Source organism: Rhinolophus sinicus, chromosome 4 (genome assembly GCF_057876585.1).
Source record: "Rhinolophus sinicus isolate RSI-liver-muscle chromosome 4, RSI-T2T, whole genome shotgun sequence".
In the NCBI taxonomy this organism is placed as follows: Eukaryota; Metazoa; Chordata; class Mammalia; order Chiroptera; family Rhinolophidae; genus Rhinolophus; species Rhinolophus sinicus.
In genome coordinates, this window is record NC_142504.1 from 20,324,193 (window position 1) to 20,446,088 (window position 121,896).

Sequence of the window (121,896 nt, forward strand, 5' to 3'; positions counted from 1 at the left end):
TCTCCTCTGGCAAGAAAAACAAAAGGAAAAAATACCCAAGTGGGACTACATCAAACTAAAAAGTTTTTGCATAGCAAAACAAACCATCAACAAAATGAAAAGACAGCCTACTGAATGAATAGAAGATATTCACCAATGATACATCTGATAAGGGGTTAATATTCAATCTTTATTTAAAAAAAAACAACTTATACAACTCAACACCAAAATACAAACAGGCTAATTAATAAATGGGCGGAGCACCTGGAAGACATTTCTCCAAAGAGGACATACACATGACCAATAGTCATATGAAAAGATGCTCAATGTCACTAATCATCAGAGAAATGCAAATTAAAACCACAATGAAGCTGAAGCTGAATAATACTGAATGTCCACTATAATTTAATATATATATATATATACATATATATATATATATATATATGTATATATATATATATATATATATATATATATATATATATCCACAGGACGTGGAGTACAGCAGAGGGAATAGAGTCAATGGAATTGTAACAGTTATATAGATGTCAGAGGTAGTAAATTAGGGGAGGAGGGTATCATTTTGCAAGGGGTATAAATGTCTAACTATTACACTGTTTTGTACACCTGAAACTAATAAATAAAAAAGAAGAAGACGAAAATACCCACAATGAGATATCAGGAAGGCCATCATCAGTAAATCAAGAAACAAGTGTTGGCAAGGATGGAACCCTCATACACAGTGGGATTGCAAATTGGTGCAGCCACTGTGGAAAACAGTATGGAGTTTTCTCAAAAGATTAAACATAGACCTCATGATCCAGAAATTCCACTTCTGGGTATTTATCCAAATAAATCCGAAGCACTAATTTGAAAAGATATATGCATCCTATGTTCAGTGCAGCACTATTTACAGTAGCCAAAATATGGAAGCAACCTTAGTGTCAATCGATAAATGAATGGATAAAGAAGAGGTGGTACATATATACAATAGAATATTACTCAGTCATTAAAAAAAGTACAAAATCTTACCATTTGGATGGACATATAGGGTGTTATGACAATATGGATGGACAGACATATAGGGTATTATGCTAAGTGAAATCAGTCAGACTGAGAAAGACAAATACCATATGATCTCACTTATATGTGAAATCTAAAGAATGAAGTAAACAAACAAAACAAAAAGACTCATAGATACAGAAAACAAACTGATGGTTGCCAGAGGGGAGAGGTGTCGAGGAACTGGGTATAAAAAGTGAAGGGACTAAGATAATACAAATTGGTAGTTACAAAATACTCACAGGGATGTTAAGTACAGTATATGGAAAATAGTCAATAATACTGTAAGAACTATGTATAGTGCCAGATGGGTACTAGACTAATTGGGGGTAATCACTGCATAAGTTTTATAAATGTCTAACCACTATACTGTACACCTGAAACTAATATAAATAATATGGAATGTCAACTATAACTGAAAAGATCAATAATTTTTAAAAAATTATGAAGTGCTATAAAAGCTGATAGAGTTAACATCTTGAAATAAAGATGCCACTCCCATCCCGAGTACCCTGCCCCACTAGTATATTAATGACTCTAACATTAGTAACATAATGAATTCTCAGTTATCCCTCAGTGTCTTGTCTTCTTTTGGATGTTACTTTTTAAGTCTATAAATGAAGATAACAATACCTACTTGTTCTTATATAAGGTAAACATCGTTGATGTGAGATGACATTGAACACCTACTAGGGCTTGGCCCAGAGAAGGCACGTAAGAAATGTAAATTATGAGCCCACTTTTCTTCTGATACCCTACCTGTTCCCCCATCTGTAAAATACACATGGTATAAATGTGCGGGCCTGGGGAGAGGTAGGTAGCTGATGTCCATGAATCCCTCCCACCTTGCAGTTTGGAGTTTCCCTTGAAAGCCATATCTCTGTCACAGGGCAGGCTAGTGAGTTGTTCAGTGCAAATAGGCAAACCAGTAGCTTCACAGATACAACACTATCTCTACATGGGACGTGCTGGGCACACAGGGCTGCTCCAACTGTGTGCTCAGAAGACAGTTATTCTTATGTTAAGGACCACTGCGATTTTGAGGCCTCCAACATACCTCTGCCCAGCTGCTCCCAAAGAAATCAGGAACCTTAAACACACATGGATTTCATATGCAGTCATAGTGAGGGTATAGGCTTTTGCTGCACTCCCACCAGTTGCCCAATATCAAAGTTTAACCCCATAAAGAGTGGGTCAAGGAATGATAAAAGAGACTACTTCAGAAAGGCATAGGACCTTCTAAATGTAAGGACTGACTTTCCTCTTCTTTCAGAAAATTCAGACTACCACTACCACCCAGTTCCACTCCTCACCACCTGAACTCTGCCCCTCCTTTCCCTGCAGCCGCGTGTGCAGAATGCAAGTTCACCAGTACCTACACTTCCCTTGCTCTGGCCTTGACCCTGTGGCAATTCTTCAAGACTCAAGACAAGAGCCTGTTTCTTTACCCAAATTACTAGAGCCTGCTTAAAATCTTGGGCAGCTGAGAATGTAGCCTGTCCCCACAGGGTAGGAATGTATTAACCACCCTATAAAAGTTATTTTTAAAGTTTTATTTAAGGAACAGCAGCTGGAGAATAAAGAAAAGAAAGGCAAAACACAATTCCTTCATACCCAGGCTACAATCCCTTTCACACCAATCTCCTAAGGCTCTCTGTGGGAATTGCATCCATGTCCATGTTTTAATTCTGACCTCTAAAACTGGAAACTGGAGAATCCAGAAATAAAACAAACAGGAAATACAAAACAACCTTGTTTGATCAGACCCTTGAAGTTGCAATGCTTAATTACATTAGGGGAGTTTGACAACAGGCTTGGAATTCTTTCATTGGATTTGGAGGGAATTACAAAAGAAAAAAAATATTACAGACATTAAAATACCATCACATATAATGAGCTCACTACCATTTGGAAATTGTTTCCAATCAACACGCTGTAAATGTTAGCAATGGAACATTTTCTAGCAGTTCCTATCCTACAAATGATAGAGGAATAATTTGAGTAATGAGGAAAATAAATTTAGCAAACTACAAAGCTATGAAATAAATATTAATGCAGTCTACATTTCATCAATCTCTAAGTTATGATGTAAATTAATTCTGCTTTTCATTGCTATTTAGGTTTACTGCATTTGAAACATATGATTGCAATATTTGCTTGTTTGTTTGTTTGTTGAAAAAACACACACTGCCACTTTGAAATTCACCTTAATTTAACAAGATGTGTTGAGAGCACCTAAGTGTGTGAAAGACAGTTCCTATCTCTGAAGAGATAGTTCCTACTCCAGGAAGAAAATATATATGAAAACTGAGTACATGAGATTCTAGTAGTCTGGGAAAGGAGAAAACATCACATCAATCAAGGGGTCTCAGAGGGTCTACTGGACACTACCTTGAGGAACGGGCACTATTCTGATAGAATAGAAGAGAACCACATAAGCAAAGGCAACAGGTGAGAGAGCTTGTGCATGTTCAGAAAACAGTATGTGATCCCTCAGCAGCATGAAAGAGTGAGCAAAGATTTCAGAGGAAAGTGGGCACCAAGCCTGGCTCTACCCTTGCTAGCTGTTTACCTTTGGCAAGTTGCATAACGTCTCTAAGCCTCTGTTTCCTCCTGTTTCATACTGAGCTCCTAAGAAATGTGCTATGAGAGTAGCACCGAGCGTGTGAAGTACCTAACACCATGACTAGCATATGGCAAATGTTCAATAAATGTTTCAAACAAAAGAGAAAAGGAGAGGGAAAGAAGAAGAGTGACAGGAAAGAAGGCAGGGAGTGAAGAACAGAAGGAAAGATGGAGAGGAAAAAAAGGATATAAGGTAAATTGGGTGTTTTGAGAGGTTTGGGCTTAAGATGCACATTTTGGAGCTATCTGCATATGAGTCCAAGACATGAAGGCAAACTAAAGTAAAGAAAGCAGAAGGCAGAATTTCAGGGGATACCTCTGTTTAGAGGGTGGAAAGAGGAAAAGGCATCTGAGGTCACATGATACAATGGAATAAAGATAAGACATGGGTTAGGATTTGGGTTCCACCACAGTCTTTGTGCCTGAAAAATTTTTTAGAACTTCTTGAGTGTAAAAATATCTTCCTCACAGAATTATTCTGAAGAATAAGAGAGATACAATATATAAAATCACATAATACCATGCCTTGTACGTAGCTAACCATCAGGCATCTCCTCATTTTCTTGCTTGCCTCCCTTAGAGAATGAAGGAGCCACGAATTTAAAGAAGAGAAAACTGACATGAGGGAATGACAGTGGATACAACAGAATAGAAGACAGGGAATTTTTTTTTTTAATGCTATGAGGGGTTTTGTATGTGGTTATCATTCTTTCTTTAAGATTTCAGTTTCATTAGCAGGTTTGGGGGGGAAAGCCAGATTATACATTGAAAATATTAAATGAGTGGTGAGGTCTTAGAGTAACTATTTAATGTGTTCCATCTCATGGTAGGGCATGAAGCAAAGAATTAAGAAAAATTAGTAACATGCATGGGTTTAGAGAGTAAGTGAGTTTTGTTTAATTTATTTACATAGTGATTTATGTATTTACTTTTAGGGAATGGATTTACGTGATACCAAAAAGAAAGAAAAAGGAAAAAAGAGGTTGAGGATGAAGGCAAAAAAAAGATCATTTCTTAGTGGAGGTAAATTGACTCTAGACTTGGGTAAAAAGTTATTCTTGACAAAGGGATACATCTTCTTTTGAGTTAAAGGTATTTGTGGTTGGTGGAGATACACGAAATTTTTGAGAGGAGGATAATGCAGAAAGCAGCTGTCTTCTGAGCAGGGTTTCCATGAGTGATTCCTGTTAAAGCTTGACACCAGAAGTGAGAGCATTGCCAGTAGCTAAGAATTCCCAAGTCCTAGTAAGAGCCCTGTGAACATGGCTGACCATGTGGATTCAACAAAGCACATGGAGACAGAACAAGGGTGACAGGCCAGAAATATTTTGAATCCATGGAATGAAGCCTTGAAAGATCCATGCTCACAGTACACAAACATAAAAGGCAGGACATTGAGATCACAGAGGGTGATTTAGAGTTCACAGAGTGGGTCTAAAAGTTTGAAATTTTGGTTGGGTGCTCCCTTGCTGGAGGAGTCAGACAGCTAACACAATTGGAAGGGTTCTCTTAGGTTAGAGTTGATGACCAGATTCTTCTCATCTGAGGCCTCAGGAAGACATTAATATCAAGGCATTGGAGAGAAGGACAATTAACTGGGGGTAGGGAGAAAGGGATGGCCCAAACTGAGGCTATGGAAAGCAAATATTTAATGCAGAGGAATGAGCCAGCCTTCAGAGAGCCAATGAAATAAGAATCTAATAGGTAAGAAGCATTCCCGGCCACCTGCTTGGAGGAAAAGTCAGCTGCAGCACGGCACATCATGAAGCCTACCAAAGGGGCAAAATAGACTGGACAAAGACTTTTCTATGCTCTCCAGTGGCAGAAGTAAAATGAAGATCAAGGGTTTGGGTAAGCTAAGAGAAAAGCTGTAAGGTCAGAATGCTAGAAAGCTCACTGATAAGCTTTATGAGTCTCCAAAGATGATAACTGAGACACAGTGGAGAGACTGTTTAGCAGACTTAACAAAAATGGATACAAGAGCTAGCTTCCAGAATTAAAAAAAAAAAAAGAAGAAGAAGAATGATCACAGAATGAAAATTATGTAGGTATCTCTAATATAACAGCATATCATATCATTATGCACTACACAAAATACTATACTTTGTATAACAACATTTCTCTATAGTTTCTGGCATACATATATGAAAATAATTAAGAAATAATTTTACCCTAAAATTGGGTAAATGAATGTAATCCTATTTGAGGGTGCTGAGAGAAAATTAAATGCTGTAATTTTAGAGAAATCATTAAGTTCACATACAATTTGTTAAGTTTAAATTATTTTGATAAAAATTCATAAAATAATTATTTACAATTTATCTGGGAACTAAAGAATGATTACCTTTATTTATTTTAAGAAAGTGATTTGTTTTTCTAAATATATAGTTAGTCTATATAACATGGGTAGAACTATTTTCAAAAATTGGACAATTTTACATTTGATAAATTGTATAGGTAAAATTTGGGTTATGTAAATTATATAGCACATGTATATTCAAAAATTAAACTGTAATAATAAAAAATGTTTTACGGTAGTGATATTGAAACATTTGCACATAATAAATTCATCTCCGTTGTGGTCAAAATTGAAATGCTTACATTATTTTGTAGATGTTTCTCTTCACTAGAAAAAGCAGCCACATAACTGCAAATGGAACCCTATGGTTGTTGCACTATTGTTTAACACTTTATAAAGTCTTGTCATAATTCTTGAATAGAATACATATCTCTACATATTTACTTTTTATATCTAAGTGCTAATGTTTATATAGTATAAGTAACTTGTATGCCTTTATTGGAAACAGGCTGAATTTAATTTTTAAATTATTTTAAATTCTGATGTTTAGATATTATCAATGGAAAAAAAATGTTACAAAATGTCACAACAGGATGTGAGCATTGGAATTAGCAGAATAGAACTAATAACAGTAAAAACTGTTTAAAGAGTAGCGGCTAGAGATAATACACATATTGATAAGCCCCAATAATTATGAAACACCAAATATACACAGTATAGGTAGACTGGCAATTCGATGGGTTTAGAAAGTAAGTGATTCCACAAGAATATTACTAAAAAAAAGGTCAATGAGTTCTAATCCAGTGACAGAAATTATTTCCTTCTTAATCTGTTTTAGCTGGTCATTATAATAAGGTGGTGAAATAGCCACAAAGATACTGGTGTACATGGGCAAAACTTCCGGTAGATTTGGACATATTTCCAAGTTATAAGATTTTCTCAGTCACCAACAGAATTCTAATATTCAAATCACTAAGATGTGGTTTTTTTTCAATTTATAGTCTTTGCAAATTAAGAAAGACATAGCTATGCTATCGGATAGAAGGCATTTTCCATTCTCTTCACAATCATCTACTATGATGAATTACAACTCAAGTATATTAACTATAATATAAAAACAACATAATTCTAGTCAGTGTAAATTATATTGGATTCATTGATCAATGAGTTTATGAAAACTCTTAGAAAAATGCCAATCCAAAGACTATTTATAAGAAACTTCTTTGTCATATACATGGAATTGTTTTCAAACGGGGGGAAAATGATAAGAATAAATAGACATTTGTCTAGATAGATACAAATAATAATTTTTCAGACAACTGCTAAGTCCAATTTTGAGGAAACCGCAGACACTTTCAGAGCTGGGTGGGATCTTAGGCATTAATTAGACAACCAAACTGTTTTATCAAGGATATACTGAGGTGAGAAGAATTAAACTACTTATAAATGTTTATAATTATATTGAGAGAGAGCAAGAATAAACAGTAAAATCTCCAAGTTTGGAGATCGAACTGTATAGTAAGAAACAAAACAGAGCAGCAGGAAGATGAGGAATAAACTGAAGGAAGGATTTGGTGATGCTGTGTGGGTAGAGAAAATAGTAACACTTGCATTTCCATGGAAATTAATGGCTTGAAGATAAGTAACCCAAATTATCACTATAATGTGTTTGATTCCAACTGGTTGTGGTTTGAAATAAGATCGAGAAGACATTGTAGTCTCTTCTTTAAGTTAACGATATACTATTGCAGAAGAAAGGCCTGCTAAAAGCCAATGGACAAGATCTGTGAAAAATAAAAACTTATTACTCTTACATAATCTTTTATCAACCCCTGGAACATCTTCACCTCTTTCATTTCATGCAATTCTGAGTGAAATTCAAGACAACTCAAAGAAAAGATTTGAATTATTACAGGAATTATGGTTGCCATGTGGAAAATAGGAGAAAAATCATACTTCTGAGAGGCAAGAAAGGAAAAAAACCAAGAGCAAATATCATCTAAGCGTATTTTTTTCATTTATATAATGGATTAAGTATGCATTGACCTGTTTTAACAATGAAATGATGAAAGCAGAGAAACCCTTGGCAACTCAATCAATATAATTATAAGGTAAGTAAAAGAAAGTTTTTTGTCCAGAAAACAGCAATACATGAGGTCCATTATTATAAGGTGTAACAAAGTATGATGATGCTCAGACCTAACTCAGTAGATCATTTAGGGGAAAAGAGAATTGAAACATGATGTTTCATGACATGGCTATTAAAAATGTGGATACCTACACACTTACCATTATGTCATGTCACTTAGTGCTTTTACCACAAAGATATGGTCTGTGAATAAGACACATTAAGAAAAATCTCATGTTCTCTTATGAGGTTCCAAAAATTCTATCATACATAATCCAGAGGTCTAGAATACATGAACCTTTGAAAACAGCATAAAAGGACAAAATTTTCCGAACACCTTGTCTTTTCCCCCATATGTACTAAATGAATGGGCCACTGCCTATTATGGCCAAGCAATTAAGACCACTACGGGATCATTTGAAAGTAACCGCTGCTATCATCACAAAAGGAGAAATGACTTACAGTCTGTGCCATTGGGAACATATCTAGATGTGGAAAGAATAACAATCATTACTTCCAAGAGCAACGATTTTTAAAGTTGCACCGTAGTTCTGGTAAATTCATGGCATGGTGAGATCTGTGGGCCCCATTTCTTTGTAATTGGTCGAAAAAGAGTGAGAAATTTTAGTTTTAAAAAATCATCTCCTTAGCCAAAGTGAAATGAAAATTACACTGGTGACATGGATAATTTGGCCACAACCTACACACCGTTGTTTTTTAACTGAATGGGAGAAAATGAATATTTGAAAAAGAGATATTATCACCACACAATCTCGCCATTGTCTCTGAAGCCACCAGCGTAGTCAAAGAATTTGAGACTTCTTCTTTTAGTTCAAGTGCTCTATTTTGTATCTTAGGACTCCTACAATTAAACTTTACTCTCAATGTCGTATGTTATTTTAAAAACTGCTGAAATTAAAAATAATGTAAAGCTGATGGAAACTCCATGGATAAAAACATGTATTTTTATTAAGCTACTTTACTCCTGGAAACTCTTTTTGTGGTATGGTGATGGTAGCATTCTTTGAAAGCCAACATTCCACTGGTACTGAATGTGGGCACTTTTCGCAAATAACTAAGAATGCTGAAGGCTAATCGTGTGAATTTCCTACTTCATGACTGCATAATATTAGGGTAGACTGAAGAAAATTACAGAACCCCATAATGAACACTCAGATTTAGAGGTAGGTTATCACTACATATCCCCACTCATGCCTAATAAAAATGTAGTGGAGACATTTGTTTAAACTTTCAATCAACGGTGTCTTAGTCTCTCAGTATCTTCTGGTTCAGTTAGCTAGCTAGTTAGTTAGCTATTTAAATCAGTGTCTTTCATGTTACTGTCCTGTTTTTCCTGATTTCTCTCCTTTCCTACTTTTCTTCATGATGCCACCTGGGTATCTAGGAGGTGCATGTAACTCTCTATAATCAGGTTCCTCAACAGCTTCCCCATTCTTCCCCACAAGCACCCAGAAATTTTTCGATTTTCTGCATGGCATGAATAGACTATGGAGAGCCAGGAGGGTCGTTTTTTGGTTCATCCATCTAGTCAACTTTTTCTTCCAATTGTGGCCAAGTCTTGGACAGAAAGCTCTGTTTCTGCTAGAGTATGAAATTTCTCTGGATTATACCTAAATGAGCAGATTTCTAATGCCAATGCTTATTCTTGGGTATCTCCAAACATACCTGTATGTTTTCACACCCCCTTTAAGGTTTAACCCCAATACAAAAACTTTTGCATCTGACTTTCTCTCTCAAGTCCCTATCTGTTCTGTTCTATGACATTTATAAACCTGGATGTGTTGATGTAAGTGTAAAGGATTTTGAAAACTCTTTAACTTTCTTAATACTATTTTAGGCTATAGACTCAAAAAAAAAAAAAAAAGGCATCAATTTCATTCCTTCACCAAACCTTCAGTCAAGGTAACATTTGTTTTCCTTCTGAAGAGAAGAAAATCGTTCAGTGAGAAGGAAGTCACAAGAAAATAGGGTTTCACAACATTAACATGTATTTGAAAACATATTTAATTACATCCCCAGTAAAGAGCAGTAATGTATACTATCTACTTTGTCAGTGTTGGTAAATTTCCCAAACTCAAAGAGAAGAAAAGCCTTCAAAATGCTCTTCCAGTGATGATCCTTGTATCACCACTGAGGGTGGAAGTGTGATGAGTGTCTCCAAAATGTCACAACACATCCCTTCAAGCTCTTCAAAGGAAAACACTACATAATTAATGATGACCAAGAGTTAATGATGATCATAGAAAATGATGACACTAAGCATGAAAGAAAGTGCACAGCCCCTATAGACTTCAATGTTCTCAAGACTAGGATGTGGACATACCCTAAGGCAGTTCCTCAAAATGCAGTCCAAGAACTGCTTTCATTAGTAACATATGTGGAGACTGTTAATGAGGCTGATTACATGACCACAGCCTCAATCTACTGAATCAGAATATTTTAGGTTAGAAGCTGGTATTATTCATTTTTAACAAGTTCCAGGAGTAATTTCTTATATACGTTTGTGACTGAAACACTCTAAGATTTGGTGTCCCAAAAAGGGCTAAGGACATTGTCCCTTCTCTGGAAAATTTGCAGAAGCTGGAACTCCACCCCTCTATGAGGTATGATCAAAATGTACAGTGAATGTTGAAGTTTAAAAAAAAAAAAAAAAAATATATATATATATATATATGTGTGTGTGTGTGTGTGTGTGTGTGTATACACATATATATATACAAATATATATATTATATATATATATATATTATATATATATAAAACAGTAAAAGACACATTGCCATTAATCCCACTCAAAATACTCCCCCTTGCTTCAAACACATTTATCCCATAATTCTTGCCACTTTCTGAAGCAGTTCCGTAAGTCCTCTTTCATGAGTGTCTTTAGTTGCGCTGTCGTGGCTGCCTCAATGTCCTGAATCATTTTGACTTTGGGGAAGACAAAGTGACTTTAGTGAAACGTAATATGGAATTATGCGTCACTAATTATGAAGACTCTCCTTGAAATTAGTGATAATTTAAGACTTCATGGGTGTACAATTTGTCATATTCTTATACTGATTGCTTGGCAAATAAAAATATTTGCTTTCATATTCGCAGGTAATAGAAGGCTTCAGCAACTTTACCTTAATTTTTGACATAACTACCCGCACTAACACACACCACTAACTTTACACATTTCTTACCTTTATTCTTCATGCTTCCTCTAACATCATTTTTCAGTATCCTAAGAACCCTAGTTTGATTATTTACTTTTGCTCCTGAAAATTAACATACCAAAATGTCTCCCCGGAATTTAATTTTAAGTTATGTACTGTTCAGAAGAAATACTTATTCCTTGCTTTTCAGATATTTCTAAGGTGAGACTTCCCCTGAACACTTCTGGTGTCTCTCCCTCCTCTGGGAGAGGAGAGAATGCAGAGGTGTATGTGATTGACAAGATGTGGAACAAGAAATTGACCCTACATAGCTCAGCCCCGTCACCCTTCCTGCTTTTGAGAACCTCCCTGCCTATAGTGAGTATGCATTGTGGTTTGCTCTTCCAAACCACATATCTTACAAGACAAGAACTCCCATGTGGGAAAGTCCATGGCTGTTTGAAGCTGTCTGTAACTTGGTGGGTAAGCTTAATTCTGAGGTTCAGTATTAAGTTTCTCATTGTTGCCACATCCTGTAATATATCATTTATTTGCATTAAGCTTATATTTTGATATTGATCAGCTTGAATGTTTTTTTGTCTATCTCTAAACTGATTTGAAACTCAGAAGGAATAAAAAAGTAACATTTACTATATTCCTTCAACCCCCAAAGCTATTATATAACTTAAGAAAATATATGTCTAATTTGTAACATATGGCCACTCTCCTTGAGTTTTCTTCATATTCCTCTTTATAAACATTCAAAGGAGAATCTGTATTTATATTTAAGAAAAGCTATGAGGGGTCTGCAAATAATAGCCAATGTATTCCATAATAAAAGGCAAGATAACAAATTAGAAGATTAAATTAGAGACAGCAACATGACATGATTTTTTTTTTTAATTTAGTCTAGTATCATTGGAAATAATCGTTAGGGGAGAATTGCCATTCTCCAGTTCTCCTATTTCTCTGCGAAGGAGTTTCAATTAGAGTAAATTCCTTTCCTCTGTCTAGAGGATGGAGTTGTGAGGGAGAACCTGAGAATCTGCCTTTGGAACGTGCCAACTTCAGAGAACATGTGTACTGGTTGTCCCCTGATAAGGAGCATTTTGGACTGGTGGCCTGTGCCTTTCTACACATCTTGTGCCCATGGAAATAATTCTGCTTCAGATTGGGTGCAGTAATATGAAGCCCATTATTTCCACCAACCTGAGCCGCATTTTCCGAAAGGTTTTTGTCAGTAATTTAGGACATATCTGAATCTCCCGTTTTCTCAACTCCTATACCTATCAGTTGTTTTTAAATCAATTGAGATAGGAGGGGGTGTTACTTTTAGGTGCCTTCAAACCTCAACAGTAACATACTTCCCATTTGAGCAGCAACTTTACTTTTTTCATTCTTATAGCATCAGTACCTGGAATAGTGCTTACTACATGTTAGATTCTCAATAAATATTGGCTAAATTTGTGCAAAGAATTGGAATTTCATCATTGTCATATGTTACTTAAGACAGTAACAGTGATAAGATACAGAAAATATGGGGAATTTAAGTTCTGCTTTAGATATTTATATAACCCCTAAAACTCAAAGCCTTTTAAAGTTTCTTCAATCGCTGAAATCCTACAAAAAAAAATTGAATTTGATTAATACAATCTCAGAATAAAGAATACTCAAAGCAAAATTTTAAATGTTTTGTTTCCTTGCAAAATCTTAAAACACAATAAATTAAACAATAGTGACCATACCAAATGCTAATGAGGATTCAGAGAAACAAGACTACTCCAGACCCCTGGTAAGAATATAAAAAATGCAACCTGTCTGGAAAAAAAATCTGGTGGCTTTTAAAAACTAAACTCCCAACTAACATAACAACCCAGCAATTGCCTGGGCATTTATCACAGAGAAATAAAAACTGTTCACACAAAAACTTGTACAGGAATGTTGTTAGCTGCTTTACTTATAATAGGCAAAAAATGGAAGCAACCCAGAACTCTTTCAGTGGGTGAATGGTGAAACAAACGGATATGTCCCCACCATGGAATACTACTCAGCAATAAAAAGGAATTGCTGATACAATCAATAACTTTGAGTTCTGAGTAAATAAGGCCAACCCTAAAAGGTTGCATAATGTATTTTTCCACGTATACTACAGTCTTGAAATGACAAGGCTATAGAAATAAAGAATAGAATAGTAATGGCCATGGGTTAGGAACAAAGCAGAGAAAGATAGATGTATATGTACAGTAACCATAAGAAAGATCCTGTAGTGTTGCAACTATTCTACGTCTTGACTGCTGTGGTGGGCGCAAAACTACATGAGTGATAAAATCACATAAAGGCAAATACACACACATGCAAGAACATGTAAAGCTGGGGAACTAAATAAGATTTGTGATCTTAATGTCCTGGTGTAATATTGTAGCACAGTTTTTATAGATGATATCATTAGGGGAAACTGAGCAAAGAGTTCACAGGAGCTCTGAATTATTTCTCACAATTTCATTTGTAAAAAACTGAATCTGCATTTATCTGAAAATAAAAATTTAATTTAAAAAATCTAATTCTTGGTGGGGGGAGTAGTTAATAGCAACTATCCGATAAGTATCATTTACTTTTTCCTAAATTAAGTGGTTTATGTTAACTCCTTTATTTCCTTCTTTTTTTCCTTTCTTTAAATTTTTTCAAAGTCCTTTTCTAATTCTAAAAACAATCATCTAAATCTAATGAGGAAGTCAATAAAGCAGTGTGTACACAGTGTTTATAATCTCTTCCTCCCTTTCTCCCATCCCACTGTCCCCCAAATAGCAGTGGTTAACACATTTAGCTATGTCCTTCAACATACGGGCACAAATGCACATATGTCCTTATGTGTAGATTTTTATGTACAGATTTGGCTACAGCGTATTTCATAGTACAGATGTACTATAATTGAATCAATCAATAATAGCACTTCATATTTTGCCCATTTTCGTGTGGATACATGGTACCAAAAATATGCTGTAATAAATATCTTTTTATTTTTATCCTCACATACTGGTGTTTTTATTTTTATAAAATAGATTATCCCAAGTAGGTTATTCAGTCAATATAAACATTTCATTTTGATGCATACTGGCCCATATTTTGAAAAGCTATTTACTCAACGCTAAATATTACTTAAGGGGATATACCTCTTCTTTGATTTCTTTATAATTATCTAAGGATATCTTTATAATTATCTGGTAATAATAAGTGTAATTTTTTTCTACTCAAAGAAAAAAGACAAGAATTTCAGCATTTTTAACTCGGTATTTCATTAAAAAACACCCTTAATTCTTATTCTTTGTAAGATTCCATTTTTAAAAATTATTAGTTTCCTTTAAGTACCATATTTGAAGCTTCAATTCTTCTTAGTAAAACTTACAAATTTAATATTTTAATAAAGTTTAATTTTAAGTTATCAGCACTCTTAAAAGCTACGAAATTTGCATATGATACACTATTTCCACTATTACTATGTTTTCAAATATATTTATTACTAACTTGAAATGTCAATTTAAAATATTTTTACTGATAATACCCAATACTGGTAAAATTGCAAAGAAACTCACTGCTTTATAGATCCTTCTGGAAATAATTAGTATATATTGACAAATAGCTGTGCACTTATACTCTTGAACTGAGTACCTACATTTCTGAAAATTTTGATAAGCAAATAATCACACTGTAAAAAATATTTTTAGAAAAAAATATTTAATAAGATGGGAAAATGTCCATAATATATTGCGAAATAAAATAGCAGTTTGTAAAAATATTATATTTTTGCATGGCACTGTAGCTAGATTTGTGCATTTTTAGTTAATCTCCATTAAAGTTTGAACTACATGTTCTATAACTGAGTATTACCACACAAAATTGAGGCCAGAAGTCAGCTAAAATAAGAAGACTGGTTCCTAGAATTGGAAACTAGTCAGGATCTCTGGCAATAGATTATTTTAATTGTCTAACATTTTCGTAATCTTTACTCATTGATTTCAAAAATAGAAAATGTTATTTCACATATTCATACCAACATATTACAAGAAATATGAACGTAAATTGATTTCTTGATTGATAGAATCATAATTGAATTACACTCAGTGAATTTTCTAAACATGCACAAATTTTCCAAATAAAATGCTATGTAGATATATTGTCTATTTACTGGCTTTTAATACCCTTCCAATGATTTTAAAGGGAATATTATGTTTTGTTTAAAAAATGTAAACAAAAATAAGCCTAGTGAGTGTCACATTAATATTCTAGGCATAACTATCATAATCCTAGAAAAAGATTTAGCACTTATATCTGTAAAATGTTTTTTAAACTATTTTCCACATGCTACACCATTGGGGGATCTGAATTTTCAGAGCCTGCTTTCCTTCCTCCTACCACTAACTCCTGTCCTAGGGAGAGATTTTATTTGGTTTACCTGAGTCAAAACAACCCAAGTGCTTTTCTGAGACAATTTCAGTGCTTAGATGATCTCAATACTTCAAGCATTTGTATGACTCCTGCTAACTGCAAGACCTAGCTAGGTATGCAGTTCTCTCCTCATGGACGCAGGTTATACCTGGCCAAATGTAATCTATCCTTTTATAGGGGAGCCTTATGAAACCTGCTTTGCGCAGGCATTCTGGAGGCAATCCCAGGCTCTAGGGGGCAAATTAATGTTCTAATTACAAGGACAACCAAGAGGCAGAATCTCCACCATTATAACTATGAGTACCCAAATAGCATAATGCACACATTTTCATAAAATGTGTTAAAAAAATATTAGCAAAATTTGTGCAAGATTGTGAAAATAATGTTACACAATTGAAATGATCTACAGCCAGAGATCCTCATTTGTTTCCCATTCTAGGAATCAGCCTTCTTATTTTAGCTGACTGTTGGGGAAATTCCCCGTTCCATCCTCCAATCCCTGTCCCAGTGTATACCCATTCTAGGGTTCTAATATAACACACCAAAGAAATGTGATAGAGCCTGGAGATAAAATCATCTATGTATACTCCAAAATAGATGTGTTGTTCTATTGTTATGCGTGTGCTATGTAGCTAGTTTTCTTCAAATTAAAAACCAAAAATGAGGAACTCTATCTCATGGAAAGATATGCAATTACCATATTCAATTGTGTTTGCCAAACTCTACTACAAATAATTTTTTTATGCTATATTCTGTCTCTTCTCCAGAAGACTTTTTTTTTACCCCCTGTGAATTGAACTGTGGTAGAGAGCCGAGGCAAGGTAAGAGGTATGTAATGGTCCTTCTGTTTTAACACCTTATTAGTTGAGGGACTTCTACCTAGAAGTGGCAAAAGCTGTCACTTTGATATCTGAAAGACAAGAGAAACTAAAAAGTTATATAGGGACACAGGAAGCTAGAGGAAGGGATTACATAGATATTGAATTCAGATTTGTATTCCCTACTCCAAAAGACAGACTGATGGCAGAGGCCCAGGAATCACTGGCCTCAAGCCCAGAGCTTGAGTCAAGGGGTCCAACGGTGACCTTGAACACAGATCTAAAATCATGTGGGCTTGGGAATGGGAAAACAAGAAATCTCCTCACCAAGGCCTTGTTTTTTCACACACTGCTAGTAGCACAGTTTGAGCTTCTCTTCTCTTCCTGTTATCTGCACAATACCGCTAGGCAGATGTGATCACTAGATCATTTCTTTCAAAGAATCTATCAGGCAAATAGCATTATTTTATACCTCAGTGTTAGAAAGAAAGAGAAGATATGCTACTGTCCAATATCAGCTGTAAAAATTAAAAATAACTCAAGAAGGTGGAAATGCTAGAAATATAAAACCCGTCTATGAAGTTTTATGCCTGCCGTGCTTAAAATTACACATTAATCCAATTTGCAGAGTTGGTAATCTGATAAAAATAAACAAGGCTCATATTTAGATATGAACTAAATTCCTCCATCTGTCAGAAAGCAAAAACTACCTAAGCTGTTTTTACATTGAATGTCTATTTCAGGTCTTGTAACCACTAATGTGCTTGAATCATAAAATGAAAAAAAGCCTAAAATTTCATGTAAGATAACCTTTCCTCATCATTCAAAATACTTTGCAATGTGATCCACTTTTTAGTTTAAAAATCAAACTTTGGTTTACATCAAAAGTAGTATGAATAATGAAATTGCTGTATGGTAAGCTTGGAAATAGATCAGAAGTGAGGGAAGTGGATGGAATGGTGCCCGAACTAGACGGCTTCAATCTCGTTTCCCAAACTGAGCTTCATTAATCTTTTTTTAATTTGTTTTGTATTTCAGTGTAGCTGGCATACAATCTTATATTGATTATATTGTTTCAGGTGTACAATATAGTGATTCGACATTTTTATACCTGACGATGTGATCGCCACACTAAGTTTCTCAATCATCTGTCACCGTGCAAACTGTATTATTGACTATATTCCCCTTCTCCTTTTCAACCTTCTAGTTCAGCGCACCACGATCGCATAAGGCCTCCTTTTCCCACCCTGCCCACTGCTAATTTTTACTTTTTCTTAGTTAGATGCAGTAAAAATCATTAAAATTCATTAGGTGATTGTTTTATGTAAATCATTATGTTAAATACTAATGCTACTGTTGTCTGGACTACAAAGATAAGCAAACTGTTAACATCCAGGGTCCTAGCAGCATTAGTCACAACAGACAAAAGGTAGACGCAAGCTGGGTCCACTAACAGATGAGTAAAGAAACAAAACGTGGTATTCAGTTTTAAAGGGAAGGAAATTCTGAGTCCTGCTACCATATGAATGAACCATGAGAATATTATGCTGAGGTAAGTCAGTCACAGAAAAATAAATACTGTATGATTCTACTTATATGAGGTAACTAGAATAGTCAAGTCATAGAGACAGAAAGTAGAACAGTGGTTGCCAGGGGTTGGGGAGGGGAAGAGTTGTTTAAGAGTATAAAGCTTTAGTTCTGCAAGAGGAAGAGTTTTGGAGATGGGTTGTAGTGCACTGTAAAGGTACTTAACGTTTCTGAACTGTACACGCAAAGTGCTTAAGATGGTCAATTTTATGTGATGTGTATTTTACAACAATTTTAAAACATTTTGAAAAAAGATAAACAACTGAGACACAGACAGGTTAAATAACTTACCAACTTCACTCACAAGTTTTGAGAGTTTTTTTGTTTTGTTTTTTAAACCTAAATTTAAAAGGCCACAATGACAGGGATTAAAGTGTTTATTTGGGATCAAAGAATTGAAACCAGGGAGCATAGATTCAGGCAGAAACTCAGTGTCCCGATTACAGGGTGAAGGCAAGAGGTTTTTATGAGCAAAGGAAAGGAATGATTACATGAAAAGATGAAAGAATTCCTATTGGTGCTGACGTATAGAATAAGTGAGTTATTCTCTAGCTATACACGGTTAGTTACTGATTCTACCCTCAGATGAAGATTCCACAATCATTGGTCCTGCTTAGGATGTCTGTTTTTCTGCTGGCTTTACAAACAACTATTTGTAAGACAATATTGGTTTGGCCCAGTCAAAAGCTCTGACCCACATCAAACAGTCCAAAGGTCCAAAGACCAAGAGTACAAAGCAGTTCCTCCAAAATGGCTGCTGGGGCTCCGTTTTAAAAAAGGCTCTACTTACATCAACTTTGACAGTTTCTACAAGTGCCATATTGAAATGCTTTTAATATTTAAAAAATAATAATAATAATTAAAAAAAATTAAAGTGGTGAACACAGAATGCAATATATAGATGATGTATTACAGAATTGTACATCTGAAATCTATGTAACTTTACTAACAATTGTCACCCCAATAAACTTAAAAAAAAACTTTAAGGAAATATGTTTAGACAAAGAACTTCTCCTATATTCTCCACTCAGATATCCAAGTCATAACTGGGCATTCCCCTAAAGACAAACATCATTCCCTCTGCTTTGTGGCCAACATCCAGGCAGTCACTAATGCTTACTGATTCAACCCATAAAATATACCTTATATCTATTTCTTCCTTCCTTATCACCCCGGCCACTGCTTTATTCAAGGCTGTTATCACAGGGACCTTTGCAGTCACTTCCTGCCTTATCTCCCTATGTCCACAAGACTCCTTTCTGCACTGATCATCATTCCCTAGAGTGAAATCCTTCAAAACCAACCCCTTTAAGAAGCTTCAAGTCCTCCACCTGGCATACACAGTCCTACCAAGCTCTCGCTTGAATCTTTTATCTCATCTCACACCACTATCTCTGTTCTAAGCTCCAGACCTAACTAACTAACACTTTGGAGGTTCCAAATATGCCAGGGCACCATTGAATTCCTCCGCCTTTGAATATGCTATTCCCTCTACCTGCAATTCTTCCTTTCCCTTCTCACTGAAAAATATTTCCCCTCATCCTTTCATAAGTACCTAGTCTGGGAATCCATTCTTGATACCCAGGGCTAAAAAAGACTCCCTAAATTGATTTGATAGTATTTATAAATTGTTTCTATAAGTTTTGTATCTGTCCCATGATATCATAGCATCATCAGAGTGGTCAAAATATATTTTTCTTTCACTATTGCTACTACCATCTAGCACAGTATCTGCCTTATAGAAATGTTCAATGAATGCCTCAATACATGAGTGAATAAATTAGGAATGAATGAATAAATTAATGCATATTAATTTATTAATATGGCGGCACTACAGCTGCCAAGAAAACCAAATCTTACTGCTTAAAGATGGATCCCTAATCACAGGCCGGTCTCCAGATTGCAGAAGAAAGTGGATAAATTTAAATAATGCTTCTATATTGTCCATCTCATTAAGGAGACTGAAGAGTTGCTAGACAGCATGGAAGAATTATTTTGACAAAAAAGACCAAAAATATTAAAGAAACAGATTCAGGGAAGAAGATAATTCAAAACCATTCTCAAGGGCTGGTCAATCAAAAAATGTATAATAATTTTCCATAGACTAGAAAAAGAGGGAAATTGCACTATTGCAGAAGTATAACATATTTGAGACTCTTTCCACGGAGGCTATACTTAAGATTCTTTACAAGAAAACAAACAACACTCATTACTTCAAAAAATTAAAAGAATGTTGAGCCCTTGAAAATTCTGAGGTCCAATATCCATCCCAAAAAGAAGAATCCATCCTTAGCGATTGACAGCTTCTTGCGGAAAAACACAAGGACAGCAGCATAAAGAAGAACTACTGTGGCTATTCGGAAGGTGAGATGTTTCTAGACCACATATATGAGAAGTGATTAAAAGCCTATCATTAGTTAACCAAACCAACAACTGCTATCAATCGCCACTGACACCTGAGTCACATGGGAGGATTTTAACACAAAAGAAATGGAGGATGTATTTCTAATGACTTTAAAGTCCTTGCTGGAAAAACTGGAGGACCTGAGACCATAAGTGGCATTTTCTTTTCTTCCAGTTGAAGGTCATGAATTTAGAAAAAAGTAATAATGAGGTTGAGAAGTAGCTTGGGTCATATCATGGAGCACAGAATTCCGACAGATTTGGAATTTACCCAATAAGCAATTAGGAGCCAGTGAAGTGCTTTGCAGAGGGAAATAAATTTGCATTCTAACTTATAAATTAGACTCATGTAAATTGGACTTATGGAATCAATTAAGTGTGACATAAATACCTCTGGAATCTACTAAAACTAAATCATTTTATAAGACTTGAAAGACAAAGTACAAAATCTTGGTGGCAATAACCCTACTAAGCTTTATTGGACCTTGAAATCATTGGCCAAATATTCTTCAGTCCTCTATACATCACTTTTTCATTTTTTAAATCTGAAATGCCTATGTGTACTTATGAATAGTGAATGAACATCAAATCACTTGTGTCTTATGCGAGTGAGAGAATGGCTCCCCAGCACATTTATAAAGTTACACCCGAGCCTCCAGTCCATTGTTCCTACTAATAAAAGTAATAAAATAGCAGCAATAATAATAATGATATAATGACACATGCTCACACACCTCTATCTTTCTTGAATTATACCACAAAGATGGATAGATATAATTTCTCAGGTTTGGAGGGTGTCGTGGGGGTAATGTCAATTAAAATATAGGTTTATACCAGACATAAATTTTTCTTGTTGTGGGGGGTGTCCTCAGGGAGGTATCAAGGTGTAATAAAATCTTTGTGTGTCTGCCAAATAGACACACATGGACACATACACTTTTTGTGTATGCTATATTTTAAAAGTACTCTGGACATAAATAAATATGAGTTCATATTTAAAGCTGAAAGTCTCACCAGTGACCACTCTCAAGTGCCTGCATGATAGTTAATCGAACTACTTCTTATTTGCCCCACTCTACATAGTCTGCTCCAAGATTATGAGGGCAGGATTATTTTTAACAGTACCTAATGATTCTCCAAAGCAACACTAGTGAGACTAGAATGTACATGTGCTCAACACACTGTTTCCAAAAGGGTTGCTCATTATGAAACCCCTGGATTTTTGTATGACTCAGACCATTGAAATCAAGGAACAAGAAGGCCCAGGACTGCGGTACTAAACTGTGTGACAGCAGAAGTATTACTGGTCCAATTTTCATCACAATAACAGCTTAAATATATATAGCGCTTGCTGTATGCCAGATACTATTTTAATATAATATAATATAATATAATATAATATAATATAATATAATATAAATATAATATAATATAATATCACATAATATAGATAGTAGATAGAGAGAGATGATAGATATAAACAGATATATGTTTATTTCCTCTCCATTTATTGCAAACACAATCTGCAGAACACCCTGTAAACTAGGTACGCAATCACAGTTTACAAAAGATGAAACAGAGATATTAATTAACATAGTCAATATTGCACAAGGACGAAGGACAAGGTCAAGATTTAAACCTAGTTAGCCTGGCTCTATAGTCCATTCTTAACCACCAAGTTTCAACACTACCTCTGTAAAATGCTGAGTCCATTTTGCCCTCCTCTGAGCTCATGTAGCACACTAGACTTACCTTGGTAGTGGTGTTTCTCAAATTATGGTAAAATAACATTATATATATATATATATATATAGTAATAGTTTATCTATCTATATTATGTATTAATATTAATATACAGCTTAGTAACATAATGTTCTAATATTGTTACTATATAATTTATAGTAATATAATCCACAATTCTCTGTGCCCATTTTAGGCAGGAAGGAAAATTATCCTACAGCTCCATGTACGCATATTCCTAACACAGTGATTCAATACATGGTAAACATTCAGATATGTAGTAATGAAAACCCACCTGAACTTCATGGCTGCTCACAACGAAGTGGCATTTCTGCCAGCTCCACTGGCATTTGTACTGTCTTTATGACAGCTGACTTTCACATTCAACTTCTGAACCCTAATCACCAAACTCCTTTAAGAGTGCTACCCCTGGAACAAAAGTAATAATATCCACTACTACAAATAATAATAATAATAACCACAACAAAGACAGGAGTTAATATTTACTGAGCATCAACTAAGATTTCAGCCTCTGTTATCCTGGGCTGCCATAGAGTTGGGGCTCCATTCAATACAGAAAGGATTTTGCTCTGAGGTTGGTCTGCATGGGCCATACAACTGTCCAAAGAAACTCTAAAATGGAATACTTAATATTCAGTAATAATAATTTTTAAAAAAAGTAATCAGGAAACATCTGAGAGAAAACTGTTAATTCTTAGCTCTGTGAGAAAAATCTACAACTTTGTTTTTTATCAAGCCAGAGTTTTTTTCTTCTGCATCATAGAATATCAGCTCTAGCCAGAGAATTCATTAAATCAAATGCAAAATCCTACTGCTTAAAATTTTAGTTAGCGTTTCAATCTTTTGGAATGCAATTAGAGGCAGTAACATTGAGTCACAATTTATCTCAGTATAATGACTCCTGGCTCTTATATATATGTTAAAAAAAAAACTATTAAAGAATGAGAGCAGGAGCTTTCTTCTTCACAATTAATATTTACTAAGTCTCCAGGGCTGAAATTACCTCAGTCTTTTTCTTCAAGTCTACAATCGCAGCTGCAGTTTTTTTCCCCATTACTATAGCAACCACAGGAATGCAAGCATTGTGTTTCCTTCTCTGTCCAAAACATATAAAAGGGGCCAAGTAGCAACAACCACCAGGAGACAGATAAATATCCTAAAAATGGTCATAATTAAGAATTTACATTTATGGGAGTATTTTGAAAGCACATCTGACTTCAGAGTACTTAGATCATTCAACTATGACAAAATACATATTCATTCAAGTTTATTGAATCAAGATTCATTAGTTTCATTTACAGAAAGAAATCCTAAATTTACCAGTTTTGTCTTTTTTATCTAAACAAGTGATATAAAAAAAAAAAATCTCCCCCATTAAGGTTATGAAGAACTTTCCAAATTACACAAGAGCTATGTCTTATTTATACCCAAAAGGGAGCTAGAAAAGGACCAAACTATAAAAAGTTAATGGTTTGATCCCCAATTTTGTTGTTTATACTTCAAAATCATAGTAATAGTAAGGACATTCCTTCATGCCTACAGCTGTATCTTTCATCTAAGTTCATTATAAAGTAACACAAGCACAGTATTTAAAAAAGAATTCAGTGGAACTTTCAAACATCTGACTCCCATTCTGTATATCTATGGTTAGGTGACTTTAGAAGTCCTGAGCCAAATTTTGCTATAATAGAATGAGTTTTAAGGTGAAAGACTTGTGACATAAATAACAGAATTCATTGTAAACACAGTGACTTCAGGCTTTGGACATCGTAGACACATCTGTAGAGTTGGTTGGTACACATATTTGGGGAAAGGATTTGAAATATCTTCTTCCATCATCTCTTCTGATCTCTTTTTTCAGAAGAACTGATACAGAAATACAATCATGATGATAGATACATATCCCAGTTCTCCCAAGGGTTTCTAACACTTAGTAATTTTTTGCGATTAAAATTTCCAAGGAAGATGGCTACCCTAATTATTTCCTAAAGAAACTCTTATTAAATATTTGCACTAGCCCTGCCAGAGTATGTAGGGCTCTTCCTTGAGAGACAGACTCCTATGCCAATATGTATAATTTCCTGTGCTATAACAGATACATTTGCAAAGCAAAATGGAAACACATAAGATTGGCTCCACTTTTCCTGGAGCAGCTTCACAGAGGGAAGCTAGTTTTCTGCTTGGTGTTAATCACATTATGACCACCAGAAGGCACAATTTTAGGCACAGGGAGAAATGTAGAGGAAGTGTCCTGGAATATCAAAGCAGAAAGTGAGCGTAAGGCCATTTTGCAAAGGGTCCTGGATGCCAACCCAAAGAGTCTTACACTTGATCCTGGGGGGAAGGGGAGAACTAACTTTAAGCAAGTCAGTGACAATTTTGAAAAGATAACTGGGCAGATGGATTGTAGTGAGGAGAGACTAACGAGAAAGCTGTTACAGTAAACTAAGGAAGAAGTTAAATAGAGAAGTTATGGTGAAATTGATAAAATTGATTAGAAAGATATTTAGGAGGGAAACTTCACAGGACTTAATAACCTTGGATACATCCAGGAGTCAGTAAAATAGACTAGTTGAAGACAACCATGAAAACTCCTTCTTATTGAGATATAATTGACATATAACTTTATATTTGTTTCAGATGTATAACATAATGATTTGCTATTTGTATATATTGCAAAATAATCACCAAAATAAGTCTAGTTAGTATCTATCACAATACATAGTTACAATTTTTTTCTTGTGATGAAAATTTTAAAATCTACTCTCTTAGCAGCTTTCAAATACAAAATACAGTATTATTAACAATAATCGCCATGCTATACACTACATCTCTATGAGTTATTTACTTTATAACTGGAAGTTTGTACCTTTTGACCATCTTCACCCATGATAACTTCCAATTGGAGAAACATAAAGGGCAGAAACAGAGAGTCATGTATAAACTTCAAGATTTTTCCATAAAATTATGTATCAACTTCTGTACTTTGATGTGTCCTCCACTCTCTATGCTCAATCTTGGCCACCAAGTTTACCATTGAGATAGTTAAAAATGGAGCCAGTTTAACACCTGACAGAGAGCAGGAAACATTTACCAAAGTAGTCCATGTAAACAATACCACGAAAAAGAAAAGAATTGATCTCTTGAGTTCTTAAATAAACCAAGAATTTTAAATATTTTACAATTATTCTTCTTTAATCTTTTAGACTTCCATTCCTTCTCAGAGAAAACAAAAATGCTTTAAAAATGTAGCAATCCAATAAACATAGTCTTAAATATTAAGGAAAGAATAGTTTCTCACAGTCATATGTTATAGGGAAAAAAATCTACCTTAGGTTTTTTTTTTCTGTTTTTTGTTTTTAATAAATTTTATTATCTAGCTCCTTAAGAAATAAGAGTAGCTGTGTAACATAAATATAGAAGCGTCCACCTCACTAGCAGGACAAGATTTTAAAAAACTGTAATTATATTATCTCATTGCCATTAAAGCATGAGAAAGAAAATGGCATATTAGAAAATATAAGTATATATTGCATTCTATCTCTTACTTCTTCTATTGAATATTATGTTTTTATGACTTATTTATGTTGTATATCATTCAGTTCCTTTGCTTCTAACTGCTGCATTTTAATAGTTTGCATCCATCACATTTGCTTCCATTAGATATCTAAGCTACTTTCATTTCCCTACTACCACAAATAATACTGTAAGAATTAATTTGTGGTAGTAGGGAGATGAAAATAGCTTAGATGTCTAACGACTTAATTTTGCTAAGTACTATAAGATCGCTTTCCAGAACGACTGTTTTAGCCTATACTTTCAGTAGCAGTGCAATTAAAAAAAAAAAAAAAAAAAAAGTCTTCCAAAACCTTTGCCAACACTTGGTAATAACCTTAATTTTTGCTATCCTGATTAGAGTGAAGTGAATGGTGATTAATGATACATACATTTGCATCTCTTGCATTACTAGTGAGTTTGAACATCTCTTCCTACAGTTGAAAGCCATTCAGAGTTCCTCGTCTTTGAATTGCCTGCTAATGTTAGTTACCCATTTTGTTACTGAACTTCCTGTTTTAAATACTCACTATATAAATTAAAGTCGTATATACACGTAAATCCCACATGTTTTACATGGATAACTTATAGGATTTTAAGTTTGACTATGTATACAAAGTGGCATGCAAATTGGCTTACAAAAATACTTTTTTTTTTCCTTTCTAATTTAACCTAACAATTGTAAAGTATTACTCAGAAACTTTGTTTTAAAATATTTCATTGCCTGAGAATTTTCACCAAGTGAAAAATTCCTTTGTAATGAGAGTCTACTTGCTGAATGACTGGAAATTTCCAAAAATTTCCACAAAAGGACTAAATTCTAGGAGAGGAATATGGAAGATTATACTGTTGCCAATGAAATTACAGTTATGAAGTTTGTATAATAATTCATTCCAGCAATATTTACTGAGTATTTATGGAGTACCAAACACCATGTTAGGTGCAAGGAATAGAGACATCATTACATTGTAGGCTCCACAGAAAGAGCTCATCGACGAATTAGGAAAAAAACACATGTAAACAATTATTACAGATTACTTGTATACTGTATAATATGCTTGCATGCAATGTGCTGTGAGAGTTTAAATGACGAGAAACTTCTGCCAGGTGAAAGGGAAATGCTTTGAAGAGGAGTCTAATGTTAAGCTGAGTTGTAAAGGATAAATATTTGTCAAATGCCCCAGTTGGGGGGGGGGGGGGAGACTGCCTTCGAAGAAGAAAAGGAAAGAAGAAAAGGAAAGCATATGCAAAGGCACTGAGGTGGGAAAGAACATAGTCCATTTGGGGAATTCCCCATTGTTATTTGTTATTACAATCCTGCATAGGTGTCCAAGCCTTGCTGGAGTGAGACTGGAGGCTGGGGAGATACACAAAAGATATGTGATGAAAAATTCCTATGCCTTTCTTTGGAAGCCTCCAGAAACTGGATATACAACTACCCAAGGCTTATAAGCATGAGTATCAAGCACTGGCCTGGGAGTTGGGGATGTGGTGGTGATCAGACAGACAAGCCACTGTTGAAGGGTACGAAGTGAAGAACTGACAATCCTATCTTATGTTTTCAGTGGTTAGTCTAGGTACAGTACGGAATAAAGAGCAGGAATTGAAGCACAGAGGCTAATTATGTTGCTATTACAATAATCCAGACCTGAGATAAAGCAAAAAAGGATGGTATATTCATGGGAAGTTCTGATAATTAGCATAACCATCTTTTGAAGAGTACTTCACAGTATAAAAACACTCAAGTGCATGGTCTAATTAACTCTTATAATAATCTCTGAGAATAATATTATCATTGCCTCCCTTTTATACATGGAAACTGTGCATAATACCCAAGGAAAACAACCAGGGAATGGAAGAACCAAGATACTATCTCAATTCCTTTGATTCAATATCCATTCATTTATTCACCAAACACTTAATGAATAACTTGTAATGCCATACACCATTCTATGAGCAGGGGATAAAAATTCCAACAAAATTAAGCCTCTTTTCAACAAGAGTCTCCAGCCGAGAGAGAGAGAGAGAGAGAGAGAGAGAGAGAGAGAGAGAGAGAGAGAGAGAGAGAGAGAGAGAGAGAGAGAGAGAGAGAGAGAGAGAGAGAGAGAGAGACCAGTAAATGAGTAGCCAATTACAATGCAGTGTGGTTGGTATTCTGATAAGGACTGAAGCCAAACTGCCTGTCCACTCAGAAGTGCATGAAGTAAGATAAAGGCATAAAGCCAAACCAGGAAGGAAAATCCATTGTATGAAGAGTGGCAGGGCTGGATTTCATGTGTTCTCTTAGCAGTCACTTAATGCTGTTATGATGGCACTTTTATGGTTTAAAAGGCTAAAGTCAGACAAAAAGAATAAGCATCAAAAACAGAGCAAACACGACTTCATGGCAGCCATTTCATTTCTTTCTATTAACAGAGCTCATAGAAACAATATATGTGGTGATTTCACAGGCAAATGTTTGAAATGAATGAGACAGCTATGTAGAATTTCCCTCAATTTAAAGAGCTAAGTGTTTAATAATCAATGCCAGCAAATAGACTAAAGAGGTAAAGCATAGTAAAATATCAAGAACTAAGGGAACTGGATCAGATAACATTGTTTGAACTAAATGATAAACATGTCAAATTGGATTTAATTACCAATGATGCCTACAGGTTTGCCAGCTGCATTATAATTCAAATCACTCCTCCACTTCTTTGCCAAAATACGTTTGAGAATTAGTTTTGTGATATATGAGAACATCATATAAAAAGTACCAATTCTACATTAAGTTTAAAAAAACACCACAAATTCATTTTTCATATTGCATGAGGACATACTATCCAAAAAAATGCTCAAGTACATGAAGAAGGGTCTTTGCCTATTAAAGATAAATAGAAGATTTGGGTTTTGGCGATTTGGTGGTGGGGTGGTTGGGAGAATTGTCTGGAAGATTAAACCATTATTTTATCATTAATGTCACAGTGCAGGTTTTGTTCTTGGTATTGCACATATTGATCATAATTTTCCATCAGATAAAAGTCTGAGGGATAACGTCTTTTTGTCTTTGATGAGGTTGTGGTGGAATTTGGAGAAAACTCTGAATTTAAAGCTGGAAGGTCTATGTTTTGGTCTATTCTTGCCCATCGTGTATCCTGGGCAAGCCACTTAATGGCTTTGAAATCCAAATTCCTGTGGCAATTTCACATAAAATTGTTGTGATGTTTAAGTGAGATAACATGTGCCAGCATTTGCAAAACAATAAAACGCCACATAAATATCAGTTATTTATTACTCTCTGTATAATTTTAAAGGACATTATTAAACTCTAATCAATACCAAAACAGTTAAGTTTAAAAAAAAAAATTCTTTACTAGAAACAGGCTTTATCTGCTTTCATTACCTTGTCACCTCATAATATTCATTTTGAGGCAATTTTTTTTTTCAAGATGTATGGTCGTAATTGATGAGCTCCAACAGAACACAATCCAGAACTTTGGAGAACAAAGAAAAAAAATGAACATTTTTCAAATACTATGGGGCAAATGTAGTAACTAAAAAATAGGTTTTTAGAGAATCTTGATACTCAAAATCCCTACATAATTAACCATTCCTCTGTCCCTTCTTGGTTTGTGTTAAAAATGTTATGCTCTTCTTAAGGGAGAGAAAACAAAGGTTAAGTGACTGACACAAAGCTCAAGATAGTAGCAATCCTTAGATCCCCAGCTTTCAATCCAGGCCTGTATTAACTATGTCATCAATAAACCTTTCAAAGTTGCCACTGACTCAAATAAAAGCTTCACATCAGCCCACTGGTGCCATTGTTCCTTTATCTGTTGTACCTACTTGAAATATTACCTTCTTTTATAACAGCTAGAGATAGTGACCTAAAGCAGGCACATTTTCCTTCCTCTACCACTTCTGTCCTCGAGAGACTCAAGCCATATTTTAAAAGACTCAATGGGAAAACTTTCTGTGAAGGAAAATGACAAATAAAGTACTTCTATGCATTAGAGGTGGAATTTTAGGTGGAAGATTTTTCTTGTTATATGGAGCCTTATCATTGGCAAATTGAAGTTTAGGCGGGGGTAACACTAACTGCTTCCTTGAGTTCTTCTACGACAAGCCAATTTAGGGGAAAATACATTTTCTCTGATGACTACATCTGTAGTCCCATTATAGTCTCAAACAGACTAAAAAATAGCGATAACAGTAATAATACCTGACAATTATTTAGCACTTGCTGTGTGCATACATTGTGTTATCTGTTTTACATATTACCTCATTTCCCCTACATGTCACCAACACTATCTCCAGGGTACAAAAAAAAAAAAAAAATGTAGCCAACATTTATCTCACCGTTACCCTTCAGGTAACAATAATAATGCTTAAGAAACTCTGAAGCAGTTTTTAATGACCAGCTTCCTGACAGAAATACTGACAAGTCCCACTCTCCTAGCAAAACCACCATCTAGAAAGCAAGTGACAATTTTAATTCCCTCTATAATCAACGGGGAGTGTGTGATCGGGGTGGGGGTGGGGGATTTGATAGCAAGAGGAAGGAGACATCCTGAGAAACAAAATTTTGTGAGGAATATAAGAAAGAAATTTTCTTCCAGATAATATGTAAATGAGAACCTATCTTTTCCCTGCCTAAATTGAGGGAGGTCAACAAAATCCTGCTAATTGTTAGCAGAATCATTCACACTGAGAAAAACCATCTGTTTCCCAAAAATTGCACTTATTTGTGCCATAGAAAATAGGAAAAGAAATAACTGGAACCAGTAGAAATACAGGCACAATAGCTCAATGTTTCACAGATGACATTTGAACAACTGCAGACCCAAACAAAGCATTCTGCAATGGGTATATGGGCTCAGGTTCAAGGAAGTGATCGGTAGGATATGGGTCTGAGAGACGTTTGGGCCTTTACAGATCATGAAAGTAAAGACTCAAAATTTGGGTGGTGACTGGAAAAAGATTTGTATGACCATGTGCTCCACCGATATTCAGGTGGTTCCGCAGGTAAACACCAGAATGTTTGCTGTTTTGTTTTGTTTTTGTCTCGATTTGTAGTAACTTAAAAGCTGTGTTTGGTTGTTTAGAAAACCATCTAGTATGAATCCAATTCATCTTTCACCCGGTCTTTGTTGATTTTATAAATCCACTATCATATGTTGCCTTCACTTCTTGTTAGGGAGAACAATTTCCCAGCCTGTTGTGACCAATCAAAATTGTGACCACCATTTTGAGAGGTCCATGTGGGACAGAGCAGGCAGCAGCCCTTTGGAAAAAAATGCTTTCCTTGAATCAGCACACCCTTCTTGTTTATACCCTGAGCACAGAGCATGAAGAGAGAGAGCAAGAGGGATTACTTGTACTAACCCTATAACCCTTCACCGAGTAAGCAGCAGAAATTACTGCACAAAAGCATATAAACAATAGCTTGACCCAATTCTGAAACAGTTTTAATTTACTTATAAACTAAATTTGACATAACACCAACCTCAATAGAATTATAATTCAATGCTCTTTCATTCTGCAACACTGTGTTGAATCTAGAAATAAAGGAATAAAGGCACAGCTTGTCTTTTGGATTGGCCAAATACTGCCAGTAAGAAAGTAAAATAATTCCAAAATAGTAGTCACAAAGCTTTTCATAATTATTAAAGGCCATATCAGACATAAAGCCCCAGTGACTTAACTCCATTAAATATCTACTTCATAATGCTAAATGCAGATGAAGCACATTATTGTTGCTGGATAAAATAAGATGAAATGTTAAGCTCTTTAGAGAATAAAGAACAGTGGAGCCAGATTTTCATACTTACTACTCAGTATGACTATTTCTATAGAATAAGAACCTGGCTTACGTTGTGTAATCATTTAAAAGGTCCCAAAGTCTCCTTCCTGGCTCTCTTCTCACCTCTCAAATGTCAAAAACACATTTCCTGACAGAGCTGATATGCATGCCAGCTCGCTGTCAATGAAAAGTAAGAAAGAGAACTTTGACACGACGGCCATCAACAACTCTCTGTGGACTGCCACTGTTTGGAACCTGTTTCTCTCTCTCTCTCTCTCCTGATGAAACATCTTTCTTGGTCCAGTGCCTCTTCTTAGTTCTACATCATTTTCAAGCAATAGTCTCTTTGTGAGACTTTTGAGATTCCAAATAAGCCATGCAGTTTGTCTCTACTCTTGGTCAACCTTGATTTGGGAACATAAGATCATTTCTCAAGAGGAACAGGCACCAAAATAATCAAATTCTTTAACTGTCTAGTATTCCTGTAATTCTGCAGTGACTGAACCCTTAGAAGAAAATACATACCTGGGGAAATAATCCAATGTGTAAATGTCAAGACTTAATGGAAGTTTAGGAATAAAATGATAAATAATGGAAAATTGAATAAGCACAAAAGTAATGTCAGAGATAAATAGGGTTGTGCCATTTTGCCTCGTCATTTTTTTTTTCATGAGCTCAACATACATTTATTTACAAAAGCTAGCATGTGGATATTCAATAAATACTTGCTGTTATCCTTGATAGTAGTGATGGGGGATCTGTGTATCTATAATCAGGAATGAAAACAGAAGCACAGGAAGGGAGAAATATCTAGTATAATATATATAATATTAATTTTAAAATATTTAGGGCAGAGTAGTAGTTATTCCAAGGAGATACTCCTTGGGAAAAAATACTGTGTTGGTGGAGAACTCCATGGAGAAGAGACCTTGCCTTTTTAGTCTTTGCTTAAGTCTGAATAAATGAGAACACTGCCTGCCACACTGAAGACACTAAAAATATATTTACTGAGTGAGTGAATAAATGAATGCAATCACTCATGCTATACCTCCCCTGTGGGTTTCATAATACATATGAGTTAATTAAGGGCCTTGAGAAGTCCTGCTGTAAAATAAAAGTACTTTGTTTTGGAACCTAGGATTTTTACAACTTATTTGACACAGAACACTTTTCCCTTTGCAGGTGGAATTATTAATAGTTTGCGGAGCTAAAGAATGTACTTAAGGAATAGAATTTTAGGGAACATCTACTAAGTGTAGAATATCAACCCAGAACATACAGACAATTTGTATCCTCAAAGAGCTCAGAGTCATATGGTAAAAATCGATATTTATATGATAAAAGAAAGATAAGGATGAAAATTGTTATGTTTATTATCATAAATATTTAAAACACATTAAAATATGCCTACATGTTTTATATATTATGCTACTATAAATGCTATATTAGTATAATATATTAATAACTATTGTACTTTACTATTATAGTCGATCATAAAACATTAATTAATATCGTGATTATATAATTATATATTATAGCAAATGTTACTGAGGGCTAGAGGCTCTTGCAGCAAAACCAAAATCTTCTCTTTTCCACTATTTACAAAATCACCTTAAAATCAGATCATTCCAATAAATCTTTTATCATGTAAGTCACAGCATCTTATTTTTCAGTTTGTACGGTTAGTCATCTGTTAGTATAAATCCCCATTCACCAGATGACAAAAAAACCTGGTTAATTATTTTTTCTTTCTTTGCTGGTGTTAGTCACAATATTATTCCCAAAAAATTATTCAAGAAAGCTTACAAAACCACATATACTCTGACACACATAGCTGCTCAGGGGAAGCTGAGATTAAAATTCTGAGGCATTCTAACTGCCAAGGTGTCCTCTGATGTTTATAAGAAGACATAGCATGTCCCAGTCACATGCAATTTCTAAAAGTGTTACTCTATCTTTTTAAAAAATATATCGGTGTCCCTAATGGAACAACATCTCTGTAAAAAGGAATCAGGGCTTGGACTTGGTCAGAAGTGAGAAGCAAAATTCTGGGCCTTACAGAAGTAGACACAAGTATGGCTAATACTGACAATTGTCAACTATGAAGTCCATAAAGCTTACAAAACATGTCTCGTGTATTACCTTAGTTGGTTCTCAAGAAGTTCCCCACAAGATAGAAGAAAACTAATATCTGTTCATCTAATGGGTATATTCTTGATGGGTGAAACTTTACATCCATGATCTCATGTAGTCCCCCAACAATATTTACAAGTTATTTTGTCTTCTTTATTACAAATACAAATGTGGGGGTTTGAAGAAAAATGGTAACCATTTCCAAATCTTCTCCTCACCTTCCCAAAATAGTGAAATCAAAAAGGTAAGAATTAATCCACACTAGACCCATGGTGTCAGCATTAAACAGACCACATTCCAAATTCAAATTATCCATAAGTAGAAGAAAGAAAAAAACACATTCCAACTGAGCTCCCACCACCTGTCCACCCTTACAACCAGCCTGTGGATATAGAGAGCAATGCAGGGAAGACTGAAGAGGCTCCATGAAAGAGCAGAGGATATACTTAGAGGAAACACAGGCAAAAATCCCCCAGAAAAAGAAAGTAAAACAATAAATGCAAAAATGATTTAAACAGGTCTGGACTTGGTAGTTCACAGGCCTGGCTTTGGGGACGGAGATTGGAAAGGTGGGGGACTGGAAAACGGTGAAGCTGTTACCTAGTAACGATTCTGAAATTCTTTAGGTGTGTGTTTGGGGGAGGGGGTGGCGAGGATGTGGGAGGATGGAGCATTCCAGACTGTTTAGGTGAATTATAAAGCCTGTGCCATGAGGCCGTCCAAAGGAGGATGCATTTTCATTTCTGGCCCAATCAGGAGAATCTGACCCCTGATCAATCACTGCAGAGGTAGATGACCTGAGGACACAGACTCTCTGGGTAGAAAGTAGACCCATAATACTGAACAACTGAGGTAAATTAATACTGTAATAATGAAGTAGTAAATGACTTGGGATATTCTGCAGGGTATATTGAGGGGGGAAAACAAAAAACCTTCCACAGTAATGGTATTAATAATATTTAGAGATCTTAGAGCAGTTGCAATACAAGAGACAAAGAAATTCCTACAAATAGAAACAGTCACTGAAACAAAGAAAAAACAACGAGGCACACAAGAATCTGAGATAAGCAAAGTTGGGAACACACAGTATGAGATATGAATACCTGTGCAAATCCAGAACAATTCTCTTATCCGTGCTCTCCCTTACTCATATTCATTTTCACCAGTTCTGAATAAAATGACCTGAGGTCAGCAGTATTTCCTCTTTAAATTGTTATACAATAATATGTAGGTTACCTGACTAGAAATCTATATTATTTATACTATAATTTGGTCATTCTCGATGATTACGCATATCACCTTCATAAAGCTCTGGATTAAAGATACCTTCCAAGTACTTATATCGAGATGTCTGCAGCTGTCTGAATTCTACCTAATTACTATAATCATATTTTGGGACCTAAGGTCAGCAAAATCATTAAGTTACTCCCTTTAGAAAATATACCTTAGCCACATTTATTTGTTTCCATGTGTTACATGATACCTTGACTTGTTCAGAATTTTAACTGAAACGGAGAGCAGCTAGTTTGGCAGAAAACAGGTAATGATGTGAACTGATTCACTTCCATATACTTGTTATGTATCCAATTACAGACACTTATTTTCAGTTCATAAGATAAAGATATTCCTTTGTTTTCATCCAGTAAAGTTTCATGCGAGGGACTGAATGAAGGGTCTATTTCCAGGAGGCTGTTTTTGCCATTGAGAACTGTCTTCTTCAGGCATTTGCCAAATGATGCATTAGCAGGAGCTACAAGGATCACATTGTTTCACACCAAATAGCCTCTACACTTTGATTCATATATCACACATGTTCTGTTTCTTACATTTCTGTTTTCACACCCACTACCTAAGTGCAAAGGGATTTGAAGACAAGTACCACAGTTTTCTAACTTTCAGCTGCTTTGGTTGTATTGATGGAGGAAGTTATGGAACATGTAGAAAATAGAATCAAGATTAAGGAGATCATATTTCTGTTTTATGCCCTGTGATACAGTGAAATGTACTGAGTAACAATTACTCAGAACATCTATTTTAGATCATTTAGCTTCACTGAAAATTCCTTAAATTGGCACATACAATTTTTAAAAAGATTATTTATTAGGGAGAAGAGAGAACTAAGGTGTGACTTCAGAGAATGTGAAGGAGGCTATTAATAAATGGTTGTTGTATGAAAGAAACTGACATATAATTCTTCTATATTTTGAGAAATTCAAAACAAGGAAGTGAGTGTAAATGACTCCAGATTCCTGTTATATCTGTTTTATTTCTCATATAGACAGATATAATAATGAGAATGGTTATATACTTTTCTTAACGGTGTTTAAAAATATATGTGCATTCTACTAATGAGTCCTAAAATTTTCAGTAGTCATATTGCCTGGTGATTTCAGGATTCTTAAAAATGAATTAAATAGATAATTTTCGGGAGTCCTGTACGACGCTATTAATTCACATTTTATAAATTAATTTAAATAAGGTCCTGGGCCAGCCCGGTGGCTCAGGCGTTTGGAGCTCCATGTTCCTAATGCCGCAGGCTGCCGGTTCGATTCCCACATGAGCCAGTGGGCTCTCAACCACAAGGTTGCTGGTTTGATTCCTCGACTCCCACAAGGGATGGTGGGTTACACCCCCTGCAACCAACAACGGCAACTGGACCTGGAGCTGAGCTGCGCCCTCCACAACTAAGATTGAAAGGACAACAACTTGACTTGCAAAAAAGTCCTGGAAGTACACATTGTTCCCCAATAAAGTCCTGGTCCCCTTCCCCCAATAAAATCTTAATAAAAAATAATAAAGTCCTGATCCACCAAATAAATAATGAACAAATGTTCAACTCCATGACTAAGGTAGTACTCTCGAAATAACAGAATTAATTTTATAATGGAAAGGGCCCTAGTGACCATAAACTAAATCTTTTCATTCTGTAGAGGCTAAAAGTGAAGCTAGAAAATATTACGGACTTTTTCAATACCACAATGATAACATCCTCTTCTATGTAGCACTGGAATCCTGATTTCTAAGTCAATGTTTACACCATTATATCTCATTTGCCACTGTATCTGAAATGGTACAAATTTATTATATGGACATACTTCTATCCTTCTGATCTACCTTTGAGGCAACCTTCCTAACCTCCAGAGTACCTAGAAAGAGACTAAGAATTTGTTCTCCCACCACTGCCCCAAATTTTTGCATAATTTCTAAATGATCACCATGGAGCATGCGGGATGAAACAGTACTTCGTCGACATTAACAAAATGAAAACAATGGGCTCTGCCCAGTGGCCCAGGTGGTTGGAGGAGGTTGCCGGTTCGATTCCCACATGGGCTAGTGAGCTGCACCCTCTACAGCTAAGATTGTGAATAACGGCTCTTCCTGGAGCTGGGCTGCCATGAGCAGCCAGAGGTTGGTGTGGGCTGCTGTGGACAGCCATGGGCTACCATGGGCTGCCATGAGTGGGCGGTGGCCAGCATGAGTGGCCAGCAGCCATCGTGAGCTGCTGTGAGCTGCCAACTGATGACCCGCAACCGACTGCCTCAGCTGGGGAGAGCATAAGGCTCATAATACCAGCATGGGCCAGGGAGCTGTGTCCTACACAACTAGGCTGAGAAACAATGGCTTTAACAAGAGTGGGCGGGGGGGACAGAAGAAAGGGGAAAAAAAACAAAAAACTATTTTGAAATAAATTAAGAGAGGGATACAGTGTGACTGGTATCCATAAAGGATAAATGTGGATTCTTGTCCACCTCCTTTTATCCTCCTATACTAATTCACAATTCTTCCTCAGCATGTTTACCACTCACTGAACATCTACCTACCATATTATTCTGCTCTAAAAGGTTCTACTTTCATTTCTGCTCCCGAGCAGAAATATTCATGGAACAGAGCTTGGCACTTTATCAGAAGGATATAGAATTTATTAGGAGCACTGTCTAGATCCTAAAACAGGCTGTCCAATAAATTTTTTTTTCAAGATATATATCCTATATCTTGAAAATACGTTTACAACACTATAGAAAAAATTTCCATATATTTATTATGTACATTATACATGTACATATAATATATGTACATTATATGTACATAATAAATATATGGAAAATTTTAATACGTACATTATATGTACATATTATATGTACATTATATGTATATTATATGTACATATAATATATGTATACATATATTATATGTGTATATGTTTGTATGTACACACACACAAATTTGGCCAAGCAGAGTAGATGAATAATAAAATACTAAATTTATTATTATTTAGCACACAATGCCACTTAACATATCTAAACATATATTGACGTAAAACAAAAATTATAACTTTTCTAAGGAAGGACTTCATTAAGATATAAATTTGGTTTTCAAACATCATTGGCAGTAGATACCAGGGATTTTCATGCCTAGAACACATTGCCTTTGAAGAAATATAAATTCTACATAAAAACTGTTCAATTTATCAAAGAATAAAGTCAAAACAACAATGTTATGATTCATGAAGTTGTTCAAGTATTTTCTAGACTCGACAGGTGCACTCTTCACATAATGACTGACCACTAAGCCATTTGGAACGGAAGTAAGACAACCACTCTCAAAAAGTAAAAAACCTGATTGCAAAGGGAGATCAACTGAGAGCTCTAAAAGAGGGGGAAAGACTATTGACATCAGCAAGGCTATGTCTAGAAGGCAACTCCATCAGTGTGGACCTGCCTAAAATAATCTGATTCAAATGAGCTACATTGTTGGCACTTTTCTTAGGTCGCTTGTATTATTAAAAGAAAATATGGAATCAAATTTTAATGCTGTTCAGAAAAACAGAGCACACAGTACAGTATAATTTGGCACCTCCCTCTAAACAAGCACAGGGTCCAGACCAGCCTCTGCAGTTGCCCAACACAAGAAATGACCCTAGACATCAGTGACTGACTACAAAGGAAGGGATTTCATGTTAGGTCATCTTGACTAGCACATGTGTTCAGAGGGAATTAATATACTAATATCTATATTTTCTCTTGTGAATAGTGACTGGGGGAGGGGGGGATCCAAGCATACCTGAAGTCATCTAGCCTCTTTAGCCTTATTTATTTTAATTAAAGACAGATATATTAGCTTCTGAGTCATTTATATTAATGCATACATAGCTCTCCATGTTTATGTTTAACACAAAAGGCACACAGGTACAAAGAAAATTCACTGTCACTTGAAAATGCTAAAACCAATTTGGTTAAAGATACAAATTTACGTTATAGGAGGCTCTATTTAAAATTAGTACTTGATATAGAATTATAGAGATATATCTAATCTAAAAGGTAATTCTTTGTTATGATTTTTCCACATTTCATATGTCACCATCATTTTTGTGCATAAAATAGTTTTCATTTATTTGAAAAAACATGGTTCCATTGTCATTAGAAAAAAGTAGTCTAACTTAAAACAATATAGAAATCCCCTACATTAGAGACGGTGTGATTCCTTGGGTCCAAGTGATTTCCAACAAATAAACAAACATACCAGCCGAATAACTGACAATACTACCAAGGTCCTTTATCAAGGATCCCCTACTTGATTATTAAAATGTATGTCCCCAAACAATCTCACATGTAATATGGCTACAGCCATCTTCTGCACACAGCAAATCTTGCTATATCCCAACTTTAAATCAAATGTTTCCATTTAGCACACATGTTCTTATCAATGAATATTCAGTTCTGAAAAACATAATCCAAATTGAATTCAGACACCTGATGACATATGCCATAGGGGAACCTGTGTTAGTTCAGAGGACTTATAGTACTACTTTCAAAACCACTTTAATGTAATCACTGGGATTAATATACTTTTACTTAAATAATATATGAGATTTTTTTTTAAATCAGACAGTGGAAAATAGAATGGTCCAACAGTGGGAGATAGAATGGAAGATTAGAATATTTTAATGTCCCTCAGGTGGGCACGAGAGCCAATCCTAAAGAGAAAGAACTGACAAAATGAGAAGAACTGAAAGAATCAAGAACATACAATACCTTAATTCTTCCTCTAGATATCCAGGATCTCATATGGTTCCATAGCCTCCATAGTTACTCTGATTTTCAAAGAAAGGAATGCATATCTTACTATGTACTCTCTATACCCAGGCACAGAATTATGATGTTTCTATGTGATTTAGTTTCTCTTGATTTGAAGATATCTGGAATAAATTACATAATACTAAAATTTTACATTTGTTTTTGACCTTTTCTACTATACTTTTTTAATATTAGGGAAACAAATTTTTGTTTCTATATTGATGGGGCTAGAAGTTAGCTACAGCTACAAAGCCTTCATATTGCCTCACAGCAAGTGAATAGAGTTGAGGTACCAGCTGTACCTTTTAGGAAGAACACGTGCTTTCCAAATCCAAGATTTCCAAAATCTTGGCTAAAAATATATAACTCTAAATAGAACACAATTATCCTTTTCTGTTGGTCCCTGTTAAGCATTTGTGTGTGAACTCAACAGTGAGAAAATTTAATTTTTTTAAGTAAAATAATCTAGATTCTGTCAGACACAAGAAACTGGGGGGAGGATTGTCAATCTAAAGGCAAAGGGTTATATTTTATCATTGATGAACATCAGTTATCACTGATGAACTCCATGAAGCCATGAAGCCCAATTTTATATGCACTATTCTTATCCACCATTATTCTATTATCATAATTTTTTAAGGGGGGTGCAGCTCACAGTGGCCCATGCGGGGACCAAACCGGCAACCTTGATGTTATATGCACCACGCTCTCACCAACTGAGCTAACCGGCCACCCCAATTTTAATGTTTTTAGGCAAAGCTCATGGCATAGCTCCAACCACAGCTCAGCTACCTCTCTTTTATTGAGCCTTTTAACCCTATTTTCATATTTTTTGTCTCTCTAGTCCACTTTCTAATCTTGTTTGTGCTTTCCTCCTTTACCTACCACCTCTTTACCAGCTTTCATTTATCTTTAAAATGAGGATAGACAAAGAAATATTGTGGCAAGAATGTGAAAAGTGATGCTGATGTAGTGGTCGTGCCTATTGCCATTTTCACTGTGTGGTTACGGTTTCCTTTATTTTAGACATTTCACACACAAAGAAATTCTAACTACATGAGGGGATCCAGGGGAGAAAACGAACCCAAAAGTGTGACACAGAGCAATTTCTGGAAGACTGTACGCTAAAGCAAATAGTTATGTTCTCAACCCTTTAAAAACAATACAGATAGCCACATTCTGATGGAATAGGTACCTAAATTTAAAATGTGAAGTGCAAATAAAATGGGAGGATCAACACATGTTAGGAACAGTATAAAGTGCAGCTTAAACTAATAAGGGTTTAGTTCTGCCACATTGAAATGTACGTACAAAGTGAACTCTGGTTTCCTAAGACTATGGTTTAGAAGCATTGAATGTTTAAGCAGACCTCACACTCTCATCATTTTAAATCATGCTCTTGTGGCTTCAAGGTACTGATGCTCTTGTACACGTGCACAAAACGTTGAAGTTAAGAATAATAGGTACATATTTAAATTTTTAAATCAAATTTTAAATTGTGAAAAGTAATTCTTCTGTAAATTTTTCTGGAATTTCTACCTTCTGTTGTTGTTGTTGTTGATCTCTGTACATCATAAAAATGTCAATGCATTTTGTTTCTACAATGTGTTGCAAACCAAACGCATAGAAGCACCTGATTATCAGACCAACAGTATAGCCTGAGGTCACCAAAGTCTTGTTTAAAAAGCACGTGTTATCCTACAAGTGATCGATTTTGCTTTTATGCACATCACAACCTGTAACACGCTCACCTTCTGGTGGCATGTGTGTGTTTGGGGTGAAAAGTCCTTTGTAACAGGTCATTTCCTGTAACAATCACTTATATTTTGTTTTAGTCAGAGCACTAACATTTGTTTCACAGACATTTTCTTTTACCAGCTCAACTTCAAGCTAAATGTGGTTCCTTCAGAAAATGCTCAATTCCCTCAGAGGGACCGGTGGTTACATACAGTATTGTTCCTGCAGACAGAATGATGTGTGGTGTGATTCTCCCGTGCCACGTCCCGGCACTGCACGAGCAGCCAGCACTCATTGTTGCCCCTAGAAAACCACAATGAGTGGAAGCATTGCCTTTGTGGCTGTGCCAGAATGAGTTCCTGTTATCAGTTGCTGCCTCAGACATTCATTCATGAGCCATGAATCTAAGCTTCACTGTAATGTGAAGACTACAAAGAAGAAAGGAAGTGTCTCCAAATGAATGTCACCCTGAGCTTACACACAAACATTTCTCTGGCTATCAGAGCTTGGTAGCCACACTGGGATAATGTCTCATACCTCTAATATTTCACAAGCATTCACTGAAAGGTTGATAAATTGAAAAGATGGCATCACAATCTCTTAGTCCTTTGCCAGCGTCCCCAAAATTGCCATGCTTTATTATATAATACTTCCTTAGCCAGATTCCAGGAATTCTATAGGCTGTAATTTAATCCTAGGAAAACCAAAGGATATTAAATGATCTAAACTGTCTTAGCCAGAAATCTCTGATTTGGCTGCCCTTTGAAGTTTGTATCTGAAACTTTCTGATGTCTTAATATTGTTTTAGAAATTAGGGGGAGAGTTGACTTTGTAAATCATTTTAGGATTGCAAAAATGACATTATGATGATGAATGGCACAAGGCTTTAAAAAAAGTTTCTCTGAATATTAAATTAATCACAAACCAGGGCTGTCTAACATTAGCTCCTGATAACTTCGAGATCCTGTGGCATTCCAGATGCTCTATGAAACAGAAATATTCTGTCTTTCTTACGAGCACCTTTCCACATCTGCAATTCTGTTATACAATAAAGTCTTGTTCTTTTGTTGCAAGATTGCCCTGGTTCATTTTTTTATTATTAATTTAAACCATGTGGGTAAAGGGTAATCCAGTAAGCCAAAGGATTTCAGATCAGAGCTTTCATACAATCACATGTAACATCAAACATCTGGATATTTAGATGGATAGGGATAGGGGGAAATTAACAAGACCTAAAGCATTGTCTGAATGGATTTTAAGTGTATATAACTTTATTCACTTTGAATATAATATCTTCTTAACATACCTTCTTTACAAAATGGCCAGGTTATAATAGAAATAAAAATTAATAACCCAACTACATGAGTCACATACACATGCACACTAACCAAACAGCTTCAGTAAAAAAGACCTTAGAGTTACTATTATAAATTGCTTGAGTAGCCTAGTATCACTTGTATTATATCTAAATGCAAGTTTAACAATCCACTTAAAGAGAACATGTTCTATAAGTCTTCTTGAAGCACTACGTCACGTAGTTGTCTATTTAACATAAAATCTCATTTTGCCTCTAAGGCATATTACCCAATCATACACAATAATAAATAGTTGGCTTCCTCTGTTTTTTGCCAATCCTTGTACTTTTCCTAACCCCACTTCAATATACGTTTTGGGGAAAAAAGAAATGATGGTATATAATTGAAAAAAAATATGATGGCTTGTTTCAAATTTTTACATTTTTCTAAGGTACCTGAAACTTGCAGACAGTAAATAGCATAAGGGAAATGTTTAAGTATCTTGCTAATAAATACTTCTCTTTTGAGTTTTAGAAATCTGTTTAAAGCAGAAAGGTACATAGAAACATAAGAAGCAAAACTCATCATTCTTAGTAAACATGCTAGATTAATGTTTACTAGAATTAAAATGATATTGAGCATAGTAAAAATCCTATTCAGTACCAAAAAGGGAGGCAACAATAGGTCCATTGGAAAAAAAAAAAGGTAGAGTCGAAATCATATAAAGTTTCTACTGCAGTCCAAATCAATTTATTCCTAATGCATGATGCAGATACCAAAGCTGCTATTCCTGAAGGTTTTCCTGAATGGATGTTATTTGCATTCTGTAATCCAGATGCTGTGTATTTTACTGCAGATGCCAGGTGTGGACATTCAAAAGTAAAAACCTAAAGATCAAAGAAACAAAGGTTGATCCTGTTGAAATATTCAGCCACAAGTCATTCATATGACTAGAGACTTTTTGTTTCATGAGGTGTTTACATCCTTTGTTGTTAAAGCTATTTATTACCTTTGAAAACAGTTCACCTTCCTTTTTGGAATACTATAGAGTGTGATACAGTCTTCATGTGTGTTAAGGGAACATCCACATTCGCAATGGAAATCATCACCACTATTACTACAAAAATAAATTCAGTCTTTTGGGTTAAAAAATAAAAACAGGTCAGCATTTTATTTAACAAAGGTAGCCCAGGCCGATAAATAATATGTGATATAAACTAGATAGATATGGAAACTCAAAAGCTAAAGTAAATGGGAAAACAAAAATAAAATGTTGTAAAATTCAACTATCTCCAAAAGCTAGTTGGACAAGGAAAAGCTGAAACCACAGGTCATAATTCCCATGGCAGTGTGCTCTTTTTCTTCTGAACAGGCCTCAAAGGAGTTGACCCTCAGACTTCAGCATCTCTTTATTCATGAATTCAATATTTATTTAGTACCTTCTGTATGCCAAGCAAGGTACGCACCAATGAAAACAAAGCAGTCTCTTCTTTCGAGGAGCTTACAATCTATACTGGAAGAGACAGACAGATACAACTAAACTTTTCAGAATAGTGGAATGGAATAGGTGTCAGATGAAGTAAAAGTTAGCCACACAAACATTAAGGAAGGAGATACCTAAATGCTTTGGTACATGTGAGTGGACTCCTCAGAGTGATTTCTACTCTGAGATTAAAAACAAACAAACACACATTAGGCATCAGTTAGAGAAGCGGGAAGGAGTGTGTGATCCTGGCAGAAAGAAAAGATGTACGACTTCCCAGAGATGAGAAAGTACAGCGAGTTTATGTAACCACACACAGAAAATGAGCATGCCAAGGCAAGCAATGGTGAGAATTAATGTACAAGAGGTAGATAAAAAAAAAAAAAGAAGAATCTCCAGATCATGAAGAATTCTATATTTCTTCTCATCTCCATGACCCCAGGAAGGGAATGTCATCCCCCCTCAACCTGCACTGTTCATTACTCAGTTCAGACTTAGGCAAGAAATTCTTTAAGTATCATCTGATGCTCCTGGGAATCTGTGGAGCTCTGCACTCCCTGGCCCTGGCTGCAAGGCATTCGTTATCTCAAAATGTAGACTTAATCTATTTAAAACGAAAGACACTGGGAACATTTCACACTGGTGTCCAAATATTTACTACTTACTCAAGAAAATGCTTTTTAAAAATGTTTAGGACAATTGCAAATAGTGATGGGGAAGGACTGGAATTTCACTAGGACTCTACTTGAAAATGGAGAAACTGGATTTCATCTCTTTCTAAACAATCTCTTGCTGCAACCTTTTATTTCTATTGTTATTATTCATATGGCGATTATAATAATATTAATAATAATAAACTTCATTGAGCATCTAATATCTGCCAGGTACCTCCTGAGTTTTCCATGAATTCTTCCATCTATTCTTCCCGATAAAGATTTACAAACTGGTTACAGTCATCCTAATTTTAAAGAGTAAGATACCGAGGGTCAGGGACCTAGTTAGAGCACACATCTGATAAGTACAGATGCAGAACTCAAAGATAGGGCATTTGAAAGTATACAAATAGGCGATGGAAATTTTTCATATATTCTGATAACATACAGACAGTCCCAAACAGAGAAATAAAGATTCATCTCACAAAATAAAAACTTCCCAAATCTATATAGTCCCACAGAAAAATGTTGAATATTCCCTGGGGTAAGGGGTCGATGAAATAATTCCTGAGAAATCTATTTTTTAATATGACAAGAACTGAGTAATTTTCAGGCTCATTACATTTATCTGCAACTGCAAACACATTTGTGTCCATTTTTAACTGGTGTTCGTTGATCAATAGATCACTACAATAAGTGTCAAATTCAGTCCAACTTATAAACATTCAGAAACTACTCATTGTCTCCTGCCTCTTGTCTTAATTACCGTAGATAGAATTAAAGTATTTTAATAAAAAGAGAGTATACATGACCCCATGACACATTTAATTTTAGCACAGTTACCATAATATCCCACAAGCCTGAGCATCAATTTGGAGATCTTCCTGCTATAATGCTGCATATTTATCACCTCCAAAATGTAATGGCTTAAAACAATTTTTTATTTTACATCGTTCTGTGAATTCAGACTGAGCTCAGCTGATGCGGTTCATGTTTGGGGTCTCTCACTCAGTGATGGTCAGAGAGTGGCTTGGCCTAGGATCATCTAAAAGCTTCTTCACCTACATGTCTGATGCTTGTGCTGACGTGATTGGAACAGCTAAATATATATCCGTCTGGCTCTCCATGGGGCCAGCCCAGGTTTTTTCATAGCATGGTTCTCCTGGCATAATCATTCTTCTTCCATGCGAGTTGGCTGCTTTCAGAAGGAGCATTCCAAGAGGTTATATTGGGAAAGTGCCTTTTTCTTAAAAGCTGGACTTGGAAACAGATACAAGGTCACACTGTCATATTCTATTGATCCAAGAAGTCACAGAGCTCACTTAGATTCTAGAGGTGGGGAAGAGACCCTACCTCTCATGGGAGAAAGGTCAAATAATCTGTGACCACGTTTAACATAGCCTACTGAGCTCTTGCTCAGTAGGAAAAAGCCTTAATCTCAAGTTTTATTTAAAAAATTTTTTTCACTTACCAAAATTTCCAAAAGAAGAGAAGTAAAACAATAGAGAAATTTAATATGCTTAATCATTATTCACAGGATAAAAGTAATTTATATTCTATTAGAATCTTAAGTCTTAATTAGCCTATAACTAGTATATAAAATTGACTAGCGGTTCAAGTGTACTTATTTATGTTAGCCGCTAGTCTGAAAATTTGATGGATGGTGTTATTTATGGATTATAACTTCAACTCAGCCCAGATGAATTGGCAAAGATGCCAACATTCATGATTATAGGGAAGGAAATGGCAATTCTTTCACGGTACTTAAAATATTTTTTAAAGTAAGAAGTTATGATAGACTGCATAGCAAATAATATGCTCTTTCAAATGACTTTATAATGATAGCAACAATTTTCATATGCTTCCACGGGAGAATTTTTCTTTCCAGAAGTATTTTTTAATGACAATTTAAATAATACTCAATATTTACACAGAATTTAGACCATACCATAATGGCTTGATTCACTTCATTAGTAAATCTGTGGGAAAATCAGTGGCCCCTTAATTTGGGATTAAAAGGTTTCTTCCTATGGCTTTAATTTAAATTCCCAGGGAGAAACATAGGGTATGAGTCTTAAATTACATATATGAATGTAGGCTATCTCAAATGCAGCATTAACAGCACTGTTTTATGCTGAATAAAATTTATGATGCAGTCCACAAGGGAAGTTGTACAAGGATTGTTTGTGATGATAAGAAATAGGAGATCTCTGAGTGCACCATTGGGAAAGAAGACAATGTATGCATATGCATACTATAAACTACTGTGTGGTAACAGGGAAAATATTAAATAGATATAAAAAGAGTAACACAGATCTTAAAAACAATGCTAAATAGAAAAACAAGAAACAAAATTAGTTCTATGTAACAACATAATTTATGTAAACTAAAAATCCACACAACAATATATATAGTTTTCACAAGGTTAAATCAACATGCCATAAGATTGCTCAGAGAGTGAGAATACAGAAAGGAAATTGCTGATAAAAATGAAACAATTTTTTTAAATAAACAAACAACTAAATAGATAAGCTTTGCACAGGACAATGATAATGATTTGTCATAAACCAGATAGTTACGCTTGACTCAGCCACCTTCACCAAATAAAACAAAGTATGATCCAATTACTGTCATCAATGATAAATTTAAACATGACTCGATATTATAGATTCCATTCTAGAATCAGATATATACAACCAGTTATTGATTAAATGTCATATTGGAAAATAAAACTATTAGAACATCATTGTACATAAAAATTAGTCATATTAAAATAATATTTAATAGGAATTAAAGTGGCCTGCTAGTCTTCACACCTTTAGCTCACATTAATTTAACTAAGGCTCTTTTAAGCATGTTTTAAATGTTGGCCTATGTCCAAACAACCACTTCAAGAGATTGATCAAAAAGACATATTGACTCAGAGAGGATTCTGAGAAGACGTTAGAATAGGAACCATCAGGAATCTGTCTTTCCACCTAGACAGTCGCAGTGGCAGAATATGTCTGATGTAACTATTTTGGAACTCTGGAGTCTATTGAAGGTTTGCAACTTCTAGGCGAAGGCTTGGGGGATAAATTGTAACTAATTTTGGTCAATTTCTGCTCTTACTACAGTAGCAGCTACCCATCCTTATTCCCCAGCCCCATAGCAGGCAGCCATGAAAGCTTTCCAGGAGCTGCTTACACAGTTTGCAGGAGCTACTATGGGTACAAAGGACCTTGTCCTCTTAAATATCAGGTATCTGTGCTCTGATCACTGATTGCTGCTTCTAATCACAGAGATGCAGACAAACAGGTGGGTGGCCATTCTTTATGTACCTCCCCTCGTGCCCCCCCCCCCGCCACATTATTGCAAGTTGCTGTCCTACAAAACTTTTAGAAGAAGACATAGAGGAAAAAATTCATGGTATTGGATTTAGCAATGATTTCTTGGATATGACATCAAAGGCACAGACAACAAAAGAAAAAGAAAAATTAAATGTCATGAAAATTTTAAAAACTGTGTACAGCAAAAGACACTGTCAGCAGACTAGAAAGTAAATCCTCAGAATGGGATAAAATATTTGCAAATCATATAGCTGATAATTGATTAACACTCAGAATTTACAGAGAACTCCTAAAACACAACAACAACAAATCTGATTCAAAAATAGGCAAAGGACTCAAACAGACACTTCTCCAAAGAAGATATACAAATGGCCAATAACTATAATAAAAGATGCTCAACATGACTAATCATTAGGGAAATATAAATCAAGGCAACAATGAGTAAGTAACTCATATACCTTAGGATGACTACTGTATAAAACAAAAAACAAACAAAACAAAACAAAACAAAAACCCAGAAAACAACAAGGGTTAGCAAGGATGTAGAAAAATTGGAACACTTGTGCACGGTTGGTGGAAATGTGAAATAGTATAGCTGCTATGGAAAACACTATGGTTGTTCCTCAAAAAACATATGATCCAGTAATTCCACTTCTGGATATATAGCCAAAAGAATTGAAAGCAAGGTCTTGAGAAGATATTTATAGACCCATATTCATAGAAGCACTATTAACAATAGCTTAAACATGGAAACAACCCAACTATACATCGATTAATGAATGAATAAATAAAATGTGCTATATACATACAATGGAATATATTATTCAGCCCTAAACAGGAAGGAAATTCTGACACATGCTACAACATGTGTGAACCTTGAGAACATTAAATTAAGTGAAATAAACCAGTCATAAAGGACAAATACTCTATGATTCCACTTATATGAAGTACTTAAGAGTACTCAAAATCATAGAGACACAAAGTAGAATGGTAGTTGCCATGGGGTAGTGCCTGGAACGTTACTGTTTAATGGGTATAGATGAAAAAAGTTCTGGAGATGGATGGTGGTGATGGTTGCACAATAGTATGAATGCATTTAATACCATTGAACTATACACTTTAAAATGGTTACGATGGTAAATTGTATGCTATGTATATTTTACCACCACAATAAACAAAATTGGGAATAAAAGGGAGGAAGGAGAAAGGGAGGTTCATAACAATCACAGATCTATTACAATTTTGAAATACAGCTAAACACACATCTCCAATTCTTTGATTAAAGCCAGACCAGTTGCCTGAGAGTGATTTACCATGACTATTGGCCTGTGTTTAGAACTGAATAACTTTCTCAGTCTGCTTCATGTCTGTAGAAGCTTGATGACCCAGAGACCCCTTTTCATTATAAAATAACTCTGTTTCTTAAGTTCAAGTTAGTATATGTTTTTTAAAAGCCTGATGAATTTCTTGCTTATCAAATTATAATCTATCTTACACTGCATATGAATGAGTTAAAGATGATCACCAAGGAAAGAGAAAGCTTATGTATAACATAGCTAAATAGGTATGAGAATGTATGTTAAAACTGAAACTTCATAATACAATCAATAATGTTTTGATACATTTTTCTAACATGTACACGCAAAGATTTTAGTTGTTTTTGACAGCATTACATAAACTGGCTGCAAATCTGTAAGAAATTTTGAAGAACATTTTGTTGATAAATTCACAGTTAATTTTCAAGTTTGCCCTTTTGAGTTCAATATTAATAATACTGTGTTATCACAAGAGTTAGTGAATTTAATTAACTTAGATATAAATTGGAAACTTATACATTTTTGTTTTAAGTTCATATCAATTCCTGTAAAAGAGATGTATCAGTTTAATCGACGTGAATGTGAATGTTAAAGAAAATGATTTGGGGTTCTCAGTTAAACTTTTTGAAAACTTTTATTTGGAACAATTTAAGTATAAGAGTCTTCTTTCATAACAGTAAATTTTACGAAATTTAAATGCAGATCAAGTGCAATCCAATAAAAATTTAGTGACCAAATTTTGATACACTGTAAGGACAAAGTATATACTGGATTTTGAATACTTAGTACTAAAAGAATGTAAAATATCTCATTAATAAATTGTATATTGATTAAGTGTTGAAATGATATTTTGATATATCGCATTCAATACAATATATTAATATTAATTTTACCTGTTTATTTTCATATGTGGCTGTGTGTCAGTTATCAGCGTATTGCCTCTGAGCTCCAAATTCACTTTTCAATACCTGCTCCGTGAGAACAAACTAGATTCTTAAAGCATTGCATCTTTATAGTCTAATGCTTTCACGCTGTGTCAGTTAAGGGCATTAGAAAGGGTTATTGGGGACTCCTTTTCTTAATCCTGATTGCTGAGCTTTGGGTTTTTATCCTACTTGTTCTGCACCATCATCAGGTGTGCTCAGCCCTCACCAGACCTGAGTGTACAGTCCCTCAGCTACCTCACAGCTCCATTCCAGCCCAGCGATGACCTTCCCGTAGCCCTGGCGATAGAGACAAGTGTATGTTTCAGGTCTCACACCCACAGGAGTGCCGCAGCTCGTTCTGATTACCTACCTACCAGCCATGGCTGGATCATACTCCCAAGGATTGTTTCTTGGTGCTCAGTGACTACAGGCCATCTCTAGCCCAGAAAACTTCTCAGCCATCCAGTGGGGTGAAACTGTTACCAGGTAGGAAGAATAAGGCTGCGAAGGAGGAGGGAGAAAAGGAAAGAGGACGCAAGTCCAGCCATACAGGAGAAGGCAAGGTCAGCAGTTAAGGAGAATGTGCACCACAATCCTGCCAGAACTGGACTTCAGTGGCCGAGAGAGGACCCAGGACGCCATCCATCTTACCACCTCATGGGAACATTAGCTGGTTATCATAGATGATAATGCGATCAGCATGGCAGCCAAGAAAAATCTCCACCCCCAGTCGCCATGACAGTTGGGAAGGCACCAAATAAGGACAAAAACACCCCTCCCGACAGGAAGGAATGGTCAGCAAGGACCGGCTTAGGAATGCCTAGGACACCACCCTTAAGTCCTGAATATTCCACCCTTTCATTTTTAGTGTAATAAATTCCCAAGCGCCACTTGTCTTTGGGGCAGTTCTCCTCTCCAAGCCTGCCCACTCTCACCATCTTGAGAACATACTATCTTTTTCTAATAAATCTTCTGCTTCTTTGGCTTGCTCAGTGCATCCTCGAATTCTTTTCTGCAACAAACACTAAGAACCAATTTTTCAGCAACAAAACCAAACTTTCTCCAAGGTCATCTGGATCTCAGCCTTGGAGCAGTGCCTCCCTCCCAAGATCCTTCTTTTGTTTTTTTGGTTTTATTTGTTCTGTTTTGGTTTGGTTTGGTTTTTTCAGGTTTTTAAAATAGTATTTATTTTTTAAAAGTTAACATGTGCATATAATAGGAAACTGAAAAACACAAGAACAAAGTCATAATCACAAACGTATCCTTCTAGGTCCTCTGTGTGTCATAGCCTTCTTTGAGTACTCTCTCGCAGCTCCAGGGTACCTTTTAGAGCTCCCTTTATGTCTTCGTAGTTACTCTCCTTTCTTAGCATCATAATTCTTTATATTAAAGTTCCCCTGTGTAAATTACTATGTGATTTCTGTTTCCTGATTAGATTCAAACTGCTATAGGGTACCAGTACAGACATTTTTTAATTACATATGTCTTACATTGTCTTGATTTTAGGTAGTATTGTTCTAGAGCACAGGTCTAAAGAAGGCAGGAAAAGAGCAAGTAGTAGAAAATCTTAAAAACGCTAATTAATATATTTTAATTATATTTAAATAAAATTAAGAATTGAAAATCATTTCACGTTTCAAGAGACAGATGAAGTGCTGAAATTGGAACTTCAAAATGGTATCGCAATACAAATCTACCTACTAAGATTTAAGGATTTGTTGGATGAACTTTGACCTGAGAGGTTAGAGTATTTATCTCACTGAAAGGTAGTTTAAGTCCCAACCTCAACTGAAAAGAAGAATGAAGAGGAAGAGGAAGATGTGACCAAAACAAAAAAAAGGGGGGGAGGGAGTGAAATTGGCAAGCCAGTTTTTATACAAAATAGATATGTTTGGAAAAGGCCAATGTGATATTAAAAATGATACCAATTTGTATAATTAAACCATGGTCAAAATATGAATATCTAAAGAAAAACACCTTATTAGTTTACTTCTTACAAACTGCTAGTCCAGGTCTCAAGTAGCATAAATGAGCACAAGTTAAACCATAAAATAAAACCATATTTAACTTTATAATGTGAATTTAGGTAAGCAACAAATATTCAGATATAAACAATCTACCATTCAGAAATTTATTATAATCCCTAGAAAAAGGACTAATCATTACAGCCTACTAAGGACTGTCCACCAAATTGTTAAAAGTCAGACAGAATCTCATTATTGATTGTTAAGAAGACAATATCTAATACTGTCTATTTGAGCAATGTCATAATAACAAGATTTCATGTTTGATGGGAAACATCTAATACCACTTCTTGATCAAAAAATCCTAATTAATTTTGTTGTGTGGAGTCTAAAAATGCAATTATTTGGATATTCTTCAACATAATAACTGAATAATCTTTCTTATATGAGGTACATTAAAGACCATCATATTAATCAAAAGCAATACTCACTGCACAGCAAAGGAAGGGAATTTTATAGTAATGTAAATTTCAAAGCACTCCAACTACAATTTCAGTCATGGAAGGACCAGAATATTAAGCCATCAAAAAATCAATCCTTGAGAAAACTGCTGATTCCATGTTTCTTAAACTGAATATAGCTCTAAAAATATATTTCAGAAAGTTTGTTTAGTATTATATAACTACTTGGGTTATGTGGTTTTCATATTTTTTATCTATTTACTAAAACCATTGGTCCTATATTTCATTGCTCACCACATAGAAAGGTTTTCCAAGCTTCCAAAATAATAGAATCACATTAAATTTCATCAAAGTTTAGGACAATTGCATTAGGTTATAAACTGATGAGAAAAGTAATCAAAAGAAAGTTTCAAAAGTATGCTCAGTATACGTGAGCCACTAAAAAACTAATTTAAAATTATGATATGAAGGCCTTTTCCAGAATTACCAAAATCAATGAAGGCAATTATAAATCGGATTCCACAGCACTCGACTGTATTAAGCATTATATACATAATCTAAATAACAGGATACAAAGCCATCTCAGTCAATTGCCAGTGGCATAAACCTGAGAGACTGAATTCAAGAAATACATAATTGGACCATGGACCAGAATTCTAAACTGATAACAACTTTTGAGGATTGGGGAATTCTCAGGTCTATACCTCAGTTCCCAGATCTATTCTCAAATTACTAGAAGCCACATTCTTCAAATCCCTTGGTTTGTGATTCTTGTTCCTGGCTGTGAACCACATTCTACTGAGTAATTGCACCTCTCATCAACTCAGGGAAAGCTAGAGAAATAGCTAAGTAGCTCAAGGGAAGCTTTGTCTATTAGACATATTCCTTTTCCTTCTCCTTCCTCAGTAAAGCAGCTTTATTTAATGGTGTAATTGACATATAATTAGCTGCACCTATTTCAGTGCAACTTCAGAAGTTTTGACATAGGTATACATCTGTAAAACTATCACTACAATCAAAAGAATTAGCATATATATCACCACCAAGTTTCCTCATGTACTTTTGTAATTCCTCCCTTCCAACCACATACCCTCATTCACTGCAACCATTGGTTGGCTTCTAATTATTATAGATTAGTTTGCATTTTCTAGAACTTTATATAAATGGAATCATAAAATATGAACACTCTTTTGCTGTCTTCTTTAACTCAGCATAATTATTTTAAGGTTCATCCATGATGTAGCATGTATCAATAGTCCATTCCTTTTTAATGCCGAGTAGATTACAATGTTTAGCTACACCTCTGTTTATTTATCTATTCATCTGTTGATGGACATTTGAATTGTTTCTAGTTTGGGGCTATTAAAGTAAAGTTGCTATGCATATTCATGTATAACATGTATGCGTTCATTTCTCTTGGGTAAATGGCTAAGAATGAATGGCCGGATCATATGGTAAGTGTATGTTTAACTTTCTAAGAAATTGCTGAATTATTTTCCAATGCAGTCATACCATTTTACATTCCAACTAACAGACTATAAGAGTTCCAGTTTCTCCACATACTTACCAAAACTCAGTATGCTCGGTCTTTTTAATTTATCCATTCTGATATGTATGTAGTAATATCTTATTGTGGTTTTAATTTGTATTTCCCTATTGACCAATGATATTGAGCCACTTTTCATGTGCTTATTGTCATGAATGTATTTTCTTTGATAGAGAGTTTGTTCAAAAATTTGCTCAGCTTTTTATTGGGTGGTTTGTTTTCTCATAATTGAGTTTTGAAAGTATTCTTTTGGAATCACAAAAGACCCTGAATAGCCAACACCATCCTAAGAAAAAAGAACAAGGCTTGAGGTATTATACTCCTTGACTTCAATTTGTACTGCAAAGTGACAGTAATCAAAACAGCATGGTATTGGCAGAAAAACAGACACACAGTGGAAGAGAACTGAAAACCCAGAAATAAACCCATCTATAGAATGGCAGATAATTTTTGACAAAGAAGCCAAAAGCATACAAGGGAGAAAAGAAAGCCTCTTCAATAATTGGTGCTGAGAAAATTGTATAGTCGCATGCAAAAGAATGAAACTAGACTGCTATTTGTCAAGTTTAACTCAAAATAGATCAAAGACCTAAACATAAGACCTGAAACAATAAATTGCATAGAAGAAAGCATAGGACTAAACTTATGGACCTTGGGTTCGGAGGGGATTTTATGAATTGACCTCCAAGGCAAAGGAAGCAAAAATAAATGAATGGGACTATAACAAACTAAAAAACTTCTTCACAGCAAAAGAAACCATCAATAAAACAAAGAGGCAACCAACCAAATGGGAGACAATATTTACAAACAATGCCTCCCATAAGGGGCTAATACCCAAAATATATAAAGAACTCATACAGCTCAACAACAAAAAACAAACAATCCAACTAAAAAATGGGCAGAGGACCTGAACAGACACTTCTCCCAAGAAGACATATAAACGGCCAACAGATATATGAAAAAAAGCAGCTCAACTTCACTAGCTATTAAGGAAATGCAAAACAAAACCACAATGAGATACCACCTCACACCTGTCGGAATGGCTATTATCAACAAGACAAGTCATAACAAGTGCTGGAGAGGCTGTGGAGAAAATGGAACCTTCATAGATTGCTGGTGGGAAAGTAAATTCATGCAGCCACTATGGAAAACAGTATGGAGGTTCCTCAAAAAAATAAGAATAGAATTACTATATGACCCAGGAAATTCTTCTTCTGGGTATCTACCCAGAAAAATCTGAAAATATTTATCTGTAAAGATATATGAGTAAAACAAACAACTGTAATGTACAGCATAGGGAATATAGTCAACAATATTGTGACAGTGTGGTACAGTGTTAGATGGTTGCTGGACTTATGGTGATTACTTCTTTAGGTATATAAATGTTGGATAACTATGGTGTACATCTGAAACTAATACAATATTGTATATTAGATATATTTTAGTAAATATCTTTAAAAAGATATGAAGATGAGTTTCTAGGACATTTAGAGATAATTGCAGATATTGAATCAAAGCAATACAGAATTGTGGTGGATTTGTGAAAATGGGAATTGAAATCAGAACAGAAATCTCTATCTAGTTTTAAAGGCTGACAATTTATTCAGTCACTCAAAAAAACCTGATTTCTCAATTCTGCCTTATTGGTAGATAATTGTCTCTTATAAACCTAAAATATTGTTTAGTCCTCAAAACGTTTTATATATTTTTAATATCCTTATTATAGCATTTTAAAATATTTCCTGCATTATGCAAATAATTTCTGACTATATTTAGCATTATTTCAACCCATATAATTTTGTTTAAACTTAGCATCTTAACTACAAAAATCCTATTCATCTATTAATTTATATCCTAATCTGCTTAAGCATTTAGTAGATTAATGGCAATAAAATGATTAATAGTCAAATAAAAACAATTAACGTCTTCATGATTATCATTATTTATCAATAGAGTCAAAATAATAACACAGTAATGCGTGTACACTTCTCCTTCCCTTTATGGAAGATATTCTTAGGAAACTGAGCTCTGTGATGAAGGAAATATATTCTGTGTCCTACAGTGTGAGATTGGTTTTGACATTTGATTCAAAAATTGCGTTTTAGAAACTACTACTGATTTTTCTCCCTCAGTCTAAATTGTCATTACTGTTTTCAAAATAAAAAAGCTACATCACATCAATGAAATGAATGCTTAGCTTTAATGAAATTATCATTACCATAGACTTAAAATTCATAAATGACAATTCCATAACTGTGTGTGTGTGGTGGGGGGGGATGTTAAGATGATGATGGTGAGGCTAGAACCCATTAAGAAATGGTGCACCGTATCTATGTAAGAATCCCTGAAAGTCATTTAGGAGATCACCTGATACAAAAACATACAACATTAATCTGTGCACTAATTATGTTTTGGCAATATAAAGGAGATAAGAAAACACTCAGTATCAATTGTGGAAACCAGGCTTTTATGCATCAGACTTCTATCACTTGCGAGATGGATAAAATGGATGGAAAGGATTTTCTTTTCAATTTATGTGATGCTTTAATTATTATCTTTGAAAGCTCAGAGGGGAATTAAAAGTACACACCCCAGGTTTCAGAAGAAAAAGAGCTCAGAGAGTCAAAAAAAAAAGTGACATCCGGGGGCAGGTTGACATGGGAGGGTTCCTGCACTCTCATAAATTACATACAGTGCACGGAAGAGAAGAGAATTCCCAGGTGAGCAGAAGTTCCACCTGAGCAAGCTCTACCCACTAGGACTGTGAGCCAATAAAATGTCCTAGAATCTGCACCAGAACTTACTTCTCCTCCTTGGGAATGAAATAAGAAGAGGACTTGAGAGAGGCCTTGTGTTCTTCCTAAAGGCCAATGTTTTCTTTGTAATTACTGTTATTACAAAAACAAACACACAAACAAACAAAACAAAAACCGCAGTTGATTTTTTCAGAACCGTAGTAGCACACTACGAACTTTACAGTTTGTCATAACTTTAAGTAAATTAAGATCCTAAAGATGGCATATTTTCGGATGTAAATGCGAAACTTCGCCCCACAGTGACGCCAACATTCATCAAAATTAACCTGCTCTCCTTAGAGAACCCTGAACTGGAACATTCCAAGGCAATATTTTACTGAGGTAATATAACTAATCCACTGCTTGACTCAAGTATTAACCATAGCCATATCCTATCAGAAAAGAATTGCTCCCTCTGGGTAGTCATGATGAAAAGTAAAACTGAGCATTTAAATGCAAGAAAATATCTTGGTCTGGACTCAGGCATAAGAGAAATACTTGGTATGGAATGGATGCTTATCATGGATGAGGAGAAGGGACAGATAAGAGGTAAACATGGACAGTGCCTAATACACACTAAGTGCTTAATAGCATTGTATCCTGCAGTGAGCACGCCCTAGGTGCCGATGAGGTGGGCTCCCCACACTCCACCGAGGTGTTAGTCCCTGTAACCTCTCCTCCAAAACGTGCTGCCACCACTGACCATCACCCCCAAAATGGGCCTGGGCCTCCCCCTGCGCTCTTCCCTGAAGTTGCTCTCTGCCACGGGTGTGGTGCTTGGCGAGGGCGAGCAACATAGACCTGTGTCTAGTGTTGCCTTGCGAGTTTGAACACCGCAAGGCCCTGCCCATGGCACCAGTACCTGTGTCCGCAGCGGCCCAAAGACAGCAGTGCTCGGTCCCAGGAACAGGCAGGAGACGCAGGCCACGTAGGTCAGTGAGTCCCTGCCCCTCTGTCTGCCTCAGACACCCTGGTGCTGCCGCCCACTGTCCTGTGAACTCAGCCAAAGATGCAGAAGACTTAGGGTCCCTCACGGAGACCCCCTTGCTGCCCACCCAACCCAGCATCTGCATGGTGGACCCCAGATGCTGCCCCCTCACCTCCAGAGCTGGCCTGGTTAATAAGGCCTCAGCCATACCAGGAAGTCCCTGGCCTGCCTCAACCCTGGCACCACAACCCCCAAAGGCACTCTGGTGACCGCTGCCAAAACCAAGGGCAGGCCTGTGGGGACTAGGCCATTCAGCCACTCAGCACCCCAGAGCAAACCCAGTGACAAGGGAAGTAGGGCTCCTCCGTCCTCAGTCCTCAAGATGGCCACTGGGGGCCTATCCAAGTCAGCTGACTGTCAGCCCGGTGGGTCTGCGGCCTGCAAGACGCGCCCGACTCCCTAGACCTGGCCTACCTGTCCGGCGGTAGCAGCGCTCTCCTGGTGGACGAGGAGCTCTTCCTGTGGGTACAGGGTGCACTAAGTTATCAGCGGTCAAAAGGGCATGCACGGGTCTGCTGAGCTGCTGGAGGGTGAACAGCCGTGGGGCAGCTACCTCCAGGTGACCCTTCTTAATTTTAATATTATAGCACCAGTCATGAAGAGCCCACAGCCCAGTGGTAAGGGAGATTATTATGAGATCTGAGAGTCAATGAATAAAAGTATAGCAAGAAGAGGAGAGCGAAATAAGAAAGGAGAAAGGTACAATATGGACCCCTGGAAAAGTCTAAGGCCCCAGAGGACTACTCCATTATAACATTGTATAGGTTAGGGGTGTTTCTCCTCAGATGAGAGTAAGCAAATAGATAATGCTAATATTACATTATTATATAATAATATTGCTTTCAATGTTGTTTACTTTATTAATTCCAAAGGCAGCACTGGACCAGCTCACACTTTCCCTATGCATTTTTTGATTGCCATAGGATGCTGAGTTCAAACCTGATCTCTACACAAGCTCAAAGTTACCAGCCTGTGAGCTGGAATTAGAACAAAAGAAATCTTGCAAGTTTTCTTTTACCTATAAAATACAGATAAATTGTCAGGAACTTTAAAAACCATTTCACTTTTTTATTTTCTCTAGAATCTTAAAAATTGAAGTATACTATCTACTCTTCTCTGCTATCTTCATTGTGTTTACCGTTTTATCACTCTACCTTGTAATGAACTGAAAGAAACTTATCATACACTTCCTAGTGGATTCTGCCTCAAGATAACCAGTCTGGAGATAATGGTCCCAAGAGCCACTTCAAAGTCAACTGACCATGGAGAAGAACAACAGATCCAATCCATGGTATATAATCATAAATCCAGGTAGGAGTAACACAGACTAAGCTTTGAAGCCTGGAGAAATAGTGAGATAAACTAAGACTGCATACATTCATAGGATAAAATGTAAGGAGACTTGAGAACCATTCTATTAATCTGGCCACTGGTGAGTGTGGCAAGTTACTCTTAAAGGTGCTTTCAGTTAATGTTGTGTGGATGAGCCACTGGGGCTCTAAAAGACAGAGCAGGATGGGCTCAAGTTTGGATTTGAGAACTATGTGAAATCCCAAGGGAATGTATTGAAAGAGGTCTAGGAAGAAGATTTTAAAAGTGTATAACAAACTATCTCGCCAAACAAGATGATGGATATGCCATTAATGCCATTTGGATGGGATGAGAGGAAACTTGTTTTAAAAATTAGAATTTTCTGTTGGAGTACAGCAACACTGGAGGCAGTGCTTTGGAGGGTCATCATCGTTTAGGACCCACAGAGATAATGACAGTAATGGCTTCCACCATGATGATGGTTTTCACCATCCATGATACTAACCAATATGAAGATTCTGTAATCCTCAAATGATAGCTGTAAGAAGCCACAAAGAGGTTAAAGACCATGGCTGGATAACCAGGAAACCCTGCCCAAGGAAGGCTGGTGAGTCAAGAAACAGGAAAATGGTTAGGGAGCCTTTCACTTCAAAGTCGTTAGTTCTGATACAGCCAGCATTTTTAAGCTTAAGTAAATCACTTAAATTTAGAAGAGATAATATAGGACAGAAATAAATCTAAATGATACCCTTGGTTGCCTTACTTAAAGAAACGTATTTAATGAAAATACCTAGTGAACCCACTACAATATTCTTCATTGAAGAAAAAAGTAATAAAAAGCTTCCAAACAAAATGCAAATAACAGTGAAGGTGTAAATTTCATAGAGAGACTTTGAAAACTATTGAGAAAATGTTGTGTTAGACTCTCTGCTAAGGGCTGATATCAAAAAGATTAAGACCTGAGTTAGCAGGAAGCCTTATAACTTGGTAATCAAACCCCTGGGCTCTAACCTATGTTTGAATCCTGATGCGAGCACTAATACTTTGTGAAGTCGACCATTTTGAGACTCATTTGGAAAAGAGGAAAATGAGAGAATCTTCTGCATAATGTTGTGATATTAAATGAAATAATGCATGCATAGCACTTAACACATATAAGTGTTCAATAACATTTTTGTTATTGTTATTACTATTATTATTCCAGTCCTGAAGGAGTTCACAGTTTAATATGAAGGGAGATAATTATCATGCATAATTCAATTTACAGCTGTAAAAATCTACTTATTTCATGACTACAATTTGGAAGATACTGTTCAAGGCACTGAGGATTCAGGTGAGAATCAAAAAGACAAAATCCTGCCCTCATGGAGTAGGTCCATTTGGTTCCTCCAGGAAGCAGATGCTGAGTCCCAGTTAGGGATGAAAGAAGTTAATGTCTGTGTGTGGGGTGGAGGAGTGTGGTGTGATGCCTCTGAAAGATACAGAGGGTGGAAGCAGAACTGGGCTAGAAAGCGTTCCAACTGCAATACAGATATGAGACCTGTGAAGGGAAAGAGATGAGGAAGCAAAACAGGGCAAAGAGAGAGAGCATTAGACTGTGATGTGGAGGCAACAGTGTTTCAGCCAACACAATGGGGAGTTGCAGTGCAAAGGGAGACAGCTAACTGCACTCCTCAAGGGGAGTAAGTTCTTTCTAGAAGGGAGATCTGAGTGCTGCAACCCCGTGATGCCTCAGTTCACTCTTTATACCACTTGGATTCACCTCTCCATACACGTGTTGAGTGGAGGGTCCTCTAGGGTGCCACTTGGTCTCTTCTTGAGCAGAAATTTGGGAGAGAGAGATTAGCGGAACCAACTATATAGCCTTATCACTGTAGTTCTTCTGTGGTTGCAACTGGTGCTCCTTGTCTTCCTTTTCCACTCCCCATTCTAACTCCCTCCCTCCCTCAGTCATCAGCTCTGCTGGTCTTGGAGGTTTATCTGATGATGTAACTCAAACCCCCGTTCCAGGAGTTGTAGTCTGGTAGCCACATCCTCCTCACTCATGATTAGACGAGGAAGTGCCAAGAGGCGCCAAAGTGGATCACTTGAGCCCACACATTTTCCTCCTATCTGCCCATCCCTGAGGACTCCAAAGTGACCGCGTGGCACCAAACCTTGTAATACAACAAGATCTTTGCTGTCTTTGAAGCTCAATAACTCCAACTATTGAGTCCTAAATGTGGTTTCCACTGTTTTCTGCTCTCCCACTGATGGAGTTAAGAACTTCTTCCCTTCACACTTCATTTTAAATCATTTGTAAACTGCTTGATATTTTTTAAATAATCTTTCTTCACTACAACATCATGGCAACTTATTAACAGCCAGTCAATTTCATTGTCTTTACATGCACTGCATCATCCATACTTTTCAAAAGCCTACATCACTACACCATTGAGCATAATACCAACTGGAGCATCCTCCCTAATCACCAGCAGTGAAAATTTCTAGCAAATGGACCACCAGTTTGTGAAAAGAACTATCTGTGTCCCACATATCACCCAGGATGGCAAGTGACCCACTCCCCAAATTCCAATCGAACTTACTACTTGTTCAGAACACTCTTAATACCAACTAAATCAGTTCAGATCCTCCATAACGGAGATGCTGATATCAGGTTAGAAGTGGGAGAGGGTAGTTTGTTTTTTTTCTTTCATGTTGTTGTTTTTGCTTTTGGGGGAGGGGGAATGGTAACTCCCGTGAAAGATAAAGGGGAAAAACATAATACTAATCTGACATCTTGAGAGAAGAGAGAGAGACAGAGAAAGAGAGAGAGAATAAGGACTGCACAGGAAGATCCTTGAACTGTGATACAGAGCTGAAAAACAGCTCAGCAAAAACAATAGGGAGCTATGAAGCAAATATTATCTATTGATAAGTCCCATATTGGGTAGAAGTGGTCAAGCCCTACTATTTCATTTGTGCTGAGGCTGACTGACCAAAAAGAGTATGGTTCTGGGCTTGAATGCTGCAGTGGGTCCCTAAGGCACTGCAGTGGGAGCTTTGTAATCCTTGCAGTTGAAAGAGAAATCCAAGCACTGTTTGGATTTCCATGTCCATGGTTACCACTTGGAGTTCATATTCTAATGAAGGAAACTGAAAGTAAACAAGTGAAGAAGTAAATATATACTATGTAAGATGCTTTGTACTGTGGAGTGATAAAGCAAGGTCAGAGGGTTAGGGAGTGCAAGACAGGGCAGATGGAGTACTAGTTTACACAGGGCACTCAGGGAGTGTTTCTCTGATAAGCTGGCTTATGGAGACCTAAGGGAAAAGATGGAGTGAGCTATGTGGATATCTAACAGAAGCGTATTGCAGTCAGAAGCAACAGAAATGCAAAGGCCCCGAAGCAGGTAATGTAGCTGCATGTTTGAGGAGCAGCAAAGAGACCAGCATATCTAAAGTAAAGGAGGAGGAAAATAGTAAGAGATGAGCTCTCATAGGTACTGGGGTAGGAAAATAATGTATCATGGAAAACAGTGCCGTGTAAGACACGGAGATGACTTCAAACCTGAGATAGAAACTTAGTCATTGTCTCCTTGTGACTGTCTAATAAATATATTAAACTTAAGATATGCAAAGCTTATCTCCTGCTATTCACACTCCCCCAGATCTGCTCTTCTTAGGGTCCTTCTCATTTCAGTTGATCACAAAACTTTCTTTCCAGTTGGTTAAGAACAAGTGGGATCACACTTGACTCATTTCTTCCCCCACCCTATACAATCAGCAAATCTTGCTGAATTCTCTTCAGAATATATCCCCAATATAACCACTGTATATCACAGCAACTGCTGCTAACCTAGGTGGCTGTAACAGTGTCTGGTCAGTTCTCCTCATCTCCTTTTCATTCCCTGTAGAATTTACTCTCAACACATTAGCCACAGGGAATCTTATTTTAATCAGTAAGTAAATCTTTAAAAGGCTCCAGTGGCTCTCCGTCTTACTCAACATAAAAGCCAATGACCCTAAATGGTTGCAAAGGCCCTACCTGATACAACCATGTCCCCCACTGCCACACTGACCTCATCTCCTAGTATTCTTCCTCGCTTCAATGCTGTCTGTCTAGCGGCCTCTGTAATGTCCCCAATATCCCAAGCTTCCTTTCACCTTATCTTCTCTGAAGTGTCAGTTCTCTCCGTCTGGAACACTGTCACTTGATATGCATTTCACTGCCTCCCTACTACCTTCACGTATTTATTCAAATATCACCTTGCAATCAGACTTTTACATGTAACCCTATTAAAAACAGCAAGCTTCACCCAATTTCAGTGCTCATGATCCCACTTATACTAAGCAATTTTTTTCCATAGTATTTACCACCCTCAACACAATAAAGAATTTCTTTGTTTCCCATCTTGTTCACTGATGTATATACCAAACTCCTAAATCAATGCCACAAGGATCAGGCATGTCATAAGCATTCAATAAAAACTTGCTGAAAAAAATGTTTTGTGTTTTTTTTTTAATTTAGTGTAAAATAAATTTAGTGTACAACAGAATAACATTATAATTTGTACAGCTGCAAGTAGTACACGCATGTATAATATTAATTTTAATATACTTAATTCCATTTTCTTATTAAGTAGTAGTGTCTTTGCATATATTCAGTTGAAAAATTAAATGCTCACTTTTTTTAGGTTAAAAATATTTTGATTTTTGGCAGTTACTAGGCTTCAACTTAATATTAATATTTTCCCCGTATCACAAATGAAGAGTGTAATGGCAAAAACTTTTGAAAAAATTATTAAATTGTAAAATCACACATATAGTGTTTAACCTCCAAATATACAAAGAACTTACGGACTTAGGGATGACTGTTAAAGCTATAACATTTATTTCAAAGGAAAGTCACTATTAAAAATAATGTGCAAAAATATAGTAGAGGAAATGAGGAAAAAAAGGAAATTATTTGGGGGTAGTAGTTTATAACATCCTGAGGGATATTTTCTGCTTCACACCTCTCTAATTTTCCGTATGTTTGTTTCTCTTTTTTCAAAAAGAAGTGAAGAATTTGGAGAGGGTTCAAAGAACAACTAATGTAAGGATATATATAATCAAAAATTTGGAAAATAGATTTATCTCAAGGCTAACTCTCATATTAAGAGGAAAAACATTTCATGTGAAAAGGAAAAACCTGAGGCAAAAAATTTAATAACTAATTTTAAGCAGTATTTACAAGTGATACTTTAAAATAGATATAAAGTAGCGTATCTATCCATTTAATCTTTCAAATCATCATCTAGTTTTTTTGGTGCCAGCAGAAAACACACCGCTGTAATAAAGAGATCCGACATAACCTTTCTCCCATATTAACCTGTATTTGAGGCACAGCTCTACTCCATTAGATCACTTCAAGTCGTTTCCTGTTGTTCCATCATCCACTAGGTCAGGAGTCAGCAAACTACAGCCTGAGAGCCACATTCAGCCTGCCACCTACTTTTGTAAATAAAATTCTATTGGAACTCAGCTACATGCATTATTTATGTATTATTCATGGCTGTATTCACATCACAGTGGTAGAGTTGAGTAGTTGTGACAGAGATCATATAGCCTGCAAATCCTAAAGTACCTACTATCTGGTCCTTTTTACAAAAAAAGTTTTCCCACCCATGCCATAAGGTGATGTTCTTGTTTACATGGTCATTGCTAGCAGACCACCAAGTACCCACATTCCAGGCTGTGGGAAGAGGGGTGAAGACCAAGTGAAAGACAAATGATTTCATTTTCAAATGACTGACTTGAACTTACACATTTCACATCTCATTTATCCCATTGGCGTGAATGTAGTGGGGCAGAAATGTGTCCAGCTAAAGTATGTGTGGGTGGGTCTATTACTAAAAGGAAAAAGAATCAGTGCATACTGGAGAGCAATGAGCAGTTTCTGCCATAACTCTCTACTGCAGAAGGAAGGTGGTGTAGGTGGAAAAGAATAAGCCTTTTGAAGCAGATGCCTTCTTTACTGAATGAATGGATTTTGACAATGAGAAGCACCGTACAAAGCAGAAGCCCGCTCTGTCCAGGAATCTTGCTTCTTCCTTACTTATTCCTCACTACATGTAATTCACCTAGAGCCTGCTAACACTAATATTTTAAAGAGCAGATCATTTGTCATCAGGGAAATGCAAATCAAAACCACAATGCATATCTTCAGAGTGGCTTGAAAATGCCAACTCTTGACAAGTATATGAAGAAACTAGAATTCTAATACAACTCTGGCGACAGTATAAATTGTTACAACCATTTTGGAAAATCATTTATCAGTAACTACTAAACCTGAACACATACATAGCCTCTTCCATTTCTAGGTGTATACTGAATAAGAATGCAGAAATGTTCCCACCAAAGATATGCACAATATCCACAGAACTGCAATTTGTAGAAGCTAAAAATCGAAAACTACTCAAATGCCCATCAACAGTAGAAGGTATATTCACACAGGGAAATGCTATTCAGCAATGAGAATAATATGCATGCACAGCATAAAATGTGTTGAGTGAAAGACACAAAAAAGTACACAGAATATAGTTTATTTTTTATATATGCTCAAAAAATGGCTAAGTTAATCTTACAAGTCAGGACTAATACCTCAGAGAGTGGTACTTTGGAGAGTGGCTAGTGACCGGATATGGATACGAGGTTGTAGGGGAGGGTGAAATACACTCAAGCTATACACTTAAGATTTACCTATTTTTAAATTATCTTCAACTTCAATAAAGCACTCTATTTCTTGATTTGGGCAATATGTTTGGAGTATGTTTATTTTATGAAAATTCATTAAGTTGCACAGATACAATTTATTAATTTTTAAATATATGTATTCAACTTCAAAAAAAGTTTACCTATAACAGAAAAATAAAGTAGATGCATATAGATTCTTGTAATTCTAAAATCAGCCACGTCCATAAACCATATATAATTTAAAATTGAGTACGAGCAAGCCCTTGTCTTTATGTTAGCTAAGGGAGTATTTCTTAGACCTTTCTCCCTACAAACATGACAAACATCTACTTCTGTCCTATTTATCATTTCCCTAAAATTGATTAATGATTCTGGAAGAATAAAGATAGGGGCATGAAAAACTGAGGGGAAGAAGGGTTTAACAAATCTGGGTGAATTGGATATTTGCTTTACTCCCTGGATACTTTTTAAATCTACTTATCTCTCCTTACCACTCTTAACCCCACCTGGTAGCCCCCTTAAGAATTATTGCTCAAGTTATTCATGGTCAGTTGAATTTTCTGTTTTGAATCTGAATAAAAGAAAACAGTACACACAAAATGTTTAATGTTTAATTAGAATGAACAATAGAGTTAAAGAAGGTAAAAAACTAAGCAAAGCTGTCATTTCATGACCATTCCTAAAACATCTTGAGCAAAATTTGTGGAGTTTATCAAACTCTCTACAAAAGCCTCCAAAAGTGAATAATTAAAAATTATAGGCCTAGAACTGAAAGGAGACAAGTAGGAATCTACCTCCTTTAATCTTCAGTTGCTTTTTTTTTAAAATGTTTCTCTTTCAACTTTCAAATCTAGAAATGAAAATAATAGCTCCTTCCAATGGGATGCACTGTGTTAAATCACTTAATACTTTAGACATTTACTACATTTACTTATCTTTACTGTGGAACCAAGTATCCACAAAAACATTTTCCAAATAAAGTGAATGTTTTAAAATAAGCAGAGGAAAACAACTTCACTTATTTATGTTCTATAATTAATTATAAACAAAAAATAGAGTCAAACATTATAACCTAGATTTTAACATTTTTGCTCTAATTATGTCACCATGATTAAAACCTTGTAAGATAAACTGAAATTATTGTGGTATAAACAGAAGTGTTTATCTTGGGATTTTATGATAAATTGAAGAGAAAGTATTTTAAAATTATTGCTACAAGCATACCTATTTAGACACTTTTTATAAACCTCCCAATATTTTAATATTAATATTTGAACCCAATCATGTGTGTTGGTTTCATTAATTTTGCTACAGTTTCGTTTGTGGTATGTTTGTTGAAATATTCATTACCTTGGGTAAAATCATAAAGAATTTTAGTCCAAGAAGTGTTTCTTTAGAGTCTCATGATACCTTCTGACACCTATTTATTAAAATCTTAAATTTAGTTTTTATCATGTTTTCCTTGTGTCCTAATATAATTTGTGTGAAACAGATGAGGTATTTAATCCATTTATGTATGCATTTAAAGGCAAAAAGTAAGACATGAGAAATATCTAACAACTAAAAATCAACAATAAAATTTGTCCAAATATGCAAAGACACATTAAGTTATACGAGAGTTAGAAAGCACATTACTGCTTGTCAAAACAAAAATTCTCTCATTTACTTATTCCTTAGTCACTGTTGGAATCCCAGTTCATTAGTATTTTTCAGTCTCTCGTTGAAAGAAGATTAGTAAAAACCAAATAGATCATCATAATCAAAGACCTCATTCTCATTAACATGTTTCAGGAAGTAAATTTGAATTCTTCTCTACCTTAGTGATCACAACGCAAGTTAGAGAGTGCAGAGTAAACACAAGCAAGAAAAAAGAAAATCAGTTGAAGGACAAAAGAGCAAGGGAGCTCAGCCACAACTGGGTTAAAAAGAAAGAAAGGAAGAAAAAGAAGAATTCTAGGTGGTACTGCTTTAATGGCACCTGGATGTACACACTGGGAATCTAGGAAGAAGAAAGGGCGCTGTGCTTACCTGTTAGAAGCAGGCGGTTTCTGGGAGCTGTCCAATGTACCAGATGAACCGTCCTAGTCACAATTTACCTCTTTAAGAGGGATTGACGTATAATATAATTCTCCCTAGAATCAAGATGTCTCTGCTCATTTTTCTTTTTTGGCTATTTCTTCTAATACATCTTTAAAGTTATTTTCTAACAAATTGTTCTTCCTGACCGTGTCTTCTTAAAATTCCCTACACTGAATAATTAAATAAAGATTGCTTCTGGCAATCCAAGAAGGAAAAATGAAGACTTCTTTGTTAAAATCTCAGAGATAATGTGAAATCGGTAAAATATCATTTTAATTTTACCAAATTTAAATTTTCTTTTTCATCTTAAAAAAAGATCAAAGGATAACCAAAAATCTCCCTTCGATAGAATACAGTAAAGTATAGTTTCTGCTCTTAGGTCCTGTAGGGCGGTACAGATCAATGAGGAAAATCAGCCAGGTGGAAGTGTGAAGGATTTTTCGTTGTTCACAAATACTGATCAGCAATTTAAAATTCGAAAGATTTCTCAATGGAGGGTGGGCTGACCCATTGATTTACCAAAAGGTAAATCTCATTTTTGAAAGGAGAGTGAAGTTGTTTTGTTTGTGGGTGGAGAGGGTTTGCTTTGCCCTCCACTCCCAATTCTGGGATTATACACTAAAGCAAGCTCGGAGAAAATATGCTGAGCCTTCCCGTTTCATTTTATTGCCATCATATCTTTTGCCCTCGAAGTAAAATCCTCTACTTTACATGAGTTGGAGATGAGAGTAGGGAAAAGAAAGTCAAGTGTCTGAATTGTTAGGCCGGTTATAACAAAACACACTTTAGAAGTCAGGGTTTGTAATTTGGCAGGAGAGATGTTTACGATGCCCTGGAAGGAGAAAGCCGGTTCCAAGAGCGACTCTGGGGAATGCGCTCTCGGCCCCCCCTACCGTGCTTACTTAAGCTAATGGAAGATCTTGCCTTTCAGTAGCCGCTGCACTGGGATACCAGACAAACAGCTCCCCGCGACCCCTGGCAGACTGGGCCCCTCTTCAGGACATCATTAAAAGCACATGCACTTGTTCCGTACTCATTGGCAGTGTCGGGTGGCAAGACTCAGGACTCCTACCCCGAAGCCAAGGAGAAGCCAGAGTGGTGGAAAACATCCTCGCTTTGCAAAGCCAAAGAAAGCTAAATCAAAGAACTACATGCGATAAGAAGCCTGAAGAATATTAGTTGGCCGCGGGGATAAGGAGAGACAAAAAGCACAGCAGGTAAGAGCTGGGGGTTGTTGCCAAGAAGGAACTGTCCCAGGTGGCGCAGCGAAATGGATCTCAAAATTGGAGGCCTGTCCCTGTGAGTCTTCCATGCGTGCTCGAGCTTGTCTCCTTCCATCAGTTTCAAGAGGAGGGACGTCTTCATTCACAGCCTTCCCTAATGGTGCGACTAATCCTGTTATCAGTTTGGTTGTAAATATTAATGTCCCCTGGCCCTTCGGTGATGGTGTCGCATCAGATTCAGAGCTGTTAGGAAGCTTTCTTCAGTCTCACCCCTCCCTGCGAGAAACCGATGAGACGCAGGGCCAAGAGGACGCGATGGCAGCCTATCCGGAGAGCTGCGTGGACGCCACCGTGCTGGACTTTGTCGCAGACCTGTCCTTCGCCTCCCCGGGGCACCCTCTCCTCTGCGACTTCGCGCCCCGGGTCCCCTTTGGAGACGGAGGCCTTGTGCTCCAAGAGGGAAGACCCAGGAGGCTGGCGCGCTTTGAGGAGGAGGATCCAGAACAGGAGGGCGAAGTAGACGAAGGGGGGGACGAGGAAGAGGGGCATGAGAGAGGCGCCTCCCTGCTGGGCCGCCCCAAGAGGAAAAGGGTGATCACCTATGCCCAGCGCCAGGCCGCCAACATCCGCGAGAGGAAGCGGATGTTCAACCTCAACGAGGCCTTCGACCAGCTGCGGAGGAAGGTGCCCACTTTTGCGTACGAGAAGAGGCTGTCCAGGATTGAGACCCTACGCCTGGCCATCGTCTACATTTCCTTCATGACCGAGCTCTTAGAGAGTTGCAAGAAAAAGGAAACCGTCTGAACCCGGCTAGGACAGACGTGTCAGCCCCCGCATGCCTGGGCTCCGTGCGGGCTCGGGGTGGTTCCGGATCCACAGTGGGTGTGGCTGAAAGGCCAGGAGGGATGCTCCAAGACCTAACGTCTGGCTTTGTGCAGCTTGTTGCGGGGTTGTAAAAATCCCCATAGCCCTCGGAGAGTTAATTTATATGCGATCGCCCTAAATAGAGCGTGGGGATGGGGCAGACGCGCGGGGCAAGTTAGAACCTGTTAGAATGAGTTGACTTCATCCAGGTGTGCTCAGACGCAAGTTCTTCCCACCGGGAGAGTGGGAAGTCAATCCTCTCTGCAAACGGCAGACTTCGGGGGCTAATATAGAGTCTACTCTCTGCTTCACTTTTTTTTTTTTCTTTAATATAAATTGTTTTTGAGCCTCTGGAGTCTGTGCTGAGCCTTCCCTGGCAGGCACGCCGCTCAGGTTGGAGGGGTGCTGGGAGCGGGTCCCTGGAGAGGCCACGATGCTTCTTCTCTCGTCCTGTTATTTTAGGCTTGTCGAGAGATGGAAGGAAAAAAAAAAAATGCGAAAGGAAGGGGAATCGAGGGGACTCGGACCTCTGCGAACAGACATCATTCTCTCTTCCCCGCCCCTCCCCTCCGCTCTTAAGCGCAGAACTAGCAACCCTGTTCGGGTCCCTCCAGGAGCCCTACGAACGTGGAGGTGGATGGGGGGCAGCTCCGGCCAAAGCACCAGGGGCGCTCCCAGGGTCTGGGGCGCACGCGAGCCTTTGCTGCCACTGGGTGCTTTCCCCTGTCTCCTTCCCGGGGAAAGGGCGGGGTTTTCCTAGGCTCAGTGCCTCCTGAGCGCGCACTTTTAAATTTTTAGCTGAAGGTAGGAAAGATACCTTTCATTCTAGTCGCATCTAGGGAAAGTCAAGGCAAAACTTCGAAGGAGGAGATGCATTCCTCCGCTTTGCAGAAATGTGTGCAGGGGAGACGAGGTTAAAGCGGGACCGTATGGAGGGGGTGCCTCTAGTTTGGACCCTCTGCCATCCCACCGTTCTTCCTTCTGAGGGACCTGCTAACCCCTGAACTGGGGTACTCAGATAGGAGTAGGAAGTGAGGGGAGGAAGAGGAGTGAAGAATGCCCACCTAACTGTAAATTATCTTAAAGGATAAATCTCATTTTTCCAATACCTTATTTTCGAGCGCGCGCACACACACACACACACACACACACACACACACACACACACTCATTCTCCCTATCATGCTTTCAGAAATATAATTCATTATAGTAATGTTATACTCATCCTAGAAAACTTGGAAAACAAAACTTAAAAATACAAAATTTAAATCACTCCCCGTTACCCCACAGCATTTTTATCTATTTCCTTTCTACTCTTTTTTATATATACAGATATAAATTCAATATGTTAACAAATTTGGGACACTTTTGGATACTGGTCATTTTCCACTCAGCCTTATAGAATGAGCACTTTGACTTTGAAGATTATTCAAACGTAGTTTTTATTGCTGTATTTTATTGTCATATTGATGTTTCACGAGTTAATTCCAATCCTTTAAAAGTGCATAGCTAAGATAGTTCCTTTTTTAAAAAAAAATAAATGATGATGCAAAGACCATTCTTATAAATGTCTTCTCTGCCTATGATAATTTCCTAATATTAGGTTAATAGAAATAAAATTTCTGCATTAAATAAACATTTAAGTTTGTGGCAACAGAGAGCCAGGTTGCCTCCCAGGTAGGTTCTGCCAGTTCACTCTCCCTCTCATCAGCATTGCAAGGAGGTGTCTATCTCTCAAGTGCCTTAATTTAACATTTTTCCTAATTCTCCTATCTATAGGAACTGAATTAGTTCTGAAATAACCATCTTCCCAAAGATGATTTCTTATTTTGACTGTACCTTTTCACTAGGATTTTTTCTACCTCACCATGAGAACATTGGGATAAACAGGTAAAAACAAACAAACAAACAAAAATGCAACCAGCTAAAACCAAACAAGAAAATCAGGGAATGTATTTTTTTTTTAATTCTCTAGCACTTCTATTAAATAAACTGAAATTTGGACAATGACCTGTATACTAGTTTTATCAAGTAAAATTACTCATTTTATTTTCTAGACAACTTTTTAGATACTAAGATTAGCATATTTGTATTTTTAAAGACAAATTTAGCATTACTCATGTCAATATGTTAAAGGAAAATAACTGTTTCTCATCTTATCATCAAAGAGTATTCTGCTCCCCAACTTATGGAATGCCAATGGTTCCATTAATCCCTCACGTTTATCCAGTTATTCATTTACTCAATTAAAAAATATGTTGACATTTTACATATAGCGTAAGTGGGTTCAAAACTGAAAGATCTTACAGAAATGTCCTTACTCCTCCCACTTAAAAGTCCTCCTGAGAAAAAACATCATTTTTTTAAAATTCTGCAAGTGTTAAATAAGTTTTAAAAAATGGTTCAGCTCTAGAAATCATTAATATATTGTTCAAAGAACCAATTTTGAAAACCAAAAATTAAAAAAAAAAAAAAGCTATGTAGACAGAAGACCTCAAAATCATTGGGTTCTGAAGAGTAAATACAACCATCCATCATCCTTAACCCTCTCCCTTATATTCTGAACCATTCTATTAGATTCTTAGGAAGCACATAATATCCTACAGTGAATACCTCTTCCGCATAGTAAATACCTAAAAAATCCTCCAAGTACAAAGCTATTTTCCTATTAGTAGAATTATGTTCTAACAATTCTTAAAACTATTACAGCTTATAAATGGTTTGTTCCCTGTATATTTATTATGTTTAGAAGCTGCTCTAAAATGTAAAGTTTCTTAAGGCATTTTTAAAATCATTATGTTAATAGAATAATTTAAAGCCAAATAAGGATCAGAAACAGGGAAAAACTGATTGACTTTTTCCTTACACCAAATTATTCCTAGAGACAAAATGATCTGCATTTTGAACATAAATCCACTGTGTCTCCGTATCTTGGCATTCAACTTTTCTAAGCAACATGATAGTTTTAATTTTTCCCATGTTCAATCCATAAATTCAGTGTAGTTTTTAATACAAATGTTTTTAGTATATAATACACCTGATGTTGAAATTGTTTTCTTTATTGGTTTCTAAACCAACACTGATAGAAATATAAGTACACATTGATTTTTCAATATCTTCCACTAGTTTAAAAAAATCTTAATGGTGTCAATTACTTCTGGAAAATTTTAATAATTAGTTTTTGAAATCTTAAAGTTATTTGGACATTTGGAATCTACCATTTTAGTCGTTGCTCAGAGTCAATTTATTTATACACTCTTTACTGACTGAAAACTGCCTTTTTGTCTCAAACTAAGTTCTCCATAACTATCAGGTTACTATTAGTATTCAGACATGTAAACCAAAAAAAAAATCTAAATGAAATCATGTTTGAAAGACACAATCAGGCTTTCCAAGGAAAGTAAAAATAATCAGAAGCCTTTGACATCAACAGGCAGCCATTCAGGCTGACCATCTTTTACAGTTGCCTAATGTGAAAGCAGATTTTGGAAAAATTAGCACTGGAAACTGAAACAAATATTATGCTAGTATGCATAATTCTTGCTTGAACATAAAATTAAGCCCCTTGGATTGGTGTTTATTATTGCATGTGTCAGCATTTCCATTATAAAAACACTATTGTGGAAGATTTATAACATGGTTATAAAAATTGTGAGTTGAAACTTGATAAGCACAGTTTAGCATGACTTTGTTTTTTATAATTACAAACCTTCCAAAAAAATTTCTAAGGTAATGAAGACACTTAAGTTCATTTACACATGAGATTCCAAAATGTACCTGCAACTTTAAAAACCAAGAGATTCTATTTAATACAAAATATAAATTTGATTATTATTTATTTTTATCAATATTAGCTGGCAGATTAATATTGAACTTGAAGTACAAAATCTACTTTTTATAGGGTGATATATCATTACATTATATTTAAATGTATTCCAAAAGCGTTGAAGTTTTGGTATGTATCTGTATCTTGGCCCAAGTTCATGCCAAGGTTCCTGAACTTTGCCAACATTTTGGGTGAAGTTAGGCCCAATTTCTGGTCAGTGCCCTCTCTTCCTGTGAGTGCTGGACTAAAAATGGTTACAAAACAAGAGTCAGCAGTTCTGACCATTTTGTTTTGACTTTGGGGTTTCTTTGAATCCAAAGCTCAAAACCAAACCTGGCGGAGAAGGAGAAGCAAAGGAAAGAAGCAATGCAAACTGACAGGAATAAAATACCAGAAAGATGGAAAAACTTCTTCAAGTTTCTAGAAACCAAAGCTTATAAATTACCAAAACTTTCTTTGTGACACCAAATTTTTAGTTCTGTGCTTAAAACACATTCTGTAAAGAAGTATAAGGAATATAAGGACATGCAAAGAATAGTATGAATGTATTTTAAAACACTCTTTATGGCTAAGATTTGGTAGAATTCTACCTTTAATTTTGCACAAGTCAAAGAACTTTCAATATTTAGTGAACTCAAGAGTAGGTATGATGAATATTATAGAAATTATCATAATAAAATATCTTATGGTTACTTAGTTCTTTGTTGTTTTCAAAGCACCATTCACATACTTTCTCTCATTTGACCCTCCCAACTGGATTTCAGGAGGATCTAGAGTCTCTCATCAGCGTACCATCTTAAAAATTCATTCATTCATTGAAATCAGCATGATACAGAGATTCCTAAAAAGGACAAATGGTCACATATAAGCAACACATTACTTTGAAAGACATTGCCTTCAAAGATCAAAAGCACCTTAACATGCTCTGTGGATGATAAGTTATACAAAAGCCTGGTATGGTCTGGCTTCCTCAAAGGCCAAATTTTACAATCTTCTTCTTAGGGCTCTGTGAAGGAGATTTTCACCTGCAACCCGCAAACATAGATAACCTCAAAGCAGCTATTATAAATAGATTTTTATGATATCTAGTCTTCAAAAGGGAGAAAAATATCTATGAGAATATTGAAATAAATCAAACAGTTGGTGAACAATAAAAGGCAACAACATCATATAAATGTGTTTGGATGGATGGATGGATGGATGGATGGATGGATGGATGGATGGATGGATGGATGGACGGATGGACGGATGGACGGACGGACAGATGGACGGATGGATGGACTGACGGATAGACGTGATTACACAATTATTTTACTGCAGATAATTTTGTGACTTCTTCAAAACCTAGTAAAACTACAAGCTATATCTGTTACCAGTAAGATCTTGAACTGATTGATTATGTTTAGTCCCATAGTTTAGTAAAATGTTGACTATATTTAATCCAATAATTTAGTGAAATTTTGGAGAAACTAGAAATGGTGTCAAGGAGAACAATGAAGTAACTAGATTATTAGTTCTGGATAAAGAGTAACTATAATAACTAGTAGTAATATTTATAATATGTATACTGTATTGCTTACTTGTACATGAAAAAATATGTTCAAAACCTTGTGTTGATTTCTTTACATAACTACTAATCTTCTTGTAATAATTTTAGGATGTATTAATATCCTCATAGTATTTCCTTCACAGTGATGAGGACACTAGAGAATAGAGAAGTTAAATAACTTCCCAAGCTCAATCAGCTCATAAATAGTGAAGCTGATTTACACCTAGTGAAGGATTTCAGACAAAATTCTTAGGGGCTGAGGTAATTTGTAAATGATTATATGATTATTATATTCAAGTAGAAATGATGTGGCAAAATGAGTATTCTTTATCTTTGCTGAGATTCTCAGAAACGTAGGCATGGATTTATCATGTGCCAGAGAGATACAGACTCTGCAAAAAAAAAAAAAAAATACTTGGAAAGATGTACTACTGATGAAAGTTTTTGAACAAGTTTTGAAATAATATTCTATGGATATTTTAAGGCCACAACATTCTTTTGATGAACACAATGCACATAAGCACAAGCTTTGAAATTTGACAGAAGTGGGTTTGAATCAAAAGTATATCACATAATGCTATGAAAGCTGGTACAACTTACTTAACCTTGTTTACCCTCAGTTTCTTTATTTTTGCAATAGGGATAATAATATTCATCTCACAGGGCACTTACGAGGACTGACTAAAATATGCATGCAGAGGAAATGGTGTACAGTGAGCATTCAGTAAATGCTAACTACTATTAGAATATACACCATCATCATTATCACTATTACTATATCCCTTCCAATTCTATAGCAATGAAAAACTCTATGAACAAGGCATCAGCTTCACCACCAATGGTGATGTGTAAAAGCATAAAATATATAAAGAACAGGACTCATTATATAATGCTTTTAAATAAACTGAAAAAAATCAGATTTATTTTATCCCCCAATATTTTTTATGCCTGGAATACTTGATTGCCCGCATTTAGTCCTGGTATATGCATCTTTCTAAGTGGAATAATACACCCCCAACAGATGAACACAGAGATCAAAACTCCCTCATTCAACCTGCTACTGTAATAGCATATATATTAAAAACAAATGTTAGGTAAGTAACTAAATCTGAAAAAAAAAATGATCTGAATTCATTCAGAGGAGTTCTATTTTGTTAGCAGCCCAGGAATTATATTTAAGTATATGTTTTCCAGATTAGTGTACATTTATTCAAATCAGATAATTCCTGATGAAATAGTTCCGTATCTTAATTGCAATGGTGGTTGCATTAATCTACATATGTCATAGCATGACATAGAATTACGCCTTTTTACACCAATGTCAATTTCCTGGTTTTGACATTGTACTGCAATATGTAAGTAACCTACGGAGAAAACTGATTGAAGGGAACAAAGAACCTCTCTGTACCATCTTTGCAATGTCCCGTGAACCTATAATGATTTTAAAATTCAAAAATGAAAATAATCCGATAATTACTATGACATTCCTTTGAACCTATAAAGCACCTTACACATGTAAAATCAGGAATTTTATGGAGACACTCACTTAAACTCGATTCATGCCACGTTCTACAATTTTTCTCCAAGTGTTTCATGAATGTGAAACCAAGTTTAGTGCATGGCATTATGTGGGTCCTCAAATAAAAATCAGGACTCAACCCCTAAAGGGCATAACCAAGAACTGAGAATCTGATCTGGGTTCCTGGGTTCATGCTGATATTCTTGGCCTGAGACATTCTCATGTATGGATTTGTAGTGTTGGAGAAGCTTCACATCTTAATTCTCCTACTTCCTAAATTAGATAACTCACTTAAAACATCTGGGCTTCTGCACCTACCCTGGTCTGTGAAGTAGAAATAATTAGCATAGGGTTATTTAAACTATCAGAAGATATCCTATAGGGTATTTTGTACAGTGCCTCACACAAAGTAAATACTTAACCAATGTTGTTGTTTGTGCTAGTTCAATGTTGCACGTTTATAATTAGCAAAATGACAATTCAGCCCTTTAGAACGGCTCATAAGAACACATACAAAAGCAGTATTAGTCTGTCCTGCTTCTCCTAAACAAAATCAGAGTCTTAAATAGCATGGCATTTGTGCTCAACTTAAGCTACTAACCTAATCATGTATTTTTGTTTAATTTTGTTTTTAAAATATAGAAATTTAAAGGTAAGGCTTCTGGTCTATGACATATGTAATCACAATCTTTGGTCAGCCAGAAAGATCACTGTAAACCCCACATTCCTAAAACAATCTCTAAAATTTGCATATAAAGCATTTTATACAAAAAAAGGATAGCTCACTTGGTAAATCCTCTGGGGACTTATTTTTGAGCAAATTCATTTGAAAGCTACAGTGTCAGTGATAGTGACAAGTAGGACTGTCTCAGTTACTAAGCATTTATGCATATCTGATCTAGGCTCACATGAAATCTGAAAACCCGGGACTCATTCAGTCCTGTCAACTGGGCACTGGGTCACAGGGTTTTAGGTTCCCAAGGGACATAGGAGTCCCTGTGCATACAAGGAAGTTGAGTGGGGGCTACCTCCCCTTCACAGAAAGGCATCAGGGAGGCCAAGAGAAAAGGCCTCTCTTTGGAGCAGCAGAGATGGAAGGTGGATCCCATAGTACATACTGGAACATCCTATGTTATTTCTGCCATTTATCGTCTTTGAAAATTTAACACCTGGCCTTATCCTTTATTCACACAGATTTTTATTTTTCATTGTGATACTAGTGGATTTATAGAAAATCTCTAAAAAGCTGTGTACTCTTTGGCCTAGATTTATTTGCAATTTAAATATCAGTTTTTAGAAAGATAAAATTGGTCTTAACTTATACATAATTTCTTAACTTTTAAAACTAGGTAACTCTTTTTTACATATTTATTATTTTATATGACAATCTTTCCTCCTTGCATAGAAAGTTAAAAGGATAATTCTTAAATTGCTTCTTCCTTTTAAACACTTTGATTCAACTTCAAGCAGCTTATTTGAGGGTTGATGGTAAAGGGCCTTCTGAAATTTATTAAAATTTTTCTGACTTGGGAAACATACCCACTTTCAAATATTCTTACCATGGGTCCATATTTTTGACCAAAAATATGTGGTGACTATAGTTAAGAAGCATTTGACAAGTAGTGGTTTTGTTAATTGTAGATCTTGGCATGTAGAACATGCCACACCATTTCTTTCATCACTATTCATTTGCCTAATCTCACCAAAGCCTATTAAAATTAGAGCAGATGAGCTCATTTAATATATATATATATATATGTATATATTGGGTACCACTTTGTTTCAAGATGACACAACCACAAATTAAACTTCATACCCTTCTTAGAGTACTACATTTCATCAAATTCAACCAATTGCCTCTAAAATTAATATGAAACAGACTGAAAAGTGCCCAGAACTCAAAGCATTGCACAATGAAACACAATGAACATCTTCCCAAATTACATCCACATGAAAATATGCACATACCTCAATCCATACCTCAGGGTCCTTACCTTGGACACCTCAGAGCTTCCACTTCTACAGTTATAATCCCTATCTCCATTGTATGTTTCACATGCATGCAAACATGCATATACATAGAAGTATTTCCATCAGAATATCTTCATATGTATTTTATAATGGATAGTACATATGTAATTTTTTTGTTCCCAGCTCCAACTTTAAAAAAGGTTTTATTTTCTTCCTTTCCCACCATACTTTGACTGTTTCACTCTTTTTTACTAAGAGGTATCTGTTTCTTGAACACTTCATATATCATAATATTAATTATTGTTGAACGTTTCCCTCTTTTGTCACCAAAATTTAAGTTAAGAATCACTGTTTTTTCATACATTGAAAATAAGCCCAGGAATTGCTCCAGTTCTTGACTTAGTATTAGCCCCATATAAGTATATCATGCCTGAATATTATTACTAGGATCAGCAGTCAGTCAACTGTAGAAAAGAAAGTGTCTGGAATTGCCATTTGGGAAACCTACAGAACACTCATTGATTAGACGAGTCACTGACTCAATGAGAAAAACAGAATTTTCCCTGGGAACAGAGCTACCTCCCATATCGAAAAGGAGTTACAAAGGCCTCAAGAATTCTCTTTGAATATTGGCTCCATTTGAGATCTAAGCCATATTTTACAACATCAGGATATTTTTGGATACTTAGAGCTTGCTTACAGAAATTTCACTGGTAGGAATTTAGCCTAATGAAGTAATCAAGACTCTGTACAAAGATTAGACTACAAAATATGTATCTCATTCTTGTTTATAATATAAAAATGCAGAAAACAGCCAAGATGTCTAAAAATGTGAGTCATTATTTAAATTATTGCAGTCGTTAAAAGGGTGATACACAAAATAGTTTGTGCTGTAGAAAGATGATTCCAATAAACGATAAGTAAAAAAGTATTTTATAAAGCAATATGTACAGCATGATTTCATTTCTGTTTCACAGGAAATGTGTGTAAATATGTATGTGTGTATGTATGCATATCTTTGTATCTATAAATATAAATGTTCATTTTATATTATGCTACAGGAACTGGTTATTTTTGTACTTGTTTGTATTTTTCCAGTTTTCTACCATCTCTTTCAGGTTAGAAAAATAGTAAAATTATTTTGAAGCAAGTGGGGCTACATGAAACTAAAAAGCTGTACTGCACAGCAAAAGAAACCATCAACAAATGAAAAGGCAACCTATTGAATGGGAGAAAATATTTGCAAACCACATATCTGATAAGTGGTTAATATTCAAAATATATCAGGAACTCATACAATTCAATAGCAAAAAAAAAAAAAAACCCACAAATAATCCAATTAAAAAGTGTGAAGGACCTAAATAGACATTTTTCCAAAGAAGACATACAAATGGCCAATAGGTACATGAAAAGATGCTCAATATCACTAATCATCAGAGAACTGCAAATCAAAACCACAATGAGGTATCACCTGACACCTGCTAAAATGGCTATCATCAAGAAGAGGTAAGTGCTGAGGCGGCCGGTTAGCTCAGTGGGTTAGAGCGCAGTGCTCTTAACAACATGATTGCTGGTTCGATCCCCGCATGGGCCACTGTGAGCTGCGCCCTCCACAACTAGATTGAAACAACTACTAGACTTGGAGCTGATGATTCCTGGAAAAAAATCACTTAAATAAAAACGTTTAAAAAATAAAGGAGGTAAGTGCTGATGAGGATGTGAAGAAAAGGGAAGCCTTGTGCACTGTGAGTAGGAATGTAAATTGGTGCAGCCAATCCATGGTAAACACTATAGAGATTCCTCAAAAATTAAAATAAAACTACAGTATGATCCAACAATCCCACTTCTGAGTGAAAATGAGTATCTAAAGGAAATGAAATCAGTATCTGGAAGAGGTATTTGTATACTACCATGTTCACTGCAGCATTATTCACAACAGCCAAAACATGGAAACCACCTACTGTTCATTGATGAATGGATAAAGAAAATGTGGAATATACATACAATGGAATATTATTCAGCCATAAAAGGGGGAAATCCTGCCTTTTGTGACAACATGGATGAACTTTGAGGGCATTAAGCTAAGTGAAAGAAGTCAGATGGAGAAAGGCAAATATTATATGTTCTCATTTATATCTGGAATCTAAAAATGCAGAACTCAAGAAATAAAAATAGAATGGTGGTTGCCAAGGGTTGTGTAGTAGAGAAAATGGGGAGATATTGGTCAAACATCCAGTTATTAGATGAATAAGTTCTGAGATCTATTGTACAGCATGGTGACTATTGTTAACAATACTGAATTATACACTTGAACGTTATTAAGAGGGTAGCTCTTAAATGTTATCGCCACACACAAAAAAGAAAAAATTATCTTAAATTAAAAATCGCAACACAACAATACAAATTGTGATTTCTGTTAGTTGCATGGCAGGATGCTATGACTTAGGTTAGAATTCTTGCCTTCTTAACTTTAAAACATTTACACTAGATATTTAACAAGCTTAGAAATGATAGTAAAAGAAAAACAAAAGAAATGATAGTCTGTAATTTTGTTTTCTTGATACTAGAGAGAAGAACACGACCAGCATCTTAGAGGCCCCTCTTGTGATTCCTTCCAATATTGCTCTTCTCTCCCTGTGAGACTACCTAGTGACTTGATTTCTAACATCCTGTTAGCTTCCCAGTTTTGCTATTGTTTTATATGAATGAAATAATTGAGTTTTGGGGGAAAACTGGTTTTTATTTATAAATGTATCTTCAAGAAAACAAGTATTATCACAGCCCCAACCCCCCCCCAAAAAAAAAGAGAAGTGGAAATTAATTAGGATGATAAGGATTAAATTGACCATTAAATACACAGAGTTAAAAATTAAAAGGAAAATTAGTTAGCAAATATGCACTTTAATTTCATTGACACTGAAATAGAAAAAGGAAATGAAAATTTTAACAATGTAAGGTGTTCCTTCTGAAACACGCTGAATTCACCTATATCTTACACACACACACACACACACATACCTGATAAAAATAACTATAGCCAACTACAGTAATGCTACCATGTTTCCCCGAAAATAAGACTGGGTCTTATATTAATTTTTGCTCCAAAAGATGTTTTAGGGCTTATGTTCAGGGGATGTCATTCTGAAAAAATTATGCTAGGGCTTATTTTCCAGTTAGGTCTTATTTTCAGGGAAATATGGTAAGACATTTACTGACTGGTCAGGAATACACTGCAAATTTCTAATGAAATTCATGTTTTTTAAATAATGAATACTAGTTTTGCTTCCGATTTAGCTCCATGGAAATTACAATGTGTGTAGCGTACTTGTGTGCTTGCATATGAATGTGTCTGTGCCTCTGTGTGTGTGTGTGTGTGTGTGTGTGTGTGTGTGTAAGTACATAGAGATTGTGTAATATTTAACATTTACTTTATTTTTTAAAGGATACATTAGAATCTGATAAATGTGATCTGAAAAAGCTTTACATATTCATAATCACATATTCATATGCATAATTAATTTATGCATAGTTTTTATATTCATGGTTTGAATACTCTGCTATAGACCAAGAGAAAATAAAAGAATTAGATTTTCAACATAATTTCAAAATATTTAAAACCTGCACTGCTTTTAATAACTTTTATTGTTTTTAACATGTGACACTTTATCCCCATTAGCAATAACAGATGTCTAATGCATTAAAAAGGAAAATCCTGCGCACGTGTTGAAATAGAGGATTTTACTGAAAGGAAAGCATGTGCTTTGATTTATATTAGTCAAAATTTAGATACTGTACTTGGTGCTATTTCAGGAAATGAAAAGGTGAGGAAACAGTTATATACCAATAAACCAGAGCAAAAGTCTCCATAGAAACCAAAACAGTTTCAGTGGGAGCCAGTTAAGCTAAATTAATACCTAGAATATGCTTATATTAGCCCCTAGAGAGCTAATTCGAACAAAACAAAACTCTTTCCATTGATTCATGCATGTTACATAGTATTTACAATTCTTCTTTGTTCACATTTAATTGTCAAAAAATAACCAGATTTCCAGTCAAGATGTCAGGGTAGGTAAACTGAGTGCTCACCTCCTCTCAGGACCACATCAATTACAATTAAACCACAGAGCACCCATTAATGAGAATTGCCTTAAGTCTTGCTGAACTGAAGCCCTACAACTACAGACACACAGAAGAAGCCACCTCGACACTGGTAGGAGGGGCAGAAACACAGAACGGGCAGATCCCACAACCATGTGTGACCATTAAAAATCAGGAGGTATATCTCCATTGTGACGGTCTCCCTGGAGGAGAGGGTTCCCAACCACCCCCACCCCCAACCCAGCCAGGGTTCCAGTGCCAGAGAGAAGTCCCCATGACTTCTGGCTGTGAAAACCAGCAGACATCGTCAGTGAGGAGGAGAAGAGCAGCTAGAGTTCTAGATGCTCCTCTTAAAGGGCCTGTGCACAGACTTATTCTCTCTGAGCTCCAGCACTACGGCAGCAGCTGGAAAGGTGCCAGGGACATACGGGAAAGAACTGAGTTGCCTAGCTTTAGGTTGAGGGCTGGAGAGGCAGCTCCCAGATGGAGGAGCTGGGGGAAGCCATTGTTTCTTTGTTGAACCCTCGCCCTCCCTGCTTGCAGACATCTTATCAGAGTCTCCATCAAATGGCTATCACTTTTCCTCTGCCCCACCCTAGTGATGCCTAGAGTCCAAACCCTACCTAACTTACAGGCACACCCAAACCACTTCCAGTGGTTTTTCCATACAAACAGCCTGCGTTGGCTCATGCTATGGACATTCCTAAATCTCTCACAGGTTCACAAAACTCAAACAAGCAGCATCTGGCTTTGGCACATCCTGTACCTCTGCCTGAGCAGTCCTAAGCTCAGCACTAGTGACAGCTGGCCTTGGTTCATGGCTTACCCTCTCAAGGCACCTCCAACCACCGCGACAGTGGCAGCCATCTATGGATTGCTATATGGCTCAGGCCAGGTGGCTCGTCAGGGCACATACTGTGCTGAACTTGGCCTGCAGTGAGTCCCCTCCCAGGAGTCCCCTGGTCTGGTAGGCCCAGTGGCCAGCTTCAGACTGGGCCAGAGCATCACCCAGCCACCTCCAAGGATGACACACCCACAGGGCAGACCAGGCAGAACCCTGCTAAAGGGAACCTGCTTTGTAGGGTCAGCCCCTGAACAACAGCTCCTCCACTGTAGTCACAGCCAGTCCTCACAACAAATCAGCCAATTCCTCCCACTGACATGCAAACTGCAACAGGAGGGCACACAAAACCTACACAAGGGACACACCTGGAGCACCTGATCTGGTGACCAGGGATACTATACCACTGGTCTCCACAGGACACCTACCACATAAGGCCACTCTATTAAGACCAGGAGGCATAACAGACCTACATAGAAACAAACACAGGGAGGCAGCCAAAATGGGGAGAAGAGAAACATGTCCCAAATAAAAGAAGAGACCAAAGCTCCAAAAAAAGAACTAAACAAAATGGAGACAAGCAATCTACGAGATGCAGAGTCCCAAACAATGGTTATAAGAGTACTCAATGATCTCAGGGAGAACTTCAACAAAGAGATACGAAACATAAAAATGGAGATAGAAAATATAAAAAAGAACCAGTCAGAAATAAAGAATACAATAACTGAAATGAAGAATACATTAAAGGGAATCAACAGTTTAGATGAAACAGAGGATCAAACAGTGATTTAGAAGGAAGCAGAAAATACTCCATCAGAACAGCAAAAACAAAAAAAAGAATCCAAAAAAATGAGGAGAGTTTAAGGGGCTTGTGGGACAACATCAAGCATACCAACATTAGTGTCATAGGGGTACCAGAAGGAGAAGAGAGAGAACAAGGAAATGAAAACATATTTGAAGAAATAATAACTGAAAACATCCCTAACCTGGCAAAGGAAATAGATATACAAGCCCAGGAAGTACAGAGAGTCCCAAACAAGATGAACCCAAAGAGGCCCACACCAAGACACATCATAATTAAAATGCCAAAGTCTACAAAGACAAAGAGAGAATCTTAAGAGAAAAGCAGTTAGTTACCTACAAGGGAGCTCCCATAAGACTGTCAGCTGATTTTTGAACAGAAACTTTGCAGACCAGAGGTATTTGTAGGAAATATTCAAAGCGAAGAAAAGTAAGGACCTACAAACAAGATTACTGCACCTAGCAAAGCTATTATTTAGAATCAAAAGACAGATAAAGAGCTTCCCAGACAAGAAAAAGCTAAAGGTGTTACTCACTACCAAACCAGTATAATGAGAAATGTTAAAGGGACTTTTTAAGATTAAAAAAAAAAAGATTTAAAAAAATGAATAAAATGGCAATAACTGTATCTCTATCAACAAATAATTACTTTATATGCAATTGGATTAAATACTCCTGTCAAAAGATAGGGTGGATGAATGGATAAGAAAACAAGACCCTTACATATGCTGGCTACAAGAGATTCACTTCAGATCAAAAGACACACATAGAAAGTAAAGGGATGAGAAAAAGATATTTCATGAAAATGGAAATAGAAACAGAAAGTTGTGGTAGCAATACTGATACCAGACAAAATAGACTTTAAAACAAAGGTTATAACAAGTGACAAGGAAGGACCCAACAATCCCACTTCTAGGTAAATATCTGAAGAAACCCAAAACGCTACTTCAAGAGGACATGTGCCCTATATATGATATGTATCATATCTATGATGTTTGCCAACAGCAAAGGTGGGGAGAATAAATAACTGTTAGGTAAATCTATACTGTTTAGGCCAGAGCCACCCCCTGCAGTCAAACTGGATATCACTGCCTTTGTGTTACTGGACAGAGTTACCGTTAGGTTTTTTCTCTTTGTTCACTTTCATTTTCTTGCTTTTTAACAAAGTTAAAATTAAACTGAGATGAACTTCTAAGTGCCAAAATTTAACATTAAAAGGGAGACAATTTATACAGGTGTTTGTTTCATCATTTTAACGAAAGGAAAACACAATTTCTGGGCTGAAAACTAAGGCTGGTTTGTGCCCATATGAAATGCTAATATTAGAAATAATTTGCCAAGTTAATGTCACAGCCAAGGAACCCAAAACAATGTCAAGAGCAACATCAAGGTCAGAGACACTGAAAGTCCTAGCATTGAGAGAACAGTGTGGACAAACCCCAAGGAAACATCCTTTAAGAGGAAAGGGCAGTAGTCAAACTCACCTTAACTATGGGGCTGGAAACTTTTCATGGAGGCTTACCATAAATTTATTACAAAATGGATCGAGTGACAAAAGAGAATACAGTTCTCAGATTTATGGCATTTAATTCAGAAATAGAAGTTCTCTTGAAATAAAACTCCAACCATTGGGAGAATTTCCAAGTCAGAAGATATGATTTATAGCATTTTCTTCATCAGCTTAAAGTATAATGCCATTATTACAGCTCTGATTTTGTGGATGTTCTTTAAAGTAATTCACTCTTTCATAAATCTAATGGTTTTTCCTTCATCCTCTGACTGATTTGTTACAATTTAGTTGTAGTTGCTTTTTAATGTTCCTATATCATTAATAATTGGTTTTCAATGTATTATACTGTATTACGGTCCTACTAGTTGTTCGTTTATCATTTGTGTCACAAGGATAAGTAGTTATGCAGAAAAAAAACATAAAATAATTATAGATCTCTCCTGCTTCCCTCTCCTATCCGTCTTTCTCTCCCCACACACGTTTTTTTTTTTTCCTTTCATGCTGTCACTGTCGGTTGGATTCATTGACTATATTTTATATGCTGCATGTAAAATTAAAAGTTTCTTCTCCTTTCAAGATTCTTTCCTTCTATAAAAATGCAAGCAAATTATATGTTTTCAACAGAAATTACAGAGAAAGAAAACATGAAGATATATTTTATTGCAATTTAGTGAAGTTATTGGGCTACATAAATGTCTCCTTTAGGAGAGAGGGGTTGACAAAATGATCAAGAAGGTGAACAATTTCCTGATTCCCCTTTCCCAAGTCAAATGTTCATAATGGTTCTTACATGTAGCCCCAAACTAAACAAGCACATAAATGTCATAGTGAGGAGAGAGTGAAAAGTAGCAATAATGTAGCCTTGGTTTATGTTAAAATTGGGCTGGATCAGATTGAGTGTTCTAGCTCTGGTCAGCATCCAGTTCTTGTTCTAACTTTCATTACCAATTTTACAAAAAGCTATCAAATATTTATTGAATGCTTACTATGGACTTGACTGTTCTCAACACAATTTTCTATTTTGGTTAAGATATCTTGCCTAAAAGGAGCTCATAGTAGAATGAGGGAAATACACTTAACCCACTTGTGCTGATACTGGATGGGATATGTGGGAGCACCAGAAATAGTAGCTATTGGGATGAAATAGACAAATATAGTTAATGTATTGTGAGTTCTGCACTATTTTAGACTTAAATGCCCTTAACTTGAGGCTGCTGGAAAGAGAGGCATAGGCAGGCTAAATAAAATGGCCATTTACATAGCATGCAGATTATGACTAGGTCTAAAGGATTAAATTCTAATTATCTAACAATATCCATTATGTAACAATATCCATTTTCCCAACAATATCCATTTTTCCCTTCATCCTTTAGCAATAGAACTTGTGAAAGTTACACTAGACCTTGCCATCCAGCTAATGACAACATTTCACAGCCTCACTTGTATTAGGTTGGTGCAAAAGTAATTGCAGTTTAAAAGGTTAAAAATTGCAAAAACTGCAATTACTTTTGCAGCTACCTAATAGTTGTGGCTTTCTGACTAAAATCTAGTAATGGGATATGAGTAGAAGCCACATGAAATTTCTAGATAGGGCGCTTAAAAGAGGGGTCTATCTTCCCCTTGCTTTTCTCCTTTCCCACTGGCTAGAATGCAAAATTGAAATGAGACCTGGAGAGGCCATTTGATCCACGAAATGGAAGTCACATTTTGAGGAAAGTAGAGTAAGAAGTTAAAGCGCCAACATCCAACATGTCTGAGCCACTGAACCACGCCTGTAATACTTACCCAAATTTTTCATAAGATAAACAAACTGCCTTGTTTAATCCGCTGTATTTTTAGATCCCTTTATTATAGTGCCATACCCTACCTCATATATCTCTTCCTCTCAGGAGCCTTGGGACAGTGTCTAGCACATAATGGGGTCCCATCAATACTGTGGACCACCAAGGATGATCTCAGACTAGACAGAAGATTTGTAAGGCTAAACCCAGAACACAAATAGGCAAGGGCCAAGTTCAAATTGTTCTGAGAATGTTAGGCTGAGGTGAGAGTGCTACATATCTTTTCCCCAAGCCAGTTTATAACACATCTCAAACTCTTCCTACCCTAGCCTCATCTCACATGGTACCATTCTGATGTTTCAGAGGGGAAAAACAGTCTAATCATACAAAATGAAAATGAACATGAGATGTGACAGAACAAAAATCAGCTGTATACCTTGTTTTCATTTATGACAGAAAGCAGTACAAATTTGAATACAATAAAAATTTTCAAAAACATAGTTAAAATCTATCTTATCTAAATTGAAATTTAATTATAAAAAATGTAGTAAACTTTCAGTTCATCTGCCTGCTGTGGCTTTCTCTTTGACAAGACAGATTTGGGCTAATACTATTAAATTCTAGAAGATGATAACTGCTGTTATACCATTGCTTTCAACTTGGGGCAACAAAGCTTTCAAGTTAAGGATTAGTCTTCTATTTAAGATTTTGTTGGGCTCAATGGTTTTCTCAAGAAAGTATCACTTCACTGGTAACCTAGATCACTGCACTTTACTATCAAATTTCAGGGAGCAAAATTACAAAATCACTTCTCAACAACTTTCAATATCTCAGCTAAGGAAGATAACATTTACTGAAGATAGCCAGAAGTATACATATTATTCATGATACTCAAAAATATATAACAGGATTAAACCACACAGCCAGAAAAAAATTAGCCTTTGGTAAAATTACTTTCAGAAAATCATTTTGCCACCATAATATCATAAACCTATCTTAAATGACATTATTTTAAAAAAAGAAGAACCCTATGAAATTAGTTATGCATTTAACGAACAGATATGGTCAAGGACATTGTCCTTTGTAATACTCAATGCTCCCTTCTCCAGTGAACTTAAGTGAAAAGAACTTTCAGGTCACAGTACCAGGAATAGTTGGACTTCTGGTCTGTCTCCTCTCTCTCCTGCTTCCCTCTTCCCTCTTCCTCCTCTCTCTCTCTCTCTCTCTCTCTCTCTCTCTCTCTCTCTCTCTCTCTCTCTCTCTCTGTCTCTTTTCATGGACGCTATGGATCTTACAATCATTTGTGATACTTGTCCACACTGTATATTAGACTTCTTAGAGCCAAGTGTCTGATCTACCATTAAGAAAATAAATAGGATCAAAAGACGACTATTATAGCTTCCTAGAATCCCAGGTCTCTTAAATATAAGCTATAAATCATCAAAAACAACACACACAACATTAAATATACATTCTGCTGCTAACTTAGCTAACTTTATATCCATTTTCTTTTTGATTCATTTATCTTATTTTTAATATATGTGTGCCTGCTGATTTTCTTCTATTTATGTCATCTACCTCAAATGTTTTTCTGGAATTAAGTATAGATCTATAAATACATCAATATTTTTATAAGATATTCTCCTTTAAGAACTGTTTGTTTTGTTTTAAAATTACTCATTATTTTTATAACAATGATTAAACTCTGTATTTCCTTGTATTATTGCTCATCACAGTTCTTGTGTCTTTCTCAGTAGGCTAAGCATATACTTTACTTTTTGTTGTCGTTAAAAAGACAAAACGGTGTTTTCTCAGTCCTTCCACACTTGTTCTTATGTGTAAATGTGACTTTGGCTGGGTAGATGAACTTCTTGGACTACGACATTCTTTTGGTATGTGTTCTTATGAATAAGACCTAAATAGCCTGATTTTCATTCCTTTATAAGCAATCTATGTTCTCTATCTGGATGCCAATAGGATGGTTTCTTTATCTTTAATAGTCAACTTTTTTCTGAGAAAAGTTATGGGTATAGATCTGTTTTCATTCACTTTGCCTGGAAAGCAGTGCACCATTCTAGTCTGTGAACTCTGTTAATTTTTTTCTACTCTAGAGAATTATTTTATGCCTTTTATTATTGATTATTGCTTCTCATTGATATGTCCTAGTTTCTTCTTAGGAAAATAAATTATCTCTAATGTCATACTATCACTTTACATAAAATAGTACCTTCCCCGTTCATTCCTACACCCCTTCTCTGATTTACTTTTTCTCCTTAGCAGTGATCACCACCTGTTTTTGGTTCAGTCCTCATCCCTTCCTCACACACACTCACTGCCATAGTGATGTACAGTTACAGAGCGTAAAAGGTTACCCTATATGCTGATATATTTCGAACTTTATCTTCAGCCCAGACCTTCTCACAAATTCCAGACTCACATGTCCAACTCTCTGCCCAAATTCCACTTTTCTAACAGACAAATTCAACATATCTGAAATTAAACTCTATCTCCCCTGAGAAAATGTTCCATCACAAACTTCATCTCTGTAGTTGCCAATTCCCCAGTTCTTTTGCTCAAATAAAAAGCCTTACAGTCATTTTTGATTCCTCTTCCACACACCTTATACCTTATATTTAGTAAATCCTGTTGGCTCTACCTTCAAAATGTATCTAGAATCAGACCACTTCTTTCCAACTCCAACTCCACTGCTACAACCCCAGTTTAGGTCACAATCACCCCTTCCTAGATTACTGCAGTGGCCTCCTAACTAGTATCTCTTCCCCTGAAGAAAAGCCCATACAAGCTGTAGACCTTGGCATTTTACTGAATCGGCATTATTCCCACTGCACAGGGATGTTATCAAGTAAGTACGCTTGAATTCTCACACTTGTGGTAAAGTGTTATCTTCATGTCATGACCAGAATGGACCACTCCTTAATTGGTTATGCCATCCTGAGGAATCAGAAAAGGACAGACTTGACATTTCGGTAGTCTAAGAACTAACTATCCTTCCTACTCTAATTGCCACAACCTCGGATTTGGCACTTAGTACGTTCCTTAGTACTTGCTCAGTATTTTATTACACTAACCTCTGACTCTTTGAAACTACACTGGTGAAAGGGCTTCCTTCTCATCCAGCTAGGGTCAACTGCTTCAGCTTCTTCTTTGTAAAGAAAATAAAACACACAAAAAATTTACAGTTACAATGCTTAATTGTAATTATTTTTTTTAAATCCTAACCAATATTTGTGCTGTGCTATCTTCCTCTGGTGCTGCCATACAAAATAAAACAATGTCCTAATTGTTAGATACAGCATTTGGGTAAGCAAGACCAGATATGTATACTGAATAATTTTAGAATCCAGTTGGTGGTAATATTTGGTTGAATATTTGTGGGAGGTAGTCACCAAGTTAATATTTTGTGAGGGTTTTTAATCTCTGATTTTTAAGTAACAGATATGACTCCATTTCATTATCATTCAAGTATTATTGGCTAAAATGTAGGTTTAGGGTAACACTGAGGTAAACTGAGGAATATTTGACCCAAGATAGTACTTGCACTTTTTTATAATTCTAAAGAGAATAATCAAGTATTTGTGGAGTACACATTTTGCACATTATGGAGCCCATGAAGAATGTGAGAAAAGTCTGGTTTCCTATGGCAATTAGTCTATTTGGGAAGAAAATACTAACACAAATGAAGCAGACTCCAATATGAGTCTCTCAACACCAAATTGTGCTACAAAGAGTCTCAAGGCTATGGACTTCGGAAATGCCATTTCTGTTGGATTTCTGAATGTCCCACATCCAAACCAACTTCCAACTATTGGGGGAACCCATAGTCTGTCAGTCTTGGTGGAAAAAGCACTCCTCATTATCACTTCGATGGGGGAAACAGTGGGAAAACAGAGCAATTAATGATGGCTCCTCGATATCAGGCTAAACAATTAGATAAATAATTTACTTAAACTTACTGATTTTCAAAAGTGGAGGAAACAAATTATTTGAGAGTGACAATAAGTTCTAGATGTCTGTGAGAAAAGCTAGGTTGTGGTATCAAGTGGACAGCTAAATATGAGAATCTTTTGCTCAGACAAGATGCCACCTGATATAGAAATTGGAGAAGTCATACGCCTCCCATTACCATTTCTTGGCAGCTAGGGCATAGACAAATTATTGAAGCTTCTCCAATTTGTGTTCCCACCCTGAACTTTGAGTCTTTAAGGAGTTAGACAAGGGTATAGGAACAGTTCTCTTCAAAAAGAACAGGGTCACCAATTAATTTCTTCCTTTACCCTTTAAACTCTGCCTTTTTCATTTAGAATTGAGTGTAAATGCTCCATCTCATTCTAAAAGGTACTGCACAACTTAGTTTTCATTTAAAATAATGTCAAGAGAAAAAAATGTAAAAACAGGAGATCCAAGGCAGCACAGTAGATAAATACTGTGTCTTTGTCTTTCTGTGAACACATTAAAATTACAAGTAAATTATAAACAACCAACCTGGAGAACCATCTGAACTCTAGACAAACAGACGTCCTATAACTAAAAATTTAAAGAAGCAGCCACGTGGAGACTGGTAGAAGGCGTGGAGATGTGGAACGAGCCCCACACCTGTGTGTGGCAGTTGAGAATCAAGAGGGATATGTTGGTTCCCGCTGGAGGAGTGAGGGACCCCCACCCCCCCACACTGGGGTCCCCAGGCTGGAATACTGGTGCCGAGAAAAGAAGCCCACACAACATCTGGCTATGAAAAACAGTGAAATTCCAACCGTTTGGTTGGGATGGAAAGCTGCAGGAAACCCAGACATCCTCTTAAATGAACTGCGCACACACCACTCACTCACAGGTACCCACCTTGGGCTCCAGCAGAGGGATAGTGACTTGGGGTGCCTCGGAGACAGATAGTGACCCGGGGGGCAGACTGAAGTGTGTAGGACAGTCAGCATTTTCCATTTTCCCCGTGAGGGGTCTTTCTCCCATGCAGCTGGCAGGCAGGGGCCATCTTATCTGTGTTGAGCCCGCCCCCACAGGCCAAATCTGAATCTCATTGGCTTGGTGAGCTCCACTGCTCCACCCTGCTGACTCAGCTGAGACCCTCTCCACCAAATTCAAGCACCACCTGAGGCACTTTCTCCATGAGCAGCCAGCCCCTCCCACATTGCGCTCTTTCTTTGAAAACTATTGGAGTCCACGGACCCCAGGCAGGAGACGGCTGGACTCAGTGTGCTCGGAGACTTTTCCTGAGTCACTCACTCCAGGCTCAGCACTGGCACCAAACCAGAGTCTACATTAACCTGGTGATCACAACTCTTGCCACTCTAGTGACTCCCTGAGACCCTGCCTCACCCAAGTCACGTACTGCATGAGGCTTTATCAGTGGTTGAAACTTAAGGGAGCTGAAAGGTGGTTGCAAGCCTCTGGGTGTCCTGGCTTTTTGGAATTTGTGGAGTTACCCCAGGCCTGGTACTGGTGGCAGCTGTCCTCGGGTCGCAGCAGAGCCCCTCCCATGTGCCTCCAGGTTTAGCACAGGCAGCAAACAACTGTGGCTCACTTTGTAGCTCCTACCATGTAGCCCCCAGCCAGTTACAAGCAATGACTGACCTGGGCCTGCATGGGAGCCCCTCCCAAGAGGGCCCAGAGCCAACATACTTGGAGGTTGGCTTCAGACAATAGCAGAGCACTGCATTAGATCCACAAGCAGCACGCACAAAGGGTGGTCTCAATAGGCACCAGAGCCCACTGGGGTGAATCCCACTCTGACACGCCAATAGCAATCAAGACACAACTATAATAGGAGGGCACATACAACCTACACAAGAGACACGCCTAGAACACCCAGCTCAGGTGACCAGAAAGACTGGTCCCCACAGGACACCTACTACATAAGGCCACTTGGCTAAAACTGGAAGACATAGCATATTTACCTAATACATAAAAACAAATACAGAGAGGCAGCCAAAATAAGGAAACAAAGAAACGTGTCCCAAATGAAAGAGCAGGAGGAAAATCCAGAAAAACAACTAAATGAAATGGAGGTAAGCAACCTACCAGAGATAAAGTTGAAATCAATGGTTACAAGGATGCTCAAGGAACTTAGTGAGAACTTCAATAAAGAGATAGCAAGCATAAAAATGGACATAGAAACCATAAAAAAGAACCAGTCAGAAGTGAAGAATACAATAACTGAAATGAAGACTGCACTAGAAGGAATCACCAACAGACTAGATGAAGCAGAGAATCGAATCGGCTATTTGGAAGATAAGGTAGCATAAAACACCCAACTGGAATAGCAAAAAGAAAAAAAGAATTTGAAAAAAACAACAAAAACTGAGGATAGTTTAAGAGATCTCTGGGACAACAAGCAGAACAGCATTTGCATCATAAGTGTTCCAGAAGGAGAAGAGAGAAAGCAAGAGACTGAGAACCTGTATAAAAAAATAATGAGTGAAAAATTTCCTAACCAGGTGAAGCAAATAGAGATACAATTCCAGGAAGCACAGAGAGTCCCAAACAGAATGATACCAAACAGGCCCACACCTAGACACATTATAATTAAAATGGCAAAAGTTAAAGACAAAGAGAAATTAAAAACAGCAAGAGAAAAGCAGTTATTTACCTACAAGAAAGTTCCCATAAGACCATCAGCTGATTTCTCAACAGAAGCTTTGCAGGCAAGAAGGGATTGGCAGGAAATATTGAAAGTGATGAAAAACAAGGACCTACAACAAGATTACTCTATCCAGCAAAGCTATCATTTAGAACAGAAAAACAGATAAAGAGCTTCCCAGATAAGAAAAAGTTAAAGGAGTTCATCACCACCAAACCATACAGGTTAGGTGTCTTAGAGGGACATCTTTAACATGAAAAGAAAAAAATCAAAAACATGAACAATAAAATGGCAATAACTATGTATCTATCCACAATTACTTAAAATGTAAATAAATTAAATCTTCCAATCAAAACATAGTGTGGCTGAATGGATTAGAAAATAAGACCTTTACTTATGCTGCCTACAAGAAACTCACTTCTGTTCTAAACAGACACAGAAAGTAAAGGGATAGAAATAGATATTCCATGAAAATGGAAATGAAAATAACTAAACAAAGTTGGGGGTAGCAATACTTATACCAGATAAAATAGCCTTTAAAACAAAGGCTATAAGAGACAATGAAGGACGCAGTAATCCCACTTCAGGGTATTTGTCCTAAGAAACCTAAAACACTATTTCGAGGGGACATGTCATCATATGTTCATCACAGTATTATCTACAATGGCCAAGATGTGGAGGCAACCTGGCTGTCAGTCCATGGAAGAATGGATAAAGAAGAGGTGGTACACACATACAATGGAATATTGCTCAGCCAGGGAAAGGAATGGGTTCTCGCCATCTGTAGCAGCATGGATGGACCTGGAGGGTATTGTGCTGAGTGGAGCATGTCAGAAAGACAGATGCAATGTGATTTCACTTTTATGTGGAAGCTAAAGAACAAAATAAACAAAACAGAAACAAACTCATAGATACAGACAACATTTTGATGGTTGCCAGATGAGAGGAGGGATGGAATGGTGAAAAGGGAGAAGGGATTAAGAAGTACAAATCGGTTGTTACACAGTAGTCAAGGTGATATAGGGTATAGCATAAGGAATATAGTCAAAAATATTGGAATAGTATGTATGGTGTCAGATTGGTACTAGATTTATTGGGGTAGGAGATGGGAGGGGTTGGGGGTAGAGTGAGAAAGGTGAAGGCATTAAGAAATACAAATTGGTAGTCACAAAATAGTCATGGGGATGTAAAGTAAAGCATAGGAAACATGGTCAACGATATGGTAATAACTATGTATAGTGCCAGGTGGGTACTAGACTAGTCGGGGGATCACTTCTTAAATTATATAAATGTCTAACAACTATGCTACACACCTGAAATTAATATAAAATAATATTGAATGTCAACTGTAATTGAAAATTTTAAAAAGGGGAGAAAAGGTGAAGCAGAATAAGATGTCCAAATTTTCAGGTGTAAGACAAATAAGTCACAGGGATGTAATGTACAGCACAGGGAATATAGTCAATAATATTGTGACTGCATGGTACAGTGTCAGATGGTTGCTGGACTTACGGTGATCAATTTTTAGGTATATACATGTTGAATAACTATTGTGTACACCTGAAACTAATATAATATTGCATATTAATAAAAATATTTTAAGAATCAAATAAAAAAGTCAAAATTGCAAAAAATAAAAAATAACAATATCCTCACATATCAAGTGCCAGACACCATTTTAAGTGGTTAGCACTTACGCCTTTATTTCATCATCTGAGGTACATTATTCTCTCCCTTTCACAGGAAGCATGGAGGGGTAAGTAATATATCTAAGGTCACACAGGTAGTAAGAAGGTAAGCCATATTTGAACATCCACTAACTGGTTCCAGGATCTCGGCTATCATCCACTACACCATTCCCTATGGCCACTCTGTCTCATCAGAAGAAGAAGTGCTCTGGACTTCTGAAATTTATTGTAGCTCTAATGGTTGACATTATTGAAGTGACTTTTTATAAACAGTTTCTCCAGTCCTGCAAATGTAATGTTTTAAAAAGTGTATCATAAATTAAAGTACAATGATCATTTAATTTAACCTAGGGAAATTACCTGGATTCCTATTTTTATTCTGCTTTCATTCTATGGAATTACTCCAATAATATGATTCTGCCATACCTATTAACTCATAGAAATGACAGTAACTAAAGCACACTTATGATTGTCACTTCTATTGATGATGTATTCACCTATAAAATCTGATCGTCATTCTGCCTTACCAAAGTTTGCCATGAAATTATCTCTCTCCAATTTAAGATGTGTGTCAAACAAAACACTGTGAAATATTTTAGTGAATTTGTAAAATATCTGGGTGCCCAATTTTGATATAAGAATCAATATAATGAAATTAATAAATCAATGTAACATATCTAGAGGCAGAGTTTATTTTTCCTAATAATTATATCAGACTATTTTAGAGAATGGCCCAGTTAAAAAATAAATTAAACGTAATTCACTTGTAATACCTGCTCTTCAGATATTCTAAGCCCATTAATTCTGATATGCTTCAGAATTAACATCTTGCCTTTCTCTTTACGGTATTTTCTACGATTTCTCCCCAGGCCAAAAACTTGTCTGTGAAATTAAAATTGCACTAAGGTTGCTTATGACCATTAATGGATATTTTTGTTTTCTTAGTCATTATATAATGTCATAGTCCTCTGAAATACGTCTACTCTTGAACACAACTACATCTAAAGAGGCCCACTGTAGTTAAAAAAAGAGATCATGAATTATTGTTTGCTTTAACTCACATCTGATAGTGAAATTGAAGGGTATCCCTTATTTGATGGACACGTTTCAAGGTTCTAAGACCTTGATACAAATCGAAATGATGCAACAAAGCTGGTGGGCTCTTGTTTCCTTGCTGTCTCACTGTGCTCTACCTATCAGAACTAAATCCAAAAGACAGAACCGGAGAGCTTCAGCCACACTGAGTAACAGGCGTGGAAGGCTCCAACGGGCCCATGGTCTCAGGCCAAGGCCCACACTTGGAAAAATTGCAAAGGCCCTAATACCACAGCCTTTCCTTTCTTTACAATTCTCCCTGCCTTTCAGCCCGGCCTCTCCAATATGTCCCAGTGTCCTTCGGCTACCGTGAGCCACTCCTGTCTTGAGAAAAACATCATACAATCTAATTCACTCAAAGGTGTTAGTGATCTAATTTGTTACCTCACCTTAGGGACTTTGCCATTTAAAAAAGGAGTCTGGGGAGGACAATGCCAGGCCCCATCTTAATGAGTTACCAGTGCCAGATTTAAGGCAAGACTATGGGAAGTATAAGGTGGTTTTTGGAGGGAGCCCCTTTTGCCCCCTTTCAAATCACTTCACTGCCTATTTTACTAATTTTTGGCATAAAAGTTTAGGCCCACAGTTGGCCACAAACGGTTTCCAGAATTAGAAGGAAATTCATTCTCATCACTTAGGAAAATGCTTGCATGTTCCAGATATTCCCAAATCTTAGTCATAAGCATTCATGGAGAAAACTTTTTCATCTTTACAACGGACTAGTCAGACTAGATAATTTCTAAAATCCTTTCAAGTTTACACATTTTTCAACTTTTTGAAATTATCTATCCATTTGCCTCATTTTGCAGACTAGGAACTGATGCCCCAAATCTCCCTAAATCCACTTATTTTCTCTCAACTTTGTATTATCCTGTCCACGTCCCCACAGCTACTGCAACTGTGTAAGTTCTCATCTCATTAGTCAACTGATATACTTACATTAGGTATACTGTGGGTTGATGCAAAACTTCCTAAATCTAACTATGTGACTGTCGAAACCACCCGCTGCACTGTCTGTCCATGGACTGATATTTCTAAAATATAAATCTGGTCATGTGCTTTCCCTGCTTAACAGTCTTCAGTTTTCCAATTGCATTTAGAATAAAACCCAAATACCTTAGCATGGCACACAAAGTTACTGTAATCTGAACTTTGGATCATTTCTGGTGGCTCCCACACCCACACCACCTCCAGCCATGAAGGCTCATGGAGAGGGACAGGGAGAAGCAGGGGGAGGAAGAGGGGGAAACAGAAGATATTACTATATTAATAACATTCTGTACCTCTGTGTACAAGGATCTGGGTAGCAGTTCTTTCTACCTGTTTGCAACCTGTCCTACTATATTAAACTACTCCATATATTTCCCTTTCTTGCTGTATTTTTCAAATCGATTCAATAAACCATGTGACACGTGCATCTTAATTTGTTCTGTGGGCCTTTTGGCGTGTTTCTCTCTGGGACAGACTTCCTGGAAGTGTATTTGGAGGCTACCATTGCAGTGAGGTAATTTCCCAATATGTAAAGTCATCTTGTCACCTCAGACAGGTCCAGTGTCCTTCCTTGGCACTCTGAAAATATCTATCATGGCATTTAGCTCTCCATGTTACAAAATTGTTTTCATGTTTTATTTCCCATTAGACTGTGACATCCTTGATGTCAGAGCTAAATCTTACTCGGAGCACCTGAAATAATTAAAAACTTTGACACGTTTTTGTTGAATTAAATATGAATCAATAAATGTGTAGCAATTAATTAGTGCCAACTGAAACCAGAATTCAGGTTTCCCGCATACGCCATTAGGCAGAACCAGGACCTTACAATCTCTCAAGGTCATGAGAAGGGGTGAGTGAGAATAAGACTCATCACTTACCGCTAGGTATACCTTTCCCTGAGGAATCAGAGGTGGTGATGGCAGAGGCATTGATCCTGACTAAACCACAGGGAAAAACATCCAGTTTGATCTCCATTTTGGAGGTAAAGGAAAATAACTAGAGCCAGGAGTCACAGCAGCCACATAAGAGTTTTGAAATCCTGTCATAGTTTGCAGCATCTTTTGAAGAGTAATGGCGTCAGTCAAGACATCCCCTAGATGTCTTTCCCTTCACCATCTTGAGATACAGTATTAGCAACATGGTACCATCTTTACTCTAATTCTGGATAGAGCATGCCTATTAGAGGAACATCAATTTGAATTAAATGTTTCATGGCCCTCCACCCTGTTCTTTACTTTTTGTTATGACTTGGGTGATAGTAACAGGGATTTTTAAAATGAAACACCTACAGCAAGGGACGAAGCAGCTACTTGCAACAATCTCTCTGAGCAGAAACTGAGGCAAATAATCCTGGTGCTTTTCTGTTTCCCACTGTGTGCATTACTTTCTTTCTTTCCTTTGTTATTTAAGCCTTTTGTTCCCCCTACATATCAAGTCTCATTCTTTTTCTCTATCAATTCTCTCTTTTGCTCACTTGCTGCAGCTCCTTCTTTTACCCTCTCTCCACATTCTGCTCTGTCTCTCGTCATCTCCTCCATATTTTCACTCGGTTCTCTCATCTTTTTATCATCTTCTTTCTCCATATCTTTTGGTCCATTGCTCAGTCCCTCCAGCAGGGTCTCAGAGAATGTGATTAGGAATGTATCTGCAAGAAGACATAAATGCAAAGCAAAAGCATTGAGTTCCAACTGAAACAGAAATTCCCCAGCCTGGTTGTCGTGGTGCTCCACTGGAATTAGAAAAACCCTTCACAAAAATATTAAGACATAATTCATTTTAATTTACTGTAATTTACAAATAATCAGATGCCCTGAAACACTTTTTGAGAGGAAGTCGTAGGAAAGAGGAAGGACAGCTTAAATTAAAGATTGTGTATAATAATTCTGGGGAAGTCATTATCTTTAAAATATCTTATTTTTCTGTATCTTTGGAAAATAATTTTAGGTCTTAACCTACTATGTGCATTAAAAAATGATTGACAAACCATAAAACATAATTCTCATGTAATTTTTTAATGTAAAGACATCCCAAATGCCCAAACTAAAAATTCCAACTTTCAAAGCCATTTTGAAACAATCATATATTTTTTAAAAACTGTTTCTATTGCCAAACATAGCTGAAGATTAAGAAAATAAAATTCCTGGTCAGTGAGAGTTTTATACAAAATTCTGCTAATGTAAAATAAACATTTTCCCTTTGTACAAAATACTGGTTTGTAAAAAAAATTCTGCTAATGCAAAATAAACATTTTCCCTTAAAATGGTAGTATTTTAGCATATTTTCATAAATGTATGCTTTTATGTTCTACAATAAAAACTTATTAACTTTTCCAAAAAACCTAAAGCGTGAATGCCAAGTCATGTTTGTTTTTAAAAATTAATAAAAGTTACATAAATCAGCCAGACATGCCCAAATGACATTTGTTGATTGTGTAGTATTTTTGCTATTTTGTGAGTTTTCCTTTGCCCTAAGCTTTTTTTTTTAAACAAAGTTCTCTGGGAAATTGTGTCCTCTTGTGGTCACCGGCAAAAACAGCATGTTTTTTGCAGAAACAATCAATCCAAACAATGAATATAGGATTTAAGGCTTGGGGATAGGAGGAGCCATTTGTGGATAAAAGGAAATCCCTTGAAGTAAAAAGAGTTGAAAGTTGTGAGTGATTACAAAGGGAACGTTAGCTAGAAAAAAGGCAAAATACAAATCATTTGATTTACATTTAAATTGCTTGATTATCAGATGATTAAAAAGAGGGAAAAATGTTTACTGTGTAGGAAGTTTTCGGCCATGACAAAAGCATCTATGAATAACTATGAATTTATCACATTATTTCTTCAATTATTGCAGCAATTTTTTGAAATAAGTAAAATGAGATGATTTTAACAAGGTTAATTGGCAGCAAAGATGGGACACAGACTCCCTAGCCTGCACACCCAATAAACTAACAAAGAGAGAGGTAAGACTCTTCAAAACTCCATACTTTTCCACTCTGATTCTTCTCTCCCTACAATTTCAGCAAGTTATGTCTCCTTATCTCATCCTTGTTTTAAGTGCAGAATGCCATATATTTGAAAAATTAACATTTATTTGAAAATTTGATTGGCTTATTTGAGGTAATCTTGGCAACTCAATTTCTTGATTTATACTTTTTCATTTAATTTCTGGATTGAAAGCTTCAAATTTTCATTCCTTATAACTTTAGTTCCTCACTCTTAAAGAAATTCAGAAAGAGAAAGGTAGAATCAGTCCAATGCATGAATTAACCTACCATTAAATGAGAAAAAGAATGACCTCTTATTTAGGGCAAGGTGTTCCAACATCATTAAGGCTGCCTGTGTCACTGAGGAAGCATCTGCTTTTTACACAGAGGATCAAAAGTCCTTTGTGCTGACATAAACTTTATGTTCCATTTCGATAAAATTTTCTCATTTAAATCCCGGTAGTGTACAAAACCTGATTTAATTTAAGATGTGCAATGTCCTGGAAGATCTACTCCACTGCAGCGTTTTCCAATTTGCGCCCCCTTCTGTGTGAATGCCGTGCTTCATTCATGAAATTCTGAGAAATTATTTTACAGAACTCTAAGCCAGCAAACAGGTGGTAGATCATCCAAAGACTGAGAAGAAGGAGTAGACACAGATTTAAGTACTCACCTTTAGTGCAAGCCAACTCCAAAATTTACCGACTTGCTCACCATTTCATAGTGTATGGGTGTTTCCTTCTCTAAAAGTATTTATAAATGACTTGCTAAGAGAATGGCAGTGCATATTCCAACTGTAAAGATACAAATATGAACATACTTATTGAAGATTCTCACTGAGATTCCTAACTGTTACTGCTAACAGCATTTTTAATTTGTAACATCACACACATTCTTCAGGAAGAACTGCAAACATGACTGCAAACATGCCAAGTTTACAGTTTGAAAACAAAGCTCGTTTTGAACTAGCGAGTGCAAAAGAAAACTTTTTTTTGGTTTTCAGTTAAATCATTTTTCAGGGAATTTATGCTAGAAGTAAACAAAATGATTTAATTCCAATTAATCCAGTATTCCCAAAGAAGGTAGTCCTCCACCGATATCCTTCAAGTCAGGCTGAATTCAGCCCCAAAGGGAAATTTCTAAGACTCTTTAAGAGCCCGCAATTAAGCTTTTAGAACTAAGTAAGCTTCCGTATGTTAAATATTTTGGAAATTATCGTTGCATATACAACATATGCAGAATTACATTTGGCTCTTCAGCACACAGAAGGGGATCCCGCCTTTATTCGTGCACCAGCAAGAGTGGATAAGAAAATGGTTAGACAAAATGTCAAGTATGATATATAGCTATAGATGAGCAGAATGGTGGGATAATCCGGCCAGGAAACGTTGTAGTTTGCAAAGCAGGGTGTTTCAAGCCCGACACGTTTTGCAGGGTTAATTCATTGGGCAAGCTACATCCTTGTGCTCAAAAAGTAACATGTGAGCACTCGGAAACCCCTCTCAGTCTCATCCTCCTCTCCTTCCAAGAGTTCAAGAGAGATTTCTTGTCAGAACTAGTCATTCATTTTGACTCCCTCAGAAAGATTCTGTGCCGGGATGGTTCTGGTTAGGTCACTCATTTTAAACCCTCTTCTAGGCATTCTGTCACCTAGAGCTTCGCCTCAGCCCTGGGGATCCCTGTACTAAATGGCCCCCAGAAGTTTAGTGCCCGAGAAGGTCTGGACTCACTTGTTTAAGAACTAGTCTTGGAGATTGATGACTTTGCAAGTCGGGCTGGCTAATGATCCCTGGCTGCTGCTCAGTCATGGACTCGGTTTCTCCTGCAGTTTCTCCGCCCCCATTTCCATCCCCCCAACTCCAATTCCCCTTGGTCAGGTAAGGTTTCCTTTACACTTTGCCCACACTTTCCTGTCTTGCTTACCCACAGCCACAAAGGAAAGAGTCCAATTATTCGATCTCCTTATTTTTGAGAATTCGGCTAAAGGAAAAAACAAAAACAAAAAATTGAGTTTGGAGATTGATGCTTTAAAAAAACACAAACCGAGATAGGCAAATGTGGAAGGAATATTTTAAAGAATTCTGAAGCCACGTTCAAATAAGAATCGCGGAATACTCTGCAACTCAGATTTCCAAGAGAGAACACTAGGTAGAGAGGAGGGCAGAATTTCTGCCTTGTTCTCTAACTGCTTCCAAGAGATAAAGTCCTACGGCAGAAGATGCAAACACCAGGATGACTAATCAGAGTGAGCTTTCTTTTAAGGAGACCTGCCTACGTACTGTTAAGTGGAGGTCAAGTAGAATTTGATTTTCAGAGGCTGATTTTAAAATATGGCAGCGACTCGCGAAGCAAGAGTTGGCATGCTGTGGTCATTGTTTCTGAATATTCGTAAAAATAGTGATAGACAAATCCTGCGCGTCATCCCTCCCCTCCCCCAAAAAAGTACAATCTTGTTCGCTCCCCGCGGGAGAGATGCCTCTTGCCCTCACTTCCCCTAGAAGGCTGAGCCCTTCAGCTGCCCCAAGTGCTCCAGACCCCGGGGTTTCCCGAATAGAAGCTGCAAGAGCCTCAGCCCCGCACAGCCACGTGGCCTGCCCTCGCGTCGCCCGAGCTCCCGCCTCCTCCACAGGACGCCCAGCGGCCTCGACCCTCTGTCCGGCCAAGAAAGGGGCACCTCGCTCAGTTAATCCATGGCCTGCGCAAGAGACCCGAGCGCAGGGCACACAACACCGGCATCTCCCAAATCTGCCCCCACCCACCCAGCTGTTAATTTTGACCTCTGGTTTGCTTTGCAACGTAAGGCGTGAATATAAAACGGTTCTTCTATCCCAACACGTTCAAAAAATAAAAAGAAAGAAAAACAAAGCCTTGCATTGCAAAGATGGGCTTCTCTTCCACAGTGGCTTCCCTTCACTTCACCAGCTCACCAACTTTTTTTGCTTCCAATCTGCCAGATTCTGCATTAACACCCTCTTAGGGGCTCTTCGTTAATTTATTGGATAGAAATGCTTAAGATGTAAAAGTGTCCAAATAATTGGAATGCCTTTGGGGCGCAGGAAGCATTAATTGCCCGCTCGATCTCCTAGGAATGGGGGGTGGGGTGGGGTGTGGGGAAGGGGACTCTCACAGCTGGCAACAATGTTGAACCCCCATCTCACTCTCTTAGGAGCCGACCTTTAGGGGTCACAACGCAGGACCTTATTTAGGAGATGGGGACGAAAGGGTCACAGGGTCCTCCACCTTGGGTTGGCAGCTCAGGCGATCGGGGCGGCGGCGAAGACGCTGCGCTGCCCACTCCGGCCCTCACGCCTTCTCCAAGGACAGGATTGCCTTCCGCGGGAGAATTAACTTCTGCCTCTTTCTGGCACCTTCGTAGATGTAGTCCATCTGGGTGTTGGGAAGCTTTAGATTGGATGACTGGAGGGAAAAAGAAGGCCAGATGCTTCTAGGGGAGGGGTGAGAGAGCAGGCCGGGGCGCAGATCCTCAGTCCCCACGGCGCGGCCACGTCTTCAGAAACGCCCACGACCTCAGGGCCAGCTGCGGTAGTTTGGCCCTTGGGACTCCAGGGCCCCGTCTATCTAACCATTGGGTGGGCTCCGCGTTGCCAGTTGTCTTGCCTTTCCCCCGCCCCAGCAATCCCCAACCGGCCCCACGGACCTAGAGGGTACTGTGGCGAAATGAGACATCACCCACTGCGTAGAAGCTGTTGCCATCGCTGCTGTCACAGCCACTCCGGGAGGGACCGACACCGCGGCCGCGACGGTCCCCTCCGGCGGCTTCCCGGGGCTGCACTCCGGTGCGGGGGCGCGGCCCGCGCCCGCTCCTGCGCGGAAGGAAATCGTCCCGCGCCCGCGGGCGAAGGGCGGCGGGGAGGGAGGGGGAGGGCAGCAAGGAGGCGGGCAGAGGGGCCGGTCTCCCGAGCCAGGTCGGTTTTGAATGGTTTGGGAGGACGAATTGTTAGACCCCGAAGAAGGGGGGTGGGGACGGAGAAGGGGGGCTGGAAAGCGGAAACTTTCCTATAAAACTTCGAAAAGTCCCTCCTCCCCACGTCAGGCCAATGACACTGCTGCCCCCAAACTTTCCGCCTGCACGGAGGTATAAGAGCCTCCAAGTCTGCAGCTTTCGCCCAACTCCCAGACACCTCGCGGGTTCGCCGGCACCCGCAGCGTTTCCAGGAGGCCGAGAGGGTGTGCGTGCAGCCGTTGAGCGCTTACTTTTTGGACCTCGGGGCCATCCACACCGTCCCCTCCCCCTCCCGCCTCCCTCCCCGCCTCCCCCGCGCGCCCTCCCTGCGGAGATCCTCCCCGTCCCTCCTCCCGCTCCCTCCTCGGCGGGCCGCACCGCCCCGGCCGGCGCCGCGCGCTGGGGAAGCTGGCGGGCTGAGGCGTCCCGCTCTCCTCGTCTTCCCCGGGCCGCCCCTCTGCCCCGGGCCTGCAAGGCCGTACGTTGCCGCCCGAGAGATGATGCAGGACGTGTCCAGTTCGCCAGTCTCGCCGGCCGACGACAGCCTGAGCAACAGTGAGGAGGAGCCGGACCGGCAGCAGCCCCCGAGCGGCAAGCGCGGGGGGCGCAAGCGGCGCAGCAGCCGGCGCAGTGCAGGCGGCGGCTCGGGGCCTGGCGGGGCCGTGGGCGGGGGCGTCGGAGGCGGTGAGGAGCCGGGCAGCCCCGCACAGGGCAAGCGCGGCAAGAAGTCTGCGGGCTGCGGCGGCGGCGGCGCGGGCGGTGGCGGCAGCAGCAGCGGCGGCGGGAGTCCGCAGTCCTACGAGGAGCTGCAGACGCAGCGGGTCATGGCTAACGTGCGGGAGCGCCAGCGCACGCAGTCGCTGAACGAGGCGTTCGCCGCGCTGCGAAAGATCATCCCCACGCTGCCCTCGGACAAGCTGAGCAAGATCCAGACCCTCAAGTTGGCGGCCAGGTACATCGACTTCCTCTACCAGGTCCTCCAGAGCGACGAGCTGGACTCCAAGATGGCAAGCTGCAGCTATGTGGCCCACGAGCGGCTCAGCTACGCCTTCTCGGTCTGGAGGATGGAGGGGGCCTGGTCCATGTCCGCGTCCCACTAGCAGGCGGAGCTCCCCACCCCCTCGGCAGGGCTGGAGACCTAGGTAAGGACCGGCGCCTCTGCGCCCCTTCGCCGCTCAGGTGGCAGAAGGACTAACGGCCAGGCCGCGGGTCCCTGCCCTCCTCGCCTTCCGTCTCCTCTCCCTTTCAGCCTTCCCACCCAACCTGGTACCGCCACCTCATCCCGAGTGTCCCTGGAGACAGTCGGTCCGGCTAGGGAGTGGGCTGCGCTTTTGGGAGGGGTGTGCGTGTGCGTGAGTGTGCGTGACAGGAGGGAAGACTGAACAAGAGGCAAGGGTCTTGGGTAAGGACAGTCTTGCAAGCGCCTCCCTTTCTTTTGGCTTTAAAGTTTTCGTTCTCCTTACAACCAGTGTTTCCAAATTCCACCTCCTTTCCGCCCACCCACTTCCTCTTGCCCTTGGGCTGAAATCCTTCCAGGTTGTTCAGCGTAATTTCTCGGTGGTGATAAGAACAGTGCTCACTAGTCTTAGAAAACAGCCACAGAGACTTAAACAATAACCAACTTTACCCCCTTTTGGGTTTTTGCAGATGTCATTGTTTCCAGAGAAGGAGAAAATGGACAGTCTAGAGACTCTGGAGCTGGATAACTAAAAATAAATATATATGCCAAAGATTTTCTTGGAAATTAGAAGAGCAGAACCCAAATCCAAAGAAACAGGGCGTGGGGCGCACTTTTAAAAAAGAAAGCGAGACAGGCCCGTGGACAGTGATCCCCAGACGGGCAGCGGCACCATCCTCACACCTCTACATTCTGATAGAAGTCTGAACAGTTGTTTGTGTTCCTTTTCTTTTTTTTTTGACGAAGAATGTTTTTATTTTTATTTTTTCATGCATGCATTCTCAAGAGGTCGTGCCAATCAGCCACTGAAAGGAAAGGCAACAGTATGGACTTTTCTCCATTTTAAAATGGTAACAATCAGAGGAATTTTAAGAACACCTTTAGAAGTAAAAATACTGGGATCAAACTGACTGGCAAAATCATAGTCAGTTAATTCCTTTTTTTTTTTTTTCATTCTTCCTCTGAGGGAAAAAAAACTTAAAATACAAAAAAACAACATTCTATTTATTTATTGATGACCCACGGTAAAATGCAAATAGATCCGGTGTCTAAATGCATTCATATTTTTATGATTGTTTTGTAAATATCTTTGTATATTATTTTTCTGCAATAAATAAATATGATTGAAAATTTTAAGAACCTTAGAGTTTGGTGTATATTTTTAAAACTCAGGATTAAGTTGGAGGTAAATACCTGCTTGTTTAACTCTGGAGGCATCCAGGAGGGAGGGGGCATTAATATAAACAAAGCAGTGAAAACTCAAATAAACTAGCTACTGACAGGTACTGGCATGTTATTTAGAAAGACAGCTTTATTATTCCAATTTGGTGTCCAGTGGGCTTAGAAGCACCTCTCCTTCGTCTCCTATCAGGTCCCCAAACAACAAAAACTTAAACTTGTTATTCACCTCGCTTGCTTATCTTTTGACGAGGTAGCTGTAAAACAGTTAAATGCAAATCAGCAGTATGAAGCCATTACTATTTTCTTTTGTTACTATGTATTTTTCACTTTTTGTGAGGACTTTTAAATATTAGGTTCGTTTCAGTGAAAGGATGCATAAAGTGTTGTTAAAATTATCTATACACATATAAATGAATACAAGTGCATAGAAAATAATAAAGTTTAATTCAGCAGAAAAGAATTCCATTTGTAAAGTAATTTGCTTAACTCTTCTTTCATGAATGAAAATGACATTTAGTGTCATGTTTGCTAAATAGAAAAGCTAAAGTTAAGAATATTTTACCATTTTGATGTTATCCATTTGGGAAGCATGCTCCTTTATATATAATGAGCATCTATGGAGTAAAATAAAATAAACAAAGAACCTGAACTTTCCTCAGTAACTATTGCAACACTTAGAATTTTAAATGCTATAGCTATTCATTTTCTAGTCAGTTCATTAGAAATATATTTTATCCAAAATTGCACAGAATTTTTACTTGGTTAGTTATGTGTATACAAAATCTGATGAAGTTCATTAAAAAACAGGGACAAAACGGTGCTTGATTTTTATTTCTTTCTGGTTATTTCTGAATCAGGAAAATACTGGCTTTTATCATTAATATCATTAGAAATAGTTTATATCGCTTATTTCTTAACTTTCGTATCGGTTTACTGCATTCAAGTGTAAAAAGGAAAGCTTTCAAACTGGAAAATAACTTTACTGCCTAATTTAAACAATGATTGTGGCATATAAGTATATGAATGCAAACAGATCATGTTTGCTCAGCTCAGACTGAGGTTATTATATTGCCTGAAGGTTTTTGTTTCCCTCTTCATACACTCTCGCAGAATGCTGACTTAACGATATTATAAATTTATTACTGTGAATATTTTAGACCACATTTTACGATAAGAAACCTGTAGCACTTACTTAAATGATTAGTGAAAGCTTGGGAATTAATTTTTGGATTTTCCTAGTCCTTTACCAAATAACAAGATAGGAAGTGATTTTGTAGGGGTGGGAGTGTGTGTGGGAGAGAGAGAGAGAGAGAGAGGCAGAAAAGTAAGAAAGGCGCCCTAGAAGGATGAGGGAGAGCATCAAGATGGTAATTCTCTTTTGTGTGTGTGTATCCTCCAACCACCTCCATTTTCTAAGTTGCTCATGGAGGAATCTCCTTGCTCTCTAGCTTGGTCTGACTATTGGTATTTCAGATTTCTTGACATACATCAGGATGGAGCTGACCATCATTGCTGAGAAGGTAATCTCTATCTTAACTCTGATGATATACAAACTAGAAGTTTCAAAAAAAGGTAGCCTTCCATTTGCCTTCCCCCCCCCTCCCCTTCCCGGGATGTTTTGTTCTCTCCTCTTTTCTCATAAGAGAAAACATTTTGGAGAAAAGCAAATGCCACATTATGTTGAGTAGTACTAAATACTAAACTGAAGGCAATATTTTCCCCTAGATTTTCAGAGAAATAAACGAATGAAAGAAGGGTGGTGAGTAGTTTTACTTTGAATAAGAATTCATAGTGGGAAATATCAACTGTTACAATACAGTTCCCAGGTGCAGACCATTTTTATATTCCCAACCTCCCCCACCCCAATATACATGACAATGCTAATTCTTTTTTAGAATAGAAATAAAGCCACCTGTGTTTTTTTCTCTCTACCATTATTTTCTGTTCCATTTTATTTTTGCTACCTCTTCTTATTTAAAGGACACTTAGAATGATTTACCTCTGTTTCAGAAGTGAGAATTTCATGTGGTGGCTGGATCTGGAGTCTTAAATTAACCCTTCAGCCAGAATGTATTCACTGGAGGGAAAGTATTGTATTAAATTGTCTTGGGTGAATTCTAAACAACTGAGTAAGACTGTTTCCTTTACTAGGCACATAATTTTAAAAAAATCTTGTTCTTAATGTAGTTGGATTGATAGCCTTCAGTCATAAGAAAGCAGCAAGTTTCTGTTACCATAACACACACATTTCCCCTCTTTGTGTACACACTTGCTCAGGACGTGCACGATGAGAATTCATGCACAGTTGCAGGTATCTTTCTCATGGTGGGACATGTTATAACCTAACGTTAAATAGCAGAAACTCACACAATAGGTGCACTTTGCCCCCCAACAACGGCACAAGCTTCTTGCTCCTTCCTTCGGTCTTCAGGCTCATGTTCATAATGGAGCTTTTTAAGGGACACTTGGCCTCTTGCAAAAAAGTCGAGCATTTTGCACATTCCACGGTTTGGCAAACTCAGAACTGGTTATTTTCTCTAGACCGGTATCAAGTTCTTCTCAGGCATATGATTTCACTTGAAGTCCTGCCCAGGAACCCTTCAAAGTGAGCGTTTGTCCCGCTTTCATGATGTCAGGCGGTTTTCCCTGCATCTGTAATTTGAAGAAAAACATACAAACCTGCGGGGAACAAACGCCACGGAAACCCAAACAGAACTCGGTGGGGAGTGGGAGTCTCACCTGCGGCGGGCGCGGGAGGGGACGCGGGCCCAGACTTCCCTGCGTGGGTGGCGGCCAGGCCCGCGCCCTGGGGACAGCGACAGTGTCTGTGCCCTCCTTCGTCTTAGTGAACCGCCGCAGGCCCTGCGTCTGGCCTCCGCGCAGAGGCGGCGGCTCCAAGTGTCAGCGGTAGCGAGGGGAGCAGCAGCAACAGAGGCAGGCAAAGGCCCAACCTCAAATTTCCAGAGACAGGCCCGCATTAGCGACACACGGGGGTCGGGAGGGGGATCCCCGGGGGCCACTTTTCCAGAATTTTCTGCTTGTGCCTCTTAAAGCATGCCCCACCCCCAGCAACAGCGAAAGTGGGAAGAGAAATCGCTTTCCTCATAATTTCTCAAAGCCGGCAACCCCACTATTTCCCAGAAACCTCGAAACCGAGCCCTCGAGATGCAAAAAGATTTATTAATTATCCTTATTTACTGAACAGCAAAAGACAGACCCAGTAAACAGGCCATGGAATACATTTTCCATCCGCTTTTGTCCCAAGGCCCCAGGACGTGAGCCCACTTAATGTTCTCAGCAAATCAAAGCACGTGTCCTTTGAAGAAGGTGTGTAATTGGAGTATAAGGCATGTATGGAATTCCCAGATGTCTATAAAGTAAGAAGGAGCATGTGGCAGGTCACTGGAAGGTGGGGCAGGTTAAAATCACTGGCACAAAAGTTCCCCCCTTTATATTCTCCTTTATAAGGACCAAGGAGATAAGCCTCAGGGAAAGGATGGGACCGGATCCTAAGGACTATGCCGCTTGTCCTATCAGAGTCATGGTAACCATGGTAAAAAGCACATGGTCAGAAAAACCTCAAAGAAAACACTCAATTACAGCCGGGATTTCGTGGGCGCCCTGCAATGAGATCGTTTGGGGTTTGCTGCAGCGAGGGCCTCGAATGGCCGTCTTGCTTGTTTACGTGGACTATTTTCCTTTCCTTCTATTTTTTTTCCCCTCCAAAGTTTGTGGATGTGTCTTCCTACTTATGCGTGCGATGTAGGCTGAAGCCAGGGGAACAAAATTCCAGATTGGGAAAAGAAAAAAACAAAAGGTTCTAAAAACATTCATTCCAGAAGGCAGACTTCTTGGGGGAGGGGAGATTGCCAGCGGGTGAAATTAAATTTCTGTAAAACATGCAGTTTAAACATCTATCTGATGAGCGGATGCTCAGTGAAAAGACAACCGTCAACACCAGCCGCTCCCCTTTCTCATTTCACTGAGGAATATAAAGATATGTACGAGACTGTGGGATCTAAGCGCAAGTCTGAGTGCAGCTTATTAGGCAGTTGTTTTGTTTTGTTTTGGGTTTGAAACCGGAATTGAACAAAATATGACTTTTCTCCTTGGATTCAAGATGGTGCCCTCTTTGACCTGCACAGTGGAGCCAGAGGCGGGAGACGTAAGGATGAGGGTCTGCCAAAGAAACAGGCCCTGCAGAGGTTGGCGCTGGGAGGGGGTAATGTGGGGTCACCTGGGGCTGGGAGCCAGAGTGAGGGGGTCTGGAACAAAGAGCGCCCCAGACTCAGCCACTGAGCCAGGCGGGAGGGGGAAAGGGATGCGCCGGGGGTGACACCAGTGTGACAAGTGAAAAGTTAAGCAGGTACCTGAAGGAAGTTTATCTTGCCCAGATGTTAGGGCTTTTATGAAATGTCACGTGAAGAGAACAGATGTACAACTTGCAAATGGGGCCACGCCTGTAAATACAAGAGAGGCAAAAACTCAGAGGGAAATCCAGGCATAAATCATCAACCTCCTTTTCTAGTATCTATTTTCTCCTTTAAATATTTGCTTCCGGAAAGGGAAGACACATCTTAAATTAAGTGCCTCTTTCAGGAGAAGTCACAATCTCATCCCTTGCCAGAATCCCTCATCCCCTAAGTGCCTTGGGTGCAGAGGGCTGGGATGGAGGGCAAATTTCTCCCTCCTCGTTTTCCTTCTTCACATTCCCCATCCCCCACGTTTCTCTCTTGGCTTCTCAAAGACGTTTGATCCTGAGAAACGTATCGGATCTCGGTTTGGAAAAGCTGAAACTAATCAATTGCCTTTTGAAGGGGTAGAGAGTGATAAGAAGAGTGAAGGAATGCCAGGCCTGACAGACCCAAAACCTCCAAGATGCTCAGATGGGCTGAAAGATGAGCGGTGATCCCTCCCTCCTGGGGCGGGGACCCAGAGCGCTGGGGATCCCAGCTGCCCATGGGGTAGGGATTGTTTTTTAAACCAAGTTAAATCATCGGTTTGATTGCAATGGATTTTTTTAATGAGTTGTACAGATAGGAGACTTTTTTTCCCCTCTATGCAAGAAGGAAGTTCACTTTATAAACAAAGTTAAAATGAATTAGCAATTGCCCAGTTGTGGGAGACAGTCCAATTCCTTTCTCTGTATTTAAGAGATATATTCAAAGAGGTTGTTGTGAAAATTAACATGTGGCACAGCCCTGGGTCTCTGCACATATTAAGGTTTTAAATATTTGTTCATAATACTTTTAAGACTATACATTAAATGAACTGCTGTGGCTCTTATTTAAATTTAAATGCAACACTATTCCTAAGTCTGTTAAATTGACATAGCACCTGGCTTTTAGTTATATAGCCACCCATACAGCTCTCTACTTTAAACAAAATTTAGAAGTTGGGAAGTTGGAGTATTTCCTTCCACAGTATTAAATCTAAGTTTACTGTCAGGGTTTATCTTATTCCTCTTTGGGTTTCCAAAAGCCTGGTCAGAAATGAAAGATATTCAAAGTGATCACATTCGTTTTAAGGACTGACAGTTTTAAAAATGCACAAGACCACATAAACATCTTTTCACTATATAGCATTTAATCTAAATACCCATCCAGCCATCCTGGGAGGAACTGAACCTTAATTTATTACCTTTGAGTGCATATCATATCTGGTTATAGCCCCCAAAACATCCTGGACAACGACCTCAGATCCTGCCCTTCTGGGTTTGCCCAGTCTAGAGGAATGTTGGGTTGGACCCCAACACCCTCTGCTATGGAAAGCTTTCCTTTGGGGTTCCCAGACCTCCATTTCTAAACATAGTACTAGACAAAAGTTTACACATCTTGTCCTCTTTTGTTCCTGACACTTAACACCAACCAAAGAATTGTTACTGTTGTTGAAAACCAATGTGCTGCTAACAGAGACCATTTCAGTACTGCAAGTTTAGCCACGACAAGGAACCCTTCAGAGAGGTCTGTTGATGCACCCTTACACCAATGTTCTCTTCCTATGCCTGAGGCAGAAGCCTACCGTCCAGGGCAGCGTTCTTTAAAATGTTATAAATCCCCTTTTCACCCGATGACAGAAGGAAATTTCTGTTAGCCTCTTGCTAAGGTTGCCTCTCGCCTCATTCCACCCTTGACTTCTTTTGCTACCCCCCATCAACACACACCTTTTAAAACTTCTAACTTTGTAACCTATAAAAGAGACCCGGAGCAGAGAATCCTTCCTCTTCCTTTTCTCCAGGCTCCGACTGAGTGAAACTTAAAACACATCTCATAGATCAGCTTTCCTTCTCTGAAGTTAGGCACAGTCCACGACCCGGATTTTCAAATTGCCCAGGCTGGAGTCTGCAATATTTAATCCAGTCAGCTATTAAATGTCCTCCGGCTAAATCAAGAGTATAAGACTCGGTACAGGGATAATGATACCAAGAGCTTTTTGGGGAAGAAAAGGGAGCCAGGGAGGAGGTGGACGATTCCAGGGATCCTTTGATTTGGAAAATCCTGTTTTTAGAACTCCTGTCAGAGTAATAACAAAGCAAAGAAACATGAAAGAACAACTCTTTGTTCCAGGATATGGTTTTAATGAAATACTACTACCGCACACACTGAAAAAAAAAATCTATTAATAACCGCTTCTGAGACTGCACTTTTCCTTTACCTATTAGGGACTAGGAGGTTCCGTAACGTGATCCCTTCTCCCCCTTTCCTGCCGCCTCCTTCCCTCGCCAATTAAGCCGAAGTGGTTGTTCTGATGAGTCCCGGCCCGCAGATAACCGCGGACTGGCTATACCCTCCGCATCCCGGCTTCTGGCCCCTTCTCTGAGCAAAGTCAGGCCCCCGGGGACTTGACTGCGAGGGCTTGGGTTTCTCCCTTCCGAAGGCGGCACCCGCACTTTGGGAAAGGCTCTCCTGGTGCTTGGCTGGAGCCCTACTTAGGACCCCGACATGTGTGGCACCAATGGGATGACGTGCCCTACATCTGCCTTCCTTGGCTCTCAAATGACCCTGTCCTGCGCTTCTTTTTGTTTTTGTTGACGTAAAACACCGGAGGGGCTGCAACTAATATAGCAAACGGGGCTGAGGGTGGGGGAGAGGAGCATATTGGCAGGGGGTGGAGATCACCAGAGAAAAGGCAACAGCATTTGGGAAGGGGGGTTGAGGGGTGGGAGCAACCTTTTAGGCAGCGGGGACGAGGCATTTTAGAAGCCGCGTCTGTCATCTGAAGCAGGGGTTAGATAAAACCGTCCCTGATCAAAGAGGTGCGTTCATAAATCACGCGTAAGAAATAGATCTTGAGGAGTAAAAGACACGTGTCGAATAATCTCAGTTTGGGAGCCCGCAGGCAGCCAATGCGGTTCCTAAAGCCCCCTCTCGTGGTACCCGCTTGGCCAGCGCATCTCCCTGCGGGGAATGTTTGTGGAGGGAGGTCTCTCCCCCGCCCCCCACCTTCTCCCCGCCGCCCCCTAGCTTCCGCTACACACTCTCCACCCCGCCATCCCCGCTCCAGACTTGAGATTTACATACAATCGATTGACTTTGGATTGACCGAGGAAGTCGTGGGAAATAAATTGGGGTCCTTTCATTTCCGAGGCGAGAAAGTTGCGCTCTCAGCATCGAAGACCTGTCCTGTCCAGGTCCCCCATTAATGTCCTCTTCCCTCTCGGAAACTTGCAAAGTTTTACAGTGTAAATGTAACGTCGCCTGGAGAGTTCAGCGAGAGCAGAAATCTCCTGGGCGGGCTTTTTCTGTTCCTAGTTTTGTTAAATCTCGGACGAACAGTGCTCTGCACGCACGATGTTTTGCCGCACCAGTGTAATGTGGAAGAAGCGGTTGCTGTCCTCTAAACTAGGACCTACAGGATTCTCTTTCTCTGTCTGCCACCTCCCAAGTCCCGGACTCTCTCGCACCTGCTTCTCCTGGTTGAAAAAATAAGCGAAAGCAAATGTCCAGTCCCGCATGCTAAGCGCTCCGGCCAGCTGTTCCCAGGGACCCCGAACACGTATTTGGCGAGTTTCGCAGCGCTGTGGTTGGCTAGCTCCGCGAAAGGAGTTGACAATGCTAAGAAAAGATAGAGTTTGTGAATCTGTGCAGGGGATTTACAGCGACAAATGCCCTTTACCCCTTCCTTTTCCCTCGGCTTTAGCATCCTCCAGATAAGTAGGATTTTGCTTATAATAGGTGTTTATGGTTCCAGGAATTGCACTTTGATCTAGGATTTTGGGGGTGGAGTGTCTAAGGGGTCTCTAGACGCTTGTCTGATTTGAATGCTTTTCAGGATGATTTATGGCAAAAGGCTCCTTTCTGACACTTCCAGATGCCAAAGCTCTTACCTTCCAGGAAGGGGCGAGGGAAACCTGCTTCCAAATTGCCGGGCTGATGGGAAGCCCGAACGCCTACCGCACCCGCCTGCTGGTCACTCTAAACTGACCTTGTGCACCAGCCTTGCTCTGGAGCAGCTGATAACCTTTCCCCGCCTTCCAACTAAGGAGGAGGGAGGGACCTTCTTTTTAAGATGACAAAACTATGGAGGGAAATCAAGTCACCCTCCTGTAAAGTGAGTCTTTTGCAGTTAACTCTACTTTGTGTAATTAACCACCTGCTCCCGCCCCATTGGTAGTTTGGTGTTAATACGATTTGACCCCTAAACGTGAAACGGGGCGGGAATGAGCCCTCCGTTGGGACCCCTGGTGGTTTCACCCTCGGCCTCAATCCCTGGCCGCTGCCGCATGGAACGCAATCCTGTTTCCCGCGGGGCGGAGACCCGGGCAGCGCTCGGAAGCTGCCAGGGCACTGGGGGGAAGCAGGCGCTGTCTTTCCGAAAGCTCCCTGCAGGCTCCGAATGGCCAGGCGAGGCCAGGAAAAATAACCCTCCCGACTCGATTACTGCGAGCTTCACCAGGAAGCTGAAAAGTTGAAATGTGCGCCACGGCAGGGGGGTAGGTCAGGCTGGGCGGACGCTAGCGCGATTTTAGGGGACCCCCTAAGGCTGGCGGAGCTGAGAACCCACTGCACACATTTGTCAACGTGAAGTTAAAGGTGGGTCCAACCCGCAGTAGCCTCCATCGGACACTTTCCCCATAGGAAACGAGGTTTTCCAGCTATTTCTTCTACTTCGAACGAAATGTAGCAAATTGAGGACTGGGGAGGAGGAACTTTGTTTTCTTTCTTCTTTCCCAAGGTGAAGGCAAATTAAGCAAAGAATTAACCGCGCAGGCTTGATGACCAGTGGAGAGGAGGGTCGAGGCCAGGGCACTGCTAGTGAATGCGTACAAAGGAAGCTTTAGCCCTGAGTGATATCCTGGTTATTTGCTTAGAATCCCACAAGTCTGAGAATCTGTAATATTTAGGGAAGAGTGACTATTTCAGTCTCTTTTGATGAGCTTCCCCCTCCCCCCTCCCAGGTCCCTTCGATATTAGTAATTTGTAGAGGTTTGCTTTCCAAATTGTAAAACAAGCCTGATTTCCTGGGTGAAAGAGAATGGATTAACTCGAGAGCCTTTTTAAAGAATCGTATTTTCCAATGCACAAGCTTTCTTCATTCTTCATAACGTTACAAAACAAGGAACCAGATCAGTTTATTGGTTTATGTAGAACCGATCCTGATTTGATAAGCTTAATCATATGACAAAAGGAATACTGATAATTCCCTCCTCTCTCTCAAAGGACGGCCTCAGAGTGTTTAAAAGTCACCTTTTCCTAGAGTTCCAATCACTACATCAAAAGGCTCAGGTCACCTCTTGTCTTTTCTGTATGTATATATTCAAGAGCATAAAAATATTAAATAAAAAACTTTCCCAACTTCAAACCTATCAAATGTTTAACAGCTGAAGGATATTCATCTTTAGGAGGCAGGCCAAAATGCCAATAAAAATTTAATTATTTCTGAAACATATGGGAGCACTTACAAGAACCAAAATGTGATACTAAGTATTGATATTGAGAGGAAACCGAACAATATACTTTCATATTTGCTGGTCAAGACCTTATACTCCAAAAAAGTTCCACAAGCCACAGAAATTTTTATTCTTCCTGACAGGGTTTCTAAAACTAGCATGAAAGACAGGTTGGTGATCAAAGGGGTCATCTGTATTCTGTGTAAGGAGAAATTAGTGTTGAACTCCTATGCGTTTGGCTTTGTTTTTCTGTAGAAGACTGTGATGTCTATGGTAGCAACTATTATTTAATTGGGGAATGGAGGAATGTGCACATCGATGTAGCCATTTTTTATTTTTAATACCTCACGCTAATTACCTCCTGAAATGTTTCATCCAAATATTCTTTCCTATCTACAATTCTGCCATATTGAGAGATGGAGCTTTACACTGGAAGGTGACACTGGCGGTGTTATTCCTGTAATTGGCTGTGATGAGCAAGACTGATGTGTGACTTGGAATAATCTCCGAAAGATAAGTAGGGTCTCTTAGGTAGCTACTTTTTCCACTTATGAGCTGCAGCTTCTTTTCCACTTACAGCTTCCTTAGGACTTTTGATTTCTTAAAAATGACATCAAACTTTAACTGTTGAATTGCAAGTAAATCGGCCAGTAGGCTCCTGCTTTTGAACCAATGAGGTGATAAACCCTGATAGGTGGTTTGACCTCATTGTCAGTGTTTCCAGTTTTCCCTGTGGAAATGCCTTCCAGAGTTGCTTTGGGTACCTGATTATCTGCTTCCCTAGAGAAGCGGTTCTCAGTGTCAACATTAGCCTGACGGTGATGTATATACCTTCCTTGATTGGGTTCCATCGGCCTCTACCGTTGGAATAATGTCTCCATTTCTCTCAAGGTGTAGATTCATTTAATTCAATCATTTAATTTAGAGCAAAGGAACTCTGAAATCCAAAGTGTTTAAGATATTTGCCAAAGACTAACTGGGTCTTGTCCAGTGTTCTCTGTACTTAAGAGCATGTTTTCAGATTTTAAGCAGGATAGTAAATTCCAGAATTGGCATGAGTACTGGAATTACCTGTTATCTTCTAGCTGAGCAACTATTCCTCAAAGCTCACTATCTTTCTCTTTTACTACAAAGTTTTGCATAAACAAAGCAGATAACAAGACCATGACTGTGGCTTTATAAGTGAAGCTGGACACTACTCTGTGTATAGATATTATACCTGGTAAGTTGTAAAGGCCAGGATCCCAGTTACCTTTTCATATCCTAAGAATCAAAATGAGTATGTCTTAATATACACTGAAAATTCTAAGAGTAATATTATGAATACATGTGCCTTTCAGAGTACTTTTTACTTTATTTTGATTTTTGCAATTACTGATACAAAGACTTGTTTGTGGAAAAATGCCTTGAGAACATTGTATTTGCCTTTTTAAGGATAATTACCACTAAGAATACTCTTATGAATTCAAGACTGATGGAAAAAAAAAAGATAATTTAACTAGCATGTGCAGAAACTTTGTTGGGCAGAAAAACCAGGAGTGCAGTTTGCCCCATGGAGTGATTGTGGAATGAGGCAGAACCAGAGGAGAGTGGTCATAAGTGGGTTTTCCTACTCTGTGCAAATGATCCCAGAGGCCTTTTCAATTTGTGATCTGTGATGCTATTATTATGTCTGACATGCTTTCCTAGTGGGTTTTGTTTTCATGAGTTACTGATGCAGAGAACAACCTGAAATGAGATTGTAGGTAGCACGATTCAGAAAAATAACCTAGGTAAAGAGTGTGTGAACTTATTCGAAAGTACAGCCATGAGCGACTCATTTTCTTCTGTGAAAGGTCTACTCAACTGTCTGATTGCACAGCTAGAGTTAAATATCACATAGATCTGCAGAAGCAATTTCTAAATGTTCACTCTTTCCCAAGTACTTTTCCCCAAGTGACAGGCTGCGTGGGTGGCCACTATGACACTGCCTTAAATTAAACAAAAGCATAATTATTCAGTCAACAAACATTTCTTGAGGGTCCCCTTAAGGTCTAAAGTTTATGTAGAAGTGACTATGTCACGCTCATCATAACAAACAAAGGAACCTCTACTCACAGAAGGCTGGTCTCACCTGTGGATATTTGCTGCATGTGCACTGGAGGCCGGTACAGTGATTACTTCCCCTGACTTTTCTTTGATATTCTGGGGTGGTGCAGAAATCAGGGCCCCCCTACCTGTGGAAATACAGGAATGGAGAGGCACCTAGCATTCAAAGACTGGTAACTTTACAACAGACAGAAGTGAGTCGAAGAACATTTTTTTCTTTAGTCTTTGCTAGTTTTCTTTCTTTTCAATGCACATTCATCAATCTGTAGCAACATCTTATAGATTAATAGTTGCTTATTAGACTTTAAGCTTTCTGTTGACAGATGCCTATCCAGCTCACTACTATAATCCCAGCACCTTGCTTAGCACCTGTCACATGGCATTTTTGTGCATTTGAACTAATGTCTCCATTATACTAATAGGAAACCCAGGCAAAGAGGCAGAATCCTCATCAAAAAGAACCAAAAATGACAATATGACAGTCCCATACTATTATGGTGGGGGAATTCATATAGTTGTCTCTCAGGTTTACATTTAGAATGAAAATTCAAGTAATTCCCAAAGAAGACATTTATTAAGACACTGAGATTCACACATTTATTTTAACTTAAGTATTTTAGAGTGCTTTTCTGGACAGAGCCCATGGCTGCCATTTGCCTATGATTTCTTTGTGTGACTGAGTAAAGGGACCCTTTTGTCCAGGGCATAAGGCTCCCTGTCCGAGCAGGGCTGACTTCAGGACTCATTACCCCATGGACCACGTGCCCTTTATCAGTAAGCATCCCTCACAACTATATGTAGCAGCCTTGGCACCCCAAAAGCAATAGTTGTCAAATTTAATAAGGCTAGCTTTTATTATCAGTGCATTTTCTTGTCTGTGAAATTGATTCCACTTGATTTCTATAAAAGACCCAAAGACTTGCCACATGTGCTTCTTAAGAAAACTGGGGCAGTCTATCCAGAAGCTTCCCCTCTCCTGATCCAGCCAATTGGGGTTCCACTTTTTATATTCCCGTGCTATGAACAACTCTACACTGCCCTGTCACCCCCTAAAACAGCATAATCACTGATAACTAAACTGTTCATGCCAGTCTATATCTACTGAAAAACTGAAATTCCAAGTTAGTTACTTACTGCATGTATGCACACATTATTCCAAACCCAAGAGTGGTGGTTTAGAGATTCAAATATAATTGATTGTGAATTGAAAAGAAGCATTCTAAAAATATTTTAAATTTGGTATGATTACTATGAATGGAGAAAGCTGCTTCTCCACCCCCATTCTTCTCCAGCCTTCCCCCTGACTCCATGGATGCGGTAAGCTTGTGTAATTTAAGGCAGGTGGTCCACATAGGAGGCTGACCACAGAGGATGAGAGAGTGTGCATTTGATACCCTGACTGCTGCTCTTTAATAGACTTTAAATATACTATGACTATTATTTGGCTTTTGGCTATTACATTTATTTTCACTTTCTTTCAAAGGCTTCTCTCTTTCATTTCATCATTTTCCACGCATTGAAATGTAACCCAGGTCCAATGGCACCAAATAGAGGATTTATCTATATTGTCATCAAACTAAATGCAAACGAAATATCAAAGGGGAGCAGAAGGCACCCTTATATTTGGCTCTTGAATGCTGACAGAAAATACATGCATTTTTCTTTACCTAGGTAATAATACTTCATATATATATATATATATATATATATATATATATATATATATATCCTTTCATCTGAGATTCTCAAAGGCCTTCAAGATGTGATTTGGGTCTGGCATTCTTCAGCTGGCTGCCCTTTGTCTCTTTCAGTAAGGAAACATTCCTGCTGGGTGTAGTTT

At 37.9% G+C, this 121,896-nt stretch overlaps 2 protein-coding genes and 2 long non-coding RNA genes across 8 annotated transcripts; 2 read left to right on the plus strand and 2 right to left on the minus strand.

The window, feature by feature from the left end:
- The first annotated feature begins 69,399 nt into the window (after nucleotides 1–69,399).
- Nucleotides 69,400–70,773, plus strand: FERD3L (Fer3 like bHLH transcription factor). The gene has a single exon (XM_019726677.3). The coding sequence runs from the start codon at nucleotides 69,721–69,723 to the stop codon at nucleotides 70,435–70,437; it is 717 nt and encodes a 238-aa protein (XP_019582236.3). The 5' UTR covers nucleotides 69,400–69,720; the 3' UTR covers nucleotides 70,438–70,773.
- Nucleotides 70,774–87,252: 16,479 nt separating this feature from the next.
- Nucleotides 87,253–105,824, minus strand: LOC109445190 (uncharacterized). Of its 4 annotated transcripts, none has more exons than XR_016021058.1 (4): nucleotides 105,415–105,824; nucleotides 103,680–105,173; nucleotides 102,430–102,550; nucleotides 87,253–100,424 (listed from the first exon to the last, which is right to left on the minus strand). It is a non-coding gene; the product is annotated as an uncharacterized LOC109445190 (long non-coding RNA). The 4 variants fall into 4 exon arrangements; XR_016021059.1 differs by having other exon boundaries at nucleotides 103,680–103,736; nucleotides 105,415–105,670; XR_012498896.2 differs by lacking the exon at nucleotides 105,415–105,824 and having other exon boundaries at nucleotides 103,680–103,736; nucleotides 104,931–105,408.
- An 80-nt stretch (nucleotides 105,825–105,904) lies between these two features.
- Nucleotides 105,905–108,037, plus strand: TWIST1 (twist family bHLH transcription factor 1). Its single transcript, XM_019727349.3, has 2 exons — nucleotides 105,905–106,862; nucleotides 107,368–108,037. Exon 1 carries the CDS (start codon nucleotides 106,218–106,220, stop codon nucleotides 106,818–106,820), a length of 603 nt encoding a protein of 200 aa, XP_019582908.3. The 5' UTR covers nucleotides 105,905–106,217; the 3' UTR covers nucleotides 106,821–106,862; nucleotides 107,368–108,037.
- A 1,793-nt stretch (nucleotides 108,038–109,830) lies between these two features.
- LOC109444911 (uncharacterized) lies at nucleotides 109,831–117,817 on the minus strand. Of its 2 annotated transcripts, XR_002136962.3 has the most exons (3): nucleotides 116,406–117,817; nucleotides 112,450–112,539; nucleotides 109,831–110,731 (listed from the first exon to the last, which is right to left on the minus strand). It is a non-coding gene; the product is annotated as an uncharacterized LOC109444911 (long non-coding RNA). The 2 variants fall into 2 exon arrangements; XR_012498654.2 differs by lacking the exons at nucleotides 112,450–112,539; nucleotides 116,406–117,817 and adding an exon at nucleotides 110,819–112,411.
- Between the last annotated feature and the right edge of the window lie 4,079 nt (nucleotides 117,818–121,896).

Coding starts and splice junctions, on each gene's coding strand:
- FERD3L (XM_019726677.3), top strand. CDS start 69,721: ATGCGTGCTCGAGCTTGTCTCCTTCCATCAGTTTCAAGAGGAGGGACG.
- TWIST1 (XM_019727349.3), top strand. CDS start 106,218: ATGATGCAGGACGTGTCCAGTTCGCCAGTCTCGCCGGCCGACGACAGC.